The sequence below is a fragment of the Ambystoma mexicanum genome, chromosome 10, assembly GCF_040938575.1.
Source record: "Ambystoma mexicanum isolate Mex_15411 chromosome 10, UKY_AmexF1_1, whole genome shotgun sequence".
Taxonomy (NCBI): Eukaryota; Metazoa; Chordata; class Amphibia; order Caudata; family Ambystomatidae; genus Ambystoma; species Ambystoma mexicanum.
Genome location: NC_090932.1, coordinates 1,058,977,027 through 1,059,121,205, shown reverse-complemented (window position 1 = coordinate 1,059,121,205; position 144,179 = coordinate 1,058,977,027).

Sequence of the window (144,179 nt, the reverse complement as noted above, 5' to 3'; positions counted from 1 at the left end):
AGTTCCCATTGCTAAATAAGGGTCCCGGCAGAGCACAGTACATGCCCTGGCCACACATGGAAAATCATTTAAAGAAGGCACTGCAATAGCTCGCAGCTGAAGCAGGTAAATGGATATATGAACTTGAAAAACAGACCACTAGCATCACATTTGGGATTGGGGATATGAAAAGTTTGTTTGCCGCATTATTAAGAGTTCAAGCGGACAACATTTGGAAAAGAGCTACGTATTAGGGGATATGGAAGGGTGATGACAACCGCGATGGGGCACATTTTAATGAATACAGAGCCAAGGTATGGGCTGCCCTATCGAAAGCATACCCCGATACACCAGACATACATTTGATCATGGCATGGACCATGAAAGAGGACAAAGTCCTGTCACAAAACATATTACATATTCAAGAGATGTGGAGGGCTGAGACAGGGGAACCATGGGATAATGCAATAGCAATATTTTACCACATGCTAAAGAAAGGGATTCCAAAGGAGGCCAATTATAGTACACTATTGTAGATGGTGGGAGGAGAGTGGGAAGGAAGTGATGGACAATGCACAGAAGGCTGAACCGAAATTGGTAAAGAAAAAACAAGTGAAGTTGAATAGTTTAGGGGTGGAGATTATGGGACCACCTTTGGGGCTGGTGGACCCGTGAACGGCACCAGTGAAACTGAGAATGGTACCAGAGTGGACAGGAGGGTTTGAAGACTTCCTGGGTCACACAGGTTAAAAGGGTGTGTACCAGGGAGGCTACCAGAGGGGGTACCAGGGATGATTTTCATGAGGGAGAGGGGCATTCTGTGGAGGTAGAGAAGGATTTGGCAGAGCAGGGCTGAGATTTGGTGGACCAGGACCATGTTGGTCATTTGGGAGAATGGGTTATTTTGCGAGAGAGTGTAGGGCTGGGCGAGTGGCAGCGAAAGATCCACGAGCATATCCCAGTGGACCGGTAGCACTGGTCCCATATCCACAGCAATATGATATCCACAGCAATATGTGATGATGTCTCCAAGTGCCCCGTATGGGGCAGTGCCAGTGAAGATACTCTACTAGGCCCAACAGCCCCAGTATCAATATCAAGCACCAGTACCACCACAGATTCAATACCCAGTGCCCTTCAGCACACCATTGTGTGCACAGCAACAGCCACAGCAGCTTTCACTACAACAGTCCATACCACAAGTGTGGGACAAAAATGCATTGCTAAATGGCACAGTAACACCATATACTGGGACAAGTGTGGTGGGTGGCAATCCCTTCATGTTCCCAGGGTCTAACACATACTCAGACTAGGACAGCCTGCAGAGAGCTTTGGTGTGCACAGTACTATCAGTTACTGCAAACCCTGGCAGGTGCAGAGATAGGCAACACATCATTTGTTTTTAAGGTTGACACAGGTGCAACAAAATCATGCATACAAGAAGGGTGCTTTACCTTATCAGGATGGGTAATGGGCACACAAGGGTTCTCTGCAGCAATATGTGTGGTTCCATTTACCCATCAAAATAGGTAACCAAGAGGTGTTTGCCCTGTTATTGTTTTCTACTCTATCTCCAGTGAAATAGACAGGAATCTAAAGAGTATCCTCACTATACTCACTACTAGATGATTCATGCCCTCATCAAGCCACATCCAATTGCACCACCACACTTGATGCTCAATGGCTCACTATCATCAACTCCTGTCTGCCACATGGCACTATCCCCTCTGCTCTCAAACTGGACACATCTCACCACTTGTTTAAAAACATCTCAGGACCCGATAGTCCCAGAAAACAATATATTTCCATACCTCACAAGAATCATGTCACAATTCATCACTACCCAACTGCAGCAATACATCACCACAAACAACCTACCCAACCCCTATCAATCTGGCTTTCAACCAAAAGAAACAACACTGAGACTGCTACTCTTCATATCTTTGATGACCTCCATGACATCACTGACAAAGGACACACAGCACTACTCATAGTCCTTGACCTCTTTGCAGCCTTTAACGCCAGTCTATTGGCTTAACCATCAACCCAAACCTTTATTTCACACCACATAGCTGTTGTCACCAAAACATGCAATCTACAACTCCATGTCTCATGAAACATCAGACATATTTTTCCTCCTGATGACTTCTACAGTGCAGTCCAAGCACTGGTTCTGTCCAAGCTAGACTACAAGAATGCTCACCTGATTGGAATCCCCAGCAGCAACATTGCCCCCTTTCCTGTAAGCCATATAAAACACACCAGTCAGACCTATCCTTCACCTTCCAAGACATTCACACATCACCCCAGCTCTTGCCCGGCTCCACTGGTTACTGGTACGCCAAAAATATTCTTTCAAATGACTCTGGATTGTTTTTAAAGCCATCCACCACAACACCACATCTTAACTTCATGGCAAACTCAATCCCATCACCCACACAAACTCCAGACAAATGCCAGCATCTCCTTCACATTCCAATCTGCAAACTAGCAGGCATATACCCACTGGGCATGCAGGGCATGGAAAACCCTACCCCTTCACAGTTGCACTGCACACTGCATCAGCACTTTCAGATAGAGCCTCAAAACATACATGTTTCCCCAAACATAACCTGCCCTTTCACCTCCCCTGCACCATTCTCCACTGCAACCACTTTCCTATCCTAAACTTTCTTAGCCTGAAACCATTTAGCAACTTCTGTTTACTCTCCCACCTTTCTTACTTTTGAGCCTTGTAAGACACTCTCTGAGATCCAATGGGTAGGACCAGCACTGAACAAAAAATAAAACAAATTAAATCAATTATAAACACAATATATAGTAGCTTGTGAAATGCCAAGCCTTAAGGATGGTTTAGTTATTACTGCACAAAGGAGTGAAGAGTCTCTCTACATGTTGGATTGAGCAGACACTGATGAATACAACAATCCTCAACATTCTGTTTTGCTCAATGACAAAAATGGTCTGACAGTTCACTTGCTCGGGTTCCAGTGACCAAGCACATTGTCCCCTGTGGCAAATGTCTTCATCAATGTCCCCCTATCCGGTACATCTCCCCCTAATTCCTCACATACAACAAATCCATCAGAGCTGTTGTGTAGCCTCCAATCTCTTGCTTCGGGAGTAGGGTTCCATTCACACATCCCACATGAGAACAGCAAATCTAGTCAGCTCCTCCCTGTCAGTCCAGAAAAGTAAACACCCCCAATGATGGAGGGAATTTATTCTGTTGGCCGAAGACCAATCGCCTCATGTGTCTAGTATTAGAAATACATAGCCATAAGCTTGACTAAAGTGCGGCCATTTTGAAGTGATTGAAATCGCCATTTTGTTTTCTAACGTTCGCCTCTTGCTTTCTGTTAAAACTGCTTTGCTGAAAACTTATTCTGCTCCACTAGTACATTATTGTTCATGCATAGAGCAAGGCCGCAAGAGACTTGTTGAAACATAACGCAGCAACCCAGACAGAAATGCACGGTCTCCTCCCTCACAAGTCCTTGGAAGTAAGCAGCAAGGCATTTAATCATTACACAGGTGCCAGCTAGTCTCGCTAATACAGTAGAAATGTTAGAAACAAACATTTAATGGCTTGATGTATGCTCTCCTTTACGGCCCCCCTTCCCTGAGCCCTGTAGAGCCCTGGAGAGCGAGTTGATCCCCAGTACACAAATAGAAACTAGGATATAACGAGACCTGGAATGTGTCTTTCCCCTGCACGCAGCTTGCTTGCAGAGAACAGAAGCAGTGTGTTCTTTTAACAAAGAATTGTGTCTGCAGGCTCATGAAATTGCAAACTGTTACTGAATAAATGTCTGAAGGTGTCATACTCATCACAATTGTCAATCATCAAACCCAATTCAAAGGAAATACATTATGGGCGGTATTGAATGTTTCACCACTGATTGTGAGATGCTTGCTTTGTATATATGTAACTGTTGTACGATTCTCACTCTCTTGGGTCCTCCGGGGTCTGGAAACACACGTCGTGGGGCATGGGACCCAGTTCGCCAACTGAGACTATTTGCTTTGCAACAAACCCTAGCTTTTGGGAATCCAACCTCGTGTCTGTCGTATCAGTTTGTGTGTGGTCATTGTGCCTTGTTTCCATACGCGAGGGTCCCCTAGGGGCCCCTTCAGCCCCCCTGTGTTTCAAAGCATGCCAGTGACAAAGATCATAGGCAATCAGATCTCCAAATTATTGCCCTAACCAAGCAGGCACCACTTTTCCTGATAAGGACATAGAAATGTGTCATTTCTATATATAATTATGATACCCTGTATTTTCCTGGCATGTTGCTTGGCATATGATAAATCAATTGTGATTCCATTAGATGTAAGGCGAGCCAGGTACAGATTGTACAAATGAAAAAGGTTAGTAGTAGAAAATAAATATCACCCTCAACAAGATGGTCATCATAATCTAGCAAGGACAGCCATAATGATGTTGGTCAAGGGAGAAACATCTCAAAGAATCAGACTGCAACTAATATATATAGTTCATATATTTATTTTTTATTTTTCCTTTCCATTCTACATAATCATTCTACTTAATATTTTTTTTAAACAAAATATATTATTATACATAAGAAATACATACAAGTAAGACATATGTCAGAGTCAGAGACAAATAATGTTCCTGTCATCAAACAATTAGGTGGTCCAAAATACGTTTTTGAGGGCAAAACTTGGACTCTAGTACTGTGTACACATTTCTTACGTTTGAAAATTAAGATCACACACATTTCTGCTTCCGATGGTGTGAAAAGAGGTCTGATACTGTGCTTTCGATAATTGAGTTTTTAATGGAGGTTATTTATTGTACTTATACAGTATTGGAATCAACTCATGTTGGTTTTGGCACTGTAAAATTGAGGCTTTGTGGTAGAAGTAACACCATTTAATGGACTACAATCTACCCTCTCTAAATGTTCTTTGCATTGATAGTCCTCAACAACTCTATCAAAGGATTATATTCACTGTACCATTTTCAGATATGCAGTGGACCTCTCGTTGCATTACTGCGTATGCAAAATTAGGCAGGACATCTCTTCTACTCTCCCACTCCCACCCTGCACTCCATAACATTCTAATACTTAAGCACCTTGACACCCCATTGACACAGACACTCTCATCACACTTACTACCAAAACAAAACATGCACACTTCCTGGCAAGCTACTGCATGGCTCTGAAAACATTCATGCTGCTATTAAAAAATCCTTCCCTCCTGATGAGATATTAGATTTTGAAACATGAAATTGATGTCAGGCTTCAAAACAGTGCTGCTTTTGATTATTTTATGAAACAGCATTGCCACTGTTAATATTGATGGACAATTACATGTTTTTCTATGACTGTGATGAAAGCATGTGAAGACCCTGGCTTTTTTGATTTTTATTAGGTGATACAATTATGTGGGCCATTCTTCCTTTCAAAGGGAAATCTGCAAAAAACGATTCCCCTGTCATAATCTCCAACCCAAAAGCACAATATGTACATGTGCCCAGCTGCATCAGTATCCGGATTCACAGCTCCTACTCTACCAGTGGCAAGAGCAGATTCAGAAGTGACAGGGGCCTTCCGGAGAGCTGCAATGACATCCAAAAACTGCATAACCCTGTCCTGGTGGCACATAGACATTGTAGATATAAACCACACCTTACTTAGGGTATGGTGGCCAGCATCTCTCAGAGTAATACCCACCACAACACATTGATTTTGCCCATGTGTCAGCCCTGTGGGCCCAGTTCAGCTTCAGAAGGATTATTTGTATTCCTCCCAGACAAAGCCCGCCCCTGTTCGATGATAGGACTGTAACCTTGGGGTGGATTTCTGCTCTTTGTTCCTTTGTAAGAGCAGGTAAGTCCTTCCTGCCAGGACAGACGCTCTGCAGGACACTGGCCTGGGAACAGAAACCAAGAGACACACCCATTCACAGTGAGCCAGGCCTCACACAAGGGGCTGCATTTCTAAAGTCCTTTAATCCTATTGAAAAGGAGTGGGAGCTGAGTTAGGATTGCCTGAGCACGATCAACCATCTTGATTGTTTCTGCCTCTCTTCATCTTTCCCGGCTCCCCCACTTCTTCTGGAGCAAAGCACGTTGCGTGTGACATCATAAGGGCAATATATTAGAAAAGAGGGTGTTGAGAGGCACAACCTTTGTGATCCTAATGTATCCTAGTGGTTTTACTAAATATTTAGTCTTTCAGTATCAGTTTATGGTTTGTAGGAGAATGGTTCAGGTGCAAGAAAGTATAGAGTCTCTAGGCCACATGAGACTCAAAACAAACAATCTATGTGATCACTGCGCCGCCCGTAACTGCGACTGCCGAAAATGCTGACGCCAGTTACGGCACCGCGTAGTGATCATATCAATCACTGTGCCCGCACCCCAGCCAGCATTACCTCTCCCAACCACCCCCATCCCACTTACCTTTAGGGCGGCATACTTCTGCGTGTGCTGCCCACACTCTGCGATCCTTGCAGCGTCAGCTCTTCACACTAATGTGGGTTAGAGCTGATGCTGCAGGGTGCATTTTTTTTCTTACATGTTCCCCGCTTCCCCCAACTCCTGTTACTGCGCCCAAGTAGAGAGGGGGACACCCCCGCAACCTCCACTCTGCTTGGGCGCAGTAAACGCAGCCCTCATTTTGTGTGCCTCCAAAGTCACAGTGACTGCGGGGGCACAAAAATGAGGGCAACATTTTGGTACAATCCCAAAACAAAAACTGCTAGAAAGGTAAACCCTTTGTTGCCAAAGGGGAAACTTTCCTGCACTCCTATAGGGAATACGCCCTAATTTTGCTCAAACTGCAACAAATTCAAATCTTCAGTAACACAACTTTAAATTATAAGCACCATCAGCTTTTGGAATTCAAATGACATTGTTTCAGTAAGAATACAGAAGTATGTAGATACAGAGAGAATTCGATTCACAAACGAGTTTGAAGGCACAAGAATTCAATTACAAAAAACTGAGGCATTAAGTGAATGGCCCTCATTACGACCCTGGCGGAGATCGCGGTGCAAAATGCACCATGGAGCACGGCGGAAAGCTGCCGATACCGCCATGGGGGTTGGCGGATTTACCGCCCCATTCAGACCTTGGCGGGGCGGTAAATCCCCATTCCCCATTTTACCCTTCCCCATTCCCATTTTTGCCCCATAGGGTATAATGGGAGTGGGGAAGGCGTTAATTACGCCACCGTAAAATACGGTGGCGTAATTAACAACAAGGTCCCGTAGCGCCATGGATTTCTCCGCCCGGAAAAACCAGGCGGAAAACGGCTCCATGGCGCTACGGGAACTCGTAGTAGGGCGGACGGGTCCGCCGCGAATACCGCTGGCGTAGACCCACTCCGCCAGGGTCGTAATGAGGCCCAATGTCCCAAATGTTTCAATTGACAGTTGTATTCAAGTATGATTCAAAATCAACAAAGAACTATATACACTTTCTTCTTAGTGAACAAGAACCAATTTTTTGAATTAGTGTAAGGCAAGTATCGACATCACATCCAATAATCAGTGTCATATAGGATTATGTCTCACTTGCTGGAACCCTTAGCTGTATCTTGCCCATATTGATCTTAAAAAATGTCCTCGAATTTTTCTAGTAAGTCCAAATAAACTCAAAGTGTTTTCCTGTAACTAGTGCCAACATGTTTCGAACTTAGAAGTTCCTCTTCATGGGCCTTCGAGTTATATGTTCCCAATCTAAATGTTCATCCTGTAAATGTAACAGGTGTGAGCTCTAATTAGTTTTGATATAACCATATGATTTGTTAAGCATCAGTCTAAGTTAAATCTTTATACATCAATTACACTAATGTGGACAGATATCTGTGTAGACAATACCTGTGGTATTTCTCTAACAATTAACAAACAAAGTGCATCCGGATTTTCATTAAAAGTTGTGCTATTGAAGGTGATGGTATCTATTTAAGTCTGATCTTATAGTAAAAGAGTAATATGTACTCACCCCATAGGAGAGAGTTTCTTCAACCCAAGGCTGCAAATGGTGGGTAGGATGGAAGCCCACAGGATCAGCATGTTGCTCTGTGGTTTAGAAGTTAGTGATTGTATCAATGGGACTTCTACGATTTCTATTGGCTATACTATATTCTGTTCTTTAATCATAATGTGGGCCATACATTCCTGGTCCACATACCGCCCCATTTGTTGTGATGTATTTAGAATGCTGTGCCCAATTTTAAATTTTTCATGTGTGCATTTATGTAGGGAGTTACTTTAAGGCTGCCACCTGATCTCACGCGGGAACACGTACAAGTATCAATGTACCCCCACATTTCCTATTCTTGCTGAGCGTAATTTTTATTCAATGGATTTGCGTCCCATGTGTGTGCACAGCACAACATAAGATTACCTGTGTGGTCAGCTCCTCTGGACGTGCCCCTCAGGGTCTTACACTGCCGCCATAGTAAGTGTGTATCAGTTGTCAAGGCGACGTTGCACGTGCACGTGTCTTATTAGAGCAACCTCCATATTGGTGTGGGCAGCTCAAACGTATACACATTGTCATGGTAACTATTAAACAGAATTTCAGAAGAAATAGTCTAATCAAGTTACAATATGTATGTACATTAACCATTGTATGGTCTGCACCCCGAATCGCCCGGGTCTAGATCGTGGGTTTGTATCGTGATATTGCACAGATCTTCTGTGCATGTCTAGTCTTTCTGATAATCAACTGTTTGGTTGGAGAGTTGTTAACTCCCACTTGTAAAATATTGTATTAACGGAATAAGTCCATGACCTAATGTGCTGCCTCGGTGGAGCGCAGAGATGGTCTCCCTATGCACCTTCGGTGCACCCAGGTGGTGTGATTCACTGGCTGGCCCGTACTAAATATGGTGTGTTGCTCACAGTGTATGTGTATGTAAAGGTCATCTACTTGCTATCGTTGTGTGAAGTTGTGAAGACATGAATAGTTGGTCAATATTATTCATGCTGGTGTCAGCAGTAAGACCCAAACAGAGATTATGTAAGGGGCAGATGCATTGAAGAAGGTTAAGGGGGGTGCACATTGTTGGGGAGAGTGGAGCACATTGCTGCAGCCAAGAAGAACAACCTTATTCTTTCTCCTACAGAACAGGAGTATGCTTCTTTTCCCGCCCACTCCTCGAGGTAATTTGGGATTTTGGAAACATGGATAAAATGTTCTACCATCTGGATATTATGAGTTTTATCTGAACATTAACTGGGGATGAATTGAAAGTGAGGCCCAGGTCCTCCACCCCACCTGGAGAAAGTGCATTTGGGAATTCATGCAGATGCTGAAATAAATTAGGTCTTAAAAGGGCTTTGAGAGATGCAACATGTGTTTAGTGAGGATTTCCAAAGGTAGTTACTATTTAAATATATTTTTTTTATTACGAGTTTTAATCACCGATGTGATTTTTACAAGCGAGTAAATACATCCAGATGGAGAGGTAGAGAAGAAGAAAAGGTAGAAGTAGAGATAAGAATAAGCACCAATCTGAGATACAGTAAATGAAATCAATCAAAAACATCAGAGATGAGCACCCACTAGATTATAGAATTCGTAGATTGGAAAGGGCTCTGAACCTCTGGTAAGAGCTCTGTTACTTTGCCCTTAAAAATCAAATCCCAAATTTTGGTAGCTGCTATCGCCCATGAAGGTCTGAGGCCCCCTATTAATCGCTCCCACCACAGCTCCTCTTCTGTCAAAATAGCTTTCTCCAAGTTGTGTAACAAGTATGGGGTTCTGTATAGACTTGTGCCCGGGTATCATAGTAAGAGGTGCTGCAGCGTTTCAATAGTTTGTTTTGAGTTGCAAAAACGACAACTGTTAGTCATAGAGGTTCTTCTTATCTGCAGAATCTCATTTGTAGGCAATAGATTCAGCCTGGCTCGGAGAAGTGTTGATCTTGTTTTCCTATTTGGATGCTTTAAAATGAATGGTTGAACTTTGTTCAGTTTTCTGACCGTTGGGGGCAGATGCTGGATTTATACATGGATGCTTTCTCTAGCGTGTCAATCCAGTCTATTTCATCTAAGCGTTTTTTTTGTTTTAGTTGGATTTGAAACTAGTTCCTCAATTAAACTGCCACATACTTCTAGGTTTAGTTTGCATCTGTTCTCCCAAATGGCCAGCATTTTACACTTGCCTGAGTTCAGCTCTCCTTAGAGCAGGGAAAAAATTGTTGGAGTAGATGGATCCTTAATGTTCCGATATAGCATTATAGAAGCTCTAGTTACTATTGCCGCCAAAGACGATAGTGAAAGTTCTCGTCTGATCAACGCTATCGGTGTGGAATTCGGAAGATTAAGAACTGACCGCCAGAAAAGACTCTCCAATCTAGGCCATATTAGATTGGGTAGGGATGGCATTGCGTCATCTCCATAAGTGATTGTGGGTATCACTTTCCCCTGGTAGAACTTGAGTAGTGGCATCAGTGAAAAGCGACCTTATTTCCTGTCGAGAATTTTGGCCTGTGAAATGAGATTTATCATTTTTGCATATAGATGAAGTTGCATAGCTGTGTCTTTTTGTGAAGAGTCGATCAGGACCCCAAGATATTTGAAATCTGAAACCACTTTCTCTCCTGACAAGAACCATGTTGGGTTGCCTCTTTTCTGGCTCCTTTTTTCAAAAACCATTATCTTTGATTTTTGTTTATTGACTTCCAGATCCAGATTCCTGACGTTGTAGGCTGATTGGCGTCTGATTGAGTTGTATGAGGACGTCTGCGTAAAGGATTCTAGGAACTTTTGCTTTGCCAATTACTGCAGGAATAGATCTTATCTCAGCGTTTGCTTCCCTATAGTACGCAAAGTACACCAAAAAAAGAGCCGGAGAAAGAGGACAGCCCTGTTTAATTCCCCGGGATGTTGGTATCACAGAAGATAGCAGCCCCATTGAGTTAAGCCTGACCTGTACACTGGTGTTGGAGTGTAGAGCTTGTAGGGGGCCCAGGATCTCCGGCGGACAGTTCCAATTGCTTAGTTTCTTCCAGAGTTTCGCTCTGTTAACTAAGTGAAAGGCCTGAGTAAGGTCTATGAAAGCCAGGTAGAGTTGCTGGTTCCCTTCCAGGACGTTAGCTATTAATGTACTCAATAGCAAGATGTTAATGCTAGTGCATGTTCCCTTTTTGAACCCTGATTGTAAGGGGTCTTCACAAGCTGCTTTTTTGTCCAGAGATGAAAATGTTTCAGAAGTAAGCTGCCATAGACCATCCCTATGACATCCAGTAATGCCACAGGTCGGAAATTCCTTGGATCAATATTTAATTGTTGTGCATGTTCAAAGTAGAATCTGCATATCCAGTCCAGCGCAGGACCGTTACCACCTGTTGTGGTTGGTAAAGTTTCAATTTGAATGCAGTTTAGTATTTTGTCAAATGTAGTGGAGCGTCAAGGAAGATGAGCATGTCTCAAGGGCAGATGTTTATTGTGTTGGGGATGTTGTGTCAGATTTTGACAAGTTGGTTTCCGTTACATATTTTAATCAAAAGCTGGCTTTGCATTTTGTGTTATACAAGGTGGGTTTTGAGATTATTTTAGCTGAATGGCAAAACTTTCTTGGACGTATGGGCTTTTGTGATTTGGTGTTTTGCTGATGCCATGGGGTTAATGAAAGTTCATTTTAGAGGGAGTCAATGATGTACCATTTGAATGATTCATTCATGGTTCCAGAGTAGAGGCAAAAGTTGCTGATGCGCCTATTAATGGTGGTGAAGATATAAACATATTTGCTAGAGGGGGTAGTCATGTAGCTTTAAAGGGTCTGAAGGATTGATGGATGTTTGGGATCCCGTGCAATTAGGCTGAAGCAGAACTTGGTTGGATGATTGGAGGAGATGGTGAAATGGTTGATACCAGTTTCTGTGCAGAGTATTTTAAGTAATATCCCATAATGGTCTATAAATATTGCTTGAGATTCTTGAGCACAGTGTTGATTCTGGAAGTGAGTATTATTTTTGTGCTTTACACAGTGATATGTGCATTAGGCAGGTCTATGTGGTGAAATGTTTGTTTTTGGTCTGGTTTGCAAGTAAAGGTGACTATGTTTCTGTGTACCGAAAGCAGAAGCTACGCAAGTGAGAAAGTGTGGTAATGTACCACTAGCATCATCTTAGACATCCACAATCTCAATGCATATGCGTGATAGTCAGGATGGCTCAGCTTGGTTTTCTCTTAGGGTACAACAAGGTGAGTGAACTGTACACTTTCTCATATTTCCCAGTTCCAATTTCATATCTGAATCTCCCCAGTGCAGATCTGATGTGGTTCTTTATTTCTGTAAGGTTTTCAAGGTTGCACTACAATTTGTACCAGTTTTTCTTTTTTAAATAATTGGTAAGGAATTAGATTAGCTAGCTTTAACACACTTGAATTTCTTTTCTTTTTTCTTTTTTTCTTACCCTACCCAAAATTACCTTTTTTTTTACTTTCTTCTTTCTTTTTTCTTGTTGCCTTTTTTCTTGTTCTTCCAAAAAGTCAGCATGTTTAGTGTCTCCTAATTTTATCGATATATTTGTTCTGTTTGTAAAAGGTTTGACAACCATATACAATAAAAAAAACGATCTGATGTTCCCCTTTTAAGGCAGTATTGTGCACTGAATTTGGAATGAGAACTTAATCCTGACCCCTGGCAGTTACTTCATGGACTGATGTGTGGTTAGAGACTTGCTGATCTCACACCAGCCTTAGGAAACCGAAGATAGAGTTAGGATTTACTCCCCTGTGTCAGAAATGAGACTGGTGTAAAACTATAAAGAAGCAACATGCATTGAGTTATATATGCAAAGTAAGCATTGGGCAGATAGTGACATTAAGTAGTTGTAACTGTGCAGCGCAAAAGCCATTTTTCAGAGTCAAGGGAGGTAAGTGTTCAGGTGAGCTCAGGCAAGTTTGGGAATGGTCCGAGAGCACCCAAGCCTCAAGAGAACTTTCAAATTCCGGACATCTTTATCATGGGATCCAGTACAAATTACAAGTTCTGGGGGTGGGGGGGGACTGATAATGATGTACAATGTTTTATTGGCATTTCATTTTAATCAATATCCTATTTACATGTCATAGTGGCTATTTTTTTTATTTTTTTAAATGATGGCCAAACACAGTCACCACTTTTAATGCCTAGACCATAGCTTAATCTGATGGAAGAGGGATTTCATGTGTTTTACTCAAACGTCAAATGCTCAATTTATTTCTCCATTATGTTCCCATTGTTTACAGTGCAGAGATAGATGGTGGGTTGTGATTAGGCTATATTAAAAAAGGGGAAGAGTTTTGGGGAAGAAGGGAGGGTCGGGGGTATTACGTCCCCATGGATGTTGAAGTTTTCAGTACAAATAGGTATTGTATAATCTGTTTAGGTTTACATTTAAAATAATATTAATAATGATAATACAAATACTAATAATAATAATAATATTAATCATATGCAACCTTTAATGTACTGAAGGAAATAAATGTTAGCTGTTTAATAAATAAAATGCATCTAAAAATGTGTAGTGCTTTAAAATAAGTAATAACATCTGTCTTGAGTCTGATTTTCTTAAATTCCGGAAACTCCTCAAAACCTTCCTCCTCTCCTCCTCCCTCTCTCTCCCCCTACCCTGCTAACCTAGCTCTCTGCTCTCTCCATCCTCTTCCATACAGCTTTGCTGGCTGGCCACCTGGTGCACCTCAGAGTTTCACAGATCCCTGGCACCCCCACCAGTCCTCTTTGCACTTGCCTCAGGCCCTGCACCCCATCCCCCTCACTGTACTTCTTAATAAATCCAGGAAAGCTTCTCTCACTGCACTTATTCCAGCCTCTACCGACTGGGTGCACTTGGATCCCCCCTCCCTTGACCATCTTGCATTTGCACGATCTGCACGCATCTCGGCCTGAAGATAGTCTGTCTGTTCTCACTTGTCTTCAACTATTAATGTCACCTGGTAAAACCACAGAATCACCGTCAGGCCTATTTGCTGTATCTCAACTGTTAAATGTATCTTTTTCACCTACTCTGCCTGTGCAGACCGTTATCGTCTCAGAAGTTGAAGGGTTATGAGCGACTGTTTTTGTCCTTTGTTCCCACCATCCATGAGCGCTTTGAAACATTGTGCCTCATTACGAGTCCGGCAGTAACCGAGGCGGTAAAACCACCTGGTTACCTCCGGACCCGTATTACCATTCCGCCTCTGTGATTCCCAGAATTACCGGGGCATTACAACCCCGGTTTCCTGGGAATCACGGAGGCGGAATGGTGTTAATCTCCATTCCCATTGAGTCCTGTGGGACTCAATGGGAATGGGGATCATGGAGACACCGGCAGCATCTCGTAATGCTGCCGGTGTTTCCTAGTCTGCCTGCAGGCGGGCGGTGTTAAACCTGCCGGGTCAGACCTAGCGGGAACATCACCTCCTGCCTGCAGGAGTTATGATCGCCTGGCATAGAAACAATGGTGGCGGCGGGTTTACTGCCACCGTTGTTTCCATACCGGGCGATTTGTAAGGAGGCCCAATGTCTGTGTATAGGCGCTTTATAAATAAACATTACAATTAACATAGATTTGTTCTCGTGTACTATATTCCAGCTGCAGACAAAATAACCATAGTACCATAAACAGTGTAAAGTATCACAGAAAGCTATTTTACGAGAAAGACATTTGTAAAGATTGACACGGTTTTAATTAAAGGATAGTTCCGGGACTTTTTTTTTATTGTCCCTACGGGTCGGCCATGTGTTTGTAAGCATAAATCGGTAGATCGTAGGAAACTTTCCTATGGACCTTACCCGACTTTTCGCCCATTATCGCACTCGAAATCAGCCTCCATTTTGTGATAATCCTATCATTCCGCCGCATCGACCTGGCTCACCTGCCTTTGCGGCACTAAATCAAATCCCCCGCCCCTGAAACAGACTTTATCAAAACATTCATATTCCCCGCCTCTATCCGTGACGTGACTGAGCTGCGTAGGCAAACGCGCCCAGGCGTCTTCTACGCGACTCCACACAGACCCCGGAAATCAACACAGATCAGCTCACAATACAGCGCACCACAATTCGGAATATGAAACTGTACTTTGAAATCAAACCGCAAGATTGTAAATGTGGTAAAGTACATTTATTTGACATCAAATGTTTAGAGAATATTCAGCGATTTGCATTTTTATTTGCTCATGTTCCAAAAAGTTCGTATTGAGGAACGCGATGGTCCTTTGCTGTACACAGGGTCTTAGAGCATCTCACAATACAGCACCACAATTCGGAATGTGAAACCGTGGTTTAAAAGCAAACGGCAAGATTGTACATTTGGCAAAGTACGTTTATTGGACATCAAATGTTTAGAGAATATTCAGCGATTTGCATTTTTCTTTGCTCTCGATCCAAATTAGTTCGTCTTGAGGGAAGCGATGTTCGTGTGCAGTACACAGGGTGTTGGTTTACGATAAAAATAAGCTCTTCTGTCGCACTGATAATCGCATGGCTGTTCCAACAACGAGGCACTAGGCCACCACAACGGTAGGTATGTTGCATCTAACCGTTAGTACCGCGTAAGGGCATACTTGTACTTGGCGATCGTCCCATAAAATGGTCAGGGTGGTAACGTTGTTCACGCGGAGAAGCAACTGGCGGCTGTAGAAGCCGTCCGCCGGTGTCTGGTACTCGTGACACAGACAGTAGTGAATGATGTACCTAAAAACATAAAAAATGAAATTAGTCTCACCATCAGATCCTTATTAAAATTATTCATTTCATAGCGAGGACAGCGCTACTGGGTGTACACAAGTGTTTAAAGGCGTGGCGAGGCATGGAGGGGGGGGGGAGTGGAGTACAAGGTAAGTAGCATAAAATAATAAATAAATAGGGCCAGCTGGTGGCAAGTGCAAGGTAAGTGCAGAACAAGTGCTGGGAAGGGGGGGCTGTAGGATACTGAGACAGTCCCCCAGTGCAGGGGTTGACAGGGAGGCAGTGCAGGTGGAGAGTGGAAGGGCCCAGGACCGAGGTCGCAGACAGTGGACCAGTTGTAGCAGGGGAGAGGGAGAGAGAAAGCAGAAGCAAAGAGGAAGGTTTTGAGGTGCTTCAGTAAAAGCAGATGTTTCTCCTCCAGATAGTGCGCGGTAGAAAACACTATGCCACATAGAACGAACAAGTACAACTGAACCCGTCTTTAAAGCCACTGTATAGTAATGAAATTGCGGTATAAACTCATCAAAAGTTACTTACATTATATTTGCATTTTCCATTGTGTCTCTGTGTAGGGCAGACCCGAAACACCACTCCTTCTTTGCCGACGTTACTTCTTCTAATGAACGTGGCTCATCGTTTCGTTTCTGAAATTTTATTCATTATCTTTTCTTAGTCTTTCAGGATGGTCCCGGCCTGTCAAGGTCAAATCACAATAGAACCTTATATTGGGTCGTGGGCCGTTCCGCCACCCGAGCAAAACATCAAAGCAGCTGACCTTCACTTTGAGCGAGCACACATTTCTAGTTAGCTCCAGTTAGTGTAAGGGCATCTTGTCTGCGTGCCTTTTTTTTTATTGTCCCTATGGGTCTGCCATGTGTTTGTAATACGGAAACATTCTATAATTTTTGTAAAAATGATTTATATTACTGTTTGGTTTAATTGCAATGGGCCTGCAACATGAGGAGACTCGAGAGAACAGACAATCGAATTACAATCATTTAAACCGTGATGTGTATTTCTCAATGAGCTCTGCTTTAGGTGGACATGGAACAGAGGCAATGTTGGGTGGCAATGCAGTTGTCCCCTGCATAGGTTCGTTCACCACTCCATGTATGTGCCTATCGAGGACATCTACGATAAGTCTCTCAATAAACTCATATTGCATATCCTCAAACACTGGTTTGATCACCCATTGTTTACTTCTTTTAGTGAAGGCCTTATTGTAGCGAAGCGTCCCTAAAGTTCCGGTCGTCCTACTTTGTTGACGGCCAACATTATGGTTATGTGCCAAGACCGCTAGAAGAGTCCGATTTATCATGCCTTCCATGCCAAAATGCAATCTTTTGGGCCTGTACTTTAGGCACATATTGTGGAACACCTCCAAATCTCCTGTGTGGCAGAATTCCGTGAGTCCCCTCAAATCTCTTGTTATAGTTTTATCAAATACAATCTTTTCAATGGCCTTGTGAGTGGGTGATGAAGGAATCAACCACTTCTTCTTCCGTGCCTCCTCTGTGGACAAATGGCCATGTTCACATTTGTGGAAATGCTCATTTGTCGACCATCGATGTACGTTGCTACAGTGCAACATTACTGACCGCCATTTTTCCAGTAGAATTTCCAACGACCCTTCACATGTTTTTGAGCTCCACCAAAGATGGTTGCTGATTGACTTGGACCACTGTGAAATACCTTGCATATCTTTTTTTTTTCCTGCAGCCGACAATTTTTTATTGATTGATTTTGCAAGATGCCAAACGTCAAATTGGTGATTTATATTTTTGTACTGTTCTCTCATTGTCTTGGCAATTGAAACGTGTCTGTCCGTGGCTATCAGGTCGATCACCATTCCCCGCGATTGTAGTTCTTGCAATGATGCTACAAAGCCAACTTTCTCCATGGCCACTGAGGATGTACTTTGTGACACCTGCACGACCACCGAACTCACAATTTTCTTACTTTCCATGTCCTGAAAGTGGTAGGTGCAGTACTTGGCTGAAAATCCTGGACTGTCGCATTGTCCATCACCGGCTAGCCTGAAGCGTTTGCCCGCGAATGTACTTTCCATTGACATTTTTTCCATTCTCCAAGCTTCGCTGATGGCTGGAAATAGATAATCGGTTTGGTATTTGTAGAACTGACTTTTCGCAATGAAATGGATTCCCACAAACTGAAAGAAATACTGTAACTTTTTAAAACTTGAACCACTAAAAAGTGCGGCCGCTGCACAAAGTAGATTGCCTGCTGGCAGTTGCCCCAGCATGGGTTGTGCAGACCATGCGAACGGATGATATTGTGTACAGGTGGCATGTATTTTAAGGTTAGTGCCTCGAATTGCACGAGTCACATTAATCAATGGCTCCCCACATACTTCCCCACCAACCCAATGCCCACATTTCATCATCATAATAATATCCATCAAACAGCTATCGAATACAATGAATTTGGCCTCTTTCCTTATACTGTCACTCTGCATCCCAGCTGGTTCGGCCTGTAACGTTGAGGACATGTCACTCGCATGAAAGGTACAATCTCTGATATCGTCTTCCGCTATGCTGAGTGATATTGATGGTGTTTCATTGTCGTCCACTTCATTCTCTTCCATTGCAACATCTGTTCCTTGTCCGGAGATGGGAGAAAAAAACAATGTCTTCAACTTTCGCGTGCTCTTATTTTTTGCGGGTGTGGATTCTGTGAATTGATCTACGACTGCATCCAAACTACCAGGAGGACATTCACTATCAATGGCTGGTGGTGGTATAGCTCCGTTGTCAATCACTTCATATTCTTCCCATTGGCACGATGCATCTCCAGTCTCAAGTCCCTGCCAAAAGGTTTGACAAGCAACATCTCTCGTTCGCTTCACTGTCTGTGTAGATCTAGTTCTTACACCCACTCGCAACTAGAGGACAGATTAGAAAAGGGATGTTCAGTTTAAACACAACTTACAGTATTGAACTATTGACAGTGAAAGACAACATAATATAGTGAACAGGACACTAACCTTCTTTTGCTTTCTTTTCTTTGAAACTTTCTTTCCTCGAACTTCAACATCTGGACGCTGTTGCTCCGACTCGTGTGTGCATGTCTCCACTTCCTCTCGCGCTGCAACGACTATACTTTCATGATAAGCACATCCATCACTCACTGAGGCTCCATCGACTCGCTGAAACATAGAACTTTCATTAGTATGTATAATAATATTGAAAACACAAAATGTACTTGGGGACCAATACCCATACGTACATCTCAATAGCAAAACACGAATGAACGCATTGTGTAGAACATTCAAACGACAATAGTTCACGCATTGTTGATCTAGTTAGATTGAACTGTCAAGATCCATACCTCGGGCTCCGCATAGACTTCCATTGATGATATTATTGAAGATGACGCTTCAGCAACTCCCTGAAACACAGTAATTGCATTAGTATGGTTTTCTATTTTGTTTAAAAGAACATAAACTTTCTGCAGGCGTCAACGGCTCATCTAAATAGACCTGCACAAATGATCAGTTGTCTAAAATAAATAATGGATATCCAAATATGATTCGATTTGCTCCATCGTTGGAAGTGTCACCACCCAGAGATCTGCATCAACTACTAGGGGTGATGTTCTTGTTGAAGAAGCTCCGTCAGCTCCCTGAAACATAGTACTTGCGTTAATAAAGAAGGAAGTATAGCGGATGTAATCACGTCATTTGATCTCGCATGATTGATCTGTCAGTATCCATACCTCGAAATGCATAAGAACATCAAGGGACGCTGTAACTGCGGTGCACACTTCTGCAAGCTGTTGCGCCGACCCGTAACTGCATGCTCCCCCTTCCTCTTGGACTAATGCTCCATCGACTCCCTGAAACATAGGACTTTCATTAGTAATGAACACAATATTGAAAAAAGAAGACACATAGGAGGGCGACGACAGAAGGACATACCAATGGCTAAAAACGAAAGAAACATTGTGTGTAACAATCACGCTACAAGAATGCAAGATCTGATGATCTCCATCGATGGAACTGTCCGGAAACGTACCTCGAGCATCTGAGTGACATCTACGGTTGTCGTCAATGCGTTGGACTCCTCAGCATCTCCCTGAAAGACAGTACTTGCATTATTTTGGATAACAATAATTATAACTGAAAACAAAGACTAGAGGACGAGTACTGTGGTGTACCATTAGGTAAAATAATTACACGATCAATTAAAACTATTGATTTACATGCCTAAAACAAGTCAGTGTCAGAATAGCTAAGTAAGATTACCCGATAGGCGCTTGAAGTGGCTGATGACTGCAATAACGACACGGATGGAGAATCTTCAGCCTTCATATTGAGTGGATACATAAATGGGGAAATTATTGTTAGCTAATGCTACACACTACCGCAATGCCGAGAGATAAATACGTAAACTTGACTCACCAGTGGAGGGATGTGGACGAATAGAGTGGGAATAGCGGTTGAGAGCAATTTTCGCCTCGCTCGCGGTGTTTTCGTCCTTATTAGCAATGATGTGGAGTACATGTCTGGGCTAAAGTGCCTGCTGCAGATGCGGTATCGATCACCCCTCTTGTCCGCAAAGACTTCTAGGACTCTACTTTCTATCTCAGAGGCTGGATATCCGCAATATCGGACCCATTCTCTTATCTGATCTATTGTCTTAGGGAAAACATGCATTATAGTACCTTCAGATTTGTTATGGGTCTTCGAAGGGCAACCGCCAATGGAACAGGCAGGCATTATGGAAAGTTCTGAAAAGTAAAGATCAACAATTCTCTATGAATACCAATGTGTTAAAACATTAAATGACACATAAAAGGTTCAATGCAAGGTCCGTTTTGGTTCTTGGAACTATACACGTTATTCACATGCGGATAAGTATTTCAATAACTTTCAAAAAATAGAAAAAGTAATTTGACTAAACTCAGAACATGTGACTAGTTCCTTGCATGTACTGTCGTGAACGAAAAGAAAACATGGATGCAATTTGATGACTACTAGCAAATAGATATAAATTAAAAAATTGGACGCAAAATGATTATGGTACATGGACTTACCTTGACGAACAAACAGTTAGATGCAGGGATCAGAGTAGTTTCTTGTCGTAGAACAGGGAGCAGTTCACAGGTTGCAAACTGACGAGTTTGCTCAAAGTGGTCACGGAAGTTCACAGAGACGAAGAGCAGATAACCAGCACCTTCACGGGTTGACTAGCAAAGCGCAAAGAAGTTCTCATTAGAAATATGAAGTGGGTTATAAAGAATTCGAAACAGGGGTGTGTTTGTGAATGAATGACGTGTATATGTCGTGGCATTATGCGGTCTGCAGGGGGCCGTCCAGCGTGAGGGGGGATGCTTGGCAGGAGACACGGGGTCTGTAGGTAGACATGGGAACAACAACCCATGCTCTATAGACCACTTTGAAGTGTACATGGTCTTTGGCACCTCTTGGCCTTTATCGCTCCCTGACAGCTCCACTTGCCAGCACAAGTACCCCGGTGCGAACTGCCTTTGATAGGGCGGGGGGTGGATCGGGGCGGTGGTCGTGCAGACAAGACACAGGAAGACTCGTGAATGGAGACACACTTATGTGGATTGCAGGGGGCCGTCCAGCGTGAGGGGGGATGCTTGGCAGGAGACACGGGGTCTGTAGGTAGACATGGGAACAACAACCCATGCTCTATAGACCACTTTGAAGTGTACATGGTCTTTGGCACCTCTTGGCCTTTATCGCTCCCTGACAGCTCCACTTGCCAGCACAAGTACCCCGGTGCGAACTGCCTTTGATAGGGCGGGGGGTGGATCGGGGCGGTGGTCGTGCATACAAGACACAGGAAGACTCGTGAATGGAGACACACTTATGTGGATTGCAGGGGGCCGTCCAGCGTGAGGGGGGATGCTTGGCAGGAGACACGGGGTCTGTAGGTAGACATGGGAACAACAACCCATGCTCTATAGACCACTTTGAAGTGTACATGGTCTTTGGCACCTCTTGGCCTTTATCGCTCCCTGACAGCTCCACTTGCCAGCACAAGTACCCCGGTGCGAACTGCCTTTGATAGGGCGGGGGTGGATCGGGGCGGTGGTCGTGCAGACAAGACCAGTTTGCCGCAGGGCCTCACCAAGGAGAGGCCATCTAACTGAATGTAAGAGGATGGCTGCAGGATCTACTACATGGAATGCAGGGGGGTGAGTTTATAAATACCTCACCCTCCCAGGAGAATATACACTAGATTCATTTAAAAAATCAAAACAACCATTGTTAAAATATATGTTGGGCTTTATTTTAGATTTTAATTAAACATAAATAATAAACATTACACATTGTAAAGTTGAGGTTGCAGCACATCGAGGGAAAATCCGCGGTATTGTCCACTGTCACTGGGGAAATGTTGTCTAATGGCAAGTACCGCACAGGCAGGTATTACTCTCCGAACACGGTGTCCGAGCCTCCCGTGAAGCCACCAAGTGAAGCAACGATAGGCCACCAGCCTGTACCACCTGTGAAAAAAAAAGATGCAAACTGTATTAAACTGACCAAACTTTCTTATCAATGTCGATTCAGGTAACACATGTCATTTTTCTTAGAAAAAAATTATATCTAGAAAATGCACTATATCGAACAAATTTACATGCGTTCGAATGATATGTAAATGTAATTTTATATGTGGGAGACGACCATGAAATAGTGGTGGCATCACTGACATCACAAACAGAGTATACTTACTCGTTACTCGGATTACGCGGACGAACAGTGCCGCGAAGTTCGTGCATAAGCACCATCATCATCCTCAACACGGTCCGTGAGAGGCAGGCTTCCCTGAACTCTGGCAGCTCGGTGATGCATTGCGGACTTTGCTCGCCTTCCTGCAGACTTTGCTCGCTTTCCGAAATGTAGGCCAAGCACCCGGAATTTTCACGGCAGCAGCAGTTCTCCTCCTCAGTTGGCATTAGCTCGCACCGATTGCACGTGCACCAGGTGGAGACGCCGTCCATGCGACATGGTCCAGGCTCTTCATCCGTTGACTGGTCCTCCCAACTGCCGTCCGAATCCCCATCGTTTTCGCGTGCTTGACTTTCCAGTAGTTCTTCCTCGGTGTACTCGGGCTCGTACATATACGGCATTATTGTGGCCATTGTGCGGTAAAGATAGTAAAATAATTTACAGAGATGGTACAGGTGTTCACACGGGCTACAAGCGGCGAAGGTAGCTGACCAGAGCACTGAAACGAGTCACAGAATACTCAAAGTAACACAGAGAGAGGAATGGAATCGAAAATCTGCTGCTGTGTGTTGTGAAACGGTCTGTTTATACTTATTGGGGAAAGAGGCGTCCTGCCATTTCCATGGCAACACGTCAATAGCTGAGGCGCAGCGATTGTTGACACGAGACGTGCTTGAAATGGGCAGTACGCGTCTGCTGATGTCAGGCTCAGGGGCGGGGGATTTGATTTAGTGCCGCAAAGGCAGGTGAGCCAGGTTGATGCGGCGGAATGATAGGATTATCACAAAATGGAGGCTGATTTCGAGTGCGATAATGGGCGAAAAGTCGGGTAAGGTCCATAGGAAAGTTTCCTACGATCTACCGATTTATGCTTACAAACACATGGCCGACCCGTAGGGACAATAAAAAAAAAGTCCCGGAACTATCCTTTAAGTGCTGCGGTGATAGCTGAAATTCTACGCTGTCCTGCCTCATGCAGTAGGTATTATGATTTCACAAATGATAATGATGTATTTTTTAGATAGCACTTTTGCGAAGCCCTGTACATAGAACATATTTATGTACAATGATCACCCAACAGACATTGGTACTCGTTTATCAACCTTAGAAGAGTGAAAGGCTGAGTTGGCCTTGCTGGGATTCCAACCTCCGGCCTGCAGATCACACACAGACTGCAGCAGTGAGTGCTCAATGCACAGAAATATCCCTCCATACATCGTACATATTACAAGCCATTTGTAATAAGTGACTATAGTGGGTAGTGATGTCATTTTCTATTGAGAGGTGAGGTGTGATGTCATAACTAGCCTTGTTTGCTGGCATATTGTGTATTCTTAATGCAGACCTCATTCCCAGACGTAGCCATGATAAAATGAGTGTTGCCTTTAATATTTCGTACTGCATTTTATGCCTGTTATATAGCCTTATATGCTAGTTATATTCCTACTATGTAAGCTATAGCATTGCAAATCCAGGTGCTGCTCCCACTATGTTCCACGATCCGCTTCCAATTCATCAGAAAGAATATATGATGTTGGTTAAGCTCTCCTGTGCACGGCACAGTCAATATACACAATGTTCAACCTCACACATCACAATGATTCTATCATATGCCGCGCTCAGTCTCAGGTGACTCATAAATGCTGTGCAATGCTGATTAATGACTCTGATCCCCGGAATAGATACAATGATAATGATTTAGAACGGGGTCATCAGATTGCTGGTCCACCACCAAGGAAATTGTCTGCTGGCCACCACCCATGTATGCTGGTATACAGGTTTACCATAAGGACTGCACAGCACGGAGTGAAAACAGTGAACTGGCCGATGGTGGAACATGTCCACCACAGGAAACATGTTCCTGTGGTGGACACACCAATGTCAACAATCGCCTTTCCACTAACACCGGCAGAAGACAAATTGGACCACTAGTGGAATCGGAATGAGCACTGGATAATGTGTTGTTGGACCACTTACGGATTTGGAATTATTGTCGTCAGGATCCATGCCACAAACAATGACGCACATGCTCACCACTGACCAAAGCTCACAGAAACAGAGACATCTTTGGTTCTGATGGGACAGCTAGCAAGGGGACAGGTGGAGGGACAGAAGACACACATACTTGGCCAGTTAAAATGTTAGGGGCAAACTCCCTCAGATTCACAGACACTAAACCGCAGGTTTGGGGAGACAATAACGGCAGTGGAGACACGTTTCCTGGTTGCTGAGACCCAAACCGCTATTGGTAGAAAGTAGAGAGGTAAGTGGGTAATAATTGATAATGTAGTGAAGGGAATGCTCACTTAGACATCTGGCAATGATGGAATGAGGAAGACGTGGAACAATCTGAGGCATCCGATGCTCAAGACGATATTCAAGTAATAAGAGGTTGAAGACCCCACTGGTGGGGGAGGACCCAAGAACATCACATGTACTGCATGCGAGCAAAAAGTACCAATGCTCAAAGAGCTCGACTGTGTGATTGGCCTGGATGAGGGACGCAACATAGGTGAGTGAGGCAGCAAAGCTGACACCATTAGTGTTTCACATGATGCAACATTCAACCATGCTGTGCCAGAGCCCAGATGTGCAACGATGCTGGCACATTTACTGTGACATGTGGTGCCACGTGCATGAAGTCAGGAGACCACAGCCCCAGTTGGGCCACACTAATGGATCATGGAAATAAATGTAGTGTAGGCTAACATCAGGGTTCAAAATGGTAAACACACAACTACATCCAGAAGGTATCTTTCCTTCTGCTGACCATTGCCTTTCACTTGAATGATGTTCACGCATGGCTGAAAGTGGAGTAATGTCATGATACCCAGTTTAAGCATTAGATCTCACACCAACTAGCTGGGTGTTATGACCCTGATTACGATTAGATCGAATGTGTGCTATTATTGTTATGCACATCGGTCATAGGATTTTGTATCCAATTGATGCTGCTAATTTTGATCTGTTGCCTAGAATATATTGATTGTAAACACACTGATATTTCCTTCATAAAGGTTAAGTTCTGTTTAATAGCTCACGTTTTAGACCTCACATCATATAGTTGGATGACAAAACCCTGACTGTGATTGCACTGAATTTGGATCCCTATTGCTATGCACTTTGCAAGTAGGATTTTGTATTTAATTTTGATCTGTTGTTTGGTACATATTGTTTTTTTAATACACAGATTTCTTTTTATATGTCCTGCGCTGTTTTTACATTTTGAACTTTGTAAATGTATTTTGTACCTAACGACTATTGGAGATTAAAGGTTGTTTTGAATGATGTTATGTACAGAGTGCCCAAATCTGTCCTTATTGGGGAGCAATGTATGGGGGTCAAAATATGGGCTGGGAGGCCATTCATGTAATTATAATTAATTATAATTGTTCTTTTATAACTAGCTTAATACCAACAAGTGGTTTCTAAGCGCGGACCGGGATTCAAACCTTTGTTTCACTTTTTTGCGTCCAAGACAAATATGTTGCCCCTGAGCTATTCTTCCTCCCCAATTTACAATTTTAATTTCCCTTATATAAACCCCGACATGAATGATGTTTTTGACCAGCCATGTGGACTGGCAGTATCCTCCCAATTTCATGTGCACTCCTTCCTAGTTGCACCACTCTGTGCACTCTCTACATGGAGACTACATTGAGAGGCTTTAGATCGAATCACGGATCACTGTCTGTCTCACGTCTGTGTATTAAGTTGAGTGTCTGGGTGATCCTTCTTCTGTTGTGCCCTCTGGGGGTCCTACCTCATTGTCATTGCTTGTTGGTTTTCAATGGCACACCACAATGCACACCGATTCTGACGAGGATTTAGTAGAGCCAGAATATGCTGAACATATTCAACATTGCATACATAAACATGCCACTCGTTTGGTGCCTCATTACGACCCTGGCGGTAAGTACCGAACATTACCGCCATGGTGTAATCAACGTTTACGCCGTGGGTCGATGGCGTAAAGTGCGGCATATTCCGACCCATCGGGCACGTGCATTACGCCATGGCGTTAATGTAAAGTACGGCATGGCGTAAATGGGCCAAAAACGGCCCTTACCGCCATCGCACGCCGCGCAAGGAGCACTACCGCCACACACACCATAGCGGCGACTGCAATTAGCGGTCACCGTAATTAGCGGTCACCGTAAATAGGCGGAACCGGAAATAGCGTCATCGCCGCGGAACGGGAAACTGCACGGCGGCCATCTTTAAAAAGACAATCCATTGCCATCCTCCACAACCATACCTGATCCAACCCTGACACCTATCCACACCCATCACCCACCCAATTAGCCAAGTAAAAATGCCCAAAGTAGTTAAAAAAGCATGTGACCGGCAGCGCCAAGACCGTTTCTCAAAGGAGGAACTAACCATGCTCGCAGAGACCCTGCAAGAAAATGCTGCAGCTGTATTCTCCGTGCAGATGACAAGGCCGGCAATAGCGAAAAAGAAGGCCATATGGGCCCTAGTGGCACAGCGTGTGAGTGCAGTGGGGGCCGTACCCCGCACTGCCCAGCAGTGCTGAAAGCGCTGGGACGACTTGAGGCTCCGTGTCCGAAGCATCCTTTCAGCTAACCGGAACCTAGGCACGTCAACTGGGGGTGGATCCGAATCGCCCATAAAGCTGCAAGCATGGGAGGAAATATGTGCATCCACCATCGGGATGGAGAGCATCCAAGGTGTCGGAGGGATGGAGAGAGGAGTGCCGACCTCAGGAGATGCAGGTAGGTGGCCAGAGCAAGCCATGCTAAACTCAACAAAGTCCTATAAGTACCATGTAGCCCCATAGTGCATATGCAACACATCGGCAGGTGAATGTCCACAGACACATCCAGACTCCACCCTGTACACATGCAGCATGCACACCCTAACTGCTGGCACACACATACCACCATGCTACCTCCACACAAAAGGCACAAAACCTGTATGCCCCTGCCTGAAATGTGCTGCATGTACCCACTGTATAGATGTCATCCCTCACAATGCACGGCCAATGTCCGCGGACCCATCAATAACACTATCCCTCCTTTGCTCCACCACAGGATCTGACACAGACCTCCAGGAAGAGGACAACACTGAATCCAGATCCACCAAGAGGGCCAGGCCACAGGCATCCACCTCAGCCGTCCTAAAGGAAACAGACCAGCAGCCACAAACCCTGCCTGGGGAAGAGGACAGGCAAGTGCCAGCCCCCACAACAGCAAACACAGACCCAGCAGCAGCACCGCACATGTCACTAGTCGTACCCACTGAAGGGACAGGCTCTGCTGCAAGCAGCACCCGGGTGAAATCGCTGCCATAGCGGCAACCTCCGACAGTGAGGCAGGCAGCATCGAGGTCATCGATGAGGAAAGGCCCACTGCCCAGCTACATTCCCCCTGCACATCCCTAAGCCCCCTGCAGGCGGATGCCACACAGGGGCAGTCGGAGGCCGAGGATTGGCCAGCCACCCCATCCCCCCAGCCTGAGGTGAGCAGCCCAATGGACATGCAAATGCCACTGGGCATGGGCCCAGCGGAACCAGCAGACACTTGAAGATATAGTTACCCGCCAGCATCAGCTATCCGCCCTCCTCAACGAACATGTTGCACAGTGTGGGGTGGCAAGGGATGGCATGGAGAGGTTGGCAGACCGAGTCACAGCTGCCATAGAGTCCTCCACAAAGGACATATGCACGGAACTCGCGGCTGTGCGCAATGTCCTCACAGTACTTGTTCAGACCATCAGGGACATGCGTCCAGATGTGCAGGCCGGACCCTCCTCATCAACCAGCTCGGCACAGAGCAGCCCCATCCGCAGATCAGGGCGCAATCTACGCAGCATGGGCAGGGGTGCCCCGGGGGCCTGGGGAGGGGATTCACATTAGTGGCTTGACAGTCGAGCAGGACTACTGCACACCCTGCTGCACAGACACTACCGCACCATCGTAGGGATTCCAGGGTGGAGGGGGGAGGGGGTGTGTTGGGGTGTTCAGGGGGGAGGGGGTGTGTTGGGGTGTTCAGGGGGGAGGGGGGAGGGGGTGTGTTGGGGTGTTCAGGGGGGAGGGGGTGTGTTGGGGTGTTCAGGGGGGAGGGGGAGGGGGTGTGTCACGACTTTTCATAGTTTAAATACACTTTTTTCTTTCCCAAAATGAAATGTGTGGACATTTTCATTGCATATGTGTGCTTTATTGGTGTACAGTCCACAGTGTGCATGTCCCAGAGACACACAGTGCCCCAAGTGCAGTCTCCATGTGATTTACACCAGCCATGTGTGCTAGAAGCAGTGGTCGATGATACTTTGGCGCATTGCACGCCCCTCCTGTGCGTCGCCTCCTCCATGGGGTGCCGCCCCATCTGCACCCTCCTCATCCTCATCGTCAGGTGGTTGCAGTTCTGCGTCAGGGGGCAGGGGCACATTCCGTCTGATGCACATATTGTGTAGCATGACACATGTCATGACGATCTTCTCATGGTGGTACAGGAGTGCCCCACCAGACCTGCTGAGGCTTCGGAACCGTGCCTTCAATAGGAGGAATGTCTGCTCTATGACCACACAAGTACGTGTATGTGCACGGTTGAAGTCCTCCTCGTGCTGGTTCTGCGGGTTCCGGACTGGTGTAAGGAGCCACCTCTTCATGGGATAGCCTCCATCACCTGTATGTAGGCGAGAATGTATGTGTCAGTCATGTCGTGTGATCAAGAACATGATGTGCCACCATGGCTTGCATCCAACTGTTACTTCGGCTCACTTCTACATGCACTAATTGATTCACACAATGCAACCAGTATATGCTCATGGCTCTCATGGCCTGTTTTGCATGCCATCACCCAATGTATGCAGAGGGGTTGAGTGCATTGTGAGTGCCCATCCTCTGTCTCCGTTCTCTGTGTTGCTCACAGCCAGGTGGAGTATGCATCATCCCCCCCCTTTCAGCCAGGTGGAGTATGCATCATTCCCCCCCCCCCTTTCAGCCAGGTGGAGTATGCATCATTCCCCCCCCCCTTTCAGCCAGGTGGAGTATGCATCATTCCCCCCCCCTCTTTCAGCCAGGTGGAGTATGCATCATCCCCCCCCTTTTCAGCCAGGTGGAGTATGCATCGCTACGTCATTCACCTGCCCACTTCCATGACATTGGACTCACCGAGTAGCCAGGATCTTGGGCCTGCATGTCGCTCCATGTAGCGTGGTATTGTGGAGTTCCTCAGGACCATAGAATCATGGGTTGATCCGGGGAATCGGGCACAACAATGTGTGATGATCTTGTTGGAGTCACAGACCATTTGCACGTTGATTGAGTGGAACTGTTTCCGGTTGCGGTACGGTACCTCCATGGCACGTGGAACCACCAATTCCACATGGGTGCAGTCGATGGCACCAATGCAACCGGGTATGCCGGCTAGTGCATGGAAACCCACTTTGGTGTTTGCAATGTCCTGGCAGTCCGAGGTAATGAGATGTGGTCGTCTGTGTGCTTGAGAGGGCATCGAGCACTTGGATGAGTGTTTGTGAGAATAATGGTTGTGAAATGCCATGCAAGTGCCCCACTGTGTGCTGGTAGGTGCCTGTGGCCAGGAAGTGTAGTACAGACACTACCTTCAGTAGGGGGGGGATGGCGGTTGGAGTTTCTATCATGCTGACGATGTCGTTGTGTATCATGTCTACGATGGAGGTGATGGTGTCCCGGTCCAAACGGTACAGGGTGTGGATCTGCTCAGCAGTGAGGTTGAATGGATAGGCTCTGATGCGTGGGATTGGGGGCTGCCTGCGTGGTGGCACTGGCTGTGCTGGTGGGGCTTGCTGGGCCTGCCTTGCCCTCCTTCTCCTCCTGCGTCTCCTCTGTGCTGCCTGTTGTTGTTGTTGCTGTTGTAGCACATGCATTGCTATCAGGTCCTCCGCCCCAACATTGCTAGTCGTATTGGTATCATTGTGGAGTGTGACTGGGTGTGGGAAGGGGTGGGGTGTGCTCTTTTTGTACTTCCTGAGTCTGTATTGCCTTCACCTGTGCTGTTTCTGTGCACCTGTGGCAGCTGCATTCACTTTACATGGCCCTTTATGGTTGGTTCGCGATGGCGTAATTAGCACCATGGCGGTAAGGTACTTAACGGGCTGGGTGATGGCGTTAGGTGCATGTCCGCTTGGGTCGGCATTTGCGTACCTTTCCGCCATGGCGCTAAGTACGGTGTGGCCGGTCGCGTGCGCGCACCCTTAGCGCAGTTAGCGGTAGCGTTAACTACGATGCCGCTAATGGCATCGTAGTTAACGGTCACGGGTCATGATCGGACCTGGCGGAAAACGATGGCGGTAACCATTTACCGCCATCGTTTTTCACTTAGCGCCAGGGTCGTAATAGTCATCCACTCTTCAACAAACAAATGGCAAACTCCATAAAATTCCAGGTGTTTACAGGAGCTAAATTTGTAGCAGTGTCTTCAGGTGTTTGGGGATTAGGCACTTTAGTCAGCAGTCATGGTATGTGTGGACAGGCAGCATCATGTATGGGAGTTGGATTGGAGTGGAGTCAAACACATTAGAGATTCACCATTGATTCTTTGCATTCTGTTTGCAATTGTGCATGTGCCCTGCCTTTGGGGATCAAACAGTTCCTATCAGTCAGGGTACATGGTTGGCCATGCTGCAGATCAAAGGTGGCACACTGTTGTTCTGCATTGTCATAGTGTCAGGTGTTGATCAAGGGAACATCGCAAATAGCCTGCAAATTGATGTTGTTAAAATCTTTTGTATTACAAATCATGCATTCTCATTCCTTCGGTCGTGTGAATTCCTTATGGGGGCCTTCAATCACACCTGCAACACATAGTAGGCCCGTAGAAGCCTGATCTGACCCTATGCATTGTGTTGGAATCAGTTGGAAAGACAGTGTTTCTAAACACAAGAGATCATGCTATCCAACCCCTGATTGAGAATGCCACTGAATGCTCACTGTGACATATCCATGGCCAAACCCACATTGAGCTGGAAAGACCTCACACAGATTTGCAGGATGCTAATCACTTTCATTATCCGAATAAGGAATGCAATGACGTTGATCTCTGCCAGAAGGTCGACTGAAATGGCATCTGTCAGATCCTAGATTGCCTGTTGGTCGAAACAGACATGCTGAGTATGTGCTCTGCCGTCATCACCTGCAGACATATCATAGTTCAATAGGTGTCAGGTATGCAATGGAGTTGGCAACATCACCTTAAGGCAGTGGTCTTCAAGCCGGGCCCCCCATAAATGCCAAATGGACAGTGTTTACAAATGGCTATGAACTATTGCGCGTTGTTACCGCACCTTAATCCCTGGGCTCCCCTGCCTGCTCCCATCACAGTTTGTGGGCTCCCTCATCCCACTCCTACCCAGTCCCTGGGCTCCTCCCACCCCGTTCCCAACACAATCCGAGGACCAGTGGGAGCTGGTGAATTTTTTAAGTGGAGGGGTATAAATATTTCCCACAAAAATTGCATAGCAACCAAGTGCAGCGAGGGAGCCCAAACCAATCAAGGGTGATTCAGGGGTTATCCCCCCGTGAATATGTTAAAAATAATGAGTTAAAATGTTGCATTTTAGAGCATACTTAAAATAAAATGGGTAAAAAGCCAAACAGTTTCCAATTGGTGCTGGGGGGCGAAGGGGGAAATCATTTTATTTTTGACTGGACATCTATGATAGATAGCTAGTATAAAAAAAAACATCCCTGTCCCTTGGGCTCCACAGCGCCTCAGAACAACCCTCCTTTGCCCCTCTACCCCCCATTCACCAAAATCAGCTCAACGGACCAAAACAAACACACACACACACATACATTCACACAGCAAACACTCTATCATTCATACAAGCACCCATCACCCAAGCATATACACATCCATAAGCATATTTAATAAAAAAATAAATGAACATAAATGTACCTACCTTGTTAACGAGCCAAAATGCTAGCGGGACGAAAGGCATGGACGCGTGCATAGTGGAGCCGAAATGCTTTAAGGTCACACGGATTTAACTGTGGGAAGTGCGCAAGCGACCTAGGATTATATTGTAGCTGCAAGCGGTGCTAGTTAGTTTGCTGGCCAGATGCAAGCATGGGTGCATGCATAGCTGACCCTACAGGATAAACAGGTAATACAAATTGAATTGCGAAAAACGTCATCACTTAATGAAATTCAAGAGAGCTCACACACAATATCAATAACATAGATTAGATAATGTGCCTTGAAAAAGATCAAATTGGTTGAAACACGTGTCGGCAACCACAGTACTGACCATGAAATGAATACTGAGTCACCTACATTATTGATCATCGAATAAATACTGAAATTAAACAGTGTTATTATGTATTACTAAATTGTGTTAATGCCAGTGAATGCACATGGAACACATTTGATATCTTTATTGTCACTGTAGGTGGGGATAACCTAGAGTTCCGTAGACTGCAGCTGTCAAAATAATTCCTCAGATAGCTATATATTTATAGCTGCAGCACACCAATTCCCTGGTCACCCCAAAATTGTATGTATGTTCTGCACTTGCTCTGCTTACCCTTCCCCTGGCACCTCTCCCACTTTCCTCTCCCCTGCACTTGTGTAATCTAAATGTCACTGGGCTTAGTAAGATCTTTGTCTTCCCCCTTGTTCCCCTCCCATGCCTTGTTGTGCCTTGAAACACTTTTGTATGGGTGCGCTATAAATAAAATGACATATTTTACACCTAGGTGCCTTCCTGCTTGCCGCTCTTTTTCACCACTTAGCAAGCCATGCCCACCTGGTGCCTTCCTGCTTGCCGCTCTGTTTCCCTACTTAAGGAGCCCTCCAGCTTCTTTTCCTTTGCCGATGGGGAGCAGGTGCAAGTGGATCTAAGTCCCCTGGCCTAAGCCCCGCCCACCTGGTGCCTTCCTGCCTGCCGCTCTTTTTCACCACTTAGAAGCCCCGCCCACCTGGTGCCTTCCTGCTTCCCGCTCTTTTTCACCACTTAGCAAGCCCCACCTATCTGGTGCCTTCCTGCCTGCCGCTCTTTCACTACTTAGCAAGCCCTGCCCAACTGGTGCCTTCCTGCTTGCCGCTCTTTTTCACCACTTAGCAAGCCCCGCCCACCTGGTGCCTTCCTGCTTCCGGCTCTTTTTCACCACTTAGCAAACCCCGCCCACCTGATGCCTTCCTGCTTCCCGCTCTTTTTCACCACTTAGCAAGCCACGTCCACCTCGTGCCTTCCTGCTTGCCGCTCTGTTTCCCTACTTAAGGAGCCCTCCAGCTTCTTTTCCTTTGCAGATGGGTGCAGGTGCAAGTGGATCTAGGTCACCTGGCCTAAGCCCCGCCCACCTGGTGCCTTCCTGCCTGCCGCTCTTTTTCACCACTTAGCAAGCCCCGCCCAATTGGTGCCTTCCTGCTGGCTGCTCTTTTTCACCACTTAGGAAGCCCCACCCACCTGGTCGAATAAATACTGAAATTAAACAGTGTTATTATGTATTACTAAATTGTGTTAATGCCAGTGAATGCACATGGAACACATTTGATATCTTTATTGTCACTGTAGGTGGGGATAACCTAGAGTTCCGTAGACTGCAGCTGTCAAAATAATTCCTCAGATAGCTATATATTTATAGCTGCAGCACACCAATTCCCTGGTCACCCCAAAATTGTATGTATGTTCTGCACTTGCTCTGCTTACCCTTCCCCTGGCACCTCTCCCACTTTCCTCTCCCCTGCACTTGTGTAATCTAAATGTCACTGGGCTTAGTAAGATCTTTGTCTTCCCCCTTGTTCCCCTCCCATGCCTTGTTGTGCCTTGAAACACTTTTGTATGGGTGCGCTATAAATAAAATGTCATATTTTACACCTAGGTGCCTTCCTGCTTGCCGCTCTTTTTCACCACTTAGCAAGCCATGCCCACCTGGTGCCTTCCTGCTTGCCGCTCTGTTTCCCTACTTAAGGAGCCCTCCAGCTTCTTTTCCTTTGCAGATGGGGAGCAGGTGCAAGTGGATCTAAGTCCCCTGGCCTAAGCCCCGCCCACCTGGTGCCTTCCTGCCTGCCGCTCTTTTTCACCACTTAGAAGCCCCGCCCACCTGGTGCCTTCCTGCTTCCCGCTCTTTTTCACCACTTAGCAAGCCCCACCTATCTGGTGCCTTCCTGCCTGCCGCTCTTTCACTACTTAGCAAGCCCTGCCCACCTGGTGCCTTCCTGCTTGCCGCTCTGTTTCCCTACTTAAGGAGCCCTCCAGCTTCTTTTCCTTTGCATATGGGGAGCAGGTGCAAGTGGATCTAGGTCACCTGGCCTAAGCCCCGCCCACCTGGTGCCTTCCTGCCTGCCGCTCTTTTTCACCACTTAGAAGCCCCGCCCACCTGGTGCCTTCCTGCTTCCCGCTCTTTTTCACCACTTAGCAAGCCCCACCTATCTGGTGCCTTCCTGCCTGCCGCTCTTTCACTACTTAGCAAGCCCCGCCCACCTGGTACCTTCCTGCCTGGTGCTCTTTTTCACCACTTAGCAAACCCCGCCCACCTGGTGCCTTCCTTCCCCATCACTGTCTTGTGGCCAATTCTGGCTTTGTTTTTTTTTGGACTTCATTCATTCAAGGTGCGTCACTCTTTCTCAACTCTCATGCTGGACTTCCTTTGCATCTTGTACTCATGGTGGCCCTGAATCATGCTCTTCCCATCTTCATTTTGTTTCCTGGCTTGCAACATTAAGTGTTACTAATGACTTCTGCAATTGTATTCGCTCTCCATTCTTGCTTCTCCACTCTTTTTGACTGCTTACTCTCTTTTCTCTCCTACTTTCCCTTCTCCCTTTTCCTATCTCCTCCCCTTAATTTCTTCTATGCACTTACTCTATCAGAATTGTTCCTGGACCTAATATGATAGCAACTTTGTCTGTTTCCCCCACCCTCCCATTACTGTGTTTTTCCTCCCCACCACGCCTCCAGCACTATCTGAAATCTCGTCAGGCCTAGTATGATAGTCACTTGTTTTGTTCCTCCCCTCCCTTTTTGCACCCCTCTCCCTCCCCTTTTGTTTTTCTCCGGCTCTACCAGAAATGTTGTCAGGCCTAGTACGGTGGTCGCCTGTCTGTTTCCATTTCCTTCCCACTTTCCTCCTCCCTTCCTTATATATGTCTTAGCTCTTGCAGTATCTGAAATGTCGTCAGGCCGAGTACGATAGTTAATTTCACATCCTTACTGTTCATGGCCTGTAAGAATGTGGTTGTATTTTCCCTTGTTCCCTCCCTTGCCTTGAAGCACTTTGAAACACATTGTGTATAGGCGCTATATAAATAAACAATCATATCATACCATATCATATCATATCATATCATATCATATCATATCATATACATATAATTTGTACAGCCAGACAAACAGACACACACACACATAAACACATTCAGCTTTATATATAAAGATTGGTAGTGGCAGTGCTTTCTGACAGATTGACCACTAACCTATTTGCAAAGAGAAAGAAGATGATTTCACTGACATTTTCCTGACACTTTTCCGGTAGCAAATTGGCATTCTTGCTGCTGCCCGTTGAATGCCATTTTTGACTGCTCCTAGTAGGCAAATGGGTGGCAGATTCACTTCTGCCGGATTCCCGACATGGATTTGGATTTTGTTTCATCATACATTTATTGGACAGAACATTACTAGGCAAGCATCATAAAACCAAAATTTGCACCCGGGAAAGATAGATTGACCAATCACAATCTGACTTTCCCGGGCTGGATTGTGCTTTCACTGCCCACCCTGCCACCATTAAAATATAAAAGGGACTAGGTCCCTTTTCAGATGACAGCGGGCATTTTGGAAAATGTTTTCCATGGTCGCCATCATCCGAAAAAGGACCTACTCGCTTTTTCATTTTAATGGCGGTGGCCATTTTGGTAAACATTTTATTTCTCCAAAAGGAGTTGGGCTCTCGCTGAGCTGATCTCCCGTCGGACAAAAAAGAAAAGAAAACTAAACATTGCGCTAGTGTTTTTACAATAAGAAATAAGGCCACTGTTTGATTACTGTTGCATCCCTGCAATTAGTTCACCTCCCAGTGGTAGGGCTCCGAACATTTATAAAAAGAGAGTGCACTAGTGCTGATCTCATATAATCTAAGTAGCAGTCATAACCAAGTGCCCGTTTACGGTCAGAATACCTTGTAGGGATGGTAGATTTGAAGACTTCATCCAAAACTTGTTCAATTTCCATTGAATGGAATTCTGATTTCATTAACAATTTAGTGGTTCGGTCGATATTAGCTGCCATCAACCAGAACTCTGTGTGCTTTGAAAAGGGATAGTTACTTGACTTGCCTGAACTCTAATAAATAATGTCCCCATCATGCACCAGTACATCCAGTAGCATGGATTTAACAGTGTGAAGTGCGCAAGCGACCTAGGATTAGATTGCAGCTGCAAGCGGTGCTCTTTAGTTTGCTAGCCAATGCAGGCCTGGGTGCATGCATAGTGGACCCGACAGGATAAATAGGTAACTCGAATTGAATTATGAAAAACTTTATCACTTAATGAAATTCAAGAGAGCTCACACACAATATCAATAACATAGATTAGATACTGTGCCTTGAAAATGACCAAATTGAGTGACCTACAGTATTGATCAACAAGTAAATACTGAAATCATACAGTGTTATTATGTATTACTAAATTGTCTTCATACCAGTGCATGTACATGAAACACATTTGATAACCTCATTATCATGTAGGTAGGGGTCACTTCTGCCGGTTGGCTGACACAGATTTGTATTTTGTTTCATTAAACATTTATTGGACATAACATCACTAGGCAAACATCATAAAACCACAATTCGCACCGAGGAAAGACAGATTGACAAATCACAATCAGCCTTTCCCGGCCGGATAGTACTTTCACTTTCCACACTGCCGCCATTAAAATAGAAAAGGGACCAGGTCCCTTTTCGGATGACAGCAGACATTTTGGAACATGTTTTCCATGGGCGCCATTATCAGAAAAGGGACCTAGTCGCATTTCCATTTTAATGGCGCTGGCCATTTTTGGAAACATTTTATTTCTTCAATGGGAGTTGGGCTCGCGCTGATCTGATCTCCCGTTGGACTGAAAAGAAAAGAAAACTATCCATTGTGCTAGTGTTTTTACAATAAGAAATAAGGCCACTGTTTGATTAGTGTTGCGCCCCTACAATTAGTTCATCTTCCCAGTTGTAGGGCTCCAAACATTGATAAAAAGAGTGTGCACTAGTTCTGGTCTCATGTAATCTAAGTAGCATAACCAAGTGCCCGTTTACAGTCAGTATAACTTGTAGGGATGGTAGATTTGAAGACTTCATCCAAAACTCGTTCAATTTCCATTGAATGGAATTCTGATTTCGTTAACAATTTAGTGGTTTAGTCGATTTAAGCTGCCATCAACCAGAAATCTGCGTGCCTTGAAAAGAGATAGTTATTTGACTTGCCTGAACCCTAATAAAGAATGTCCCCATCATGCACCATTACATCCAGTACAGCATATCTATATTTATCAGTGCCACATCACCATTTTCTTTTGCAAATTTAGTGTGAGCAACCATTTGATTTCTCTAGTTGGTGGGACCATTTACCTAAATCCATGAATGTTATACCCAGGTAGTCACAGGTTTTTGTTTATGTCGAGACCGTCAATCTGTAAATTGAGTTTAGGCTGCTTCCTCCTTGTAGGTGTAAAGACCCCTGCTGCAGGTGGCTTACTAATCTATGCAGAATTCCTAGCAAATCCCTTGCTTACATTTTGCCTGCAGAATCTCGTAGGTATATTGGGTGGAAAATAGATGGCTCTTCACACCATCCCATTTTATAAATCAGTACTTTTTTTTAATACAGGGTACTATTATCCAATCAGTCATAGTCTATATAGCCATGTTATGTTATGTTATGTTACGAAACTTATATAGCGTACCAGGTACCCGAAGGCTTACAGGCGCTAAACATACAATCACAGGTTAAACAGAGCGGGCTGCGGAAACACGCCCAGCAGCCGGTCAAAAAGAGTGCCTAGTCAGTCATTGAGAGAGTCCAAAGGAGAACAGGGGTTAGGAGAAGAGTGCTGTTTTCAGTTTTTTCTTGAAGACCTCTGTAGATGCAATGATTCTCAATGAAGACGTTAGAGTGTTCCATGCCTGGGGAGCGCTGATGCAAAAGCAGCATCCCTGGTCTTCTTAATCTTACATTGGGGGATAGTGAGAAGGTTGGAGTCATCTGACCTAAGGGGTCTTATGTTTTGCTTTAAAATTATGACTTTTTTCAAATACACAGGAATTTATCCCTGCACGCACTTGTGGGTGATAAGAAGTAGCCTAAAGGATACTGTGGCCTGAATAGGCAACTAATGGAGACTTCTTCTTACCTCTGTCACATGATCTCTTTTTGAGAGATATTTAACAAATCTCACCACCCCATTCTGGATATCCTGGAGTCGGTGAAAGTCTGATAACGGCAAGCCCACCAGAAGGCTACAACAATAATCTATTTTAGATCCTATAATTGCCCTTGCCAATGTTTCTGATTTTTTTTCTGATATAAATGGTCTGAGGCACCGGAATAATTTAATGAAATATGAGGCTGAGGAAATCAGGCTATTGACCTGGGCCTTCATATTCAGATTCTTATCAAAATAGATTCCTAAGGTCTTCACCTTGCTCATAACACTGATATTGCAATCGTCTATATTAGAATTCGTATAGCTGGGACCTCATTTTTCAAGTTTGGTCTCTGAACCAACTAATAAGATCTCGGTTTTAGAACTAGTAATAGCTAAACCATTAGCCACCATCCAGTGCTGAATATTCTGATAGATTTTGTTAATGAGCTTTTCATCCTCCAAGTATGAACCTGATATGGGAATAACACACTGAGTGTCGTCCACGTAATTAGCAAATATGATCCTCTCATTTTCCAACATCTGAAAAAAAGGGATCATAAAGATATTATAAAAGCAGGGCGACACACAGGCTCCCTATGGAACACGAAGCATGAGAGTCATGGGTTTAACTTCTGCATCATCACTAGCAACCCTAACTTGCCTTCCCTTCAAGAAGGAAGTGATCCACTCAATAGCTTCTTGGGAAAACTTGGCATTATTCTTTAACCTGGTGCACAGAATGGAACGGTCCACCAGGTCAAAAGCTGCTGAGAGATTGAGAATCATAAGAATGGAGATCTGACCCTTGTCCATCCCCTGAAGTAAATGAGTCTTCAGGGCCAGCAGGGCTGCCTCGGTTCCATGATTCATTCTGAATCCTGATTGATAGTCATGGAAGATATGATTCTCCTCCAAACAGACTGAAAGTTGATTATATGCTACTCTGTCCAACATTTTCAACAGAAGACAGAGTAGAGACCTGACTAAAAGAAGCCTCAAGCCCCTCCAATATGCCCAATTTACTAGAAGGATATACTATTGGCCTAACATAGAGAACATGAAAGAGGTGGCAGAGTTTTCCTTGTTTTAAGGAACTCTATCTACACACAATACAATATTGATATTAATATCCCAGATTGTGAGGTTTTAAATGTTCCTTCAGGCATCCTTTGCTCATATTTAAATAATCTACCAAAACCCCCACTTCCCCTCAACACACTGCTGTTATTAATTTACTAAAGTACTGTTGGAAATGATTTTGTATATAAAACCCACTTTTCCATTTATGGTAAAGGGAGACTTTAACCTGGACTTTAATGAACCTAGTGATGTATCAGACCTGCTCTTTTATACATCGCTAAAAGAGTGTTGGTTCTCCTACTTTTTAACAGAGTCCACACATGCTGAGGGTCAGGTTTTAAACATATAACATGTCATCCAATATGCATAGTACGTTCTGGTCTACTGACCAGTTAGCGCTTTTTATTTAGTTCTCCCTTCCCCTCCTGCCTGTAACAATATAATTTCTATTTCCTACAGAAATACAAAAACCAAGACTGAGGGAACTGGTTTCAGAATTTTAGGAAGGAGCTACAGGAGAAGATAAATCGAGAAATATTGCAACAACCTTCTTCATATTACAAATCGATTAGCCACAAACATAACTAAATAAATTCTGGCGTATCCGAGCCCTGGCAGTGTACCCTCCTTGCTCCTTTTATTGAAAAACTGAACAGGTAGCCTCACTTATTTTTCTCTGAGGTTAAGGGCATGTAATGGAATATGGGTTGAGGACTGTCCAGCACATCCCACTTTCAAAATACAACACAAATGCTCATTGATAAGTTACATTTTAGTGGATGTATCCCCTTGGAAATATGTAAATGGATCAAGGTATAAGAATGGTTACAGAGTAATCCCACTCCCATATACTGCAATCTATCCTTTCCAGCTATGATCTACAGCACTGGAGACATGGGAGTTGCTCAGCCCATGGACTCCATTGGTCTAAACTCAACAAAGACGTTGATGTTCCAATTCTGTACGCTAAATTATTACACATGTTTGGAAACTAGGCTCAGAATAATGTGGCTATTGGCCCATTAGACCTCTATTATCAATTGGTCATCCTGGTTAAAACCTTTGTCTCTAAAAAGCCCACAAAATCAAACAAACAGAAGAATAGCTTTTAACACAATTAAAGGTTTGATGCTGAATGTAAATTGGCCTTGAAGTCTCTCTTTAATCAACTTACTAAGGGGGAGGATAGGGTGCATGTCTGTGTTAGACATTTGAAATCAGTTTACAACGACCTTATCAAAAGGAAAAAAGAGGTCTTTGACAAAGAGTCTTGGACAGTTCTAAACATACATTCGAAATCTGGTAATAAGTAAGAATTCTGGTAACATCTGTATATGAGTTTGACATGGGGGCACGGGGTAATTAACATGTAAGCAATATACCAGAACCACTATGAACACATATACAATGATAGCTCTTGTACTGAATCCCTACCTAATATACCCAAGACTGAGTGATAGTTTTTTGGGCTCATTCTGTTGCCTTTTTTGAAGACAGGAACAATCATGACTTCCAAGACTTCGGTGTCCGGCATTGTGAGTTTAATCTTTCGAATAGGGCCACACATACATCTGCCCATAGATCAGGATGTGGTTTAATTGTAAAATTTGTGAGCCCATCCGGGCCAGGGGCTCTGGAGCTTTTTGCCTTCATGATTACTGACACAATGTCTTCTTTGGAAAATGTTAACGCCTAAGTTGTAGAAAATATTTCAGATGAGACTTTTGTCTTCTCATTTTCTTTTTTATAGATCCGAGAAATTAGATATCCAGACCGCTTCAGACACCATGCACATTTGTAACACTCTTTGTGGAGCCTGTATGTTATTGATAAGTCTCCAAAAGTCCTGAGAGCGTTTATTCTTTACACACTCCAGCAATGATTCGCCATCATTCTGCACCATTGCATATTTGTGTGACTTTAACCAATTTTTATACTTTTGTTTCACAAGCTTATTTTTCAGCTTTCGTGCCTCAGTATCTAGGGCTTGAGCTTGTCGAATCTCACTGTGCATCTGTCACTTTTGTTTCAATATCTCTAAATCAAAGCAATGTGTGCACACAAAGTTCAGATGTTTTGAGCCTACGTTATTTGATTTAAATTGTGTCAATAGGTGTTCGTATTCCATTGCCGAACTCGTCGGGCAGTAATGTTTTGACATCTGGGAGACTTTGTCTTCCTCTAGTCTTAGTCTTACTTGGTTTGCTTTGACCAAGATTTTGTGGGACCACTTTGAGCTTATTTAATTCCATGAGGACAATACTTCCATTACTAGCATGTCATGGTCACTGTTGTTTTTGTTAATAACTTTCAAGGATTTTACTAGAGGGTGACGTGCTTCAGATTCAAACATGTAGTCAATGGTTGAAGTATGCTCAGCACAACGCCATGTTGATGCTGGTGCAATGTCCCCAAGGGTGCATCCATTTGACATCTGTAGATTTCTTAAGTCCAATTCTTCCATCCTATCTTTTGCTAAGATCTTTTTTTCCGATTGCAAGGTCTTGAAATAATCAATGTTTAAGTCACCACAGATAATTATGTTTGCCAAGGTGTAGCTTCTAACAAGTGGTCTAATATTGTCGACACTTGATCTATATACACATGCTTTCCAGCTCTATTGTGATTCCAGTATACGTTTAACAGCGTTACCTGATCAGTAGAGTTATTCGTTGGATCACGCATTCCTATCGTGGTCTCTTGGATAAAGGGAGAATGATTTGTCGCATTTATAATGCGAAAGCCAGAAGATTTCTTGACTTGGGTTATCAGTCCAGCCATAGGACGCCCCTTGTCTAATTTTATGGCTGGATTTATTACAAGCTCAAATTCTGTCACAATTGGTATGTGACTCATCCAAGTTTCTTGCAAACATACAATCGGTAGTCCCTCTAACCAGTTTAAGTTAAGCAATGAACAAAGCCTTGCATGTTCCAAGAAGCAACTAAGCACACCTGAGACGATTTTTCCTTCTGCCATTACTGTTGTATTTTAGTCTTTAACGACTTTGCCAACCATTGCCACTCACAATTTGCATCCGTTTCTTTAAACCCTTTGTCAGTCGATTCCTTAAAACTATCAGGGCAATTTAGCCCTTTTATAGTTTAGCCCTTGAATAGTTATTCACATGTTTTCTTTTAAGTCATCTTTTTCATTATGGTATTCTCCCGCAAACATAACTTTCTTACTTCCAATTATCGACGTTTTGTTTAAGATTTGGCCATTGTTTCTCAAAAGATTTGCAGGTCCTCTTGTAATTGCCGACTGAAGAGAGCATCTGCTTGAATCAACTGACAAATGTGAGTCCCCGGTCTTTCACATTATAGATGGCAAGTAAGTACCTTCCTTCGTTTTCATTGTTGAAATTTCTGACACCACGTTGTCAAGCTTATATATATCAAATCCTAGTGAGAAGAGGGCGATGTTTGCTTCTATAATTGTTGCTGCAATTAGAGTGGGTGCTAAGTGCTAAGTGGAGCACCACTTTGTCGTGTCGCCTTTCCTCCGGAAACTCTACTATCTATAAGTCATTGCACGTAAGCCCGGAACGTGATGTAGTAATTTTACGACAAAACAGTGGTTTAGAATCAAGTTATCTTTGGAATCCAGCCGCTCTATCATGATCTTGGACATAACAAACTTGTCGATGTGTATACTTAGTTGTTTTTCTTTGGTCAACTGAGCAAGCTTAGTTCTAGGGTACATTGCTGAATCATCCTTTTTTTCGTATGCTAAACTGCCATTTGATAAGACCCGGTGACTTTTATGACAACCCTCGTTCACAGGAGGAGCAAAGTCCCCAGAGTAGTAAATTTCGCTCCATGTGCCAACAGATTGTATTTGTAATTTAGCACTTATCCTCTCTCTTTTTTCATGCATTGTCACGAACAGGGCCGCGCTATCTTCATTGGGTACATTTAATTTACCGTTTATTTGAACCACTGGACTCGTATGTGCATCACTACTTTCAATAGGCCTGCTTGACGTAATGGGCCCTTCCAATTCCCCAGTTTCTGTGTCATCATAAGTTGACATATTTAGAAGCTCTGCAGATATGTCATGTGATGGACTGGCAGTACACAACGGCTCCTCTTGTAAAGCCTTTTTTAAGGAGTCGTCAGTTCCGTTCTTTTTCTTATTAGCATGTTCAGTTACTGAGGTCGACTTGTCGTTGTCGTCAGCCAACACATGGACAACTTTTATAATGCAGAGACATTTTCTTGCCCCAGTTAATTTGTTGCTTTTTCTTCCTGGAAGGTTTTTCGTTTTTTGAGTGGTGGCTGGTGTCGTTGTTTTTCTTTCACCACAGGTAGTTTGGAAGCCACCATTAAAGAATGAAAAAACACTTGCTGTATTAGCTGTAATAGCAGTTTTCTCTTTACTCAAGTTAACCTAAACCTGTTGATGAATGTTTGAGGCCCCTGCTAATTGGTTGTTTGAATGAGCCTGATTCTCAGTACTTCTGGCCTGTTCAAACGCTGTGTTGAAAGACATCTCCGCTATGTTGTTAAAAGATGAGTTGCCAGAAGTTAGTCTGACATTAGTGGTTGGTGGTAGATGTTTTCCTGCTATGATCGTCGTTATGGCCCTACTGCCCAAGGTGGATTCCGGTGTCGCAATACATTTCTCCTGCAAATGCGCACCTAAGATGCTGGGTCCCGAGTCCGGGCAGGCTCCAAGGCCTTTTCTGATGGATTGGTCTACGCAGGTGGTTTGTACTGAGATATTAGCTTGTTCTTTATGAATAGTGGTCAGGTTGTTTGTTAACATTCTTGTAACATCTAATTGTTCGATTTGTGCAGCCTTTCTCGCATCTGTGCCTTCATGTTTAAATAGGGCTAGGGCCTCTCTGGCAACTTCCGCAAAAACAATTGTTTGTCTTTGGTGTCGTTCTGCCTTTGTTCGCTTAACGATTTGTAGGATTCCTCTAGCCTTTTGATCCCTTCCTGCTGTTTGTTACTGGACTGACCACATATTTGTTCAAGATGTATCAATTTGGAGTTCATTAATGCCACCAGTGTCGTCAGGTCCTTTGTATTTTCATTTATGTTTTCATATAATTTCATAAACGGTGTGAGCAAATTGCCAATGATGAAATTAAGAATGACTGTTGCTCGATTGGAGGCATTTGCTCACCGGCAACTGGCCGTACTTTGGCACCAGTAGTTTGGTCCTTAGGAGTCCAGGCACTCCTTTGGGAAGTGTCCTTGTCCCTCCTAATTTTAGGGAACGGACGTTCCATGAATGATGAGTCAGTGGTGTCATCAGAGTCTGATTCTTCATTATGAGGCAGTTGTAGCTTTTTTATTGTATGGTGATTGGCTTCTGTCAACCCTCTCGATTTATTGGTCAATCTTTTTTGAGAATTTAGCTGAGAGCAGGATATGTCATGCACTGGGTCTCCATCCAGGCTTTGTCATCTTCATTCGTTTATAATTCACACTTTCCCATATGTCTTCATTTGGGTCCAGTAATTGGGTGTTGTTCCTCTTTAAGGACCCTTTTTTCAGGACTGTCTAGTCCTAAAATAGGCGCCTACTGTTGTTTTGTGGTGCGTGCCTTATTAATTCGGACCAGATTTCGGAGAACCTTATTTACAACTTCAAGTGAGCCGCGCCTTTCAGCCTTCCTTATATCTGGCCTCTGATGCTCTAGCAATATAGGACCACCATTCCTGGCGGCAATTGCCCAATCGAGTGAACATCTTCGGGTAGGGCATCACCTGTTGGCCTCTAAAAACAAAAGACATTGTCGTTCCACTCCAGATCGATGACCATGTCTGAATCACTCACAGGAGAACTGGCTGTAATAGGCGCCATGGTGCCATTAATCCCAATTAGGCCAGCCCCCTCCTGACAGGCAATCTTCAGTATACTCTCTTGACGAGTGTGATCGGGTGCCTTAGCTTGGGTATTAGAGTCTATTGAATGGTTACATGAATCGCTTGCGCACGTCACGTTGTCATGATCCATTTGAGGCACATCGGTCATCAGCGCTGCATCAGGCTTCGGCGTTCCGCTTTCGTGGGTCGTGATCACATGACTTGTTACGTTCCCACCGTTGATAGCATTTTGTGCTCGTCGCGCTCAGACACGCAGGGGAGCTGGCTGCAGAAGTCATCACTCATTGATAGCATCTTGATCGCTAAAGACACTGGGGCCACAAGGTAGGCCATCGTGTACTGATCGATGGATGTCAGACAGCGTCTGAACACTGTGAGCTTTTGTTGTACTTCTTGTGTGCATTGCAGAGTCTTGAGATCTTTGCTCCGCGTCTGTGTCAATGCATGGGCAACAAGTAGCCGCATTAATGATGGTTTCATTGACATCAATAACTTCAGCTCCTAAAGCTTTTGACGAGGACCGGGGCTGGGAATGGAGTGAAAGCAAACTGGGATTGGTTACCACTCTGCTCTCAGATGGTTTTGATAATAAGGCAGACATCTGCGGTGCAATTGTAATTAGTTCGTCAGATTCAGATGTGCACGAAAAATATCGATTTACTTGAGTCTGGCGAGCGCATTGCCCCGCTTCAATGCTATCTATGCCATCAAGAAGCTCACACTTTTTCTGGGCCCGCGTTCTCAGTATAGAGGAGGTGGCTGTGGGCTCACACTCACTCTGTGCACCAGTCATCGTGCGCTCTCAGATTACCGCCTTGTGCGTGTATTATCGTGTGTGATAAACGATGTGCACCGTTGTTTTGTGTAATCACCCACTCGCCAAACAGCCAAACAGTGATGCCTAGGCCCTTTCTCCTCAGGGTTTACCGTATTGTCTTAATGTGCAGGGGCGGTCTAGATTGAGCTGATTGATTTGAGAAACAGAGCAGATGGTGGGCAAATGTGGTGAGGCCCCCACTACCGTTCTAACTGTGGTGCCAAACAGGTGCACCCACAAAGCTATCGTGTCCTCCTTAAAACCTTGATACCCTCCTTAGGACCAGGATCAAACTACTGATAAGATCATAGCCCTGCAAAGCTGCGAGGTTGCGAGACAGTGAGGCTGATTGCAGCGAGAATTGGACAATGAATTGGACAATGAATAACGGACAATGAAAAATGGGAAATGTGCCGCCTGCGAGACACAGGACGCAGGACACAGTACATAGTAAGTACACAGTAAGCATCAGTCTATCCCCGCTGCGCCCAGTAGTTTCTCTGCTTCTGTGCTTCTATGCGGGTACCAGACATCCCGTCCAGCAGAAACGCTTCCACCTCACTCGTCTCACTTACCCCACTTGCGACGGCTGGAGCAGCTGAGGCTAAGGCGCCTGGGGCAGCTAGGAGCGTCGCTTCACTTCTGTTCCTCCCTCCGCTGCCCTCTGCTGCCTCAATATGCCTCAATATGCAGGAAATGGAGCAGTTCAATTTTGTATTATTTTTTAGAGTTCTCTGCAGCGTTCGCATGGAGCTTCTTCCGACACATTGTATGCCGCAACACGAACAGACCCGGCTAGAGGAAAGCACCTTCCACGTTACATGTACACCCGTCAAGCCGCAATGAGTCTTACCAACACAGCAGAAAGAAACAGCCGCTTCCGACAGTCCCCTCCAATTCAGTGATTTTTGAAATTTGTATAATTTTCGAGGTGGTGAAGATGCACAAAACGATTCCTCCAGACAATATTCCAGGCAAAACATTTTCTTATAGGGAATTTGTCACTGAATACGAAAACAGGTAAAACATAGTCAGCTATTAGGAATTTATAGCAGGGATATTTCTTCTCTGTGAAAGATAGTGAGCTAAAGACTCTGGGTACGTCTCTGTTAACCAGGACTAATGTCTGGCAGAGGACCCCCTTGTTAATTTGCATATTTAAGTAACTTTGGTTCTCACCCTAAGTTAGTAGGGGAATCTAGACGTGAACCCCTTGCTCACTATTCTTAGAAAGGCACAGCTCAACCCTACTGATGAGGTCTAACTAGACCAAAACATGAGTCTGGGGTTGCTGTTGGTACTCTTGTTCAGAGGAGAATTGCATAGCAATTCGGTGCTGGACTGCCTCAAGGCAGACTGATATCAAAGACTGATATGTTTGGGATATTTCTTCTCTGTGAAAGATAATGAGCTAAAGACTCTGGGTAAATCTCCCATAACCGAGAATAATGTCTGGCAGAGGGACTCCCAGGACCCCCCTTGTTAATTTACCTCACTGTGAAGTACAAGTCCAAAGCCAGGGTCATGAGTAGTCTTTCCAATCCACATGATACTAAAGGTATTAGACAAAATGTCAGAAACAACAAAGGCCAAAAGTAGGTATCACAGGTTTAGCAACTCTGACACCAACATATTTACCCTCTCACAGAGGAACAATCTCATGTGGCCCATGCCTTGAAATCCTTGCATAGACAACACTGCCTGGTCCTGAACTGCATGGACTGGCTGAGCCGTAACACAATAACCACCATCCTGTGTAACGAAGAGCCAAATCACTGCACTAACAAACAAAAAACTCAATAATTGAGTACTCAATGTGCACAGGAAAACACAGCTTAATTCAAAGCATCAAATTTCTCTTTGGCAGTATACAATCAGCTCTCGGGTTACAAAAGTTCTGAGCTTTAAAGAAAAATACATCATCCATTTCATTAGAATACAATTTTTATTACAAAACATTTGGGTATTTTTGATTAATATTGTAATACACATATAGAGTATATATGTGTTAGTTCTATGATTGGTTTGGACAAATCTGATGTCTCCCCCAGGGCCTGACCTACTTGAGATAATACACTCAATAAGATCATCATATTGATCCATAATTGGTTGGTGTTGTTCGGTATAGGGAGCATAACAAAAAAAGGGTTTTTATTGGTTGGCAATGTCCTCACCAACCTTGGACATCCTGACAGCTGTCAAGATATGAGAAGGAGACATAAGGTGGGGAGAGAAGTTGATGTGCTGCCATAATTCCAATTAAAGCACCTCTTTGTCATTCCAATGAGATGAGGCCTCCACTTCTGTTTGCACATTACCTTGTGTTTCATCTTGTGCCTGTGTCTGTGTGCTAGAGAGATCAGAAGTAGTCTAATCTTGTAATGAATACCCAGTGTTCTTGGTACCTAGGTCATATGTTGAGGACCATGTTGGAGAATGAGTGTCTATCAATGCATTTCACCTGGCTGCCTTCATCCTTGTAGTTTGTGTTGACAGTAGGGCAAATTGGCTATCTGGTCGAGGTATTGGCAATTTCTTCATGCACACCTGCACCTCCAAAGATTATTGAGTGCTCTTTTCCTACAGAAAAAATTATTCTGATTTATTTTTGTGCTTTTCTGTTGCCTGAAATTAATTGTGCCTCATCATTGTGCTCTGGGCAGCCTCTGCTTTCCTAACCTGCTGCCTTTCACCACGGAAAGCTGTGCCTGTGTTATTTGTGTCTATTGTTACTTGCACCGTGCGGTGCATCCAACATGGCTGCTCAGGCCTCTTTATCTCCTGAGGCATTGTTTTTCATCTGCCTTCCTCCATCCTGATCAGGGATTGGATGGGGAGTTGCTTTTCTACACCAACAAGGGATCGGCAGGCTTTAGCCGACACTTCTGCTTCCCTGTACACTACCAGGACACTGCATGAATCTACTACCGCAACCTGACCCTCCCTGGGGCTCTCCACTCACTCAGCTATGTAACTGGACTACCAAGACTCTCTTACTTCCCACTCCTTGGGCTTAGCTCCCTGTCTCTTTTTACCCTTTTGTTTCCCTTCATGGTCCTTCACTCTTCCCTCTGCCTGTTCCAACTGGTCTCCTGTTATGCTTTTGAATGCTCTGGTTTCAGAACTCACTTCTAACTACTATCTAATTTAATTTACCTTTGATGCCTTAGCATTTGCCATTGACAGTCAAATTTGGGTGTGTTTTTGTAAGCAAATTTGGGTGTTTTTTTGTAAGCAAATGGGTGCGTGTATTTGTCAACAAATGTGGGTGTGTTTTTGAAAGTCAAACTTGGGTGTGTTTTTGTAAGCAAATTTGGATGTGTTTTTCATTTTACGTTGCCCCTCAGTTGTAACCTGCTAGCCCAGTGACTGTTGCATACAACTGTACTTGCATATTTTCTCCCACTGCCTCCTCTCTCTACCTGCCCATGTTTCTCCTATCTACTCCAACTGCTTCTCGGTCAACTATCCTTCCCTTCTCCCTTCTCACTAAGTGTGGTAAGAAGAAATTTAGAAAGGATATCCAGGCCTCCAACCCAGGCCTCCCCATTGCTGATACCTATTCCAGCGCTTCTGCAAGATAAAAACCCTCACTGTTTCTTTGCGAGTTCTATGGACTCCTAATATGATCTCTGTTCTATGTCCTGTCTCCTCCTCTCCCATTAATGGTGGAACCTGCTGGGAAGTTCTCATGGATTCCTTTGACTCCTCCAGATTCATCATTAATGTCTACCTAAATGGCACTGTCATGGTGCAAGGCCCTCAGGTCCATCTCCTTCTCTTTGATAGCCGGTTCCCTTGCCTCATCAACTTCCTCTCATCTCCAGCTGTCCCCTACTCTCCTCCCTCGGCTACCTTGCCCTTTTTTCCTTCCTCCTCTGCCCCCTCTCAAGCTCCCTCCACAACTCCACAGGGTGTACCTCTGATTTGCACTCCTCCCCTGAAGGTCTTTAAGGCTGGCAACCTTCTTCATCTAGCCACACTAAACTCTCACTCTGCTGTCAAACACTCCTCTGACATGTGCCACCTCCTAGAAGAACTTGACCTGGAAGTCCTCGGTCTTACCAAGACATGGTTCACGGTCAGCTCTGTCATGAGCTTTGACACTCTCGTCCCTGGCGGCTACAAGATCCTTTCCGCCCCAAGATCCACCCGGCCCGGCCACTCAGACTTACTCCTCTTTCGAATGCCTTGTCTGCAGGCTCTCTCTCTCTCTCCTAGCTACTCACTTACTGTTGCTCCTCTCTACCGGGCCCCTGGTCAAATCACCTCTTTTCTCTCACAGTGAGAAGACCTCTCCTCCTACTCCCTCCTGGCCTCTACCACTCAACTCCTCCTCCTTGGTGACCTCAACATCCATCTCGATTCTCCCTGTTCCTCATCTGCGCTGTTTTATGACCTCTGCAATTCACTGTCCCTCTCTACCCTCCCCCCTGGTCCGACTCACTCTGCTGGTCACACACTTGATGTCTTGATCTCCTCTGGCCTCCCCCTCTCTACTCACCTCACCATACCTCTCTGCTGGAGTGATCACTGCCTCCTCTCCTTTCACCTTTCCATCTCCTCCCCTCAAGCAAAGCCTACCTCAAGATTGCCACCGACCTTCTCGAACATCCATCCCATGAAGCGTGTGTCAGTGGAGGCTTTTACTGCCACCTTCTCCCCCCCCTTCGCACCAGGCTGTCTTACACCCTGACACAGCCCTGTCTCTGCTCTACTCCTCTATTTCTGCTACTCTTGATGTTCTTGCCCCTGTCATGAAGATCCATTTGCAGTACAAAGCCAAGTGTAATTCTTGGTAATACTCTGACCTAGCTACATTTAAACGCAAGTGTAGGGCAGCCAAGAGGAAATGGAGGGCTACTTGTTCATCCTCTGACAAACTGGCCTGCCGCCTGCTCCAAAGGCAATACTGACTTTCTGTCTGCACCAGGAAGTGAGTCCACATTCAAGCCTGTGTCTCTGTGGCATCTCCAACTCAGCTGAACTCTTTAAAATCTAACCCTGCTAACCCTGCTGCAGTCTCCACCCCTCCTCTCGCCTCCCAGACTCTTGAGGAGAACCATCTCCGGTTCCGGAAGCACCTCAAGACCTTTCTCTTTGCTTCTGCCTCTTCTCCCCTGCTGATTTCATTTCTCTCACGACACTGTGCACCTGGCCACCCTCTGTCCTTCGGGCCAAGGTACCTGCTCACCCTACCACCCTCCTGCACTTCCTCCGGGCCACCCATTTCACTGGGGCCTGTATCTGTACCCATACAGCCCCCTACCCACTCTTCTTCTGCACTTATCTGATACACCCTATCAGACTAACCTAGCACTTTGCCACTTGCCGGCTGCACTATCACTGTTTATCTTCTTTATTTATTTATGTATTTTACTTATTATTATTTATTCTGTTCTCTACTCTGTTCTGCACTTTCCAATTTCCACTTGCGCATTCTCAATGTCACTTGGCCTAGTAAGATCATTGTTTTTGTTCTCCCCTGTTCCCCTCCCTTTGCCTGGTCGCGCTCTGAGACACTTGTGTACGAGCACATTATAAATAAAATATCCTTTCATTTTATTTCATTTCATTATCTATTTATTGAACTTTTCAGTTAATTCTAGAGTAGGTTGTATTTCTTGTCACCACTTCGGACACCCTTCGTCTATTCTCTATAACATCTTTTGGCATACTATTCTCGTGTGCCTGGACCTCAATGGCTTTTTTTTCTCTTTTTAATTTGATTAACTTGCAAGGCTGCTGTTTTACCTTCTGGGAACTGTTGTCTTTCTTCTAGGTTCTGCTCATCCACTACTCTCTTCCACTACTAATTTGTGTGCCTGCTGCGGCCTCCATGACTGAAAACATCTGTACTTGTGCACCTTCACCACAAATGTTGGTGGATTAATCCCAACATTAGTTTGTTTCACATTTACCTTCTACATCTGTCATGCATTGGTTTCTCTGCCTGTTTATACTGCACCCTTATCTACCCATAGTTTTATCTGCACTATCAATGTAGTGAGTCCCTCTCTTGGTACGTAGGAACCTATATTATTTTCAGTATACTACTTGTATATTCTTCAACCTATGTTAATCCTCTACTTGTGTCATTCAACCTAACTAATTCTTTATGACAATTGTATGTGCATTTAATGGTTTGCCTGTTGTATATGTTTAACCTCAGCTTTTATCATTTTTCACCCCTAGGCTCATTGGGTAGCTAGGTCTTTTAATATTCTTTCTCATTTGTAGTGTAACATGGAGGGCAAGGGGGAGCAGGTGTACTGGCACATTTATCTGCACCATGGCACTCCCCCTCTGGTCAATTCATTGACCACCCCTGTACATCTCTGCTGAACTATATAGTCCTTTTTTGGCAGCCATATCTTGGTGAACCCCCTCTTTCTACCTCTTCTGCTACATACTCTTTTTGGGCCAAATGTCATGAAACAACAGTCCCCAACTCCTGCAAACTACCGAGTATTCTGTGTAGCTGTAGGGATCAGCAGGACATTTAAGCAATGCCCCAGGTGGACCAATACGCTTCTCTATCAGGGACATGTGGGGAGGTTCATCTGTTTGTTTACACATGTATTTTATCACCCACATTTACTATTATTGCCATTTCCAGTACCAATAGCTGTCAGGCCCAGTACCAGTATAGCCAATAATATTTTGAATGTGTTTTCCAACCAAGTGGGCACCCGTGAGAACAGGTAATCAAACCAGTTATCGTTTTCAATATTTTCCACCTCTAACACCATTTTGGTGTGCAGGTCCTGTAGTGTGCTTATAGCCCCTACAAGGAATCCATTGTGCTCATTGTTTGCTGGTGAGAATGTACAGCAGCATGATACTATCATAGCACAAAAGCCCCCTTCCATGGCAGTTATCAGGTCAAGGACATACTTATTTTGGAGAGTCATTGATCTAACTGCTCTCAGCTCTTCCTTTAATGTGTTGAACCCTGTCACCATTGCATTTATTGTCTGTAGCAATTCCCATCTGGTAATTTGCAACCGTTTGGCATTGGTTGCTTCTTGAAAATCAGGAGCAAGATAGGAAGTAAAGAACATTGTAGTTCTGCCAAAAAAAGTATGTGTGTCTGGTATGTCATCATAGGCCTTAATTGATTTTGCCAAAAAGCAGTTCTCCATCCGAGTACATTTTAGGGCAAGAGACCTTTTATTTCTGGTGTTTGTGGTCACCAGGGGGATATCACTGATCAGTACCTAACTTTGTGGCACTAGTAGAGCCTGTGTAGCTATGGTATCATATGATATGTTATTTATAACATGCTTAATACCCAGAGGTTTCTAAGCGCGGACCCGGGGATCAAACCTGTGTTGCTCAGCATTGTCTTGCTTCCAAGGTGAGCATGTTGCCCCTGAGCTATCCTCACTATCACCACTATGCAGCATATGCCTCCCCAATTCGGGGGAAGCTGCATATAGACATTTGAACCACAAGCCCAATAGTGATGGATTACTACAGCTGTGCCCACCTTCATGTCTGGTGCTTCAAAATGCACTGGCAAACTTTGCTCATCTCTACTCTCTCTGAACCATTGTTCCTGAAACACAGGGCCAGCTCTTTTAGCTGTATTATTGGTGCTGGACCACCTTCATCTTCTTCCCAGGTCAGTAATTTAGAATATTAATTCCATTCTTCGAGGCACATTTTATTTGAATTCCCCACAACCCCTTGTGCTGCTTTTATGAGGGCTTTTGCCTTGTAGCCCATAATTCCTTCAACCCATCCTTCTGCAGTAAATACATCTCCCATTATGTGTAACTGGGTTCTGTCCCGGCAGTCAGGTATTTATTTTCCTCTTGCCTCAGTGCACTGCAGCAATTAGTGTTCTTCTATTCTCACATTTCCCCTATTAAGGCCTAACAATACATATTTCATTACCTTGTGTTGTGTTTTAATGTTGGTCATCAAGTCCTTTTGTTTTATGAAGCTGTCTTCACGGGTTGAATATGCATTTGTCACCCACTGTATTGTGGCCCATCTGCACTGAAACTTTGCTCTTTTTGTGCATAGTGCTAGATGTGTCAAGCAATGTGTTTTGGTCACTATGAATACTCTTGAGGCACTTATGGCGTACAAAATGAGGGAACAAACAAAACAGCTCTCATTAGACTTCTCCGTTGCCACCTCTCTCATACTGCTGAACCACATGTTATTAGTGACATGGAGATAATTATGAAAATACTCATGCTGTTTTGGCCATGCTTCACACTTTGTTTTACCCTTGTGTGTGGTGTGCATACTTCAGGAGGTATTCTGGACATCATTTCAACTGCTGTTATTTCAGAAACTATACTTATATATTATCACCCAAAAATATTGGCCGTTCTATAACATTGGCATTATACCACTTCACTGCAGTACTGTAAGCAAAATAAAAACAACAAAATGCCAAAAACAATGGCAGAATCATAATGGTCAAAGTGTCTATCTTGGTCAAGTATCTATGTCTATAAACCCACTTGGCAATATGGGAAAATAGTTGGTATTGATTAAAAAATGCATGACCTCTTGTTTTAAAGTGTTCACAAGTAAGACTCAGTTAAAAAGAAGAGGACATTCCTTTCTAGATCAATATTCATTTTTAGGTTAAACAACAAAACGTTCATACTAATGTTCAAAACTCCTAGAAAAGGACTAGTGTAAAGAAAAAAACAGAAAAAACAAAACTTCTCAGTGGAACATTTAGTATTCCTTGTGGAAAAAAAATATAAATCCCCACTGTCTCTATTCATGTTTTTCCTTTTGCTGCCTGTTCATCCTAGCCATTGCTCTCATCTGAGGTTTTTGTAAATCTTCTTCTTCTGGTGGCTCTGTATCTTCTGACTGTATATTTACCACAGTGCCATTTCACATGACTAAATTGTAGCCATGCATGTTAATCCCTAACATTCACTGCTGAGGGTGTTGCCATTCTAATGTATATGGCCCTTCAAATCTTGCTTGTGCCACTTTCTAGTAAAATTCTGACAAAGAACCTGACCTCCTTGGTATTATGGGGTAGGTTGTAATAAACTAACTGCATCAAAATGACCATTTACATTTTCGGTGATTTTTGCTGAGCTCCACTGTCTTGTCTGTACCTGTTGGGAGATACCTTTTCAAAGATTTAGTCATAGCCATCAACCATTCATGCATCTAGTTACCAAGCACTGTTGCTGATTTCTCAGCATCTTTTTGACCACATGTGGGAGGAGCAATTGTGGTATTCAGTCTACATCCTGTCACCAGCTTGTAGAGTGTTAAGTGATGGTCTGATCCTGGCTGATTGTTTGAGGCAAAAAGAGCCAAGAGAAGGCAATGGAACCAATTTTTATGCAGCGTCACTTTTATTTTTGCAATGTGTTCCTTCAAGAGGCTGTTTATGCTCTTTCAAACCCCATTTGCTTAGGGATGATAAGCAGAAAATGTGTGTCTCATCCCCAGCAGAGATGTAATCTACTCAAACACTTTGTTTACAAAATGATGTCTGTTGTTGGAGTGTAGCACTTCACATACTTCCCATCTAGGAGGTGCATCTCTTACGTGGAACTTTGCAGCTGATATGGCATCTGCATGTGCACATGTTCCTGCTTCTATCTAATCGATATGCAAATACCAAAATGGGCCATTTGGACGGGGTGTTGGTCCTCTCACCATTTTTGATGTATGGCCAGCAGTAAACATTTGGCACATTATAAAATTGACAATAAAATTGGTCATGTGCTCCTGTAAATTTGGGATGAACCAATCATCTGAAAGTGTTGCTGCAAGACACTCCCTTGTGGTGTGCGCTGGATAATGTAATTGGCCTGGCGCTTCCATCAGCAACTAAAGAGGCATGACAGGTTTTTCTGTGCCATCTTGTCACCAAATCAATTCTGCAGGGGATAATGAGCACATCCTTTTCTTACACAAATCCTGCTCTTCTTGCTGGGCGTGTACTTCCAGTTACTTGCAATCAATTAAAACCTTCTCTCATCACCATGTTATGTGTGTATTTATTTGGGGCAATTGTAATATCTGATATCACAGGGAACTATGCTGCCCTTTTCGCTTCTGCATCTGCGGTTTTGTTGCTGCAGGAAATTATGACTGCACTGCTTGTATGTGCTGCACACTTCATGATGGCAAAAAACCAAGGGATATTCAAGAGCTTCTAACAATGGCACATGCTATACTGGCTGGAGGCCCCTCCTTCTCCATCATGACAGACCAGAATGTACTGTTGTCATCACGTAGGCGCAGTTGGAATACACAATTATCACCTCATCCCAATGTGCTTCAAGTGCTAAAATCAAAGCAATCAATTCTGCTACTTGCACTGAAAAATGTGTTTGTCAATCCTGCACTTTCCACCACTACAAACCTTTCATCCTCCTTTGCATTTACTACTGCCATCCCACTATGTCTCATCCAGAACTTTGATCGATTGTTGAGGATCCATCAACGCAGAGAATTATACCCGCTTCTATGGCATTTTCCTTTAAGTGGGGCACAGCATCATAATAATCAGTGTAGGTAGTGCAATCATGTACATTATGACCCTCCTGCAATTCTTCTGAGATAAATTTAGCAGGGTTCACTATACAGTGCCTAACAAGTTTAATTGATGGATTTTAGATTATAACCTCATAACCAGATGCTCTCTGGGTAGACAATGTGCTTTTGGGCTTTTCAAGGAAGGCAAAAGGAGCATGTTTGACCACAACACATTGTTATATTGGACAATTTCTCAATAGAAAAAGCTTCTACAGCCAATGCTTTCTCACATGGAAAATGACCTCTTATTACTTAAACCAAGAAAACTCTGAAAGGCCACACTCCTCCTCGTACATCTTTGGCTGACTCAGACTCTGACACAGCACTTTCCAATCTTCATCTCTCTATCTCTAACACTCTGGATGTCCTTGCCCATGCCATGAGGATCTGTTTGAAGCCTGTATCCAAGTCCAACTCTTGGTATGATTCTGACCTTGCCACCCTAACACAAGTGTAGGGTGGCTGAGAGGAAGTGGAGGAGATCAGGCTCACACTCTGACAAACTGCCCTGCCGCCTGCTTCAAAGGTAATGCAGACTCTCTGTCCTTTCTAAAAAGAGAGCCTACATCCTGGCCTGTATTTTGACAGACTCTAACAATTCAGCCAGACTTTTCAAAATCATTCTGCAGTCTACACCTCTCCTGTCCCCTCCCACACCCTTTGCACAGTTCTGGAATCTCATTTCACCACTAAAACACAGGATATCCTGTCCACTCTCTCCTCTTTCTCTAACTCCTCTTCCTCTCCCTCTAACATTCCAGACCTCTCTCTTGCCATGTCTCCTCTTCCTTTCTCCTCCTTCTCCCTGTTCACTCCTGATGATGTTTCTAGACAAGTCTGATATATGAAAGTCTTGTCAAAGCAGGGGCTCCTCTGATCCTCCAGAACCATTAAGGACCACATCAACACCCTTGCTCCAGCCTTGAGCAATTTCTGCAATCACTCTTTTGCCACTGTAACCTCCCCCCCCTTAAGCACTCCCTTGTGCACCCCTCCTTAAGAAGTGCTCTGCCGATCATCCCTGTGCACCAAACTCTCGCCCAATGTCAATCACTCCTTTCCTGGGCAAACTCCTGGAAAAGCCGGCCATCTCCCCACTTAATCTACATACTGAATCTGTGGGTTGTCTCCATGACCACCAGTCTGGCTTCAGAGCAGCCAGAAGCATGGAAACTGCTTTCCTGAACACACATGCAGACCTGTTCTCTAATTTAGACTCTAACACTCCCTTCTGTATACATTCTCCTTGATCTATCCCCTACTTTTGAAACAGTCAGCAATGCCATCCTGCTCAATTGACTCTGTGACAACTTGGGTATCTCTGGACAGGTCCTAGCCTGGTTGACCTCCTTTCTCTCAGATCGACCCTGCTAGGTCCAATTTGGGTCTTTCCTCTGTTCTATCTCTCTCTCTACATGTGGTGTTTCCCAGGGGTCTAACTTCTCTCCCTGGCTCTTCAACCACTGCCTGGCACCTCTGGCCCACCGCATATCTACCTTCTGTTCTAACTTTTAGTGTTATGCAGATGATAACCAGCTCTCTTTCAGGCTCCCCACTGCCTCCTCTGTGCCTTCTCTAATACAGGACTGCCTGTCCGCAATTCAGGAATGATGTGCCTCCAATGATAGCTAACTTAATGCCAGTAAGTCTGAGATCCTCCTCATAGGGATACCTGCTCAAGCCCTCCCTCTCCCACTCTGATTGCCCAGCCTGGGTCCTCAACCTGCACCTTCCTGTGAGGCTAGGAACCTTGATGTCATCTTCGACTCCAACCTCTCCTTCTCTCCTCATATCTCGGACATCTCACTATCAGCTGCGCCTCCTCAGAGGTATTCTTCATTTTCTCACTTTCCATAAGAAGCTCACTGTATCCAGAGCCCTGGTCCTCTTTAGGATGGACTATTGCAACAGCCTCTTTCTATATCTGCCTGCCTCTACTCTTTACCCTTTACAACTAATCAAGAACAGGACTGCAAGGGTTGTCCTTGGCCTCAAGCCCAGGGATCGTATCTCTGCAGCCCTGAAATCTCTCCACTGGTTCCTTGTGGCTGCAAGGATCAAGTTCTAGACCTTCTGCATCATCCACAAGGTTTTCTGGGGCCAGGGACCACACTACATTCAACCTTCTCTTCCTAAATATCTTCCTTTTCAAGCCCTCTGTTCATCCACCAACAACTCTTTGAGGGTCAGACACTTCCCCTGGCAGAGAGTGCCGGATAGATCTCTGTCCTCATCTGGGGCCTCCCTCTGGAACAGACTCCCTGCCTCTCTCAAACTTGAGTAGGACCACCTAAGATCCCCGAAGCAACTCAAGACCTGCCTCTTCGCTTAGAGACTGTGGGCCTCATTATGACCCGGGCGGTAAGGGATTACCGGTATCGGTAATCCCTTACTGCCCAATTCCGAGGTTGCTTTGCAGGTCCTCCCTTAATGGCTGGTTTTACCAGCCATGTAGGACGGGACCCGCAAAGGGACCTTGGAGGTAATTATGGTACCGCAATTTGCGGTACCGTAATTACCGCCTTCCCCATTTCCATTGAGCCCTATGAGGGCAAAAATGGGAATGGGGAAGGGCCAATGGTGAATGGGGAATGACCGCCCTGCCAAACTTGGCATGGGGCGGTAATTCCGCCATTCACCATGGTGGAATTGGTAAGGTACCGGCGTCAACCATAGCACTAATAGCGCCATGGTTAACACCCGGGTCGTAATGAGGCCCTGTATCTGCAACCCTATAGTCCCCTTACTTGCTGCACTTATGAGACACCTCCTGGTAAGCACTTATGCATTCCTTTGCACTCTCCCCTCCCCACTCCCCTTTGCACTTCTTCCCTCCCTCCTCCCTGCACTTTCCCGATGTGAATTATACATGACCTAGTAAGATCAGTGTTTTGTCCTCCATCTGTTTTCCCTTCCTTGTCTTGTCACGCCTAGAAACACTTCTGTACAGGCGAGTTATAAATTACTTTTCATATCATATCATTGTTTTGTGTCCCATGGATGATTTATATGTGAGGACAGCCTTCATCAAAATCTCCATGTGAATTAGAGAACAGGAACACATATTTACCATAATCTGGGATAACTAACACGGGAGCTATATTTATTGCTTGTTTTAATTCATGAAGGGCATCTGTCATCTCTCCTGTCCATGTAATTTCCTTTTTTTTCTTTCTGTGGTTCTTTCAGCCCCTCTTAAAGGGGCGAACATATGTGGTGAAGTCAAACACCCACACCTGACAATAATTGAAAATTCCTAAAACCTGCTGTAGCTCCTTTACTGTATTTGACTGGGGTGTATTGGTAATAGTTTCTGCTCTTTCAGGTGTTACCTTCCTCCCTTCCTCTGATATTATCTGGCTCTAGTACAGTACTTCTTCCCAACAATATTGCAGTTTTTCTTTGCCCACCTTTTACAGCTAGTACATACAATAATTTCACAGAATCTTTCGTGTACTCTACCTTTGTGGCACTGCCAACTAGCAGGTCATCAACATATTGTATGATCATGCTATCAGTGTGTATAGTACCCAAACATGTCTGCAAGACCCTTTTAAACACACTGGGGGATGCACAGTACCCCTGTGGGAGGCAACTGTGCTGCACTCTAATTCTGCAATAGGTAAATACGGCCAACTAGTGTGAATCATCATGCAGGGGAATGGAGAAAAAAGCATGTTTCCAATCAATTACTGCATCAATGTAAAATGTTGGGCTGTAGGCAGTATATTGCATAATATTGTGTCTGGATTTTGCACTAATGAATTCAGCTTCAACAATATTATTCAAAGTGCATAAATCTTGTTTGAATCTCCAAGACCTTCCTTTTGCCCTTTGTATTGGGTACACAGCTGTATTACATGGGGATTCTGAAGGCACTAATATACCTTGTCGCACCAAGGAGGCAATCGTTTCATAGATCCCCTTGTCAGCTTCTTTGGATGTGGGATACTTTTTCACTTAGGGTAAAATAGCACGATCCTTCCGCTTTATTTTCACTGCTCCCACCCCTTTCAGTAAACCAGCATCATATGGATAGCTGGTCCACAATGAATTCAGCACTTTTGTCAAATCCTCTTGTAAATATTTTGGTATTTTCCTCTCAAACAATAAAACGTGGGGACCTCTCGAAACTCTATTTGCAACTGGTATGTAATGCAAATATCAAACATTACTTCATCATCTAAATAGTCATCTTGAACAGTTGTCATCAGTCAAGTCAGTAAGTCAATGTGCCGAGTCATGCGCTGAGTCATGCGCTCTTACTGTGCAGCAACTTACTCCTTCATCATCAGTTCCATGCAAAACCACTCTGGCCTCTCTCACTATTGCTGTCTCTAATTCAATCACAATAACTTGCCCTTCTGCCACTTCCATGGGTACCTCTAGTTTAAACAACAATTCTTTGGGTAAGCATAACAATTTGTCCTGCATTCTTGGAAGCCATTCTTGGAAGCCATGTGCCCCATAAAGAAATATATCAGGGTTTAACAGCAGCCCTTCCTCCTGTGCCTTCTGACCATAGAATGCTCTCAGAAACGCATGTGAGTTCACATAATGAATATCTGAGTTGAACATAATATTCCCTCTTCAGGGAACAAAATTGGCATGTTTAGCTTGCTCATCAGATCTCGCCCCATTTTGTTAACTGGTGTTTTCTGGGACTAAAATAATAGCATCTCATTTTCTCCTATTATTATAGGTAATCTGTCTGTAAGAGGAACCATTGTCAAAGCCCCACAGAATCCTTGTGCATCCATTTATCTTCCTAAAATTGAGGGCTTCCCCTCTTTAACCCTGGATCTCATCACCCCATTGTCAATCAAAAAGCAGAAAGTGATGTCACCTATTGACACCCCTACCCCCAGATCCTCTTGCGGGTCTGGGCTAGTTGATAGAATTGGGTGCATGCGTTTGGCAATAGAGTTTGTGGAGTGACAAGGGGCGGATTTCTTTTCCACAAACTTTCATTGTGAGCCTCTAATGTGATGGATTGTGCCTTTAACATATTCAGACAGTCCCTCTTCAAGAATATAAAGCAACTCACTGGCACATAGCGCCGGCATGTGAGTTTGGCAGTAGAGTTTGTGGAGTGGCGAGTGGCGGACTTCTTTTTCACAAACTTTCATTTTGAGCCTCTAATCTGGTGGATTGTACCTTTAAGGAAGTCAGACACTCCCGTTTTAAGAATATAAAGCAACTCACTAGTCAATTATCCTCTGAACAAGAGTACCAACAGCAACACCAGACAGATGTTTCGGTCCGGTTGGGCCTCATCAGTCTCTCATAACCAGAACTGATGTCTGGCAGAGGGATTTCCAGGACCCCCCTTGTTGTTTGCACATTTAAGTAACTTTGGGTCTCACCCTAAGTTACTAGGGTAATCCAGACGTGGACCCCTTGTTCACTATTCTTAGAGAGGCACAGCTCCACCCTACTGATGAGGTCCAACCAGACCGAAACACATGTTTATTTACTTTCCATTTCCTAGCTACTGCTAATGTAAGCCCATTCTGATGTAATTTAATGTTATCTGTGTATACACGTATGTTCCCCTGGGAAGCTCTAGGACAGCCAAGCTACCCGTGGAGAGGGGAATTTTCAACAATTCACTAATAAATAACAGTTGACAAAAATCTGCTGGACTTACCCGCTTCTTTCATACTTCACGATGTTGTGCCATGTGATCACTGGGTTTCACTCCTCCCCTAGTAGTTAGAACAGCCTATCATATTTGGTGTTCTCCCTGTTTCTTAACTAAACCCTATTTTAATTGTCTATCTCATCCTCATCTGCTCTATCAACCTCCTGATTCTGAATCTGCTAAAAGACTAATCACAAATCCAAATCATGCATGCCATATTTATAACTTGCTAGGCCCAATGCGGTCAAATATATTTGCTAAAATCCCAAATGATGTCCAAAAATGCATGATTCATCAAAATCGCCTAATAGTCAGGTGATGCAGCATTTGGACGATTTCCCTTTGTAGTTCATAAGGTGAATAGATCTCTGCCATTTTTGAAATATCACATAGTCTTCTAGGCTAATTGAGTACAAGAGCTTGACCCATAATGCTGTTGCCTTTTTTAGTCCCTCATGTTTGACAATGAGGATAGATGTCAAAGGAATCTTAGAGAAATATCCCCATCTGTGTGATGTCATTTGATGCGCTGATAAATAACATACAATATTCTTGGACCAGAGTCTGCATAAAAAGAACAAAACCTCTTTATCTGTGCACATTAGAGGAAATCCATCAACTAGTAATACACATCTTTCTTTCTCCTTGGCTATTGGCCTGTAGAGCCATTTTCATGATCCTTGCTTTCTTTAAGTTAGTATTGTTTCTGTGTATTCCTTTACTGCACTGGTGTTATGCTACAATGGTGATCTAGAGTTTATGTGACTTTATTTTTATCACACTAAAAGAATTTCTACCTCTGTCCAACTTAGACGCGTGGCATTCCTGTTCTCACCCCTGTAGACCCCTATCAAAATAGAGAAATTTGGTTACTAAGTGACATCATTAAAATATGTAATATGAACTGTTTAAAGCTATATGTGGAAATTGTATTGTTTATGTTAGTTCCATAAACTCGAAGAGTACAGCAATGCAGCCATTTGTAGGCAACCATTAATTCAGCTAGGGATGCTGCCCTGCCTGATTTAGTCAGAGTACAGAGAAAGCGGTGTCCTTTCCTTTCCTCTGTATGCCTCTGTGTTAACCTTAATTGCCATCCTATTACAGCTGGGTCAACACACTTCTTGCGTAGGTTCACATAGGTAGCATATGCATCCGGGGAAGGGCGCTCAGCCAATGAGGTGGCTGGAACAGCAGGTGAGAATACACAATCCCTGCCCTGCCCACTGTCCCAGCCACCCGAACCTTTCCCTGGGTGGCATTTTTTCTTTCCTTTTTTTCTTGCCTCCCTGTTCCCTCCCCACCCCCTTAACTTACCTGCCGGACTGGAGCTCCTCACCTCTGGCTCTGCCATATACATGGAAAAAGGATTCAGTGTTTCCTGCTTTCAGGCCGTGCCAGGAAGGCGGACATGGCCTTTAACGGACCACAGGCTGAGCTGAAGCCCTTGCTTCACTCAGGCCTGCCTAAGCTCGGCTGCCGGCCCGTTAAAGGCCATGTCCGCCATCCTGGCAAGGCATGAAAGCCATATTAACACATTAAGAATGTCCTAATGTTCTATTATGCAGCTAAGGCATAACTCGAGTGAATTATGATCATCACCATCCACATGTGTGATCTCACTGCAGAGGAATCCAACGAGTTCTCTTGCTCGTCCGGTCTCTGGTGGTGTGGAGATGTAAGGATGGAGATAATAGAGATGAGCAAGAAAACGTATCAGGATCCCGGGAATATATGTTTGCATAGTTTGTCAATGGTTCCCCTCATTCCTCCCTTATCCTACGGCCTGTATTGCGAACCATTGACAATGCAAGGGAAACTGGCAAATTCGGGATTCCTTTCACTACGGGTTCTTGGTGACATCATAGTTCACTGGAGTTTTGCTGCAGTAGTCTGTAGCTCCATGCTGGAATAGAATCCCGTAGCCCAGCATTCCATCGTGTTATCTGTCTTCTGTAATGGAAAGCCTTGCACAATTACAAACATAGTTAACATTCCTTTTAGTGGCAATACAGTGCTGCATTTTACAGGAGTCTGAGACAGCGAAGTGGTAAATGCATGGTATTTGATTAATAGAATCAGCGAAAATGCAAATTCATCTTTTTGGATGAAAAAACAGAAACATTAGCAGCAACGTTTACAAATTACAGGTCTCTGCTTATCTGCTAGTTTACCTCCTGTGACTTTTTTTCTGAAATCCCATGAAGTTCTTACATGAAAATCTAATAATTCAAATACGAACACCTCTGACTGAAGCAGCGTTTCCTTTCGTTCGGTGGCCAGGTGTTTCTGATGTGTTCATGCCGTGAGGACATCCGGCGGGGATGCTCAGTTACTTCCATTAGAAATGCATCGTGACACGGTGTTCTTTCCACCCGGCGCTGCAGTGCCTGCAACGCTCCATCTGAGGGAGTTTTTAGAAACATTAACATCCTCGTGGAGGACGCCAACGTCTGGGGCCAAAAGGAGCTGACAATATTTGAGTTTTCTAGACCCAATTTAAAAAACAAAAGTTGTGAACATATTCTGAGATTCACTGCTCGTTTGTTTCCCCCCAAACACGACCCTGATCTTCGGTAATTACCGTGCAAATTACCAAAGTCATTGGGGCAGAAGAAAGATTTCACACAAGGGATGATGTTAGCTTTTATATAAATGCTTTAATAGACGTTTTAGCTTTGATATAACTATGTGCCTGCACTATGTGCCACATCTGTCAATGTTCCTGTTGCAGGGGAAAAAGGAAAGACAACCTAAAAGGCCACTAGTATCTGACTTTGAATCTTATTCGTCTCCATTTGCCACCGTATTTTCCCTCATTGCCATGAGCGGTTTTTCCAACTGGAATCTGTGCAGGTAATCTGCATGCTGCTATTTATATAAGCAGCATTCTCTCTGGTATCACGCTAATTGTGCGCAGAGCACACATCAGTCTATGCTCCCCTGCAACACAGAGACATGGTTACCTGACTCTTGACAGCAGATGCTGGCTGAGTTGGAGGATGAGGAACCAGGAGAGGTGACACATGTCAAGGAAACTGACAAATGTAGGGCATGTGCTGCCACTGGGCTGTTGACTGCTATGGAATGATCAGAGAGAGAAAGTGACACTAAGAGAATTCAATCCATGGCATTGGCCGGCTAATAACCGGATGGGATCTTGGACATTTTGAGGGAGATTAAAGAGGTCCCAAGCATGCTTCTAATATAACAATAGGCAACTTGGCAAGTCAAAACAGACAACAGCAGAACATTGTTATGCTAACTGAATTTTGTATGCAGCACTTATTGACTTATGTCTCAAAGTTTTACGACAGTGTTTTCCAAAACTATGGTTCTCATTTCATGATCCTCGAAGGCATGATCGATTTCTTAGATGTTTCCAGATTGAAGGCTTTCTCTTCCAGGAAAGAAAAATGTCACTGGAGTAAGAACATTAATTCACTGGGCTGTCTAACATAGTGAAATGTGAGCAAAGCCGGTGGACAATATAGCAAATCTTAATGTCAAAATCTTGCATGTTATTCTTAGTAAGAATGGTGGAAGAACAAACAGAACTCCACTCATCCCGAGGATGGCAGATGGAGGAGCAGTGGTTCTCACATGTTCAGTCTGAAATAAAATAAAAAAAAGACCCGGATGGTCATTGCACACTTTAATTTCCCATAGGAAATCTGAAAGAGACATAGGGCCAGATTCTCAAAAATGAACGCAAATAAATGAAGCACAGAGAACGCCCTAATTTCCTTTGTATTAATTACTGACATGAGCAGGACATCTTATTCTCAAAGGTAACCTAATAATTGCAGGCGGGACTGCACAATAGTGAAAAAATATGCTATCCAGTCCCCTTACATACATTTGTGTAGGGAGCATGATCGACGCTGATGTATGATAGGCTACCAGCAACCAACCATGTGTTTGCTGGGACAGCATTTTGGTGAGTTGAGCCGCTAAGCCAGTCTTTTCGAAATATTCAAGTAAACTAAAGCATTTCCATCCCCGTTTGGGAGGTGGAAATGCAAGTGTGAGAGCTGTGGTTTAAACCGTGGCTGTCACCCTTAAAATAAAATGATGAAATAGCCCAGTCATGATTTGTTTCTCCCACAGTGCCTGTTTAAAAAGACACAGGAGTTTGAGCCTCCTTTCCCAGCATTTAAAAGTGCATCCCGAATGTGTATTCGTGATGTACTTTAAAATGCCCAGAACCCCTCCTCCTCCTAATTTGCAAAAATGGGCAAAGGGGGGTGGGACATCTGAACAACTCTTCATTCAGATGACCTTTACGAATTGAGCTGCACCTTTTAAAAAAAAAAATATATATTTTATACACGCACCAATTCTATAAAACAACCTTTCGATCTGCATAGCGGAACCCCCCCCCCCCCCCCCGCCCGCCCCATTCTTACCACCTTACCTTGCTCTGCTGTGCTTGGTCTGTCTTTTATAGCTGTTCTTGCATGCGCCACAGCTCGTTTAATGATTGATAAACCCCACAATCCCTTGCTCACGAGACACACAGCAGGACATTATTTCGTGCAGCACACTTGCAAGGATGTATAACCAGGGACTGTTTGATAATGATTCCTTTCGGGATGCCTGAAGGCTAGGGGTAACCTGACCAGCGCTTAATGTGTAGGGGTGGTTGCCAGGGTCAGCCCCAGCACTTATTTATGATCCCGGGTTCGTTATGTTATGGTGTTTTGTCAACTTTATTATTTTAATTGTCAGCCCGTCATAGTGGTATAAAAAACAACAACAGTGTGCACTGGCTGGGGCATCTTCATGCAGAGCTGGATCCATTGTATTCGCAAACATGATGGCCCTGTTAGTAGGGCATGGTGGGCACCGATGCTATCCATACTCACACACTGCTCCACTCAGACTGCATGACATTGCTACCTATTTACTACTGTTATAACCAGCAGTGTGGGTTGAGAAAACAACAGGACAGTCACCAGCCAGCTGCCCCAACATAGGGACAAGCTCAGTAAAAAGCCCAATATCTAAGAGGAGTGCCTGTCGCGGGTGTCAACCTATGCACACAGATCTTGCTGCTGTGTTTGACAGGCAAGTTCATCGGTTCACTACTGATTATGCCTGCATGTGTACATCTATTTGCCATAGGAGGAAAGCATTTTGTCTCTTTGTTGCTTATGTGAATGAATGGTTAACATGCTCAATTTTCCACCAATTGGATCGCAGCAAAATGTTAATGATGATGTATTCTAAAGAAAAAAACAAACATTTATTTTATTTCAAGGCACAGCTAATAAGTTATGTTCATTGATATCTGTATACCGTACAGCCCACCCATCACCGTCAACGGACCGGTGGGAGTTGCAGCTTTAACCCCAAATATGTTGACATTGCATGGAGCAGCCATGAGTGGTGTCAAAAGTGGGCCTGGAACTGCTTGCCCCAATGTGTCACAGGCATGCTAGAAAATATTTGGCCCCGGCACATATTTTCTTACAAATTAAGCACTGGACCTGACCCAAATGTTGTGCAGCTGTGCGAAGTCGCTTGCCTTTTGGTAGGATGTCTTGGTTAGAACTGACTTGGTGAAATCTGGTCACGTTTATAGGAACACCAGTTCGTTATTTTACACTGTATTGGAGGTGTTCTTGCTTCGCTGATACATGGTTTGTAGGAACCATTGTACAGGCACTTAACAGTCTCTACAATGCAGTTAAAAGAGTTTTTTGCAGAAGCACTTCTGGCGTGGAGCTCTTGGAGGGCAACCATAATGGAACAAAAAGGGACATTAAGGTAAGTAAACTACACAAGTAAGTAATAATGGGTTCTATATCTAAATGTAAATCTAGTTTACATTTATAGTTTGATAACTCCAAATGAGCTACACACCGCTTTAGTATTTATCAAAGAGTCAAGGTAACACTGACATATAGTAGACTAACATGGAGGAAAAGAAGTTAGGTACACATGATATGCTTCATTATACAATTATGCTTCATATAATAATAAGGCACTGTTACTCTTGATACTAAATTTAAACATGTCCAAGCCCTACCCTAGGACAATGTTCTCAGTATAACAGGTGAGTAATCCTCATCCTGTGGGGTTTCTGGTAGGGATGTTCAAAAAGGGCCTGCGGCTCAACTACCTTAACCATGGGCAATAGAGGTTTAAAGGTGGCTCCAACAGCATGACTTCTCATAGCCTCAAGTCAATACGATTCTTTTCAGCGCATCCATAAAATCAATTTGTAGAATAGTAATGTTGTATTAAAAGGGAATGTTCCATGAAAGAGAAAGGCATATTACGAATCCTATATGCCCAAGGGATACCACAGACAGAAGCCCTTCACCCAGACTCCATCACCTGTGTTAAGACAAGGATAACTGCAGGTGGACTTCACGTCCAATGCATTTCAATGGTAAACGGGAGGGGGGGGCATAAAGACATATAAGAAAACGAACCCCTGTAATCTGAATGAAAACAAAAACCAACCCCAGGCACAAAGGCATTATTGGTGAAGTAAGTCTCACAGTGGGACCTGCAGAAGCAGACTCCCTGGTCACTGCTTCTTGCGACAAGTAGGTCAAACAACAGCAGCTAACACTGGATGTAGCAGAGGATAACTCAAGTTGGACACTAATGACTTTGGAGCCCACAAAAGAGGCAGCCAACAGGAGCAGTAGTTGGTTCTACCCCTCACACAGCCAGCATACTCATAGCAGGCAGAAAGGCTGTTAGACTTTGGCTGCAGGAAGGCTCCAGTCCATGGTGAAGAGCAGTAGATGAAAGGATAAGAGCTCTGAGCAGTGAAATAAGATGATTGCAGAGTTTCCAGTCTCAAAACCAGACAGCGTTGATGCACGAGTGCAGTCCATTTCCAGGAGTGTGCAAGCCATTTGCAGACATTGGGCCTCATTACGAGTAGGCCGGTAAAAACGGGTCCATTACCGGCATGCCGGTAAGAGCGGGTCCGTGCTCGTATGAACCCGCTAATAGCGGGTGGTTATGAGTGCGCGAGCACGCGCGAACCCCCATGCCGGTAATGGAAATACTGGCATGCCGCTTAAGGCCCTCCAACCCCCTGATAGCGGCATCGCGGGACCTGCCGATACCGGAACCGCCTAGGAGCAACCCCTAAATACCGGCCAGGTAATACCACTATGCTAATACCGGGTTCGCAAAACTGGACCCGGAAATAACGTAATTGCGCAGGAACTGGAAATGGGCCGGTGGCCATCTTTAAAAACACAATCCATTGCCATCCTCCCTAACCACCAGTCGATACTCGGAGAGCACAGTGGAAATCCATAGAGAATGTCAAAGGTTACCAGGAAGAGCACCCCCTGGCTGCGGAAACAGCGGTACTCAGACGCAAAGCTCACCATGTTAGCGGACACTCTAGCTGCACTTGTAGACACAATACAATCCCACAACAAGAAGCGGGAGGTGCAGCAACAAAAGAGGCAAATCTGGCAGGAGGTAGCCCGCAAGGTATCAGCCATAGGTACCACCCCACGCAGTGTGAGGGACTGCAGGAAGCAGTTGGGGGTGAAGGGGTGCATCTTGTGGAGTCTATTGGGGGTGTTGGTGTTTGTTGGGGGGTCTGGGAGTTTGTTGGGGGACTGGGAGTTTGTTGGGAGGACAAGGAGTTTGTTGGGGGGGCTGGGAGTTTGTTGTGGGGTATGGGAGGGGGGAGTGGGCACATGTTTGCTGTTGTAAATAATACACACGTTGTGATTAGAAAAATGGCTGGACATTGTTATTTTCGTGTGCATCCATTTAATGTGTTACGGTGTTCAGTGCCCAACTCCCAACATTCCCTATGTGCAAGTCCACATTGGCCTAGTGTCTGACTGACACATGTTTTTCATAGTCCCTGTGTTTCAGAAGTATTCGTGAAGTAGTGCTTGGCGTACAGCATGGCCATCCCATGCATCAAGTACTGGCATGAGGGCTACTTCACCTCCGTCTCCATCCTCATCATCCTCACCCGGGCCATGCATGTCAATGTCAGGTGCCAGTGGTACATTTCGCCAGATGCACATGTTGTGCAGCATGACACAGGCCATGGTGATCTTTGCCACCTTCTCAGGCCTATATAGGAGTGCCCCACCAGACCTGCTGAGGCAGCAGAACCACGCCTTCAACAGGCCAAAGGTCTGCTCAATCACAACACGGGTACGGGTGTGCACACGATTGTACTCCTCCTCATGGCTGTTCTGCAGGTTCCGCGCAGGGGTGAGTAGTCATGGCCTCCAGGGATATCCTCCATCACCTGCAAGCAGATACAAATGGGTGTGTGTCACTCTGAACTGCCACCTTCAGGGAGCACAGTCATGGTGGCAGCTATTTGGTGTGGGCATGCACATGTCCCTGTACGCATGCAAACATGTTACCTAGATGCAATCTATGCTGTCATGAGGTGTGGTAGTCTGGATGGCATTCAATAGATGATGCAGGGTGTAATCATGCATGCTGTGGCAGATGTGCTGTGGTAGTGCAACAATGTTTAGCCTCCAATTCAAGCTGTTCATTCTTTACTATGCATGGTCACACTGACCACATTGCCACAGTTGCCATCCTGTTCATTCATACATTGCTTGCCATCACCATGGTGGCCTGGTTCTGCCTCTTACTTGTTGTCATCGATGGTGGTTGCCTGCGAGGCACTGCTGCCTGCGCTGGTGGTAATTGCTGGGCCTGTCTCACCCTCCTTCTCCTCCTGCGTCTCCTCTGTGCTGCCTGTTGTAGTTGCTGTTGTTGCTGTAGTTGTAGCAGTATGGGCATGTCCTCCAGCGCCATGATTGCAACAGCTAGTGGTAGCATGTTGGTGTTGGAAGGGGTGTGGTGTGTGAGTGTGCTCATTTTATACTGGGCCAGCCTCCATTGACTCCACCTGTGGGGATTGTGTGCACCTATGGCAGTTGCCCTGTATCCTGATTGCTGTTTGCAGGTGCTCGGCGATGCCTGTATGGCCGGCATCGTGCAGCCCGTGATTACCGGCTTCGCGATGCCGGTATTTGCATGTTCGCGTGGGTTGGGATTTCCCCCTATTACCGCATGCCGGTATTTGCTCTCCGAAGGGGCGCGTGTATTTAGGGTGCCGCTAATACTGGGTTTGCAGGTCAGAATACACCGGAGCGGTAAACGATGCCGGTATTACCATACCGGCATCGTTTTTGCCTTACCGCCAACCTTGTAATGAGGCCCATTGTGTCTCTTACAAGTTTAGAGTTGCAAGGAGAGAGAACACCAGGACTTCAGACAGGTTGGACCCACTTCTGCAAGGGATGGAGGCACCCCTTTCAGGACTCCCCTGTTGTGCAGGCAGACTTTCATTATTTGGTGGATGGCTGAGCCAATGTTTTTTGCAACAGAAATCCTCTGACGTCCCTCATTTAGTGTTGGATATCTGGCTCCTTTGGCTGCCATGAAGAATGGATCTATATACACTCCTTTTATCCCGAAAGCAAGAAGCTACACCCCATCTGCCAGAAACAAGGCATCACTCTGGAATGTGGATTGGTCCAGAGAGCCACTCTCCCACTCCATCCTGTTGAGGCACATCAGGCACTGAGTTTCCTTTACAGGAACCCCATGAATGTGCATGATGCTAAAAGGTCAATTCTGAAATGAGGGGGGGGATGTTGATCAACAACTCATATGTGATAGAAAGCAGTTTCAAACACAAGGAACAGCCATTTTGAATATATAGTCATTCCACATGCATGTGTTCAGTCAAAGAAATAAGCACAGTGATGCACTTTTGACAATTATAAGCAATTGGTTCACTGCAACCGGTCTGTTGAGGTTGCATATCAACAGTAAGAAAAATGTATTATGCAGAAAAGACAAGGCACACAGTGGGCCTCATTGCAAGTTCGGTAACCCTGCTGGTGCTACCGGTGGTTTGCCGCTGGCCTCGGAATCATTTACTTGTGCCTGTCCTCCTGGTGCCACAGGCTAATTTCGAGTCCGGCAGCCAGAAAGTCAAGCGCTGGTATGTTTGTAAATCGCCATTCCCATAAATTCCTATGGGATTTTCTGGGAGTGGGGACATGCGAGCACTGGTACTGTAGCTAAGGGTGCTGGTGCTCCCGTGAAAACTCTGCCTACCGTGACAGCTGCACCCGGGACTGTGAGACCTGTTGGGCACAGTGGCCCCTGCAGGCAGCCTTGTAGTTGGCCTGGCAAACTTAGAATGAAGCCCAATGTCTCTTTGGAGTAGTCCACATAAGGAGGGTCTGTGCTGCCAAACAAAAAAGTAAGGTGGGAGTGTAGGATGAAAAGAAATATCAAGGCTTAATACCACCAAAGATGAAATACGCTAGTCACAAGTTCAAAAGTACATGTACAGTTTTATTGGACAATTAGCTATCTGGTTCTCAGCGCCTCACAGTGTGTACCAGCAGACACCATGAGGGGGGAGAGTGCTGGACATTACAAAGTCATGGGTTTATATACACTTTCCACAGTCCTGGTTACATCGTCCAGCACCTCTTTGAGTTACATATTAATTTAGGGTTCATAGCCAGTTCATAGCCAGTTCACATAACTAAGGCAGGTTCAAACAACTATACATTGTTCAATGTTTTCCTCACACACTATACATGTTTTTCTATACATAAAATGCAATGGTAACATTTGTTTTCAAGCTTAAAGTTAGTCCAGTTTCAAGGAAGGATCACAAAGATTTCTGCAAAGGGACATGGTTTTAGTCTATTCACCATTCTGTTCACTGTTTTCATGAGGATGACGCTATTGGTACAGCATCTAAATTACTGTTCATTTCAACTCTAGTTTAGCTCGAAGGTTTCTTAGTTCAGGACAAACAATCCACTCTCAGCAGCCACAACATGTTTATCTGCGTTGACACAGTGCAAAGTTCACTTTTCCCTGCTGGAGCTGAAAACACAAAGTTTAACATGAGAAAGAAACAAGAGTTAAACATAATGGCAGATGATTATAAAATGGCAACTTAGTCAGCCTTATTCAGGTTAATTCAAAAGCGATTTTTAGTGCGATGCGAATGCGCTTAGGCCAATGTTTGTTATCAAACAGTATTATGTGAAATATACTTTAACAAACCCTCCTTTTGGCCTAAGCCAAGAGCATTAAACATTAGCATCATCCGCAGACCATGTATCATCGTCTGAACATCCCAAATCACCATTTTCGAAGACATTAATCGCTATTAACTCCTTGATGGTAATATCCTGCATTACTAAGGCATTCAAAATTTTACTGGGCATATGTGTATTGGGTTCTAGTGTACCTATTGCCAGTGCACAACTCATCCTATCATAGAACACATTACAGGCAGACATTGAATACAACAACAGTGAAACAATATAAGGACAAGGATTACCATTAAGACTGCAAAGATTTTCCAACCCCAAGATTGCAAAAAGTCCCAGAACCATGTACTAATATCCCAGTTTCCCTCTGGAACATGTAGTTCAGTACTTAAGACATGTACATTCTTAATCACCTTAAATATGGTGGGGGAGGAATCAGGTAAAAAGACACAACATGCAGATCCCACCATTTTGCATACCCCACCATGTTCAGCTAGAATGATGTCTAGCACCATCCTATTTTAGAGAGCCACTAATCTAATAGCCTTTTGCTCTAGCGTCATATTATACAGGATGCCAGTGGTCTCATTGATGGTTTTCTCTAACACTCTTGCCACATTAAAAGAGTTTTATTATGATAACACCCTCTATGTTGTCGGTCTCAAGGACAAATAGTGTGCAAATGCACATAAGGTGTAGACACAGAGGGAATACTTGCAGTTAGTAACAAGACATCAAGCGGATGTGCAGTTTCCAAATACCAAAATGCAAATGTCATTGCAATTATAAAACACGCTGTTATTGTGACCCGTGTCCATTTGGTCCTAGGGGACCATGACCGTGATGAGCAGATTTCTCATCAGAAAAGTGACCAACATCCTTTTTTTGTCCGAGTGGTCTGTAAAATAGTCAAAGTTTCTCAGTGTCCGTTAAGAATGCTCAATGTTAGGCTTTCTTAGTTCATCTGTGGGTGGCACCTGACCACATGGCCTATGTTAATTGAAGGTAACTTTGCCGGTCCTTGCCTCTTAGTTATGCAGCAGAGGAAGGATGAGGGACTGGCTCAACAGTGGTTTCTTGTGGGTTTCTTGTGGGCACAGAATCCTAGCAGTACTTTCCTATCCTATTTACATAAATTTAATGTCAGCAACTCTAAATCTAAATCCCATTCCGTGGTCGCAGATCGTACCTTGAGACTCCAGGTCTCATTTTATAGGGAGGCCTGCTTGCACCTGTTGATGAATCAAATACAAGTTTTGAGTCAACTGGTCACAGTAATCAGACAAAAGCTGATATTGGATTGGTTTTAACTGCTTGGGTTTTGGAATATTCCATATATTGGCTCGTCTCCCCATGACGATCTCATAGGGGGAGAGACCTGTCTTTGATAGTGCTGCCGTCCGCATTGATAATAAAGCTATTGCCAAAGCGTCAGGCCATTTCAATGTAAGCACACTTTCACAATTTTGTTCTTTAAGATTCCGTTATGGCGTTCCACAAGACTGGCTCTCTGAGCATGCCTGGCTGAATGGAACCATTTGTCAATCTGTAATCCCACACAAACTTGCCGGATGACAGAAGCGATAAAATGCAGACCATTATCAGCCCAAATTACCAGCGGCAAGCCAAACCTAGGAAAATATTCCTTCAGCATGGTCATTGCCATCGACATTGCTGTGGCATCTTTTAGAGGAAAGCATCAACCCATTTACTGAAGGCGCTAATGAAAACTAAAACATATTTGAAGATTTCACAATGTTCCATCTCAATAAAATCAAAATGAATTGCCTCAAAAGGCATGGAGGGGGACCCAATATTATGTTGCAAGTATATCAAGAAACTCTGGACAAAACCTTCAGCAGTTTTCTGAATATCAGTATTATACAAAACAGGATCTAACTGTTTGCAAATCATTTTGGCACATATGTGTGTTGGACCATGAACCATGGCCACCATAGCAGTAACATAGGTATTGGGTAGCATCCATCTTTTCTTTTCATTATCCACCCAACAACCCTCATCATCTAGACCCGTCAGACCCTCAGCCCACTGTTTGATTTCTTCTGGAGTAGCTTCAGCCTGAATTTCTTTTATACGGGCTAACCCCTTCATCGGTCATACAAGTGTCAGTGACCCCCTTTGTTGGATCTAACACATACATCTTTGAATGCAAATCAGTGGCAGTCTGTTTGGCTATTCTGTCAGAAAAGGCGTTTCCTTTAACTACTTCATCCATCACTTTCTGGTGAGCGGCACACATCATTATTGCTAAATGTGTAGGAAGTGCAAGTGCTGAAAGTAACCAAACTATTAAAGTACCATGCTGAATCTTTGTTCCATTACGAGGTCAAGAAACCTCTCTCAGCCCATAGTCGACCAAAGTTGTAAAACACCCCGAACGCACATTGGCTATCTGTGTATATATTCACACCAAGCCCTTCAGAAAGTTCAAAGGCTCTGGTTAATGCAATAATCTCTGCGGCCTGCGTTTGGTTTCCACACTAGTGCTTAATGTGGTGATTGCGTAAGCAGCAATGGATGTACCATCTGGAGGTTTAAAGCAGGTGCCATCACAAAACAGCTCCCTTTTTTGATTCTTTAAGGGTGTATCACTTAAATCAATTCTGCCCTTAGTTTCTTGTTCTGTGGTACAGAGGAAGTCATGTGACATTCTGTCAATACAGTCTGTTTCTTGCGCAAGAGGCACTAGTTCAGCCAGATTTAATGAGCAACATCTCTTAATCTGGATATGTGCAGCAAATAGAATAAGCTCGTACCTTGTTAGTTGAGCCGATGTGAGATGTTGCGCTTGCGTTCTGTTTAATAGAACCTCTGCGAAGTGGGGTACCATTACGGTTAAAGAATGACCTAAAACCATACCCTCACTTTGTTTCACAGATGCAGCGGCAGCAGCTACAGCTCTCAAACATCTAGGCAAAGCGCATACAACAGGGTCTAACGTGGAGGAAAAATAACTGCATGCTCTATTCGTGTCCCCATGTGCCTGCGTCAAAACAGCCAAAGGGAATCCATCACATTCATGTACATACAACACAAAGATGTTTTCGTAATTCGGAGTGACCAAAATCTTGGACTCTCAGTGTACTCTTGTGGCACACAAGTGAATGTAAACAAGCATCCTCCTAGGGCAGTGGTATTCAAACTGTGGGTCGCGACCCCCTAGGGGTCCGCGGGTGCATCCCAGGGGGGCCCTGAGAGCTCAGCATGAAAAAAGATTTTTTTTTTTTTTTTAGATTGGAAGAAATGGGCAGGGGTGGCCCACATGGGCGGGCTGAAGCATGAAACTGTCTCAGGCAACAATGAAAAAGTGGCCCACAGTTGTAAATGGATATTCATTCCTTTAGTCACAGACTGGGCCTCATTACTACTATGGCGGACCAGTAACAACGGTGCTGGTAAGCTACCGGCACCGTTGCTACCATTCCGCCATAGTAAGAGTTGTGCTCGTGGGTGCTTGACAGCCCCCGCCAGGTTATTAACGGCGCCGGTGCATCCGAGCTCCCCATTCCCATTTGAACCATATGGGGCTCAAATGGGAATGGGGATCTACCGGCACCTTTGAAAGGGCAATTATCATGTCCGCCTAACTCGGCATGACCTAGTAATTGCCCATTCGCGGGTGCCAGACCCGGATGCAACTCCAGTGGCAGCCGTGCCGGTTTTACCGGCACAGCTACCGCCAGAGTAGTTATGAAGCCCACTGTTTCAATAGTACCCAAAGGGGTGCTTTGTGTTAAAATGTAAGTAAATTGTGATATATTCAGCAACAATGGTCAACATTACTAACTGCATAGTTAAGTAACTCATCAAAATGGTCCACATTGGCCAAAATGGTGGCCCATTTTGATTGGCCCAAACTAGCATTTTACATTTTTGGTACAGGCATTGCCCTATAGGCCTGTCCGAGCCTGGCGGCTCATCCATAATGGCAAGAGGCGCCCACCCAGTGGCCCCTCACCCATTATGGAGGAGCTAAGGAGCCAGCCCAGTGAAACAGTGAGCACTCCCTCAGCTGCTTTATCCAGCTAATGGAGTGCTCCTGGGCTGGCTGAACTGTCAAAGGGAAACACTGTTTCCCTTTGACAGTTCAGTTTAGTTCCCCAGCCGCACATGCTCACTGAGCCATGCAAGTGCTGGGGCGTTTTGCTTCGCCAGCATTGCATAGCTCATTGGAAATGCTGGCTGGGGCACTGCATGTCTGTATGTCCGAGGGGGAGCTCCTGCGCCTCCTCGCACATACGGACAGAGCAGCTGGAGCAGGCCGTTTCAGCACCCAGGACCAGTGGGGCCCAGGGGACAGGGATGGTATCTTTTTACCGGACATCTATCATTCAAAACCCTCTGCCTTGTCCACAAGGCTTTCTGGGGCCTGGGTCCAAAATACCTTCAGCTATTCCTCCGCAAATACCTCCCCTCTCGAGCTCTTCACTCCTCTACCTCCAACTCCCTCAGGGTCAGTCGTTTATGAAAGAAACGAGCTGGGGGTAGATCTCCGTCTTCGGCTGGGGCCTCCCTCTGGAACAGCGCCCTGCCACTCTAAAACTTGAGGAGAACCATCTTTCTTCCTGCACTTATCAGACCTACCCTGTCTGCTGCCTTAAACGTAGCACTTGCAAATTGCTGGCTGCACTACCACTGTTTGTTGCCTTTATTATTTATTTATTGTTATTTATCTGTTTCTCCTCTGCTTCGCACTTTCCACTTCTCCCCCCTTCCATGCACTTTTCCCCTCACACTTGCGCGTTCTCAATGTCACTGGGTCTAGTAAGATCGCTGTTTTATTCTCCTCTGTTCCCCTCCCTTGCCTTGTCACGCTCTGAAACACTTGTGTACGAGCGCGATAGAAATAAAATATCAATGCCTGCCCCCTGGACTCCCAGCAACAATTGCAAACTGTTTGGCTATTTACCCATTTTTCGTTAAAAGTATGCTCTACAATGCAACATTTTAACCTATTATTTAAAAAAAAATTCACAGGGGGAAACCCCCCCGAACCTCCCCTTAATGCCCCTCCACTTAAAAAAGATTCACCAGCCGCCACTGGCCCTCAGACTGTGTTGGGAATGGGATGGGGGAACCGAGGGACTATGGTGGGAGCACAATGGGCGGGAACCATGGGATAGTGATGGGAGCAGAGTGGGGAGAGCCCTGGGTGTGTGATGGGGTGGGGAGAGACCAGCGACTGGGTAGGAGTGGGATGAGGGAGCCCAGCGACTTTGATGGGAGCAGGTGACGGCGCGCAATATATACTGTCCATTTGGCATTTCTGGGGGGTCCCGACCTGCCCAAATTTTGCTCAGGGGGGCCCTGGCCAAAAAAGTTTGAAGACCACTGTCCTAGGGTGAACGCGAACAAATATCTACTTTCAGCATGTACAGGAATACTGAAAAAAGTGTTTTTCAAATCCACAACACTAAAATGTGTAGCTGAGGCTGGAATCATAGTTAATATTGTAGTAACATCAGGTGCAATTGGAAACTGTGGAGCAACAACCTTATTAATGGTGCGCAAGTCAATAAGGAAACGAAAAGGAATTGCATTATCCCCTTTCTTATAAACTGGCAGAATCGGACTGTTACACACGCTCCCTGCAATTTCCTCAACCACACCGATGAGTACAAAATCAGAAATAATACTCTTCCAAGCCTGCTCACCTTCAACCAAAATCTTATACCGCGGAATACACTGCAATTTGACACCTGGTTTCAACACACTTTTAACTGGTTCAATTTGTAAAATGCCAACATCATTATCATTTACTGCCCAAAGACATGTCGGAACCTTATTCAATTCAGTTGGTAAAGGTCTAGACAAAAATTGTGGAGTGGAGGTTTGCTGAGGCAAAATCGTTAAATGCACTCCACCCGGAGAACAGTAAATCACAGCATTCAATTTCTTAAATAAATGTAATCCCAACACATTTTCGCCACAATTTGTCATCAACAGAAATGGACAAGAATCAGTAAATGGTCCCCGTGTAATTGGTACCGGCCGACAGACCGGACTAACCACTGGCATACCAGAGAACCCTACAGAAATGTTGTTCTGCCCTGACAGTGGAATATCTGGAACCCGTAAATGATCAATAAAATACTTCTGTGCTCTTGTAGCTATCAAGAATAGGTGCTCCCTATTCCCCCCCTTCATTTCAACGTGGGGCCATTTCTGATCAATGGGAATAGGTACTGGTTCCAGACTCTGCTTCCGGCTGTCCAAACGGAAAAGTATATCATCAAATGCAAGATCCTCAGAAAAATAGACAGTTGAAGGATTATCAAAAATGTTCCCACTCTTAACACTTTGTTGCTAATTATCTTGTGAAGGTGCCTGTTGATTCTGCACAAACTGACGTCTAACAGGACCCCCTATCCCAGGACGGCCTCTGGATCGTCTACCCATGGCACCATATGTGCTATTTGATCTATACTGAAGGATCGAGCATTGTGCTTGCCAATGACCCTCCTGTCTACAAGATGCACATTGGTTCATATGTACAGGACCCAGTTGTGCATTACCCTCTGGTGTAAATTGGCCTCTAAACTGTGTATTCCCACCTCTGGCTCCTCTAGCTATTTGCTGCAATAATACTCTAGTCTTCAAGTCTCCCTTCTTCTTTTCCGCCTTCCCCTTCTCTGTATTAACCCATTCTCATAGTACCGAGCCATATGTAATACTTCAGATTGTGATTTTGCTTGCCAAGCACTCTCAGAAGTCATAATCTGTAATCGGATTTCAGGCAATAATCTGTTCACAAACTTGTCTACAAACAACTTTTTTCCTTACTCTGCACTTAAGTCTTGACCACTACAATCTGAAAATACTTGCTTGAACCTATTAAAATACTCTGTTGCACCCACTGACTTCACTTGTATGCAAGCCGTAAGTTTATCCCATATGATTCTTTTCTCAGGAACCAGAGTTTTTAATTTAGCTACTATTCTGTCTGGCAACACTAGTATCACTTATGGGGGTTTCTCACCAGCATTCCTTTCCCCATCTATTCGTACTAAAGCATCCCATGTATCACCCATCCTTGCCTGATCGTCTATAGTTCTAATCTGCTTCCACACATCAGCAGGAAGGATCATGGGAAAAAAAACAAATCTATATCACCCAGCATGAAAACTGATGAATGCAAGACAGATTCCATTTCTTTATAAAATCCTGTTGGATTCTTCCTAATATCTGGAATTATTTGTCTAATAGTATTCACTTCCTGTCTAGAAAACGGGATATGAACAAACTGTGAGACATAATGTGCTTCAATATTAGTAGCAGGTGTCCCTGCTGCAGCATCAGCTGGAATTTCTACTTTCGGAACAAATGTCGGAGGAACCTCCCTCATCGGAAATTGTAAAGTAGGCAAATATGAGCGTCTATTAAGTAACAAGGCTAAATAAAGTGACAAAGTAGTCAAAGCAGTATTGGGTGAAAATGCTCTCTTATAAATGACCATCAAATCTGCGGGACAGCAAACCTTTCTCTTCATAAACTCATCTTGTAGATACACTACCATCACCTGTAACACTTTCCTTTGCATTGCTGGAGCATACTGACTAAATGTGTCATGGACTTCAATGGGAGAAATGGAAACATCCAAAATCCATCTAAGAGCGTCTCTTGTGCAAATGCACATTTCTTCACTCATTGGTTTCAATGGAGGAAGAAATTGTTTCTGCACATATGAAGCTTTCCATCCATTACCATCCATGTAATCTTTCTGTAACCGACCTGGCTCCCTCTCAAATTCATATACCCTCTCTACATGCTCATATACTTTCTCTGCAGTGTCCCTTGTGCGGGCTAGGACATTCAATTCTCTCAACCCCTGTGGGACATTCATGTCCGTCAAATAACTGCATATATCAGCTAAATGTGTTCCCATCCGTTCTATTAAAATAGTCTGTTCAGGAATATCCCCTCGACAGAAATCGCAACTAGAACAGATGATTCATTGCCTTCTTCGATATACTTTTTAGCACACATATATAATTCTCTTTTTCTGGCTTTAGACACTGTACCGCGAGCCACTATTCTTGAATCAGCTCCCACCCCTTCAACCACTACAGGTGAAGCAGAACCACCTGGCAAAGAGTCAATAGGTAGTGGAGGCAATACCGCTGGCAGTGCAGATGGAATCAAGGGATGGCAACTCTCGGTAAGGTTGGAGGTGCAGGCAGACTAACAATTACAGGAAGTGGAACAACACCGGGAAGAGGAGGAACTACAACAGGGGAGGTACAACAATGGGATGAGGCACAACAATGGGAGGAGGCACTTAAGGAGGCGGAGCATTGTAAACAGTTCTACACTAATTCAAGAATTTATTAATTAATTCATCTGACGTATGAAAATCCTGAGACAGATGTGCCTTTTGCACATCAAGTTTGAAAGCCCTATCCATAACTCTAATACATTCTGACTGTTTCTGCTGATCATGCAACAGTGCTTTCCCAGCATTCGTCATATGTCTACATGCATGATTTTCTTTACTTCTTAGTTGCTGCATAGCTTCCTTTCTCGAATCTTTAGCTGCATCAAATGCTGCAGGCCTAGCCTTTTCCCTCAACAATACAGATTCTAAATGCTCTAGGTTGGCAATTTCAAAACTGCCATAAACTGGCCACTGAAGTTTGGAAACATGTCTTGTCTGTCTGTGCCAAATATCATTGAATACAATAACTCCTAGGCCATACTTACAATACATAAAATAAGCCAGCGACCTATCAGGTGGCGCGGGTTGGCCTTGTCCCAAAGATTGTCTATCTCTGTGGAATAATACCCTGAAACAGGATGACTATTTCCAAGGCATATCAGATCACTTGTGTTACCTGGCATTGTTTGTATTTGCAAATCCTAAACTGCAATCAATATCAGGATTCTTAGGAATCGGGGCATGACTCACCTGATTTCAAAATACAAAGGGTACGATCGGACTACAAAGGTTTATCATGGCTGGTGATTTTGATAAATAGTCCTCGATATGGGGACCCTTGTCAAGATGTCCTCCTAAACGCTGCTCACCGTCCAGGGATCAGGTCATGCAGTACTGCAGAGGAATCGCGTCTCACTTTGCAAGGGCCCCCGTCACTCTCCGATCCCAGTACGGTAGCCTCGTCTTCATCTAGCAATGTGACATCAATCTTGAGGGTCCCTATTCAGGTGCCATCTGTAGGATCAAAAGAAATATCGAGGCTTAATACCACCAAGGATGAAATATGCCAGTCACAAGTTCATAAGTACATGTGCATTTTTATTGGACAAATAGCTATCTGGCTCTCAGCACCTCACAGTGTGTACCAGCAGACACCGTGAGGAGGTAGATTGCTGGACATTACAAAGTCATGGGTTAATATCCACTTTCCACAGTCCCGGTTACATTTTCCAGCCCCTCTTCAAGTTACATATTAATTTTGGGTTCATAGCCAGTTCACATAACTAATGCAGGTTCAAACAAAGATACATTGTTCAATGTTTCACTCGAACACGAGACATGTTTTTCCATTCATAAAAGACAATGATAACATTTGTTTTCAAGATTAAAGTTAGTCCAGTTTCAAGGAAGAATCACAAAGAAGTCTATTCACCATTCCGTTCACTGTTTGCACAAGGATGATGCTATTGGTACAGCCAACATCTAAATTACTGTTCAGTTCAACTATAGTTTAGCTCCAAGGTTTCTTAGTTCAGGACAAACAATCCACTCTCAGCAGCCACAACATCTTTATCTCTGTTGACACAGTGCAAAGTTAATTATTCCCTGCTGGAGCTGAATACACAAAGTTTAACATAAGACATAAACAGGAGTTAAACAAAATGGCGGATGATTTTAAAATGGCGGCGTAGTCTGCATTAGTCAGGTTAATTCAAATGCAACTTCTAGTGCGATGCAAATGCGCTTAGGCCAATGTTTGTTATCAAGCAGTATTATGTGAAAAATACTTTAACAGGAGGAGAAGCTTGGGACGAACTCTCCCTGCACTGGTAACCCAAAGGGATCACAAGTGTACCACACAGTTGAGTGGCACTGGAGTATAGGCCCGGGCTTTTTTTATTTTTCACATGGAAATTATGTTGGTTATTCGATTGCAGAAATGGTGGTATACTACCCAGAACCTCCCTTTCAGCAAACTCCATGCTAAATAGAAAATGTGCACCTGTTCCCTGCTGCATCAGGCTCCTATGGTGAGTCATTTTTTGGCAATGAACCACGATGCGGAGCAATTAAAATGGACTATTTTGTGGCGATTGGACAGAACTAATAATGCTGATGCTGACCTCAGAAAACTGCAGTACAAAGAACAGTGGTTGATTTTTTTAACTAGGTCAACAGACATAGGACTCAATGAAGAAATTAATTGGAGACATTAATTGTGGCTGGCCCATAGGTTCTCTTGTACAGATGGTCATAGTGATTTTGACTGACCCATAGGTTATCTAGCGCATGAGGTCTCAATGAAAAGTGACTACGATAGTTGTTTGTCGTTTGGTGTTATCTTTAGAAAATATATGCTAAATGCAGTCATGGTCGAATGTTGCTTATTAATGAGTGAGGTCACCAGCCAATTTGAGACCGGCACTAGTGTTGTGGACGAGTACTCACTGATGTTGAGCGGTGTTTGTCTTCTCTCTCTTGTATGACTCTGACGGTTGTGGGCAGTGATGCGCACGGAGATCGTGCCGCGGGTAGATATATAAAAAAATCGTTTTTCTCCCGTGCACGGGTCATCTGCGATACGAGAGGATGCGAGATACAGTCACGTGACATCCGAACTTTGAATACGTGGTACATTAGACAGAATATAATCACGTGACGTGCTCAGGTGATAACGGACAGGTTCACGCAATAAAGACGGACTGATAAATAGCACACTCGGTTACCAGCCATAGAGCGACTTAGCACAGATTGAGTAATGAGAGACAGAGAGAACATGCACAAGCTTCTGTAGGGGTAAGTCTATCAGTCTGCACGATTCCGGTTACTGGGTGTAGGTAGTGACGTGGCTTGAATTGGTAGACATAGTGACATTGGAAACCACATATGTGACGGTTGGCTTTCTTTACACAGGTCCCCCCGGTACATAAGATTTGAAGAGGCTGACTGTTTAACGCGACCACGTGTATAGAGAACCACTTCAGATATAGTTGGCAGCATTAAAGTTGAGATCATGGTTCCTGAAATCTTATTTTCTTTTGGACCTCCTAGGAACAGGTAATTATTGCACCTTCGATGGGAAACCTGTGATAAACTGGACAGAGCTAATGGCTGCATGTTTTTTGAAAAAAAAGTTTTTTTAAGAGTAGAGTGGAAATGTTAATAAACCTCTGAGAGGAGGTGATTCAGAGAGGAAGTAACCTAATCAGATGGTATCTTCTTAGGAGAGCCTATGTGAAAGGTGAGATGAGAAGAGAAGAAGAGAAATTATCTGAAGTAGATATTTTACATTAGCAGTATATGTGATACTGTCTAAATTTGAGAAAGGCTGGTATATTATCTAGTGTTAACGCAACACACCGATTTGAGTTGTTTGGCATCTCTCGTGTTTTTCAGAAGTTGAGCAGTCAGACATATTTGTTTGAAGACTCCCCTACAGAAACCGTTGTCGAAATAATGATGACAAAGAATGATACGGTAAGCCCTAGTTATAGTATACTAAGGTACTGACTAGGAAGAATAACAGCAAATTTGTTGATACTAACTGTTGTTCCTTGTTATATTCTTCTTTTGTGTTTTCCCAGGTCATTATTTGTGTGGCACAAAATTAATGGTGCATAACAAAGAGTCGTTTTTAAGATTGGATCTACCTCATGTGAAGAGATATTGGTGAAGGGTACAGATGGTCCCCCTGATGAAGTTCTTTAATACTTTGTCATAGTAAATTGGTTGTGAACGAAACATGTTGGGCAATGTAGTATATTGTGATTAAGTGACAATAGAAACAGTATTCCGATATTTCGGACACTTATCCTCCCCAAGGTAGCATTAATGGGGTTAGGAGTACACTTAAATGATATATTACTTGTAGAGTAGTATCCTTTAGTAACTGGGAACTAATGAGCTACCGACCATTTGTTCTCTTTAGAGTAAGTGGTCACCCTTAAGTTGTACACTAACAAGTTTTGTATAGGCAGGTGATGCAAGGGTGAACACCACATAGGTGATTAACACATGGAAATTGTTTTATTGGGATTTTTTTGTAAAAAGGGTTTTATGTATTTTTGCAAATTTTAATCAATTATGTTTTATAAAATCAAGTGTTATGTTGTTTATGAAATTAAAAATGTGATTTATAAATTGTGACTGTGACTGAGTGCCTATTTGTTAAAAGCACTTGGTGTTGGTTGACTTGGGAGATACAAGAGGTGAGAACAAGGTGACGTGGTTTGACCTTTGGTGTTAGGATTGTCCCGAATTTGTATTTAAGGAGTCTGGTCACCACGTCAGTAAATTGGCTCTATGTCTCTAGATGGTGTTTGTCCTGATCTGCAGCACCTGGTCTCCTGTGGCTCAGAACATGTTCAGAAGTCCCAAGGGCCCTCTTGTCAGCATGGGTGACAGCAACGTAATTTCAGCACACTGAGGTTGCATTTGAAATGTGCATATGTGTTCCAAAATCTACATAACTATAAGAAATAACGATTCTTTTGGAATTTTAATCTTTATGCACAAGCCTCATCAGAGTTTGGAGGATAGTGGCTGTTATTCCATATCATTGTTAAAGCCACACCTAATCTGCATCATACTTGTGTGAACACTGTCAGCCAGGGCCATCGTAAGCACTTTTGGGGCTCTGGGCAGAGACATCTGTGGGGTCCCCTCCACAAAACCAAAGAAATTAAGTGATCAAGGATATCTGTCCCACCCCCCACTCCCCATCCCAATCACAACCCATAGGGTGATATGCTGCCTCACAGCATTAAAAATAAGGATGTTTACTCCCTATAAGTCCCCTTACCATCTCCTTCTTGCTCTAACCAGAATGATAAACAAGTATCATGTAGAGACCAACATTAGCAGTCTACAAATAGGTTACTTCTGTTCTTTACTTTAATATATTTGTAACGTGCACCTGGATACCCGGAGGGTTAAGGGTGCAACAAACAAACAAACAATCTGAACAGGTATAGAGAGCGAAGCCGACCAGTATAGGAAGAAGGCAGAAAAACTATTTAAATAACAAGGTCTTATGTTTTTTCTTGAAAAGAGTTGTAGAACTCAATGCTCTAACGTCAGGTGGGATGGAATCCCATACCCCGGGGGCTTCCATATAAAAAGCAAATTTGGAGGTCTGAGTCAGGGTGCATCTAGTGTTTTTAAGTTGATTGGTGTTAGTAGATTTCAGGTTACTAACATTGGCTTTATTGATCAGGGCTTCGTTCAAATAATCGTAGATACAGGACACTTTTTATGAATAGAATCCAGGAAGGTATGCAGCCTGTAGTATTAATGCAGGACTTTAATTAAAATATACATGTAACCTAGGCTAGACAGAGAACTTCCATTTACTGCCTCACAGAACGCAAACGTGCTCAACCATGGATAGAGGAGACCAACTGGAAGGAAGGAGAAAGCTACACATACCATAGCATGGATAGTGGATGCAGATTAGAAGCTACCATGAAGCTGTTTGTATCCAGGCAGACTGAGATTAGAAGTGGGACATGGTTTTCAAATAGTGTTGCCATAGAGATCAAAAGAATAAAGTGCCTGTGGTGTGCAATATATCAATGCTCAATATTATAGTGGAAGCAACACAATAGCAAGTGAAACCATGAGTGAGGCTGTTTAGAAGATCATACCCTGACAAGGAAATCTCTCTAAAGGGCTTACAATTTTGAAACATTTAGGGACTGGCAATTTTGAGAGGCTAGGCAATACAAGATTAAATTAAATGCCCGTCATTACACACACTGGTTAAGGCGTGAATCTGGGATTTGTGCCAACTCTGCCATTTCTACAGTTAAACACTTTCTTTTCCAGTTCTTACCATGAACTAAAATAATCTCATTTTATAAGACTGACTTGCAAATTACACCAATCACATTACCAAACATGAGCATTTTTAAAAACAAAATATTATAGAAGGGTGTAACACAGAATGATTCTAGCTTCATTCTCTCCAACACTAAGAGTCATTCACAGAAGACAGCACAGTAATGTACGAGCATTTAGATGATTGACCAGAATCACTGTATTGTCTGCTGGCATGAATGCTTTGGTTCCAAATTCGGATACGTATTCATCTCTTAGACCAACAGTCAATACTCATCATTGGGGGTGATTGCCTAGGTTTCACAACAGCCCATATGAACAAACCAATGTCTAGACCTTCACCATAAGGATGACATGTTTGTTCTTGTAGCAACCTCTGTCTGGTGCAGGTACATTGCTGATAATAGCACCTGTTCTGCTGCAAGACCAAGTACATATGCAGGCAGGTTTATAGACTTCAGACATAGGAAAGGCTCAGCCAGCATTACAGGAATCTGCTATTCCAATCTTGCATAGGAACACATATATCTGCAATAAGTGCTTAACACACAAAGCTAACTTCTGAACCATTGTGGCACTCAATTTACCAATATTAATTTCAAATGTGGTTATTGCACATCATCAATATAATTCCCACAGGAAGGAAAGAATGCTACAGGTGTTGTGCCACAAGGAACACACAAACTGTATATACCAGAGTGAACACAGAAAGCATTACATCATCAATTGATGAGGCAGAATGTACTTGCCAAAACAGACAGGCAATAGGTTTAGAGCCTCAGCACCATGAAATAAAATATCCTGATGTGTGCTATTCAAGTCTCGTGAACAACTGAATATTACTTCTTTAGATCAGTCAGCCTTTTGGGGCCTCCTCCAAGATGGGGGCCCTGGGCAAGTGCCCCTTTTACCCGCCCATAAAAACATCTCTGCTGTCAGCCAGCCCATCCTAGGACACAGCGTGTTTAATCTCCACAGAGTGGCTATCTCTGCTTCACCCGACAGGATGGTAGCATGTGGGGGCTGCCTTTCTTTTGATCTTTTTTGAGTTTGGATTAACACCTCTCTCCCACCAGACTGCCGCTCAGCAGGAGCTGCCCTGGGGAACATGAATCAATTCTCTTTGTAACCCTCCTTCTTTCCTGTCTCCTCCACTTCCTTTAGCATCTAGCACTGTCGACATTATGAAATAAGCCAAGGACCACTTGTCATAAGGACAAGGATTGGATAACTTAAACTAGCCTTACTTATGTCCAATCATGTATGGATGTGTGTCCATAAAAGAGTGGGACTACCATTCCTTCTTTTATTCATTTTTTTAACTATCCATGGCTTAAGGATGACTTCTTGGAAGTCTTTTGGGAGAGTTGATCTTTTCCAAAGGCCACAGCCATTGAGGTGCAGAAAGAGTGCTGCATGGCAGAGGCAAGCTCTGCTCCCTGCACATCGGGGTAACTCTTGCCGAGGACCAGGACCTGCCATACTTCTCCAAATCTACCAAATCTGGAAATGCAGAACCTGAAAGGCGAGACCCTGCTCTACTTGTTTCACAGCGACTGGAGGTCCAAATCTGCCAGGATCCCTGTTTTGCCTTAGCAAACTGATTGAACCATGTTCAAACCATGTTATCCATACTTGAACCATAGTGAACCACCAGTGCTGTTTTTGGCAATCTACTGAATTTCAAACCACTGCCACTCAGCATCCATCAAACTTTCTTGCAGCTGCATCATGCCAAGCAGAGCATGTCACCTGTTTGGCTCAAACAACCCACTGGTGTTGCGGAACCACTACCTATTAGACCCTTTCATCGGATCACCAAGGTCACTGCATCACACCAGTGGATCGCGACTTGAACTGCTGGATCATTGCATCACTCACTGACCCAAATCAGTGGTTACCAATGTCTTGAAATTAGTTGACCCTCCAATAGACCCTGGTGGGCCAATTGGCATGACCTGAAGGCAGCAGTTGGCTGCACCAAGCTCCTGCGTCTAACCGACTAGATGCTTGCTCGCCACATGACTCATTATGACTTGCTGCACCTGAAACTGGTTCAACCTGTATGACAGTAAAGCTTTGTTTGATGCTGCTAAACTGCAGTACTTTAGATTAACATAGTTTGAACTGATCCCGCACCCCTTGTTGTCCACCTTTTGAAGCCCTGGAGATTTGCTAACTACATCGTTCACTTTTCTTCCACCAAGAACATATCTTTTTGAATTCCTTATTGCATTTCTTGCCTATCTTTTCCTGCCTGTTGTAAACCCAGAGTACTGCACCATTACATTCTCCATTTCTCTGTTTTTCCCTTGCACATGTGGGGTTTTACAGTGTTTGTATAGATATTTGTACATTTGGTATAGCTTTCCCTCAGCCTCATAGGGGTATTTAAAAATACTACAATAGGATGCTCACTTTGAAATGATAACCTAACAGAAAATAGTGTATATAGTTATTCTATTGTTTTATATTATGCTTTGATTAGAAAGGCAAATGTAGCATTACTATGACTATAATTTATACTTTGTGTGATGTTTTGAAATGAACCTTGTACAATTGGAAAAAGAGCCAGTTTACAATGACATTCAGATGAAAGTAACAATGTCTTTTTTATATTGTCTTTAGCTGAGCAAACAAACCATTTTCTTTCTCAAAATATGATTCCTTCTTGTTAAGAGTCTGTATCAGAATAAAACCAATGAGGTGTTTCTTACGTAGGTAAGAAAGCAATGTTTAATTTTGCATGCTAACCAGTGATTGGTTAGTAATTCTCCTGAACGCACACATGTGTTACAGAATGCACACTCACACCGACACACCACACACGTAAAAATTAACAAAACATAGAGAATAACAAAGACAGGTGTAGACCCTGCATCCTGGCCCTCTGTTCTCTTACAGTGTCTGTCAGGAACCCAGCAACCCATGCAGATCCTATCTATGTCTCCCCCCACACATAGCCCCCATAAGAATAATGCACCATTCGTATGGTGGCAACATTTCTGAAGGACACACACAATGACAACGTATGTGTCCAAACACCATGACTTTCTTTGCAAACTTTATGGGAGCCTCTTCCACAGATGCTCGCATTCTATTTTTTTTAAAAATAATAAATAAAGCTCAACAAACCCTCCACTTACTTCTTTCTGATATCTGTGTTTGTTCAATGGTCATACTGCTGTCAGCAAGGGCTAGGTTGGCTCTAGCAAACACACGCCTGCCAATGCAATTCTCTCCCACAGAAAGACAGAGAGAGATAAAGAGTGAGGGAGTTAAACACATATAGTGAGAGTAAAGCAAGGAGAGTGCAGACAGAGAGAAAAAGTGATAGAGAGCAGGAGGGTGTGTTTGTCTGTGTATGAAAGAAAGAGAGAGAAATAATAAATAGAGAGCGAGCAAGGATGTAAAAATGCTGTCTGATATTTGTTGCATAGTGGGCGTCTTAAATATTGTGATCCTCAGATGCCACACTTTTTAAAATCTATTTTCACTATTGATATTGAGTTCATCGTGTTTTCTATGAAAAGCACATAAACACATGAAAACATAAATACATACATACATATGCAGAACTGAAACACACACACCAATTCGGACCATTACATCCACACTATGCCTATGTACGTTAACAGATAATACACACATACACACATATGCTTGCATACCAAGGCACACACACCCATGCTCACTCACAACTCATTCTCTCATCCTTACTTAAACAATAATTCCTGGTTGCTTTGGGGTCCAGCAAAGGCCTCTGCACTGCTGTCATTCCATTCCTCTCGCATTGTACCTAGCGGCACAGTGGAGAGGACAATCTCGGCTGCTAACACTTTTTACATTGTCAAATAATCTTGAACTCATGAAAGATTAGATGGCTACATTTGGCCTTACCAGTGCTCTGTACATTTCTTATGGTGCCTTAATGAATATCTTGTAATACACTTTATACCGGAGACCAGTCCCTAAGCGCCATGCACTGGGATTCGAAACGTGTCCCTCTGATATGATATGATATGATATGGCATTTGTAACGCGCCTATACACAAGTGTTTCAAGGCACGACGAGGCAGGGAGGGGGGAACAAGGGGAAGACAGACAACGATCCTACTAGGCCAGGTATCATTCAGACCGCGCAAGTGCAGGGGTAGGGGAAGGGAAAAGTGCAAGAGGAGGGGGAAGTGCAGTACAAGTAAGTAGAATAAAAATAAATAAATAAATAGGGCCAGCTGGTGGCAAGTGCAAGGTAAGTGCAGACAAGTGCTGGGAAGGGGGGGCTATAGGGATACAGAGACAGTCCCGCAGTGCAAGGGATGCCAGGGAGGCAGTGCAAGTGGAGAGTGGCTGGGCCCAGGACCGAGGTCGGTGAGAGTGGCCCAGTTGCAGATTCAGTGCAATTTCAGTGTAGAATTTAGCAGGGGAGAGGGACAGAGAAAGTAGAAGCAAAGAGGAAGGTTTTGAGGTGCTTCCAGAACCGGAGATGGTTCTCCTCAAGTTTCAGGGAGGCAGGAAGGCTGTTCCAGAGGGAGGCCCCTGCCGCGGAGAGAGATCTACCCCCAGCTCGTTGCTTTGAGAAGCGGCTGACCCTGAGGGAGTTGGAGACGGATGAGCGAAGGGCTCGGGAAGGAAGATATTTAGGAAGATAGAGTTGAAGGTATTTTGGCCCCAGGCCCCAGAAGGCCTTGTGGATAATGCAGAGGGTTTTGAACTTAATCCTCGCAGCCATTGGGAGCCAGTGTAGAGATTTCAGTCCTGGAGTGATACGGTCCCTGGGCTTGAGGGCAAGGACAAGTCTCGCTGTTCTGTTCTGGATGAGTTGCAGAGGGCGGAGAGTGGAGGCAGGCAGATTAAGATAGAGGCTGTGACAGTAGTCCAGCTTCGAGAGAACCAGGGCTCGGGAGACAGTGAGCTTCTGCGGGAAGGAGAGGAAGGGAAGAATACCTATGAGGAGGTGCAGCTGGTAGTGTGACTTCTTAGATACGTCAGATATGTGAGGAGAGAAGGAGAGTGTAGAGTCGAAGATGACCCCGAGGTTTTTAGCCTTGCAGGTAGGAGCAGGAAGAGGGCCAAGAGAGGCCGGCCAGAGAGCTGCAGGGAAGGAGGGAGTGGGTGTGCCGATGAGTAGAATCTCAGTCTTACTGGCATTAAGGCAGAGGTCATTGGCGGCACACCATTCCTGGATAGCAGACAGACAGTCAGAGATGAGGGAAGGAGAGGAGGAGGCCGAGGGTAGCCTGAAAATGAGCTGGGTATCGTCCGCATAGCACTGAAAGTTGGGGCAGAGGGCGGCGATGCAGTGGGCAAGGAGTGACAGATACTGGTTGAAAAGCCAGGGAGAGAGATTAGATCCCTGGGTAACACCGCAGGTGGAGAAGAAGATGTCAGAGAGGAAGGACCCAAGTTGGACCTGGGAGGGTCGATTGGAAAGGAAAGAAGTCTGCCACGCCAGAGCCTGACCAGTGATACCCAGGTTATCACAGAGACGGTTGAGCTGATGGCATGGTTGACAGTATCAAAGGCAGAAGAGAGATTGAGCAAAATGAGAACACAAGGAGTGTTAGAGTCAAGGTTGGAGAGCAAGTCTTCACGGATGTTCAGGAGAGCAGTTTCCGTGCTTCTGGCAGCTCTGAAGCCAGACTGATGGTCATGAAAGCTACCAACAGATTCATCATGGAGGTTAAGCTGGGAGATGGCCAGTTTCTCCAGGAGCTTGCCCAGGAAGGGAGTGATGGAGATTGGGCGATAGTTAGCCGGGCAGGAGGGGTCGGAAGAGGGTTTCTTAAGAAGAGGGTGCACAAGGGAGTGCTTGAAGAGGGATGGGAAGACTCCAGAGGCGAAGGGGTGGTTGCAAAAGTCAACCAGGGCGGGAGCCAGGGAGTCGATGTGGTCCTTGATAGTTTTGGAGGAACAGGGGTGAACCTGTTTAGACGAGACTTTCATAGATCGGACTTTTCTGGAAACCTCGTCAGCAGAAAAAAGGGGAAAGGCAGAGAAGGAGGGAGGAGGGGTGGCTGCAGAAGGGCCAGAGGAAGAGCCGGGAAGAGAGGGAGGGAGGTGATAGGAGGAGAGTGAGGACAGGATGTCCTGGTTTTAGAGATAAAGTGAGAGGCCTGTGCCGTGCAGAGGGCCTGGGAGGGGACAGGAGAGGTAGAGACTACAGCAGGGTTGGCAAGCTCCTTCCAGATTTTAAAGAGTTCAGCCGAGTTGTTAGATGTCGTTGTTTTGCTTCCAAGAGAAACACATTGCCCCTGAACTAACCCCCTTATTCTGCATGTGTGTGTTGCTGAACACCGTGATGCTCCATATGTCCATAACATGTACAGTAATTGACTGCCCCGTGCTTAAGATGCAGGTGTAAACACATGATGAACATGCTCTGATATGTGATTTTCTCACAAAAGTAAATTCAGCTTCTCCCATTATTGTCACTGGGGGTCATGTTCTGACAGATTCCAATTGCATGTTAGGGGCCACCACCCTTTGTGCAATGTTAAATATCTGCAAGATGTAGGGTAAAAGGAAAGAGTAAAACCAGGCAAATACCTTTGCTCTTTCGTTTTACTCTCCGCCTTACTAAAACATAAATACAATTTGTAAATTACTCTTTCCGGTGGCAATTATTACTTGATTCCTGTGTAATTTGCGAGCTATTTAGTAGGTACTTCAGTGACTTGGATCTGTAGGAATACATTAGTTCTATGCCTGCATGAAAATGAATGCAGGTGTAAAATAAAGTCCACGGACAAAGCGGAGGAAGTCAGCACAGCACAGCTCTTATACCCCCTCTGTGCCCCTCGTCTGCCTGGTCACTGCTGCAGAATGGGGCAGAGCCCTAGAGTAAGTCAACATGCCATTTCCTGTCCTGCTCGATGGAAAGTGAGGCTACCGATGAAGTAGATACTAATGTGGCGTGCGTTTTTATTGAATTTATATGACGCTTTCGACAAAGCGCTGAACAGTGAACTAGGCAGTACTTGCACATTCAAGAAAAATTTACAATTTGAAAATACGTTGAAAGAAAAATGTTCAAAGAGAGAAATTGGTTTTGAGACAAGAAGGAAGGACGGATAACGAAGGGGAAGACCTAAAAGTAGCAGTACAGAATTACAGTGCTTTGGTGAGAGAAGTGAATACGCACAAAAGGAAGATTGAGCACAAAGTAGTTTATGGACATCAAGAGGAATAGAAAATGGAGAAGTCAAAGGATGGGAAAGTATACAAAAAAAGATAAGACCAGAACGGTAGGGTGGGGGAGCAAGACCATGAAGACAATGCAAAAAAAGTGCAAAATTAGGTGAGTATTCAGTGGCTGTGCAGAAAGAGAGGAAAGCGATGAAGTAATAATTATAATTGTTCTTTTATAAGGCACTGCGTGAGCCCGGGATTCGAACCTGTGTTACTCTGATATATCCTCCCGGCCCATAGAAGGCTGAGGGAAAGACAACAGACTACTGAATAGCAGAATTTAAGATAGAGGGGGGAGTTGATAAGCCAGAAGTCCTACTGCATGGGCAGAGCAATAATCATGATGAGGAAGAAGAAGAAAGCTGATAAGGAGCTTGGCAGCAATACAAGAAAGTACAGAGCGTGCTTTATTGATATTAATGAGGCCAAAACAACAAGAGCAAGCAGTGTCAGGGATATGCTGAGAAAAGGAAAGTGTGGGATGAAACGTGGCACCTGAATTACAAGCGGGCAAAGAGATGCCAAGGGAATATGGTGGGAAAGAGAGTGCAAGAGGAGGTAATGTCGGGGGAGTGTAAGAAGCAGAACAACATAGAATCTCCGTTTTGGAGGCATTAAGATGAAAAATGTACAAATACATCAAGGACTGACCTGCAACTGAGAGAGTAGCATGAAGAGAATAAGAGAACAAAGAGAAACAATAGAACATCTTGGAGTCCTCATCGTAAACATGACATGAAAATCCAAATGAAGTCATGATAGGAAAAAGAGGAATACTATATAGAGCCAAGTGGGCGGCCAAGAACTGAGCATTGAGGTACAGCAAATTGCAAGAAAGAGTTTTTTGGGCAACAAATAAATAAGGCATACTTAACTTTCCACACCATCACTATTTCTTTTGCTAAATGCACACCCCATGAGAAAGAAATTCCTCTATGCACACTCCTTTCAGGCCTTTCTCAGAATTGGCGGTCCAATGCGGATAAAAGTTACACGGCACCAGATAATGACTTGTTTTAACCCTTCTGCAGCGGACATAACGGATGAGAGCCATCCTATGAATGGTGTCAGAGGTTGTAGAGGTAGTGCTCCAGGGTGCATCCTCTTTTTCGACTGGTAGTCACTGGGCAGAGTGACGTGCAGGAGACACCTGCTCGTAAAGTTTAAACCCTTGAGTGTTCTTAGGACTTATGTGCATAGACTAATGTGCACAGGGAAACACTGAAGTCTAAGCTTTCAGTGTCAATGCTGTGGTAATGCAGACAGGGTCTATTTCCATGTACACATATCGTTCTGAATGAGCTATCAGAGGACTAAGGGAAAAGCAGTTTTGCAAAAACATTACAGTCAGTGCGATGTTACCTCCAAAGCCATGAATATTAATAACTTCCGATTCTATGCTGCACATACGAGTTGTGCATGTATCTTGTCCTTTGTGATGTGTAACAGGCAATGTGAAACAAATCGTTGCAAGGCACCTGGAGCTGAACAGGATTGTATCATTGCAGGGGAGATATGGGAAGGGACGCAGATGGTAGAGTGAGAAGAAAATCACGCAGTGAAACTAAATGCATCCATTCCCAGCTTGACCTAGGTCACATTGCTGCTGCTACATCAAGTGCTAAGCTACAATGAAAACCATCAGTGTAACAGTGCACAGGTTAGGGTCTATTATCTGCAAAACTCCTTTTCAGTGATCCAAGATTGTGTGCACTTCCAGCGAGTGCAAGGCCGGTTCATAGAGTTCAGTTTTGAGGGCCCTTTTATACTGGATTATGTTTTCTTACGAATTTAAGATGATCCAGCCAACATTGTGTTCCATTCTTTGAAGAAACTGAGTTCCCTTTCTGAGTTACTTGAGTTCTAGTGGGGATTGTTTAGGGAGAGGTTAATGCAGCATCCACCTTGATAATGCTGGCCACGAAGGAATGCAAGGCTCTATGTAGCAGAAGGGAAACCGTTCTGTAGCACCTAGTATGTGATGGCAAATTAAGTGCAGTTGCTTAACAAGCTCCTTCACCATTACAACTGTTCTCTGGGTGGGAAAGGAGTTTCCAGGGAGGCCGAAGTGAGATGATGAAGAGGAGAATGATGTTAGAAAATGTGTGAACTGGGTGTTACCTGGCCTTGTTGAGTTCCTTCTATGAGCTTTTTCAGAAAGGAGTACACGTCTAGCACAGTCGTACTAGCATAACAAATAGTCTTCAGGATACACAAAAACAGAGGCCCACATTCTGAATCGCTACTCAAACAGTGTGCTTATAAGTGTGAGCTAAATCTTTAACAAAAACCTTGTAAAATCCGTAACCACAGATTGCCGCACAACTTGCAGGGAAACCTTCTTAAGTGTCCATGTGAGTATTGAAAGGATGTCGAGTAGACAAGGACACAAAGTGTGCTTCCAGTTCCGTTTTTACGTTGAGGTATATTGTGGCTTTTGACCAGAGACCTACAATTCGGATATGATGTGCTGTAAAACGCAAACTTACGTATTCAGATCAGGTAATTACATTTTAAGACATGTTTCCAGTCCTACACGACATAACTTACACATAGAACAGGAACAAAAAGAACGCATTACTGAACGTGTGTCTAAAGAGTGTGCATAATATAGGCGAGAGCCTTCGCCTGAATCCAAGCTCTTTTACTATGTGCCATTTTATTGTGCAGGCAAAGCGAGTGTCTTTTGATCGTTTTATGCTGCCATAGATGTTTTTGGTCGCAGATTTGAAGTATTAACAACATGTGCATTTTCCTCCCTGAGCATCCCCCATTTTACATGACCCCAACTAACCTACAATGCAAAAAAGACCACATAAATCTCATTTATGCTATATCAGCGCTTCCTGACAAGATGTTAATGGTCTCTTGAATAATATATATTTGAACACCAGCCGGGGAAAAGTAGAAAAATGTAATGCAACAGTAAGGTTCATAGATCTGTATGCGTTTGCGTTGGCAGATGACATGTGTGTGTGTGCGAAAACTGCCCATAAAAATACCCTTAGGGAGGAGTTTGGCATTGGCCGCAATTGATCAATCTGTACTTCAATTTCCAAAAATCGCGCTTACATGTCTAGAGCTGCGTTTTCTAATTTCATGTCAACTGGCACGTGAGGGTTGAGGTATGGGGTGTGCCACGCAATCCTGCGTTTAACTGACTCGCCCATATCACAAAACCTGGGTGCACAAGTTTACAACTGCTGAACGAGATTTCAACACGTTTGGAAGGATGTTTATGGTCGGCCTCTATGGAATCTCTCCCATTTTTGGTAAATTTGGGTTGAGCAGTTTATTCTAAAAAAAAAAAAACACAATGCAGTGCACGTGTTTATTGATATATCGTCTTTTTAAAGATGCGCTCTAATTCATAAGAAACGACCAAATGTTTGCATCCGTTTTCTGACAAATCTGTTTTATGTGGGGTAGCACAACTGGTCCTCGACAGCAGGACCGTTTTGAAACAGAGCCACTCATGATATATATAATAAAAACCTATAAAATTCCATGACAAAACGTTGCTAAAGGGACATTATGGTTACATGTAAAACCGAAAAACCCTTAAAATCCACCATTTATGGTACACAAAGCAACCTTAACTTGCACCACCACCGTGCACTGCTTAGACTAACACCCAGGAGATGACCAATGACGTCACAAAAGCCATTGATGGCAGCAATGATGACATCACATAAATGTGCCACTTGCTTTGTTTATTGACATGATTAGGCTATCTTTTTTTTTTTACTGACAATGAGATTTTCCATTATTTAAAAGGTGCTATTTATCTACACATTGCACTTTTTATATGTTCTTGAAACATTTTCCTTAGAGTTTAATCCAAGCTCTTAGTGCACACACATGGGTCAATAAGCATGCCTCAAATACACAATTAATTTGTGTACATGATGATTAACTCTAATGCTATTGTCATTTTTTGGTGCTGTTCTTTCTTTCTTCCTTACTTTAGTTTCCCTGTATGTGCTTCTAATTTGTGTGCATTGTGCGTTATTATATGTATTGTTTCTATTAACACGAGTGTGTGGTAAATGTTCAATTGCTACCTATTTATTCCATGTTTAACATTAGTCAAATCTCTCATAAGGTAGCATTTATTATTTTACTATCGGAAATTACCAGATAAAAAATATTGTACTTCTATGGCGCATGCTGCAACCATTGCCTATATGTATCTATGATTAGGTTCCTCTATTAACAGCAACACTAGAATGTAATGATATGTTTACATGTGTACATTCTTTAATACATTAAGTAGTTCATGATAGGTCTCCCAATCACCCCTAACATCTTGTTTCCAACATTATAAACGCAATCCCTTTTATGGACTATTTATTAAAATTAATTTACTATGTGATGTCATGATGTCATCAATGACATTTGTGATGTCATCTTTCATGTCCTGGGTGTTAATCTTAGCAGTGCATGGTGATGGCGTGAGATATGGTTGCTAATGTTACCATAACTGGTGAATTTCTGGGGGTTTTCGGTTTTACTTGTAACCATAGCGTCCCTTTAACGTTTTTTCATTGAATTTGATAGGTGTTTATTAGTGCAACTTAACCATAACATTACTTTAACAACGTTTTTTGCATGAATTTCATGGGTTTTTACCAGTGCACCCTTAATTTCCCACAACGTACTAATATCATACTTACCCAAATATAGTAACATTTGTGTCCAATTTACAAAGTTTCACCTTAAAACTCTGCCATTCCCCACCTTCTAGCATCATTTTTAACACTTCTATTCTCTTTTTTCAATGTTTTCCACTGTTTTTGTGTTCATCGACATACACCAATGTCTGTCGTCATTACAACATATCTGGACAGTGTCACGAGACCACGCGCTTGCACGAAGCATGATGACGTGGCCACAAACACGTCCGCATTTCACGAAAGAGTATGTGCATAGTGAACAGTTCAGAACTGCATTTCCTGCTGATCCAGGAACGTTGCAGCTCAAAATGGACCCTGGCACAGCTCCTACACCTATTCTTACTTATTATGCATTAACAACTTAGCACAGAGCACATACTTGGAAGAATTTTAGCAAAACTGCTATTTATCTTAAAAATGTCATCAGCTATTGCCATCCCTCCTCCCCAAGAGCCAACACCACCATCACCACCAGCTTGAGGACCTAGACAACAAAACTATTTCAGTACTTCAAAAGACAATGAAGAGGACCAAGAAGATGAGGTAGAGGAAGTGCCTACCTCTAGCATGTAGAGAGAATCATGGGTGTGGCAGTCCTTTACCACTGTTGGGAATGTTCCAAAGGCTAAAGCTCCCAAAGTGAAATTCACTGTACTCAGTCGCGGACTACCTGAACAGTACTCCTATGGTACAACCTCCATATGCCATCACACCAAATCCAACCACCGCAATGCTCTCAGAAAGGTTGTTCCTTTCTTAGGATGTAGTAGGCTCTCTTCCTCCACACCCATGCTGTAACCACACAGCCTACTTCCATGGGACCCATATCCCACCAGCTACCTTGCAAATGATAAAAGAGGCTGTTGATCCATATCTTTTGAAAACAACAGTACTCTGTATATAATGCAACACACCACTAGGCAGGGCGGAGTAGTACTTTTGAAACTGTAAACACTGCCCCCTACCTAAAATGTAACACACGCGTGATTTCTTCCCCTGTCCACCTGCCCCTCCTCTCTCATTTCCCTTCCCACCTTACTTTCTGACCACTCATGCAACAAAAAAAATCCAAAAAAACACCAAAAAAGGTTCCTTTCGGAACCTCCTTTCATAGATAAACTTAGCTAGAGTCCATCTACTTTACATTTCTTAATAAGATTCTCAACATTTCCATTAGCAATTTGTGTTATGCTAATGGGAATAATAAGCCAATAAGGCCCAAGACTGCAGGCCATTACCGTATAAATTAGAATTAATGAAGGCCTCGGGGGGAATACCTTATGCGGCAATGGTCCACAGTGGAGAGGCTTACTGCCATTAGTACCCTGGCCAGTTAGACGGGGGAACTAAAGGTACATTTTTTTCGACTGCAAGACGCAATGCGATCGCAGCCGAAAAAAAACAAATACCCACTGCTATCAGGATAACATAGTCCTTCTACTCTTTCCATGGTGGACATAGTAAACAAAGAAAATGTCTGCCATGGAATGGGAGAAGAGACTACACATAGTCCCTTCTCCTTTTCCTTCTCCCTTTCCATGTCAGCCATTATAAATAATGGGGAAAAAGATAAATACAAAAATGGCCGCCATGAAACATGGAGAAGGGAGTACCTGTAGTCCCTTCTCCCTTTCAATGGTTGACCAAGCTCATTCGTGGTGGAGATAAAAGAATGAAGGGGACCGACGCAAATTTGCCGGCACTGTGTGAAAGGCTTGAAAAAGGAGAAATCAGTGAATAAAACACACAGTCATTAGGGTGCGCTCAGTACTAATGGATAATGTTATACTAGAGAACAATATAGAAGGACAGAAATGCTTTTCCCTAGCATACAATAAGGACCATAATCAATGGACCTTTATAATTATCTGTGGTCTCCACAGACCCCTTTCCAGCTATGGATCATTAAAAGACCGGGATGGCATGTGGCACCATCACACAGGGAAGCCTTCTACCCTTTTTAATGTTATATTTCCAACACTCCCTCAATGTCTACTTTCAAACAGTCACCCAGCCATCCATCAGTCACTTCCAAAAACTGTACATATAAACCAATGACCATATAGGACTCTTAAACTTAGGTGTTGTGTCTCCTGTTTAAAAATAATTGCATTGGAAAGTATTTAAAATTTACATTGTGAACCTAGGCCTTTCCCCCTCTATTAGGACTCTCAAGCCTAGGTGCATCTTTTTCCTCCTGTCCTTAAAACTACATTGTGATACTCTTCTTCAATCTGAGTGTCTGATTATCTAATTGCTCAACTTGGGTCACCTCTCTGTCTCATCTGCTTGCACCCTGCCGGGTTTCCTTCCCTAGTGTTCTCTCCTTCCCTCTCCCTTCCTCTTCTCTCCTCTCACCACATACTCGATGGAGCTCTCTGTCTCTCCTATTTTCTCTAACTGCTTCTCTATCGACTATCCTGCTCTCCTCATTAAATCTGGTAGGAAGAAGTTTAAAAAGTACATCCTGGTCTCTAACTCAGGCCTCCCTATCGCGGACACCTACACCAGTGCTTCATCCAGGCAAACCTTCACCAACATCCTCTTTGTCATTACCTCACCAGACCTATTGACCCTACATATGGTCTCAGTGCTCTCTCCTTTCTCTTCTTCTCCCATTAATGGTGGGACCCGGTGGGAGGCCCTGCTGGCCTCCTTCCACTTCTCCAAGGTCATCATTAATATTTATGTGAATGGCACCGTCTTGGTCCAAGGCCCTCATGCCAACCTTCTCCTCTTCGATAGACACTTCCCGTGCCTCATCAACTTCCTTTTTTCTCCTGCTGTCCTTTCTGTTCCCTCCAGGGCTTCCTCGCCTTCCCCTGCTGTCTCCTCCTTGGCTTCCTTGCCCTCTCCTCCTTTCCTTTCTGCCCCCCCTCGGGCTTCTTCTACACCCCCATAGGGCGTACCTCTGATTTGTACCCCTCCACGGCAGTCTTTCAAGGATGGCAACCTTCTCCATATCGCCACTGTTAACTCTCGCTCAGCTGTCAAACACTCCTCTGACATCTGCCGCCTTCTGGAGGAACTTGACCTCGATGTCCTCAGTCTCACTGAGACATGGTTCACGGCCAGCTCTGTCACAAGCTTTGACACTCTCCTCCCTGATGGCTACAAGATAGTTCCCGGGCCCAACCGTTCTGGAGGGGGTGTAGCCCTGATATTCCCTGAGTGGATTCCTGCCTCTGTCATTCCTACACAGGCCTACTCCGCCTTCAAATGCCTCATCTGCAGGTTCTCTCTCCCTCCTAGCCATTCCCTTACTGTGGCTACTATCTATTGGCCACGTGGTCAGATCTCCTCCTTCCTCTCTGAGTGGTCGGACCTTTCCCCTTCCCTCGTGGTCTCGACTACACAACTCCTCCTTCTTGGAGACTTCAACCTCCAGCTGGATGCTTCCTGCCCTTCCTCTGGACTCTTTCGTGACCTTTGCAACTCTCTCTCACTCTATATTCTCCCCTCTGGCCCGACTCACTCTGCAGGGCATACTCTGGATGTTCTGATCTCCTCAGACCTTCCCCTTTCTATCCCTCTCACCACTCCTCTCTCCTGGAGTGATCACTTTCTCCTTTCCTCCCAGCACATCCTCTCTACCACTCAGGACAAGCCAACTCCATCACTGCCACCCACCTTTTCAGTCATCCGACCCATGAAGCGCGTGTTAATTGAGGCTTTCGCCACCACTCCGCCCCCTTTGCCTGATCCTGACACAGCCCTTTCCATGCTAAACTCTGCTATTTCAGACACTTTTGATGTTTTTGCCCCTGTCATGAGGATCCACCTGAAGCCGAAAGTCAAGTGCAACTCCTGGTACGACTCAGACCTCGTCACCCTTAAACACAAGTGCAGGGTGGCAAAGAGGAAATGGCGTGCTTCATGTACATCCTGTGAAGAACTGGCCTGCCGGCTGCTCCAAAGGCAATACTGGCTCTCTGTTCGCACTAAGAAGAGTGCTGACATTCAAGCCCGTGTCTCTACGGCATCCAACAACTCGGCTGAACTCTTTAAAATCTGCAAGCAACTGGCCAATCCTGCCGCAGTCTGTACCTCTCCTGTCCCTGCCCAGGCCCTCTGCACGGCACTGGCTTCTCATTTCATCTCTAAAACTCAGGACATCCTATCCTCTCTCTCTCCCTCTCCCCCTTCTCCCTCTACTCTCTGCTCTTCCTCTGGCCCTTCTTCGGTCACCTATGCTCCCTCTTTTTCTGGCCTTTCTTCAGCTTCCTTCTCTGACTTTCCCCTGTTCTCTCCAGATGAGGTTTCTAGAGAAGTCTGATCTATGAAAGTATTGTCAAAACAGGTTCTTCCCTGTTCCTCCAAAACCATCAAGGACCACATTGACGCCCTGATTCCTGCCCTGGCTGATTACTGCAACCATTCCTTCACCACTGAAGTCTTCCTCTCCCCCTGAAGTACTCCCATGTGCACCCTCTTCTTAAGAAACCCTCTGCCGGCCCTTCCTGCCCGGCTAACTATCGCACAATCTCCATCACTCCTTTCCTGGCAAACTCCTGGAAAAGCTGGCCATATCCCAGCTTAATCTTCACACTGAATCTGTTGGTTGTTTCCATGAACATCTGTCTGGCTTCATAGTTGCCAGAAGCATGGAAACTGCTCTCCTGAACATCCGTGAAGACCTGCTCTCCAACCTTGATTCCAACACCCCCTGTGTCCTCATCTTACTTGCACTCTCTTCTGCCTTTGACACAGTCAATCATGCCATCCTGCTCATCTGTTTCCATGACAACCTGGGGATCTCCGGTCAGGGTCTGGTTTGGCTGACTTCTTTTCTCTCCGATCGACCCTCTCAGGTTCAACTCACGTCCTTCCTCTCCTCCATCTCTATCTCTACCTGTGGTGTTCCGCAGGCGTCTAACCTCTCTCGCTGGCTGTTCAACCAATACCTGGCACTTCTTGCCCACCGCATTGCTGGGCACTGCCTCAACTTCCAGTGCTAGGCAAATGACACTCAGCTCATTTTCTGGCTACCCTCAGCCACCTCTTCTCCCTCTCTCATCTCTGACTGTCTGCCATCCAGGAGTGGACAGAGATTCTCCTCATTGTCACATCCACACCCTCCTTTTCCGTCATTCTCGGGCCGGCCTCTCTTGGCCCTCTCCCTGCTCCCACGTATGAGGCAAAAAACCTCAGGGTCATCTTCGACTCCACACTCTCCTTCTCTCTGCACATCTCTGATGTCTCTAAGAAGTCACACTACCAGCTGCACCGCCTCAGAGGTATTCTTACTTTCCTCTCCTTCCCCCAGAATCTCACTGTCTCCAGAGCTCTGGTTCTCTCTAGGCTGGACTATTGCAACAGCCTCTTTCTAAATCTGACTGCTTCTACTCTCTGCCCTCTGCAACTCATCCAGAACAGGACTGCAAGACTTGTCCTTGGCCTCAAGCCCAGGGATCGTATCTCTCCAGGACTGAAATCTCTGCACTGGCTCCTAGTGGCTGCGAGGATTCAGTTCAAAACCCTCTGCATTGTCCACAAGGCCTTCCTGGGCCTGGGGCCTCAATACCTTCAACTCTCTCTTCCTAAATCTCTTCCTTCCCGAGCTCTTCAAGCTCTTCCTTCCCTCATCCGCCTCCAACTCCCTCAGGGTCAGTCGCTTCTCCAAGCAACAAGTTGGTGGTAGATCACTTTCTTCGGCTGGGGCCTCCCTATGGAACGGCCTCCCTGCCCCCCTGAAACTTGAGGAGAACTATCTCTTGTTCCGGAAGCACCTAAAAACCTTTCTCTTTGCTTCAGATTTTTCTCCTCCTCTCCCCTGTTGATTTTCTGGCTGATACTGAAACTGCACTGGTTTACCTGGCCACCCTCTGAACTCAGGCCCAGGTTGCCACCTTCACCAGTCACACACCTTCACTGCCCTCCTGGCAACCCCCACACTTGGGGACTGTTTTCTGCTCCCCTAGAGTCCCATTACCTGAACTTGTCACCTGATGCCTACACTTCCCCTTTACCATTTACCCTTGCACTTGCCACCTGCTGGCCGTTCTTTACTGTTGTTATTATTCTATTATCCCATGTACTGCACTGTCGCCTCCCCCTTTCCCTCCTGCACTTTCCCCCCTTCCCATGCACTTGCGCAATTTGAATGACACCTGGCCTAGTAGGATCGTTGTCTGTCTTCCCTCTGTTCCCCCCTCCCTTGTCTCATCGCGCCTTTAAACACTTGTGTATAGGCTCATTATAAATATCATATCATATCATATCATTACACTTCCACACATCAACTGCCACTTAACAATCTTTTACACATCTTTTGCATCTGCATTTCCTTTACGTATATATAGACAGTGCTCCTATAAATGCACATATGCAATGTGCTGTGAGAGAAGTGCATATTAGAATGGGCAGTACGGATGGGCAAGTGCTCATAAGAACCCAGGAAGGAAAAGGCCAAGAGATGCCAAGGTGAGATGCCACTGGCTAACTACTGGAGCAGAGGAGTCCCAAGGGTGAGTTGCATCTTAACTGTAACATACGTTTAACGTTTTTTTTTTCTGTCAGTTTAATAGGTTTTTATAAGTGGAAATGTCTCATGGTGTTAGATCACTGTATATAAGTTAATAATACTTCCTCTTTTCATATAGAACTATACACCCCCTTTAAGAAACATACATGTTGCAACACATACTTATGTCTGCAAATCAACAACAGTGCACATGAACATTAATGTTTTAATTATAATGATGCTTTGCTATTAAAAATGCCATGCCACAATAAAACATGTACAACTGGCTGCACAATGTAGACCAGTCTAGACACATAATAGTATTGTACAGTAAAGCATTCCAGGCCACATTTAGACATACCTAGACTGGTTGCACCAAAATTCCAGTCAAAGCAATAATAGTTATCATGGGTATTGGATCACAGATGCCCAGAAAAATATACAATGCTGCAGTAAGAAACATTTAGCCAGGCAATTACACTTAGCAGGACTGCTTTATCAGAGATGCTCAGTTAACAAAAAGTCAAGCCAAACTAAGAAAGATTGGCTAGATTGACTAGATTGGCTGCACCAAAATGCCTCTCTAGCCACTAATACCAAATAGCAAGCCTGCTTAGCCTGGACATGGATGTTCATTACGATATATCACACAATCCCCATCCCTCCACACAACTCATGCCCGCACACATCCCCTCTCCCTCCCACCGCCTGCCCAAACTCCCAAAATCAGATTCTCGGCCCAGAATTACCTCCTTTTCCCTTTTCCTTGTCCCAGTGTTAACTTATGAGGCTCCTTGCCTCATAGGTAAGTACTGGGATGAGGAAGAATGGGACTATGAGTAATGAAGATTACAGGTAATTAATACAGGCCTTAACTCCACGTCCCTCTACCTCATCCCAGTACTTACCTATGAGGCAAGGAGTGCCTGTCAAATTGACTCATACACAAATACTGGAATGAGGAAGTATAGGGCTATGAGTAATGAAGGTTACCAATAAATAACCAAGGGATTAAACACAAGTGGTGGCACAACAGCATTGAGCTAGCTGAGCTTCAGCCCTTCCCCAACCTCCCCTTGACATTTTGGGCTATGTTGACTTGACCTGGCTGACCTACAGAGCCGTTGCCGGACAGAACAGTACACAGATGTAAACGGCACCTGGGTTTTGCTGTTAACAAAGGTCAATGTTAGTACCTGCAATCAAATGCATCATTCTTTAGGCAATTGAAATCTTGATGTGGGTTTAGTACTCCCGTAATGAGGCCCAATGAGTGCTATCCGCAAATCCAATATGGAGGGGGTTTCCAGAAATCTGCGCACCTCACACTTTTCAACATCCAATCAGCAGGCGCGTCTGAGATCTGCTGAAATCACTTCATCCTCTGGCCAATCGGATGCCTGTCCGCGGACCAAACAGCTCAAGCGAGTGCAAGGACCAAGCAAAGATATCACTCATTTGTTTTTAATAGGGCTGTACCGAATAGTATATTTAGTATTCGGCCGAATACAGAATAGTTTGTCAACTATTCGGACGCAAGCCAAATATGAAGCCGAAAGGTGCTTTATTTAATAAATCATGTTCCAAACTTCAAAAAACACACTTATTAAAAAACAAATAAAGCACCATTTAAATTCATTCTATACTTGTATTTCTCTTCATTGTAATTAATGTAGCATCTTTATTTAAAGTATAAAATCCAGAAAAAGCAGATTTAACCAAAATGAAGGGACGAAATCTACAGAAGATTGTTGCATATTCAGTGCCAGTTAAAGTAGGAGGCTTCACAAATGTAAAAGGACTGCCTTTGTGAATCAGATGCATTGCATTCTCTATCCAGTTGCAAAGTCGATGTGGTAGCTTCGAAACTTATTTGCAGCTCACATAGAAATGTATACAATGGTTCATGTCGGCTCATGTAAGACACAAGCCACGAGTAAATCTGAAATGCATGAACTCCATCTCACAACTATTCACCCCACTGAAACAAATACTGCTCACTTTTCACTTAACCCAGCCGCTCCTTCTCGCCAATACACAAACATATGCAACTTATCATTTCTAACACAGTAATCAGATAATGTTAAACTCAGAGCTCAAGTCCTTAAAAAAAGAAAAGGGGGGACTATGACGTATGCAGTGAAAGACAGCTTGGAAAATACATTAAGGGTTACTTGATGGCTGGAAGAGGGTGTAGAAATGGTAGGGAAATGGAATAAAGGTAATTTTGAGCTGTTTTAATAGGTAAAAAAGGGTTTGGAAATGCAGCTGAGTCTGCGGTCAATTTCGGTGTCCGCTGAAATCATTTCAATTCCAGGGTGTTAGGGTGAGTTTTATTAGTTGACAGTGTATGGTACATACTTCTTATATAGTTAATTGTATTGTGGTGGTTGAGGCCAGAGCCAGATTCTGGGGGCATGGGGGCAGGCAATGGCTGTAAGAATATGTGCACTGGCACAACAACCACAGTAGTAATATGTGTATAGTAATTATTGGTAATGTAGCAGGGGGATGGCCAGAATCACCATAGTAGCAATATGGATATATTGATTTAAGGTAATCTAGTGGGAATACAAAGTGTTTGTTATATGGAGGAATTATGCAATTGAACTGTATATGGTACTTATGATTGCAGTACAATTGAGGATAGTGTTCATAGAATATGTATTTGATTGTAATTGGTGTGGTACTTAGTGTGGTAGCGTTATGAAGCTGCAATCTCTGTTTTATTTTTGGTGGAAAAATACACAATACAATTGGTTAAGCAGGATACTGCACTGTCCCTATCCCCTTCCCACGCACTTGCATGATCTGATTGACACCTGGCCTAGTAGGATCATTGTCTGTCCGCCCTTTGTTCCCCTCCCTGCCTCGTCGCGCCTTGAAACACTTGTGTATAGGCACGATATAAATGCCATATCATATCATAACATATCATATCATATCATAGTTCAAAAGCAGTAGTTGTATACAATTTTAAATATACATTTTCTTTTTTAGAACCTCATAAACAGTACATTCTAAGCACTATGTTTGGTACAATACAAGGGTATGGCACATTGTTGTTGTTTTGACATTAAGGTGTCGATTCATGGAATTAATGTGCGCCGAAAATTCCCGCGCAGAGGTGCCAAAACGTGCGATTCGCAGTAAAAGTGAAAAAATCACAGCGCAAGTGCGAAAATCGCAGGGAAACCAGCGCACATCGATTCATGGAAGGCCGTGCGCGAGAAAAATATCGGATGTGCTGTAAGAGGATTCAATTCAACACTACAGCTAAGTCAACGCCTAGTCTATAATACTGAATGAAAACCCTTATTGATATATCTTTATGTCCAGTTCATGCGTTCTGGATGACTACCCCTATAGAACACCCCTCTCTTGGAATCCCCCTGACCCCACTGAGCCAAGAAGTAGTTCTGTTTTGCAAGTTAAAAGGTTTATTTGATAATTTAAACAAGAGATGTATATATCACACCTTATAATAAATTAATAATTGAATAGCACACTTAATCTGATATGATAAAGATTAACAACGGAGAATCTGGCACTAACACACTTCTTTATAATCACTAATGAGTTGACATGAAATGGATAAGATAGCACACTGGTAAATATGGACAGAAGAATAATGCGGTAGAGAATGCTTTATAGAGTTCAAATGGATGTAATTTTGAATGAAAATGCAATACAGAAAATACTCAATATGATTTCAACAAAACAAGGTAATCACTTTTCTCTGGCAATCCCCTCCCCCCCTTGATGCAATGCAAGGAAATGGAAGGAAGCACACAGTTCTCAGAAATGCAATCAACTGTAATTCAGTTCACCCCAGCAAGCTTACACTACAGAAAACAGATAGGAGTTTTGAAAACACAGGCCCAAATTGCTTTGATATGTGCTGGCAATGAATTAAAAAATATGCTAAAATGCTTTTAATTCCCTTTCAGAGGTTCAGGGTGAGTGGTATCTAGTTAATATTAGTCCCGGCTCACACTAGCAATGATGCAGGGATAGTTAGCAGGTTAAACGAATTTCTGGCAAATGGAAGGCAAGCAGCAGCCGATTTTACATGTGGAGAAATTTGCAAATCGCGGTAAAATTCGTGGATGCGTGTTCCGCGATTGCGGTAAAACTATAGGGGGTAGGAAGGCGGTTCTAGGTTCGTAGGAAAGCCACGATTCTAACCTTTCAAATGAAAGTTATTGCAAGTCTCTAGCACAAACGGTCGCGGAGATATGAGTGATTAAATAACGGTCGTTTTTCAGATTTGAAATTTTAAACGCTCAAAATGACAAGTGACAGATTTTGCAGCTAGAATGACAGGTGACAGATTTGGAGCTATCAGGCAGTTCTACTTAGGTTAAATAGATTGAATTAGATGAATTTAAACTAAGAGATTGGTTCTACACAGTTCTGCTGGGTACTCACACTATATTCTTGAATTAAATGGGCCTCATCACGGATCTGGTCAGGGTTTTAGACTGGGCTCTGGTCTCTCTCTGGGCACAGCGTCTGGTCTCTGGAACTGCTCGCTCTCTGGTCTGGTCTCTTAGTTCTGGATAGATTGAAGTCTCTAGTTTGGCTTTCTGGAGGTTGATGAATTTGAAGTCTGGATCTCTGGATGTTGTATGGTCCGGCAGAGCGCGTTGCAGCAAATGGAATTGAAGGTCCCTATCTGTCCTGTCTGTCTGCTTTTATGTGTTTTGAGAGTGGGTGGGTATGTTGGTCATAACTAAACTTGCCCCTCTCACTTGTCATTGGTCAAATTTCCATTCCTCACTTGATTGGGGAAGGAACTGTGAGGCAGAGTGATGTCATTTTATGGCTTGCAGATAGGACACTCCCCTGTCAGATTGCACATATTCTATATTTGATAACAAAAGACATATTTCACAGTTACACAGTTGCTTGAAATTACATATACATGGTGTGGCTGAATTTAGCCATGTCTCTGTCCAAATCTGCTGTTTCTAAGAGCTTGCATTCAGAAATGGCACATAATTGACTTTTTAACTGATTTTTCAATTTCTGACATTGACCCAACTTTACATACATGTGCGCAGGGAGTATGGACATTAACTGATGAAGTTTCATATTTTTAACATGCATACATTTAGAGTAATATCCACTTTTCCGCTAACACCCCCCTGAACATACCACCGGTTCTAAAAACCTCTTAAACTGTGGGCAGAAAAATCACAAGAATTATGGTATCATTTATAAAATTTTCACATGTCCGCACCATGAGTTATTCATCTTTTTCTAAACAATATTCTGGCTACAAAGGGGTGTGGTTTCCCAGGTCACATGGTGGAAATACTGGTTTATCCAGTTCTGCCAAGCCAGCTTGCTCTCACAGGCAGTGCCCCTCCCAGCTTCTGCCAAGAGGAAGCTACATTTTACGACCGCTGTAATAAAACCTTTGCCTGAGCCAGGACAGGGCTTTGTTCAATTTCCTGCAGAGCCCAGGTAATTCAATTAGGGAAGTGTCATATCCCTTTTGGTGTGAGCAGCAAAAGGGCAGCTAGGCCTGGGAACACAGCTGTGACTCAAGTTTCACTCCTGATGGGGGTAGTTGCCAGGCAGAATTCAGTTCCTTAAGCCAGACTTTCAGCTAACTGTCATGTTTTTTTTTTGGTTGCTTTTTAAATTAACTTGCAATTTTACACATGCAGCTAGAATGCTGATTCTAAGTTTAAACTATGACATTTCAACAGTTACAAAGGCATGTGACACCAAACATAGGTCACTCATTTAATCTAAACATTTTCGATTTTAGTGTCTTTAAATCCAGTGCAACTTAAACTGCTGACTCCATAGCAGTTTTGGTATAAGCATTGTTTTGGGCTCTTCATTTCCCAGATTTTGTAAGCACACAAAACCTCATTCTGCCAAATGTCTGCTAGTGTCCAGTGAGTTTTTAGATGTGTTGCAATGTTTAAAATAGACAGTTTGAGCCTGCCTTCAGAGAAACACAGGGTGGTTTTAAACTGCCGGCTTTTGGATAGTGGTGAGTACTGGTACTGCACCCATTTTTGGGATTTAAGAAAATGAATTCCCAACAGTTATGGGTTTGCTTTTGGCAATCAGCATTGCCATTCCCAATGGTTTCAGACTACTGTGCGGGTAGTCCAATGGTGGTTTTAAAGCGCTTTGAAGCTAACCGGCGCTACTGTTTTTCCTTTGGCAACCCATTTCCCTCATGGCAACCCGGCCTTTCATTCTCGCACTGGTGGGTGGCAAGTGAGGCAACCATTTTGGTGTGCGCACAAACTGCGCAGCTTTCCTGGATTTCGGCGCACATGTGGGTTTTCCGCCATCTTGAACTTTCTAAGCCCACAGCACCAAATGTTGTGGCATGATAGCTTAAACGTGGGTCAGGACACCCAACAAGCCCCCCCACGTGACTGCACTTTGAATTTGAGTCGATGGGGAGTCGCGTGCCCAAGGGTTTTGACCCACGCACCGGTCTGTCCGCATAATCTTCTTCCTACTCTGTAGATGGCACAGTTCAGCATCTCCTTCTCCATCCGGTACTGATCGATCGGTTCTCCTCGCCGGTCCTGATGGGAATATTGGGCGGTCCACTGGGCCCATTGGATCTTCGTTCCTGGTCTCCGGATCGCCCTCCTTGGCCCGTCTCCAGGTTTTCTTTCTCCTAGGACGACAAAGGAAGAGCGGCAATACCTACTCATAGACGTTTTTCCACCACTGTTGAGATAGTGGGGCAGCATATGCATTTCATCATAACGAAACATTACATTCTTATTTTGAAAAAAAAAACAGTATAACTAAGAGACAGTTTCATGCAAATCACAATATTTTAGAGACTAGATGTGGTATGTTTTATGATTGGAACTGAATTAGTCTGAGACAGTACCCGCTAGGATTCCAGAGGATTCCTCCAGTTGTTGCAGAGTGTGCCTGGGATGGCAACATTTCAACTGGTTTATGTGGACCCACTTGTCTTCCCCCGCTGCCAAAGGACCTTTGGGGATGTGGATTTTGTAGGCCACAGGAGAGATCTTGTCGATGATCTCAAAGGGTCCCTTCCATGTAGGCAAAACTTTGCGCTGCTTGGCCTGGTTCCTTTGGAAGTTGATTAGATAGACCCGGTCTCCCACCTGATATTCCTTCCTGGAAGTTTTCAGGTCATAATGGGTCTTCATGCTATCAGCCGATCTTTCTAGATTCCGCTGAGCATAAGCAAAAGCATGTTGAAGGTGTTTCCTTAAATTCGCCACATACTCATGAGTTGTGGAGGCATTTATCAGTGTCTGCTCTTGGGTCCTGTAGAGCAAATGCTGGGGAAGCACCATCTTGCGTCCAGTCATCAACTCAAATGGTGACATTTTGGTTGCAGATGAAGGGGTAGATCTGATAGCCATTAGGACCAGAGGTAATCGGATATCCCAACTTGGCCCAGAATCTGCCACAAACTTCTTTAATATGCTCACAATTGTCCGGTTATATCTCTCTACTGCCCCAGAAGAAGCTGGTCTTTAAGCAATATGCAGCTTTCTCTTGATCCCCAGTATCTCCCACATCTTTGTCATTACTTCACTGGTGAAGTGGCTACCTCTGTCTGACTCAATCCTTTGAGGTAGACCAAAACGGGAAAAGATGTGGTTAATCATCAAGGCAGCTGCCGTTTCTGCCTTGCAGTTTGGGGCTGGGAGACATTCCACCCACTTGGTAAACAAGCATGTCACAGTCAACATGTACTTATTCCCCCTAGCAGAGCGAATCACGGGGCCTACAAAGTCGATTTGTAAATCTGACCATGGCAGTGTCATTCCCCTCTTTTGTAAAGGCGCCCGGTGCGTAAGGGATGATGGCTGAAATTGTGCACACACAAGACACCCCTTCAAGTATTGGTCGAGGTCCTGCCCCATGTGTGGCCAGTATGCAACCTCTCTTAAGATTTCCAATGTTGTGTGAAACCCCCTATGACCGGCGGTGGCCGCATCATGGGCGTGACTTAACATCAGGCTTCGGAATGAGGTAGGAACCACCCACTGATCGTGGCCAGCTTTGGATTTCCTTACCAACAAACCGTCTTGGATTCGGAACATTTTTGGACATTTCATCAACACTCTTAGGTCCTCTTTCCCAATGTAATCGGTATCCGTCAGGGGAAAGTTCTCAGGGTCCTCAAGGTGCTGGTAAAATTTACCAATAATTGGATCCCCCTTCTGAGCTGTAATCAAATCAGCATCAGGGGTCTCCTTACTCCATTGTGCAATTGAAAGGTCGTTGTGAGCATTTGTCTGGGACCTAGTGATAGCAGTGACCTGGATTTCCCCCAACAGGGACTCAATCTCAATTAGATCCCCTTGGATTGCCCCGGTTTTGGCCAGCTGATCAGCTAAGTCATTTCCAGTTTTGTCTGGTCCCTCTACTTTGGAATGACCCTTGATCTTTTTCCAATAGATGGTCAACTCATTCGAGGTGACCAGATCATCAATGTTTTGGATCAACTTCCCATGTTTCAAGGGTTTGTTGTTAGCACATAACATGCCTCTGGTTTTCCAATTAACCAGGTGCTCCACGAACCCGTTCCGTACATAATCCGAATCTGTGATTATGACCAGTTCGCGGAGTTGATGCTGGACAGCAGTGAGGATGGCCTGATGCACAGCCATCAATTCTGCCACCTGACTACTTCGGGGACCAATTTTGTATCCAGCGGAGGGTTCTGGGGACTCATTCACCCATGCATTCCCTACGCCGGCCACCAGTTCTTTCTCCCCGTCGTTGTCAACATGGTAAGAGCATCCATCCACATAGACAGTGGGCATTCCCTCACACTTGTCTTCTTCAAAGACTTTGTGTGGGGAATTAAGGTATGCCTCCATGTTGTTCTTTATTTTTAGACTTTCGTCCTCGAGACAGTTTTCTCTGGCACAATCATGCAAGTCAGCCAGACCTTGCGCGAGGGGACTCTTCTTGTTTTGGCCATATCGGACCTCCACAGGAAAGCCTTGCATTGACAGAATCCAGGAAGTAATTCGGGAATTACTCACATTTCCGGCCCGGATTCTGTCACTTTGGAGATATTGCAGAGGCTGGTATGGAGTCTCCACTATGATGTGTTCCCCCTGGATAAACGGGCGGTAATTCTTCAATGCCCACACCGTTGCCAGGAGTGCCTTCTCACAATCGTTGAATTTTTCCTCCACAGAGGATAAAGTTTGCTCGCATAGGAGATTACTTTATTGACCTTGTCATGCTTTTGGTATAATACTGCCGTCAAGCACGTATTAGAGAACCCTGTCTCCAGGAAGAACTCCTTGTTTCTGACAGGGTAAGCTAGGCAAGGCGCTTGTGAGAGGCTTCTTTTGAGTTGTTTTACCGCCTCGGCTTGTTCTGGACCCCATTCCCACTTGACCCCCCCCCCTTCAGGAGATGAATCAGGGGTCTGGTGATCTCTGCGTAGCCCTCAATGAACTTTCTGCTGTAATTAGTCAGTCCAAGGAGGCTCCTTAGTTCTCGCAGAGTTGTGGGGTCTTTCAGTTTCTGAAGTGCTTCCACTTTCTTTTCTTGGGGACAGAGGCCCTGAGGAGTAATCTCATGCCCCAAGAAATTAACACGGGTTCTACACCACTGTGCTTTCTGAAAGGAAAGTTTTGCTCCGGCGGCCCTCAACTGTGTCAGAACATAACGGATCTCCGCTATGTGTTCCTCCACAGATGAACTTTTGATGAGGACATCATCTACATAAGCCAGATTACCCCTCGCACCCAGGTCGGGCATGGCCTTATGTAGGAAAATGTTGAACTCATTACCGGAGTTGAGGTATCCGAAGGGAGTCCGGGTCCATGTATACTGCTGGCCCCCAAAGGTAAAAGCCAGCTTGTATTGGTCCTCCCTACTGACCGGCACGGTCCAGTATCCATTGGTCAGGTCTATTGCAGTGAATACCTGTGACCCCTGGATCTGGGCCAGCCCTTGGTCAATGTAGGGCAGAGGCCATCGGGAAGTATGGACCCGTTTGTTGAGCTCCCTGAGGTCAGCGCAGAGTCTCCACTGGCCGTTTGGCTTCAATATTCCCAGCACCGGATTATTGAAGGTGCTGTGGACTGGACGGATTATTCCCCTGGACTCAAGGTTCTTAATTATTTCAGTAAGGGACTTCATTGATGCGAGAGGCAAACGATATTGCTTCACAAATACAGGAGTCATGCCAGGGTCCGTGGGGATTGTTGTTGTGTGGATGTCAGTGCGACCACAGTCATATGAGTCTACCGCAAAGAGATCTTGGAAATCCAAGAAAACTTGTTTCAACTTTTGCTTCTGTTCCAGAGTCACACAGGCATCAGCTAGGTTGACTCTCTCTTCCACCGTCTGCCTGAAGCCTGGAAAGACTTCTGGTTTGGCTATCTCAGCGGCCTCCTCCAGCTGGGTGGAGAAGTCCCTGGTCAGAGTGCTGATTTGGACTGGAGGCTTCAGGTGGAAAAGGCAGCCCTCATGGACTTGGAAAATCACCTCCTCCCTCCTGAAGTCACAAGTCACATCTTCCTTACCATAGGGGCAGGAAGTGTACACCAGGAAGTTCCCCCCATGCCGGGTAAAAATCCTGTCTGGTGTTGTATTGTCATCACTGTCACTGTCAAAACAGTCCTTGGGGATTGGTCCTAACAGTTCATTTACTAAGTCGATGGAAAAATGTCGGTCATCAACCGCCATTCCAATAATGGTGCCTGCGGCTAGAGTAATACTCTTTAAGTCGCTGTTATCCACCTCTATTAGAATGGTGTCATGTTCTATGTTGACTAATGGAGTTGGGTTTACCCCTAACCCTTGCAGTTGGAGAGAAGCATTTAGATGTATGTAAGCATCAGGGTTTTGCAAATATTGTCCTCTTTTAACTTTCACTTCCAGGGAGAATTGTCGGGTCCTTTCTGGGATGGTGACTTCCTCTTTGATCTGAATTTCAACTGCATAAGGTAGCAATTGAGCTGACCTAAATGCTTTTTCTGGATCATCAAAGCCCATGGGATTATCCGCTAATCGGGACCAAGCTTTGAAGTTTATTAGGTCCAAACTAATGGCAAAGCGATTGAGAAGGTCACTGCCTAAGTAAAAGGCGGCAGGGACGTCTCGCACGACCCAACAATTATGGACAATGCTCTTGTTGCCAATGGAGATTTTGAGCATACACCTGCTTGGCAGGAGATGTTTGGAATTAGGTGCTTCCAGGTCCATTTCCCATTTGTCTATCAGTTTGTAAGTGGGAATGGCTGGATCTTTTGGGAGTTGGCGGAACATGGCTTCGCTGATGAAGCTCTTACCGTTGTTCACACACACTCGAGCGAGAACAGAGTCCTTCCCATCATTTAACTGGACAGGGATGAACAACTGCTCTCCAATTTGCTGAATATCAGCCAGGCTCTGAGCTGATTTCACATCTTTCTGGACTATAGGAGTGGGAGTTTCTGATTGTGGATTAGTATAGAATCTCAGAGTGTTTCCTTCCAGCGTGGAGTACCACTTTAGACTGGAAGGAAGGTTGATTTTCAGAAATAGAGAGGACCCCCCATCACCAGTCTGTTGTCCTACTGCTATTACTGTCACGTCTGGAATTTGGTTGTTCTGGAAGTGAAATTCTACTTGGTCAGATTTTTGTTCAACCATGTGGCATGTGCCGTTTAAACTAACATGGTTGACACTCTGTCTTAATTTTATTGGTCGGCTAGTCTGGGTCCAGAGGACCTCGTTTACGCAATCTATTAGGGGTGACAACCTTCTCAGGAGGTCATTCCCTAGTAAACAAGGGGTGCCCTCTGGGGTCACAACTATGACCGGGTGTTTCAACTTATGTCGCCCAATTTTAATGTCCAAGTCTGCCGTCCCCTCAACGGGAATTTCCTTCCCGTCAAAGTTCTGGAGTTGTCCAGGAAGAGAGGTGAGAGGAATTTGGTAATTCTCTCCCCTTCCTGCATTCAGTTCGTCAAAGGCCCTTCTGGACAGAAGGGTAGCTTGAGATCCAGTGTCCACCAGTGCCGAGATTGTACCCTGCCCCTGTACTTGTACCGGGGCATAATATCTTCCCTCCTTCTCCTCAAGGGGGCACAGATAATGTACATTTTTGGACAACTGGTGGGCTAATTTTCTGGTTTTGGACATCGCTAGCGAAGAGATTTGGGCAGAATTCTGTGGCGAGCCTTGGGAATCTGAAAGAAAAATTTGGCAACTGGAGATCAGAGCCATTGTGGGTTCCCCTGGCTCCGGTTCTGGGCCGCCCCCCCTTTTATGGAGGCAGTCACCAGGATGGGTTTGAACCAGGGGATTTTCTTGATGTTGGTTCTGGGATGAGATGGTGGGCGGCGGTAGCTCAGTCTCCACATCTCCCCAGTCTGGATTTGCATCCCTAGGGACCCATTTTTCTTTGGGAGGAGTTCCCCCCTCTCTGAAGGAGAAGATCCTTTTCCCAGGATCCTCTGGGGATCCCTCTCCCTCAAATTGGAAGATCTGTACCTCCTCCTCAAACTGAGTCTGTTTGGGTCTTTGGTTTCTCCTACCCCCCCTCTGCTCCTTAGGAGGCAGACTTTCAGGGGCAAGAGATTTTGTTTCCGGTCCCTGGGTTTCCAGGGGCTGTTTACAAGTGAGCAAGGAAGCTTCCTCCAAGGCTTTACACCCCCCTTCCCTTTGTGCCTCCTCCCTGGGAACCGGTGAGTTATCGGGGTGCTGCCCCCGTCATTGTTCTGGAGCACCAGGTCCAGAGTTGGGTGCGTTCTGCGCCGGCACGCCGATCTGAGGGTTCTGCTGAGCCCTCAGTATGTGACCCAGATCCCGCGCCATGTTTTGAACCTGGCGCTCTAACTGGGAAACCCGCTCAGGCTGATACGGGGCCCTGTTTTCTCCCCTGGGCTGATCCCGGGAAGGGTAGCTGTCCCTCCTCTGGTAATACCCCGGGTTGGGAAGATTTGGGTACCCCTCCACCCTTGGCCTCCCCTCTCCCGGATTCAGTGGTCTGGGCTCAGGGAATTGGGGAAAGAAGGATGGATGGTTTTGGGGCTGAAAGTCGGGTGGATATCTGGGGAAAAAGTTCTGCCCAGGGTTTGGTAAATTTCTGCCCTCCTGTGGGAAGTTTGAAGGGAAGTTCCCTGGGTTAGGTGCTTGGCTGGATCCCCCCCCTTGGGCTGGAGGAGTCCACACATAACCCAGGATGGGTCGATTTCCCTTGTAACGGGGACTTACATAATCAGGAGAGCGAGGGACCCCATTTGTGGGGCTGCCTCCTTGGCTCCCTGTCTGTGACTGACCCGAGGACCTCCTGGGCCTAGCATTATTAGGTGCAGGTAGGTTTTTAGGCCCCCCCATCTCCAAATCCAAAACGGGGGTGACCTTTACCTCTGCCACCTTGGCAGCAGCAGGGGTGCTGTTGGCTTTGGGGTTTTTCTGGGCATTACTTTTGCTATCTATCGGTTTCTGCACCTCATAGATCCGGGTAGCCTGTTCAATGACCCAGTCTAAAGATCTTTTCTCGTGAAAATCCCTCACGAGCTGGGTCATGATATATTTGGGCAAGGCATGGAAAAACGTATTTATAAATTCTCTGCTATCCGTGCGCACCCTTCTTGTGGTCTGTGCAAAAGCACGCTTTAACTCCTGCACAAATTCTTGTGGGGCCTGATCCTCCCCACATTGCAAATTGTAGGCTGCCTTGCGAGCCTCTTGAGGATTTCTGTGAACAGAAAAATGTTTCAAGATGGCCGCCTTATAGGTGGACCATCTTAAATGATTTTGGTCCTCCAGCCCCGCAAAGAAACTGGAGTATTCCGGGGAGAAGGTCCACTTTACATATTGAATACAGCTTTGGCTGTCCTTCAAATGGAAAGTCTCCATCATTTGTTCAAACAACTCTAAGTGCTCCCAAACAGAATACTTAGCGTTCTTATGGTTAGGCGTGATGACGCTCCTGATCGCCTTAATCTGCTTTAAGGGGTCCTTAAGCAAGGCCCTTTTTGCCTTATTGGCCTTTTTGGTTCGGGTAACCCTTGTCCATTCGTCCTCGGACTCAGAGGCACTGCTCCCAGAGGTTCCCGTCTGTTCTTCCAGGTTTTCCCGGATTCTGCGAGCCTGGGAATGGCTGGCAGAATGTGGGGACCTGGTCTCCTGTGTGCTGCGCAGTTCAGAGGAGTCTTCAGATTCCTCCTTGCTGCCAGGATTTGATGGGTATCCCCTCCACTGACCTAACTGGGTAGAGGTTTTCAGGATGCCCTTAATGGGCCTACTCTCCTGGGGTTCCCCATTGAACTGTACTGTACTTGGGTGCCCATACCCGGATGCCCACCCCTCCATTCCTGAGTGGTACTGGCCTATGAGCCCCATGCTTCTGGTTGGATAGTAATCTGCCATCCCTGTGGCCCTGTGCTCGTGTGCGCCAGGGGACATGGGGGTGGTAGAGTCCAGGGACTGGGGGAGATGAAGGCCCCTGGTGTTAGGGCTCCTGCGGTTATGGTCAGGAGTCTCTCTTTCCCAGCGGACCTCATCTCTATCCGCCCCTGCTCCCTGTTGCAATGCAAGAGCCTGCATTTGTGCTTTCAGTTCCTCTGTTAAGGCCTTACTCGACTCTCTCAGTTTCTCCTGCATCGCTACCTGTTGCTGGAGCCTCTCATTGTGCTGGCAGAGAGCCTCATTTTCCCTCTGTACTTCCTGGTTGGTCCTGGAGAACTGGGCCAGTCTTTGCTGCAGGAGGGTTACCTCCTGAGCTGTGTCCCTATTGGCCTGCTCCTTTCTTGCTAGAGCATCCTCCACCCTCCTGGTGTGCTCTAGCAAGTTCTGGTGTTCTTTTTGGAGGTCACCCAGTCCCTGGTGGGCCAGGTGATTTTCTTCCATTTTTCTTTTTAAATGGCAGACTTCCTGGCCTAAGGTATCCCTTTCCTGACTAAGAGCCTGCATCTGTGCCGCCAGGTCGTCCCTTTGCCTTTGGAAGGCACCAGCATTCTGGCGCTCCTGATCAAACTCTGCCTGGGTATCCAGGTCTTTCAGAATTAGTTTGTTGCTCTCTGCCTTCACTCTATCTAGGTGGCCTTGCAGGGTGACTACCTGCTCAGCACATACCCTGTTGAAGTCCAGTTGTTGCTCCAGCTTTTTCTGGTTTTGCAGTAGGGAGTCCAAACCTTCTTGGTATTTCTTCTGCAAGGCCAGAAATCTGGTATCCTGTTCTACCTTTTCCTGTTGCAGCACATCCATATCCTTCTTTATTTTAATGATGTGCTGCCTACTATCATCTTCTGACTCCTGGCTCCTCTGCAGCCTCTGCTCAGAAGAGACCAGGTCAGATTGGACCTTCTCTAACACCATCTGTTGCCTATTTGCCAGATTTTGGCTTTCAGCACATCTATCCTGCATGTCTCCCATATATAGGTACAGGTATGCTGCTATCCTGGCAATCTTGTCGTGTTCATCTTTGGCCTTAGGAGCCATATATAGTTCACTCAGGGCCACATGTAATGGACCCTGATCTCTCCATAAGTCTGACCCTGTTTCAGTGACCTGTCGCGTGATGGCCTGCAACCAGGCATCCTGGCCCTGTTCGGTCCATTCACCTCTCACAAATAGCTTATGCAAGAGGTGCTCTCTGGCTATTTTCATATCTACCAAGGTCGTCATTCTAGAGATTGGTCTCTGTCCTGACTTACAGAAGTTAGTATTTTATTTTTGCAGAACAGAACTTTTCTTGGAGTGTCCCTTTTGAGGAATGCTTTACAGCGTAACACAGCGTGGTGATCCGACCGGATGTATGTATCCCGTCAGTTAGCACACTGTATTAAGCTGCACAAGTGGTATTCTAACCCAAAATCCCGGATACGAGCCCCCACTTTGTAAGAGGATTCAATTCAACACTACAGCTAAGTCAACGCCTAGTCTATAATACTGAATGAAAACCCTTATTGATATATCTTTATGTCCAGTTCATGCGTTCTGGATGACTACCCCTATAGAACACCCCTCTCTTGGAATCCCCCTGACCCCACTGAGCCAAGAAGTAGTTCTGTTTTGCAAGTTAAAAGGTTTATTTGATAATTTAAACAAGAGATGTATATATCACACCTTATAATAAATTAATAATTGAATAGCACACTTAATCTGATATGATAAAGATTAACAACGGAGAATCTGGCACTAACACACTTCTTTATAATCACTAATGAGTTGACATGAAATGGATAAGATAGCACACTGGTAAATATGGACAGAAGAATAATGCGGTAGAGAATGCTTTATAGAGTTCAAATGGATGTAATTTTGAATGAAAATGCAATACAGAAAATACTCAATATGATTTCAACAAAACAAGGTAATCACTTTTCTCTGGCAATCCCCTCCCCCCCTTGATGCAATGCAAGGAAATGGAAGGAAGCACACAGTTCTCAGAAATGCAATCAACTGTAATTCAGTTCACCCCAGCAAGCTTACACTACAGAAAACAGATAGGAGTTTTGAAAACACAGGCCCAAATTGCTTTGATATGTGCTGGCAATGAATTAAAAAATATGCTAAAATGCTTTTAATTCCCTTTCAGAGGTTCAGGGTGAGTGGTATCTAGTTAATATTAGTCCCGGCTCACACTAGCAATGATGCAGGGATAGTTAGCAGGTTAAATGAATTTCTGGCAAATGGAAGGCAAGCAGCAGCCGATTTTACATGTGGAGAAATTTGCAAATCGCGGTAAAATTCGTGGATGCGTGTTCCGCGATTGCGGTAAAACTATAGGGGGTAGGAATGCGGTTCTAGGTTCGTAGGAAAGCCACGATTCTAACCTTTCAGATGAAAGTTATTGCAAGTCTCTAGCACAAACGGTCGCGGAGATATGAGTGATTAAATAACGGTCGTTTTTCAGATTTGAAATTTTAAAAGCTCAAAATGACAAGTGACAGATTTTGCAGCTAGAATGACAGGTGACAGATTTGGAGCTATCAGGCAGTTCTACTTAGGTTAAATAGATTGAATTAGATGAATTTAAACTAAGAGATTGGTTCTACACAGTTCTGCTGGGTACTCACACTATATTCTTGAATTAAATGGGCCTCATCACGGATCTGGTCAGGGTTTTAGACTGGGCTCTGGTCTCTCTCTGGGCACAGCGTCTGGTCTCTGGAACTGCTCGCTCTCTGGTCTGGTCTCTTAGTTCTGGATAGATTGAAGTCTCTAGTTTGGCTTTCTGGAGGTTGATGAATTTGAAGTCTGGATCTCTGGATGTTGTATGGTCCGGCAGAGCGCGTTGCAGCAAATGGAATGGAAGGTCCCTATCTGTCCTGTCTGTCTGCTTTTATGTGTTTTGAGAGTGGGTGGGTATGTTGGTCATAACTAAACTTGCCCCTCTCACTTGTCATTGGTCAAATTTCCATTCCTCACTTGATTGGGGAAGGAACTGTGAGGCAGAGTGATGTCATTTTATGGCTTGCAGATAGGACACTCCCCTGTCAGATTGCACATATTCTATATTTGATAACAAAAGACATATTTCACAGTTACACAGTTGCTTGAAATTACATATACATGGTGTGGCTGAATTTAGCCATGTCTCTGTCCAAATCTGCTGTTTCTAAGAGCTTGCATTCAGAAATGGCACATAATTGACTTTTTAACTGATTTTTCAATTTCTGACATTGACCCAACTTTACATACATGTGCGCAGGGAGTATGGACATTAACTGATGAAGTTTCATATTTTTAACATGCATACATTTAGAGTAATATCCACTTTTCCGCTAACACCCCCCTGAACATACCACCGGTTCTAAAAACCTCTTAAACTGTGGGCAGAAAAATCACAAGAATTATGGTATCATTTATAAAATTTTCACATGTCCGCACCATGAGTTATTCATCTTTTTCTAAACAATATTCTGGCTACAAAGGGGTGTGGTTTCCCAGGTCACATGGTGGAAATACTGGTTTATCCAGTTCTGCCAAGCCAGCTTGCTCTCACAGGCAGTGCCCCTCCCAGCTTCTGCCAAGAGGAAGCTACATTTTACGACCGCTGTAATAAAACCTTTGCCTGAGCCAGGACAGGGCTTTGTTCAATTTCCTGCAGAGCCCAGGTAATTCAATCAGGGAAGTGTCATATCCCTTTTGGTGTGAGCAGCAAAAGGGCAGCTAGGCCTGGGAACACAGCTGTGACTCAAGTTTCACTCCTGATGGGGGTAGTTGCCAGGCAGAATTCAGTTCCTTAAGCCAGACTTTCAGCTAACTGTCATGTTTTTTTTTTTGTTGCTTTTTAAATTAACTTGCAATTTTACACATGCAGCTAGAATGCTGATTCTAAGTTTAAACTATGACATTTCAACAGTTACAAAGGCATGTGACACCAAACATAGGTCACTCATTTAATCTAAACATTTTCGATTTTAGTGTCTTTAAATCCAGTGCAACTTAAACTGCTGACTCCATAGCAGTTTTGTTATAAGCATTGTTTTGGGCTCTTCATTTCCCAGATTTTGTAAGCACACAAAACCTCATTCTGCCAAATGTCTGCTGGTGTCCAGTGAGTTTTTAGATGTGTTGCAATGTTTAAAATAGACAGTTTGAGCCTGCCTTCAGAGAAACACAGGGTGGTTTTAAACTGCCGGCTTTTGGATAGTGGTGAGTACTGGTACTGCACCCATTTTTGGGATTTAAGAAAATGAATTCCCAACAGTTATGGGTTTGCTTTTGGCAATCAGCATTGCCATTCCCAATGGTTTCAGACTACTGTGCGGGTAGTCCAATGGTGGTTTTAAAGCGCTTTGAAGCTAACCGGCGCTACTGTTTTTCCTTTGGCAACCCATTTCCCTCATGGCAACCTGGCCTTTCATTCTCGCACTGGTGGGTGGCAAGTGAGGCAACCATTTTGGTGTGCGCACAAACTGCGCAGCTTTCCTGGATTTCGGCGCACATGAGGGTTTTCCGCCATCTTGAACTTTCTAAGCCCACAGCACCAAATGTTGTGGCATGATAGCTTAAACGTGGGTCAGGACACCCAACAGTGCGGTGAAAAAGTGCGCGGCGCACGCCGGCGCACAGGATATCTAATGGCGTGCGCCACGGCCACAGCGAAATCGCACATAGCGCGGCGCACACAACAAAAGTAGGCGAAACACGGGGCGTAACACTCGGAATGGGGAACAACTCATCAAAATGTGGGCGTCACAGGGGAAGTACAGGAGGCAAGTGCGCGGAACGCCCACACGCTCGCCTACAACACGTATTCATGGAATCCAATAGTGCAAACCAGTGCACGGTCAAACCAGCGCACAGGCCCAAACACGTCCGCCACAAGAATGCAGGCGGTAGTGTCCCTGCCCCTGAAATAAATGTGCGCCAAAATGTGCACCAACAAAAAGCACCTATATACAGCTATGATGAATGTCACATACTGTGGCCCTCTAAGACAAATGACGTGCAAAGGGGTATGCGACAAACACGGACACCCGCTGTGTGAAAAATAGCATGTGCGTGCATTCTGTGCTGCGCGGAAAGTACCACACACGAATATCCTGGGTCCGTGTATTCCGGGGTGCGCGGGAAGTCCCACACGCGAATTGGCTGGGTCCATGTATTCCGGAGTGCGCGGGAAGTCCCACACGCGATAGGCCTGGGTGCGTGTATTCTGGGGTGCGCGGGAAGTTCCACACGCTAATTCTGCAGGGTACGTGTATTCCGGGGTGCGTGTGAAGTTCCACACGCTAATTCTGCAGGGTACGTGGATTCCAGGGTGCGCGGGAAGTTCCACACGCTAATCCTGCAGGGTACGTGTATTCCGGGGTGCACGTGAAGTTCCACACGCTAATCCTGCAGGGTACGTGTATTCCGGGGTGCGTGTGAAGTTCCACATGCTAATTCTACAGGGTATGTGGATTCCAGGGGGTGCGGGAATTTCCACACGCTAATCCTGCAGGGTACGTGTATTCCGGGTGCGCGGGAAGTTCCACACGCGATTCAGCAGGGTACGTGTATTTCGGGGGTGCCGGGTAGAACTACGCGTGAATTGACCGTGTGGGTCCTCCCAGGTGTTCCCTCTACACCCTCCACGGCCCCTGCAGGCAGCCCACACAACAGGGGACTACCCTGCACCCCTGCTCATGTCCCGCATGGCCATGCCCCCCAGCCAACCCACATGTCACCTTGCACTACTGATCACCAACGCATGTCCGCCTGCACCCCCACCCCCCAGCATCCAGGGGCACTCTCCACCAGGCCCCCACACATGTCTCCCATCACCCCCACCCCCCAGCAGTGCAGGGCACCCTCCACCAGGCCCCCACTCATGTCCCCCTGCACCCCCACCCCCCAGCAGTCAGGAGCACCCTCCACCAGGCCCCCACTCATGTCTCCCATCACCCCCACCCCCCAGCAGTGCAGGGCACCCTCCACCAGGCCCCCACTCATGTCCCCCTGCACCCCCACCCACCAGCATCCAGGGGCACCCTCCACCAGGCCCCCACTCATGTCCAACTCATGTCTCCCATCACCCCCACCCCCCAGCAGTCAGGGGCACCCTCCACCAGGCCCCTACACATGTCTCCCACCACCCCCACCCCCCAGCAGTCAGGGGCACCCTCCACCAGGCCCCCACACTTGTCTCCCATCACCCCCACCCCCCGGCAGTGCAGGGGCACCCTCCACCAGGCCCCCACTCATGTCCTCCTGCACCCCCACCCACCAGAATCCATGGGCACACTCCACCAGGCCCCCACTCATGTCCAACTCATGTCTCCCATCACCCCCACCCCCCAGCAGTGCAGGACACCCTCCAAAAGGCCCCCACTCATGTCCAACTCATGTCTCCCAGCACCTCCACCCCCCAGCAGTGCAGGGTACCCTCCAAAAGGCCCCCACACATGTCTCCCATCACCCCCACCCCCCAGCAGTCAGGGGCACCCTCCACCAGGCCCCACTCATGTCCCCCTGCACCCTCACCCACCAGCATCCAGGGGCACCCTCCACCAGGCCCCCACTCATGTCCAACTCATGTCTCCCATCACCCCCACCCCCCAGCAGTGCAGGGCACCCTCCACCAGACCCCCACTCATGTCCAACTCATGTCTCCCAGCACCCCCACCCCCCAGCAGTGCAGGGCACCCTCCACCAGGCCCCCACACATGTCTCCCATCACCCCCACCCCCCAGCAGTCAAGGGCACCCTCCACCAGGCCCCCACACATGTCTCCCACCACCCCCACCCCCCAGCAGTCAGGGGCACCCTCAACCAGGCCCCCACACATGTCCCCCTGCACCCCCACCCACCAGCATCCAGGGGCACCCTCCACCAGTCCCCCACTCATGTCCAACTCATGTCTCCCATCGCCCCCACCCTCTAGCAGTGCAGGGCACCCTCCACCAGGCCCCCACTCATGTCCAACTCATGTTTCCCAGCACCCCCACCCCCCAGCAGTGCAGGGCACCCTCCACCAGGCCCCCACACATGTCTCCCATCACCCCAACCTACCAGCATCCAGGGGCACCCTCCACCAGGCCCCCACTCATGTCCAACTCATGTCTCCCATCACCCCCACCCCCCAGCAGTCAGGGGCACCCTCCACCAGGCCCCCACACATGTCACCCTGCACCCCCACCCACCAGCATCCAGGGGCACCCTCCACCAGGCCCCCACTCACGTCCAGCTCATGTCTCCCATCACCCCCACCCCCCAGCAGTGCAGGGCACCCTCCACCAGGCCCCCACTCATGTCCAACGCATGTCTCCCAGCACCCCCACCCCCCAGCAGTGCAGGGCACCCTCCACCAGGCCCCCACACATGTCTCCCATCACCCCCACCCCCCAGCAGTGCAGGGCACCCTCCACCAGGCCCCCACTCATGTCCCCCTGCACCCCCAACCCACCAGCATCCAGGGGCACCCTCCACCAGGCCCCCACTCATGTCCAACTCTTGTCCCCCTGCACCCCCACCCCCAGCAGTCAGGGGCACCCTGCACCAGGCCCCCACACATGTCCCCCTGCACCCCCACCCACCAGCATCCAGGGGCACCCTCCACCAGGCCCCCACTTATGTCCAACTCATGTCTCCCAGCACCTCCACCCCCCAGCAGTGCAGGGCACCCTCCACCAGGCCCCCACTCATGTCCAACTCATGTCTCCCATCACCCCCACCCCCCAGCAGTCAGGGGCACCCGCCACCAGGCCCCCACACATGTCTCCCACCACCCCCACCACCCCAGCAGTCAGGGGCACCCTCCACCAGGCCCCCACACATGTCTCCCATCACCCCCACCCCCCAGCAGTGCAGGGCACCCTCCACCAGGCCCCCACTCATGTCCAACTCATGTCTCCCAGCCCCCCACCCCCCAGCAGTGCAGGGCACCCTCCACCAGGCCCCCACACATGTCTCCCATCACCCCCACCGCCCAGCAGTCAGGGGCACCCTCCATCAGGCCCCCACACATGTCTCCCACCACCCCCACCCCCCAGCTGTCAGGGGCACCCTCCACCAGGCCCCCACACATGTCTCCCTGCACCCCCACCCACCAGCATCCAGGGGTACCCTCCACCAGGCCCCCACTCAAGTCCAACTCATGTCTCCCATCACCCCCTCCCCCCAGCAGTGCAGGGCACACTCCACCAGCCCTCACTCATGTCCCCCTGCACCCCCACCCACCAGCATCCAGGGGCACCCTCCAGCAGGCCCCCACTCATGTCCCCCTGCACCCCCACCCACCAGCATCCAGGGGCACCCTCCACCAGGCCCCCACACATGTCCCCCTGCACCCCCACCCCCCAGCCGTGCGATTTGCCTGGGTACGTGTATTCCTGGGGTGCGCGGGTAGTCTCACATGCGATACCATCAGGGTACGTGTATTATGGGTCCGCGTGAACTTCCACACGCGATACCAGCAGGCTACGTGTATTACGGGGTTCGCGGGAAGTTCCACACGCGATTGACCTGGGTACGTGTATTTCGGGGTGCGTGTGAAGTTTCACACGCAAATTTGCATGGTACGTGTATTTCGGTGTGCGCATGAAGTTCCACACGCGACTGGGCCTGTGAGAGTGGGGTACGTGTATTCCAGGGGTGGGCGGGAATATTTACTCGCGACTGGGCCTGGGAGAGCGTGTTACGTGTATTCCTGGGGTGGGCGGGAAGATTCACACGGTCGCCTACAACGCGCAAAAAATAAATGGTCCAATCCTGAAACACGTACGCCAGCATGAAGCAGGCGTACGTCGACCCGCGCAGCATAAAAGTGCGCGCAAACAACAAACAAGCTCAGATGGCAGGATGAATATACCACTCCTAGCAGCAGTGGCTGTGGGTTACTAAAGGAGGAGGAGGAGGAGGATAGTGAGGGCCCGAATTTTCACTCCCAGAACCAGCCTTTTTGGGATGCCTGATGACCAGGTGTATGGGAGGTACAGGTTTCCACCACACATAATACTGGACCTGGTCAGTGAGTGGGAGGATGACCTCACATCACCCACCCTGTGCTCCCAAGCACTCAGCCCCCTGGAGAAGGTCCTTAATGTACTGCACTTCTTGGCCACTGGATCATTTCAGCAGACAAGTGCCAAAGTGGGTGGTGTGTCACAGGCCACGCAGTCACGCTACCTACACCAGGTCTTGAACATCATCACTGCACGCCCATCAGTCCGCAGGCACATGTACATGCCCAGGACACCTGCAGAAAGGCAGGCTGCCGCCCTGGATTTCTACCGTATCGCACAATTCCCCAAAGTGCTAGGTGCCATTGACTGCACCCATGTGGCACTACGTCCCCCCAGGGCATCTGAGCACATCTATAGCAAAAGCAAGCACTGGCATTCCATCAACTTGCACGTAGTATGTAATGCCAAGGGAATCATCACCTCAGTATATGCCAACTATCCAGGGTCCACCCACGACAGCTTCATTTACCGAATGTCTACCCTAAGCCGGGACCTAGAAGCTGGGCGGCATGGCGATACATGGCTGCTTGGTGAGTATGAATGCCACTGCACATGCATGCATGTCAGATGCAGAATTATGTCACTACCCCACTAATGATACCCATCACCTCCTCACCAGGGGACAGTGCCTACCCTCTGACCACCCACATGATGACGCCAATTCGGAACCCCATCACGCCTCCCGAGGTAAGATACAACACAGCCCATATTGCAACCCGGGGCATAGTGGAGCGCACATTCGGAGTGCTCAAGTCACGCTTTCGCTCCCTCGACCGTTCTGGCGGGCAGCTGTTATATGCGCCCCCAGTAGTGTGCAGGATCATAGTGGCAGCATGTGTCCTGCACAATGTTGCAACACGCCGGGGCCTGGCTGTGGACATGGTGGTGCCCCCACATCCCCAACCACATGCACGCCCGCTGCGCATGGGAGGGGAAAGGGCACGGGGTGAGGGTGCCCGTACACAGCTGGTGGCTAATTACTTCACATAGAAATCACACCCCTGTGGAGTGCACACAGCCCTGGCACATACCACCTGATAAGCAATGATGACTCAACCTGACAATTATGACGAACAAAGGGACAGTCAACTGTCAGAACCATAGCAGCCTGAGATTGTTCATGTGGAAGTGTCAGATATGTGCATCCCTACCTACACAAACACCACCAATGCAGTGTCATCAAAAGACACACCTCCATGCAGCAGAAATGAATACCCACTTGCAAAATACTACATGAGAACAGTGCCATGTCACCCAACCCCTCCCCGGCACGGCCACACAACACACCATGGCATGTCATGCAATGTGAGAGCAAACAAATTAATCCCCACAACATGCCCCAGGTGGCGCCAACTACAGTGTCCCTAATGGAAACTGGCCACACATGAAATGTTCACAGTAATGCAGGACCTACAACACACATTACCAAATACTTACCAAGAATACCAATCACCTACACAACCTCCAACCTACCTTAAACATGGCATTACAGACTTAAAAAATTGGTAGCCTCACTACCTGATAATGGCAGCACTTCGAACACTTCCAAGTATACAGTGTTAGCGCCACGCAAGAGTGTAGGTGCACTGCTTACAACATGGACTCCAGTTCCAAGGTAGACCGCCTTGTGAAGACATGAGAAATGAACCTGCAAATTAGGAGGATGAGATGGATGCAGAGGCACTTATCAATACACCATGCAGTGTACAATACAACAACAATATGCACTATGAATGTATACACAGTATTGACTACAGACTGCCCACACATCAAATGGGAGTCCAACGTCACCATGTACGTCAATGTCACTTGGGCACACCCTTTGCAAGCCCATGGAAACGGGAAGCAGGAGGGGTGTGTGTCACACAAACCCAAGCATCTGACCCAAATTCATGACAAGCCTGCATGTGCCCAGCCACAATACAGCATATGCCCACGGGAGCCACACAAGGCAACACACTGTCCAAAAAACAAAAATTTAAAAAAAAATAATACATTTAAAAAAAAATGCCATTAATGGGCCCGGAGGGGGGTGGGGGAGGCCACCCAGGAAGTCCGAGGACAGGGTGCACACCAAAACCCACCTGTGTGGATCTGGCAAAAAAAAAACACCTTCATGGGCTCATGGCCTGCACGGCTACCCTATTGTGAGAGAATCACTGCTGTCGCTCTCCTCACCCTCTGCAGCTGCATCAGGAGGTGGTGGCACTATGGGAGGCAGCCCATGCAAAGCCCTAGTCTGGTCCTCCATGACAGCAAGCATGCGGGTGTGGAAGGTCTCGTTCTGGAGGATAATTGTGCGTAGGTCCCCATGCAACAACTCACCGGATGCCCGGACCTCCGCCCTAGTTGCCTGCATCTCAGCTGAGAGCGTACGTGTGAGACGCTCCAGCTGCTGTTCTGTCCTTCTGTTTGTTGAAGCCTCAAGCTCAACAAGAGTCGTCCTGAGGTGAAGGAGTTCCACCCTCAGGGCCCTGGGACTCTATGGAAATGGCTTCCCGCAGAGTCGCCAGTGCCGCCCGCCTGTCCCTGTCGGACGCCAACATGTCCTCCCTGTGTGACTGGCAGATGGAGTCTTTTGCCTGCTGTAGTCGCGCCATCAGCCTTTCTTGGGGGACAATGGAAGTGGCCACCCTATCAATGGCTTGAGCCATCATCTATGATGATGCTGCCTGTTGGGTTGCCATACCGTATATGGATTGCTCCCATGCGGTATTCCCAGGTGGCGTAAGGCCACCACGTCGGCGGGCACCACACCTGTCTGGGGCAAGGCGAACTGCGCCTTGCTGTGCCGCAACTGCCTGAGGCTGCAGGACTGCATTCCCCCTCTGATCTGCTGGACCAGGAACAGGATCAGATGTTGCAGAGTGTGACCCTGCATCCGTAACCACCAAAGGCGTACCTGCCAACACTGACATCCCCATTGAGGGTTCTAACCCTGGTGCAGGTGGGTCGGACAGAAAAGAATCCCTCCCCGGAACACTCACCTGCGACAGCACATATGTCTCATCATCCGAATCGACACCTGAATACAGCTCGGGGGTTGTGCAGCCAGAGACACCCCTTGAGAGCACGACCTGCAGCAGTTGTGGGTTCTCACCCACCACCACACCACGTCCCTCACTGGTGGTTGGTCGGGCCTGAGACCCCTCCTGGGTCTGCACCATCTCCACAACCCCAGCAGTATCAAGTGCGTCATCCCCTGCAAAGACATAAAAGAAAACAAATGGAAACAGGCATTAGCACTATGGCACACAATTAGGGCTGAGAAGCTACAGAAACAGTACTTGATTGACACATGTCCCACATGACTAAAACCCTCCCATGCATGCACCGTCACTGCGTGTGAAGGGGAGGCAGATGGCACACATTGATGACACCAAGATGGAAGATGAACACATTTGCTGCATGCTGCCTAGCAGTGGCATCACACATTGGCCTGTGATTGGCAGGTCAAATACACATGCCATCACACAGATGGCATGTACCCTAGCAATAAAGTGAAGAGGGAGAGGAGGGCACCAATTGTTCATTCAGTCTAGTTTGCTCATGAAATTGATTTTTTCATTGAAATGGTTCAAATATTTAACCTGGAGCTGCCAGTCCAAAATGGTCCTATTGCACAGGGACATGTCTAAACAAATCATAGCCAGGAAACAAAGCCAGTCCACTGTACCATAGCCATGTCAGACATGTGACAATAGGACTGAGAAATGCCTAGTAAAAGTGGTGGTATGCAAACAATCTACCTGAATAAACAGAGGAAAATAAGCAACAATGTTGTGGCAAGATGACACTTCAAGGGCAAGTGGCGTGGTGTTGGGCTAGATGTCTAATGTTGGCAGAAGGGATACTGCTATACCCAAATGCTGGTGCGCAGAATGTATTGGATGAGGCACATGGGTGACCCAAACCACTCAGGCACACACACCCTCACCTGGCACCCAAACAGATGCCCTCACACACACACCATGCACATGGATGACACACACATGCATGTGTACTCACCGGACAATGCCTCGTAATCTGCCAGTTCTCCCACGCCTTGGATCTGTTCCTCCGTGACGTAGGTCCCAGCAACATGCTCATGTGGAGTGAGTTCTATGTCCTCTGCTGGAGACCCACCTCCAGTCACTTGTGTAGCGGCATGACTTGAGGCCAGCTTATTCTTTGCCCTGCGCTTCAGGTCATTCCAGCACTTGTAGCATTCAGTAGCTGTGTGCCTCACGATTCCAAAGGCACTTATGATGTCTGCAATGGTCTGCCAGTGTGCCAGACGTTGTGCATGTGTGGTCTTGGATCCTGCAACAATCACCATTTCGCTGTCATGTGCGGACACATACTCTACAAGTGCATTCAGTTCGGCCTCATTGAAGCTGGGCTTCCTTGACTGGCCGGACTGTGTAGCTGTGTCTGGGGCATCAGCCTCTACTGGACGAGCACTCTTCCTCTTCCACTTGGAAGGTGGTGGGGACCCTGAGTGTCCTACGCCGCTCTGGACACTAGGGGCAGGAGCCCCGGTGGACTCTGTACTAGGAGTGTGGGATTGCACACTCAGCATGGGAGTTGGTGCAGGCATTAGCTCAAGTGTGATGGTGTTAGGATGGACTTGGACCGACACTGTCCTGGCTGGGTGTGTGAGAGGTGGGGTTGATGGAGCCACAGCTGCCCCTGCAGCCTCCCCAGCCTGCCTACGCGGGGCAGCAGATGACCTAGCTGCCCCTGATCCACGTGAACTGATGACACTAACGTGCACCGGCGCACGTGGCCTAGACCTGCTGACCTGGAAGTCAGCCATGGAGTCACCCTGTGCCAGGTCTGGTTCCACAGTGGGCTGGTCCAACAAGGGCTGAGCATGGATGGTGTCAGCCACGTTACCCTCAACCAGGGAGGGGAGGCATGGGTGTCCCTGACTGGTCCTCCACACATGGGGGGCTAGGGGCACCCTGCAAGTCACGGCCATGTCCCCTACCGGATCCACCACGGCCACTACTTGGGGCTCAGCCACCTTTGCCACCCTTACGGCTTGTTCGCCTCCCAGCCATGGCACTGATGTTATTGTGCGTATGGGAGTCACTGTGAACTATTGTCCTGGGCAATTGGGGGTTAAAGGAGTTGGGTACCAGATGGTAATCGTACCCTAGTGCTCTAGCAAGGCTGTATGTCACCCCTGGGGAAAGATGACGGGTCACGCAACGCACAGGCACCCCAAAAAAGGGAAGTAAGGTGCACGCAACCCCTCCTAGACCACGTGTGTGGAAAAATAAACCTGAACTACGCTGTGGCACCCAGAAACACAAGAATGAACGGATGCGTGTCACACGCAGCCTAGAATGACCTCTGAAGGGGTATGCGACACTCGGGGCAAGCACAGATGTTAAATACGTGCGCGACTCACCGTCTGCCAGGAACAAAAGCGTGAAAAATATGCATGTGTGCGCGTTGGCAACGCGCCCGCCAAAAGAAGAATTGTACGCTGTCTGAGGAGACAGGACAACAGTAGAAGGGAACGCTGTTTGAGGAAAGAGGCCCAGGAAAAAGAGGAAAAGAGAAAAAGCTGTCAGAGGTAACAGGGAGTACGAACTTGAAACGCCGTGAAGTAAATCGCGTGTGAACCGACAAGAAGTACAGATTTCACCCACTAGCTCTCCACGAAAAGCACGTACAAGGAAATAGCGTTCTACACGTACCTTTTATACACACGTGACAGACGCGCATACGCAATGAGGCCATTTCCACCAATTACACGCTTTGACACTCGGACATGTATCTTATTTTTTTACACGTGCCATTCTCTACGGCAATGTGCGTGACGTCATAGATGCGCATGGGGGCCTTTGGGCCAATTAATTAACGTACGTGTGCTGACGCGCTTACGTGCTAAGGGCCTATGCTCGAATTACACGCAGACGTGCAGGATTTTCACGTGCAAAATCACTCCGTATCAAGCTGGCCACGCATAAGCACACGGAAGACCACGCTCCTGCCCAGAAAGACAAATTACTGCCCCCCAGAGCCCTGAGCACGCTCGCACCTGCCATCTGCTGCTGCCTGACTGCCTGCTGCCCACGTGCCCTGCCATTTGCTGCCTGCACATCAGCCAGGGGGGCTGTTGCTGTGACCACCCCTGCTGGAACCGAAGACTCCCGACTGGGATTCCATCGCTCCACAGCCCAGCCCCAGGACCCAGTTTCCCACCCACTCCTGCCTCTGGGGATGTCATGTCGGGCACTGCAACATCTGGCACCACTGACAACCCCCGGCCAGAGAGGCAGAGGGGCACCAGCTTCACTGCCACCGAAGTTGGTGTCCTGGTGGAGCAAGTCCTGGGGCAGTATGATGCCCTCTCCGGAAGTTCCCGCGCCGACAAGGAAGGACGGACTCGGATCTGGACGGACATCGTGACTGCCATCTACGCGGAGGGGGTGGCAGTCCGCGACTTCCAACATGTCAAGAAGCGCTGGGAGGACTTCAGGTCCAGGACCCTCAACAAGGCTTGGCGCCTCTTGAAGGCAGCGGATGCTAAGGGGCGCCGGGGCCACTTGTTGGAAGATCAGATGAGGGTCCTGGAATGCATATCCCCAGCGCTCCACGTCCAGGTCCTTGAGAGGCAGACCCGTCTGGAGTCGAGCGGTAAGTGTACATGCATCATGATTGTAAGCAGTGTGTGTGGTGATGTGCCAGTAGTGTGCAGGTTGCACATCTGTTTGTATGGGCCGAGTATGGGTGGGGGTGTACAGGGCTGTGAGGCTAACACATGCTAGGGCTGTCATGTGTGAGACATGGATGGTGCTTGTGTGTGTAGGCTTGCATGCCAAATGCAGTTGTGTGGGCACACATGTTTGGATGAATGTGTATGTAAGTTGGCATGTTCGTGATGTCAAGCATGATTGTTGTTTTCAGCTGCATGTATCAGCACTGTGTACATGTGCATGTGTGTGTATTTGACAAGGGTGCAACAGTGATGCAACATGGATGCATGTGACAGCGGGATGTGGAAGCCTGATTGGCAGATGTGACATGGATGCCCATCTGAACACTGCGACAGTTGGCAGAGGTGTACACATGCATTCAAGTGTGGTGGTGTGCGTGCATGTGTAGTGCACTCCCTGCGTTGCATATGACCTCTGGCTCACCTTTGCCTGCTCATGCTGTTGTATGTGTATGGATGGTAATGGCAGTTGCGATAGGGCTGTGGTATGGCTCATGTGTGCAAGTTGAAATGACATGTGTGTTGGCGATTGTGATGCCATGTCTGAGGTTTGCCAATGCCACTCATGTACAACTGTCATGTGTGTATGTGTCCATTGTACAGTGCCCTGATGCCTGTGTTTTATTTCTCCCTGTCTGCAGCGTCAACTGATGAAGAGGGCGGAGAAGGTGCTGTGGAGCACAGCGGCGGGGATCGCACCACCAGCCGGAGACGCAAGGCCCGGCTCCCCTCCCAGGTTGTGATCTCGTCGGGGAGTGAGGAGTCTGGTGCCGTGTCCCAGGCCGCAGCTGCCGGGGGGAGTTCCAAGAGGCGGATGTTGCAGTTGGACTCCTCGGCAGCAGAAGGGGCAGCTGGGACCCCACAGGGCCCAACAGGGGAAGATGGCACAGAGTCATCCAGGTTGGTGGGGGGTTTGGTGGAGGAGGAGGCCATGCAAGCAACAGAGACGGGGTCTGAAGGTGGGGATTCCACTGGTGCCAGTGGTGCAGTGCAGGACCAGGGACAGGAGGCAGCACAGGCTGCCGCGGAGGTGCCTTTGTGCAATCCTGTCCCTGATCCTGTCACTACATCATCTTGCACCAGCAGGGATGCCTACGTCCAGACCCCTTTTCAGGCAGGGGATGAGCTCACAACAACTGGCCTTCCTCTGCCTGCGGATGTGGCTATCCGGGTCCAGGTTGAGCCTGTCCTGACTGGTGTGGCGTTGCGTCAACGGGCCATGCGAGGTGACCTGCAGTCTTTTCATGAGGAGACTGCACGTCATCTCGAATGGCTCGTTGACCGCGTCGGCCTACTGGGACAGGTCACCAGGCCGGATTCCTCCGTTTGATGGGGCTTGCTCAGACACCCTCCTCAACTGAACCCCCTATGCGCCAGTCATCCTCCGTGCCATCTTCCTACCCATTAGTCACCTGGGAGCCCTGTGGAGCTGCCTCTGACGGTGCGGCCAGGCTGGTGGAGGAGGCATCCCTGCCACAGTCGGGAGTCGGACGTCCAGCAGGGGTGGCCACATCAACGACTGCACCCCAGCCAGCGGAGGATGTGCAGGCAGCAGGAGGCAGTGCACGGGCAGAGGCACAGCAGCAGCAGCAACGTGGTGGGAGCCATGATGGCTCGGGGCCTTCGACATCGGAGGGGCAGGCATCGGCCGGAGGGCAGGAGGACCCAGGACGGGAAGTGTCTTCCGTGTGGCAGTGGTTGGGCCACGCCATAGATGCGGAGCGGCAGCGGGCGGAAGAGGCACGGCTCACGATGGTCAGGGCGGAGAACTCCATGCGGAGGGCCCTGAGGCGGGCCGAGTGCCTCAAGGCAATCCGCAGGGAGTTGGAGGTCAACATGTCGACGGCCCTGCGGACCCTCGAGGCCATGGAGGAGGAACGCCTCCGGGACATTGAGCAGGAGTTCGATGATGCCCTGGCCCAGAACATCCCGAAGTGAGCCGTCGGACTAGCCCACTGCCATTGTAAATAGTTCTGTAGTTAGTGTTAGGTTTCCTTTGGTTTTGCATTTTTTTTTTACCTTTTGGACAATGGGCCACATTTTTGTATATAGTTTTTTTTTATTAGGTAGTGTTATTAGATAGCTTTCATTTCTTCTGTTGGGATCATGGACCCTGGATTGTTTATCTGTATATAGTTGACTGTTGGATTTTCATTTTTTTTTATGATTTACCCATGGAGCAATGGTTTTCGATTTTAATTTTCCATTGGATTTACTTTTGTGGACTGTGACTATGCACACCTTTCCTTTGGATTATGATTTGTGGTTTTGCATTATTTCACGGACATGATGTTTTTATTTTTTTTTAATTCCCATTTTTGTTTGTTTATTTTTGATTCAATTTATGTTGCTTTTAATACATATTTTTTCTTCAAACTTCAATGTGTAGTATCATCCCATTGGTTTCATGCATATCATGATATTGGTTTTGACATTCACTGCCACTCATTGGGTGTATGTGAGGGACATGTGTTCATTTCCAAACTTGCAATTGGGGTTCTATCATGTTATTGCCATTTCTAAGTGGGTGGATGCAATATTCGGGTGGGAGTTTGGCATTTGGAGGCTGACCATAAGGGCCAGGGATCTAGATTGTGATGACATGTTGGTTGGGGGACATGAGCGGGGGCCTGGTGGAGGGTGCCCCTGACTGCTGGGGGGTGCGGGTGCAGGGGGACATGGGTGGGGGCCTGGTGGAGGGTGCCCTGCACTGCTGGGGGGTGGGGGTGATGGGAGACATGAGTTGGACATGAGTGGGGGCCTGGTGGAGGGTGCCCCTGGATGCTGGGGGGTGGGGGTGCAGGGGGACATGAGTGGGGGCCTGGTGGAGGGTGCTCCTGACTGCTGGGGGGTGGGGATGCAGGGGGACATGAGTGGGGGCCTGGTGGAGGGTGCCCTGCACTGCTGGGGGGTGGGGGTGATGGGAGACATGAGTTGGACATGAGTGGGGGCATGGTGGAGTGTGCCCCTGGATGCTGGGGAATGGGGGTGCAGGGGGACATGTGTGGGGGCCTGGTGGAGGGTGCCCCTGACTGCTGGGGGTTGCGGGTGCTGGGGGACATGAGTGGGGCCTGGTGGAGGGTGCCCCTGACTGCTGGGGGGTGGGGGTGATAGGCGACATGAGTGGGGGCCTGGTGGAGGGTGCCCTGCACTGCTGGGTGGTGGGGGTGCTGGGAGACATGAGTTGGACATGAGTGGGGGCCTGGTGGAGGGTGCCCTGCAATGCTGGGGGGTGGGGGTGATGGGAGACATGAGTGCGGGCCTGGTGGAGGTTGCCCCTGACTGCTGGGGGGTGGGGGTGATGGGAGACATGAGTGGGGGCCTGTTGGAGGGTGCCCTGCACTGCTGGGGGGTGGGGGTGATGGGAGACATGAGTGGGGGCCTGGTGGAGGGTGTCCCTGGATGCTGGGGGGTGGGGGTGCAGGGGGACATGAGTGGGGGCCTGGAGGAGGGTGCCCTGCACTGCTGGGGGTGGGGGTGCTGGGAGACATGAGTTGGACATGAGTGGGGGCCTGGTGGAGGGTGCCCTGCACTGTTGGGGGGTGGGGGTGATGGGAGACATGAGTGGGGGCCTGGTGGAGGGTGCCCCTGGATGCTGGGGGGTGGGGGTGCAGGGGGACATGAGTGGGGGCCTGGTGGAGGGTGCCCCTGGATGCTGGGGGGTGGGGGTGATGGGAGACATGAGTGGGGGCCTGGTGGAGGGTGCCCCTGGATGCTGGGGGGTGGGGATGATGGTAGACATGAGTGGGGGCCTGGTGGAGGGTGCCCCTGGATGCTGGGGGTGAGGGTGATGGGAGACATGAGTGGGGGCCTGGTGGAGGGTGCCCTGCACTGCTGGGGGGGGTGGGGGTTTGTTTGTTTGTTTGTTTATTTATTTATATAGCGCTCTTGACCCAGGGGTATATGTGCGCTTAGAACATCAAGTTACAGGCAACAGTGGGGAAACAATAGTACAGAATTAATGAGGCAGAGTAACAGATAGGCAGATACTGCATAGTTGATAATGGGCAAAGCATAATAAGAAGCAATTATACATTGGGAATGCATATATACATGGTTGGCTATTTGTTGAGTAACCAGGTGATGACCTTATTTCTGAAGGGTTGGAAGGTGGGAGTGGATTTGATATCCAGTGGAACAGTGTTCCAGAGTTGAGAGGCCAAGGTTGGGAAGCTGGATCCACCACCTCTTTTGAGGGAGTATTTGGGCACCGTCAGTTGAAGCGTGTTAGAGGATCTAGTGGTTCTGGTGTTCTGTCTTAATGTAAATTTGTTAGTGAGATAGGGTGGGGCTAGGTGGTTAAGAGCTTTATATGTGAGGCATAAGGTTTTGAGGTTGAGTTTTTGTTGGATGGAAAGCCAATTACAGGCGATTCTAGTATCAGAGATATGTTCTCTTCTAGGAATATTTAGGGCGGCACGGAGTGCGTTATTTTGTAAGACTTGCAGTTTGTTGATTACTGTTTTGTTGGCGCCTACATAGAGGCTGTTGCAATAGTCCAATTTGGATTGAATGAGTGCCCTGGCTAAAGTAAGGCAGTTGTTAGGGGAGATCAATGGTCTGCAGGCCCTGATTAATTTGCCAGTGTAGGCGGTGGCTGAGGCAATCATATTAATTTGTTTGGCTAGGTTGGTGTTCGTGTCTAAATAGAAACCGAGGGTTTTTACACTCTTGGCAGTGGGTAAGGTGTTACCATCGATGGTGAAGCTAGTGTAGCTGGGGCAGAGTTTCCGGATGGTCTTGGGTGAGCCTACAAGGAGCAGTTCGGTCTTATCATCATTCAGGCAGAGGCCATGTGTGGCCATCCATGCCTGAATGATGGAGAAGACTTCATTGATCCATTTGGTATCCGCGTTGTAATTACCAGATAGGGTGAGGAGTATCTGGGTGTCATCTGCGTAGTTCGTGTAGGTGACACCCAGATTGTCCAGCTTGTCAAATAGGGGCTTTGTAAATATATTGTACAATGTAGGTGAGACACAGGAACCTTGTGGGACACCGCAGGTAATGGGAATAGGGTCCGCCGCTGCTAGGGGTGAGAAGACCCGCATGGTCCTGTTGTCCAGGAAGGATTGAATCCATGTGACCGCAGAGTGGGAGAAGTGTGCTGCCGATGACAGGTGGTTGCACAGGATTTTGTGGTCAACCAGGTCAAAGGCAGCGGAAAGGTCGAGTAGAAGGAGAATGGCAGCCTTACCTTTATCTTTTAGTTCGTCTATCTGGCACTTGAGGTCAACAAGGGCCGTTTCTGTCCCATGTTGAGGTCGAAAGCCAGATTGGCGAGTTCCAAGTAAATGGTTAGTCTCAAGATAATCCTGGATTTGTAGATAGGCCACTCTGTCAAGAATTTTTAGTAAGAATGGGACGGTGGTAATGGGTCTATAGTTCGTGGGTATGTCCGGGTCGAGAGTGTTTTTTTTTAGTAGAGGTAGGACCCAGGATTGTTTCAGGTTACTGGGGACCAAGTTGTTGGAGAAAGACAGGTTTATTAATTTAGTAATGAAGGGGGAAAGATCCCTGGCTGCATCCTTTATGATCTGTGAGGGGCAACTATCCCCCTTACAGTTCGAGGGTTTCAGAGATGCAATAATTTTTTGTACCTCCGGTATGGATACCTTTTTGAAGGTAAAGCCTGAGCTAGTGGCGGTGGGAGGGAGAGGGGTGGAGCTGGAAATCGGACCAGGAGTGAGTTGTTGTCGTTTGTTGTCAATTTTAGTTTGGAGCCCTGAAATTTTGTTAGCAAGAGCATTCTGGATCCCTGTGCACCATGGTTTATCCTTGGTGCAAGAGTCAGTGGGAGGAGTAGGGTTTTCTAATTCCCTTAGGATGTTGAAGAGCTCCTTAGTGCTAGAGCTTGCCTGGGAAATCCTAGTTGTTGAGAGAATCTTTCTTAGCGCGTGTAATCTCATTTTTGTAGAGAGTGGAGATATTAGTGAGATTAGTCTTATTGTTTACTGAAGGCACTGATTTCCATAGTGCTTCGAGTTTACTTTTTTGTTGACGGAGAATTTTGAGCTCCGGGGTGTACCATGTATTCAGGTGCGCTTTAGGTTTGCCTTAGGTTTGGGGTGGTGGGAGACATGAGTTGGACATGAGTGGGGGTCTGGTGGAGGGTGCCCCTGGATGCTGGTGGGTGGGGGTGTAGGGGGACATGAGTGGGGGCCTGGTGTAGGGTGCCCTGCACTGCTGGGGGGTGGGGGTGGTGGGAGACATGAGTTGGACATGAGTGGGGGCCTGGTGGAGGGTGCCCTGCACTGCTGGGGGGTGGGGGTGCTGGGAGACATGTGTGGGGGCCTGGTGGAGGGTGCCCCTGGATGCTGGGGGGTGGGGGTGCAGGGGGACATGAGTGGGGCCCTGGTGGAGAGTGCCCCTGGATGCTGGGGAGTGGGGGTGATGGGAGACATGAGTGGGGGCCTGGTGGAGGGTGCCCCTGGATGCCGGGGGGTGGGGGTGATGGGAGACATGAGTGGGGCCTGGTGGAGGGTGCCCCTGGATGCTGGGGGGTGGGGGTGCAGGGATACATGAGTGGGGGCCTGGTGGAGGGTGGTCTGCACTGCTGGGGGGTGAGGGTGATGGGGGACATGAGTGGGGGCCTGGTGGAGGGTGCCCCTGGATGCTGGGGGGCGGGGGGCCAGGGGGACATGAGTGGGGGCCTGGTGGAGGGTGCCCCTGGATGCTGGTGGGTGGGGGTGATGGGAGACATGAGTGGGGGCCTGGTGGAGGGTGCCCCTGGATGCTGGGGGGTGGGGGTGATGGGAGACATGAGTGGGGGCCTGGTGGAGGGTACCCCTGATGCTGGGGGGTGGGGGTGATGGGAGACATGAGTGGGGGCCTGGTGGAGGGTGCCCTGCACTGCTGGGCGGTGGGGGTGGTGGGAGACATGAGTTGGACATGAGTGGGGGCCTGGTGGAGGGAGCCCTGCACTGCTGGGGGGTGGGGGTGCTGGGAGACATGTGTGGGGGCCTGGTGGAGGGTGCCCTGCACTGCTGGGGGGTGGGGGTGCAGGGAGACATGTGTGGGGGCCTGGTGGAGGGTGCCCCTGACTGCTGGGGGGTGGGGGTGCAGGGAGACATGAGTGGGGGCCTGGTGGAGGGTGCCCCTGACTGCTGGGGGGTGGGGGTGATGGGAGACATGAGTGGGGGCCTGGTGGAGGGTGCCCTGCACTGCTGGGGGGTGGGGGTGCTGGGAGACATGAGTTGGACATGAGTGGGGGCCTGGTGGAGGGTGCTCCTGGATGCTGGGGGGTGGGTGTGATGGGAGACATGAGTTGGACATTAGTGTGGGCCTGGTGGGGGGTGCCTCTGGATGCTGGGGGGTGGGGGTGCAGGGGGACATGAGTGGGGGCCTGGTGGAGGGTGCCCTGCACTGTTGGTGGTGGGGGTGCTGGGAGACATGTGTTGGACATGAGTGTGGGCCCGGTGGAGGGTGCCCCTGGATGCTGGTGGGTGGAGGTGCAGGGGGACATGAGTGGGGGCCTGGTGGAGGGTGCCCTGCACTGCTGGGGGGTGGGGGTTATGGGAGACATGAGTGGGGGCCTGGTGGAGGGTGCCCCTGACTGCTGGGGGGTGGGGGTGATGGGAGACATGAGTTGGACATGAGTGGGGGTCTGGTGGAGGGTGCCCTGCACTGCTTGGGGGTGGGGGTGCTGGGAGACATGTGTGGGGGCCTGGTGAAGGGTGCCCTGCACTGCTAGGGGGTGGGGGTACAGGGAGACATGTGTGGGGGCCTGGTGGAGGGTGCCCTGCACTGCTGGGGGTTGGGGGTGCAGGGGGACATGAGTTGGACATGAGTGGGGGCCTGGTGGAGGGTGCCCCTGGATGCTGGTGGGTGGGGGCGCAGGGGGACATGAGTGGGGGCCTGTTGGAGGGTGCCCTGCACTGCTGGGGGTGGGGGTTATGGGAGACATGAGTGGGGGCCTGGTGGAGGGTGCCCCTGACTGCTGGGGGGTGGGGGTGATGGGAGACATGAGTGGGGGCCTGGTGGAGGATGCCCTGCACTGCTGCGGGTGGGGGTGCT